Source organism: Papaver somniferum, chromosome 6 (assembly GCF_003573695.1).
Source record: "Papaver somniferum cultivar HN1 chromosome 6, ASM357369v1, whole genome shotgun sequence".
NCBI lineage: Eukaryota > Viridiplantae > Streptophyta > Magnoliopsida > Ranunculales > Papaveraceae > Papaver > Papaver somniferum.
In genome coordinates this window covers 179,669,395-179,813,573 of record NC_039363.1, presented here as the reverse complement: position 1 = coordinate 179,813,573, position 144,179 = coordinate 179,669,395, and the positions used below count along the sequence as shown (strand labels likewise).

Here is a 144,179-nt window from a genome sequence, read left to right as displayed (position 1 = left end):
TTGACTAACATCACTATTTTAATGCTTTGATAAAAAGTAGAAGTGAATTCGATCATCCGGAGAATAATCAGCTAAAAGGAAAGTTATATGAACATTTGCGACTTGCGCACGAGAGACCGAGCTACATTTATCTCTAACAGGAAAGTTGGGCATTAATTTTGTCGCACCACATGGGTCATTTCACATCCAAATGATCATTGAATGAGTCACTTAAACCTTGTTTGTTTACAGCTGACTCGGCGTCTGAGTCTGACTCAACCCCTGACTCGTGCCGAGTCAGCAGTCAGACCGTTTGTTTTCATTTTTTGGCAGCCCCTGACTCGCAATCTGACTCAGAGGTGACCCATGACTCGGGAAGTATTGAGTCGGGCGTAGAAACGCCCCTGAGTCGCTGGCCCCTGCCTTTGAGTCGCGGCTAATCACTGTAATAACCCTCCATCCTTTGAAAAAAACTTTCATTCATTCCTTTCTTTCACATCGACAGCATCAACTGCAAAATGGAGAAACTAAAACCCGTAGATCTCCTCCACCTCTTTCACCTGATCTCCTTCATCTCTTTAATTTGATCGGTTCATATCTTTCAGCTGATCTTCTTTATTTTATTGAAGCACTTTTGGCGATTTTGGTTTGATAAAAAGAAACGCTTCATTGAGGATTTTTGTTTCATCAACTGTAGGTATAATTTCTCCTATATTTGATAATTTTTCATGAGTTTTTTTAATGCTTGGCTTTTATTGTAATAAGATTCTAGGGTTTTCTTTGTTGTGAAATCAACCGTTAGCGTTTAGGTTATAATTACATCTTTATTGGGTCCTCTGCTTGTGATAGAACTAGTAGATGTTGTAGCATTAGATATTATACCGTTGCAGTGTTGTAAATTTGATTAAATCCACATTCGTTTTTATTGTTTTTACTGGAATTAATCAATTGATTCATGAAATGTTTCCTGATTTAAGTAGATTAATTTATAGATGTAATTGCACACAAGGGGTTTGACAAAATATTTAAAAAGGATTTGGAAACTCCATTAATCAAATGTATATTTTACGATTAAGCGGAAGCGGGTATCGGTTTATACCTTGAACTTGAGCTCCGATTAGCAAGAACAAGCAGCAGCAACAACAACAACGTTTCAACACGACGATCAGCGGGTACTACAATCTCCAAAGATGAGCACAAACTTTATTCACAGGCTAAGAACTTGAAACCTTTACTCTAGATGGTAACTCTCTTTTAGGGTTAGAGTTACCACTTTTCTTATGGTAAACTTATGTGTGATATATGTGGCCACTTTTCTTTTAGAAAACCGTTTGGGACAGCGAAAAGGTCCCCTGAGCCTTTGCAATTAATTCATTCTGATATATGTCGCCTAATGAACGTTAAGGCAAGACATGGAGCCTCTTATTTCATCACTTTCATAGATGACTTTACGCGATATGGTCATATTTACTTGATATCCCACAAATCATAAGCATTGGACTGCTTTAGACACTATGTGTACAAAGTGGAAAATCAACTAAATAAGAGCATTAAGGCTCTCGAACTGACCGTGGCCGCGAGTATCTATCTGACCTATTCAAAGGGTATTTTGAGGCAAAAGGTATCCTGAGACAATTGACTATTCCTGGTACTCCGCAACAAAATGGTGTAGCAGAGAGAAGGAATCGTACTTTGTGACATGGTTAGGTCAATGATGGCGCAAGATCATCTTCTTATTTCTTTTTGGGGAGATGCGTTACTGACTGCTACTTATGTACTTAATGATTAATGATTTTTTGTGGGTTGTAATAATGAGGTTCAAACTCTCGGACTTGTGAAGGATAATTTTTTAAACTTAATAAAAAAGATAAATATATACAATAAAAATGTTAACACTGGTGCGAGAAACTGGGACTAAAGATTCGGCCATTTTTCATTTTCAAGTGGTTCAGAATTTAATTCTAGCAATTATAGTTCAAAAACAAAACAAATATTAACTCTAGTTTATTGCCAAGATAGATTTTATAAAATATTACTTGTATTTCTTAAGCATGGCATATCAAAAATCCCTAGGACTAAGCATACTCCATCAAATGAAATCACAAGTAATTAATTTAAAATCTTAATTCAATTAAAATTAGTGCAAAAAGTAAATAAAAGAATTAATGAAATTACCACATGGATGAAATTCTACCTCCTCCGCCGTCCCAGTGTTGGGGTTTAACTCATCATGATGAAAACATGCTCAAAATATATTTTTATATCTCAAATGGTGTTTACAATGGAGAGAAAAGTAGAAAATGGTGTAAAACTGTAATCTGCGACGCACAGAAAGCGTCACAGAATGAACGATAAAAGACAAGTGCTGCTGCTGTGTAGACCGAACTGCGACCCATGGCTGTGCGTTTTAGACACTGTTGATAAACGACTGTCCTGGCGAGTCCGTTCTTCGTGTTCTTGGTGTTCTTCATCAGCAGCAGAAGCAGCAACAGAGTTTCATCAACTCTTGATTTTTGCTTCTCTGGACCTCCTCTCGACCCCAAACTCTCGACACCCCTTATATGTGATATCCGAAACCTATTTATACTACTCAGCCTCTTTTAATCACGCCCAATTACTCTCAAATATTCTCATTTACTCGGGCAGTAAAGAGAGAATATTTTTGAGATATTTCTTTCCTTTCTTGCCTTCTCACGCTGTCGATTAGTGTTTTCACTCTCCAACATGCTGCAAACTCGTACCAAATTGATTCACACTCATGCAACAAAGTGTCTCCCACGAATTAAACTCGACAGTGTTGAGTTTTTCTCACCAAATAATACACGACTCTGTTTTCTCTAACTCGATTATCTAGCCAATTGTGACCCAAAATAACACCTGGAAAAGCTTCCTTAATCCTCTAGGAACAATCTCAACCAATTACAGCTCTTGAATCTCTCTAAAACACGTCCGAAAAATCGATCGAAAATCTGCATGTGCGCTGCCAGTTTTCCCGCCAAAAAGCTTCCTTTGAATTTGAGAAGAAGATGTCCCCCCCCTAATCCTGCACGTGTGTCCCTTTAGCACTTGCCCTGGGGTGCAAATAGTAAATTTTGGGTGGAAATAGTAATTTTTCTGGGTTCCTCCGGGACATTTCTGTGACGCTTCCGGTGCATTTATGGGGTGCCTTTAACACTTTATCTTGGGGTGTAAAACACCACTTTTTGAGCCCATTTCACCGCAAGGGCTTATTTCTCTAAAATTTCCTACAAGAACACAAAATGACACAATAAGTACTTAATCGAGTCTAAAAATACAGAAAATTGAGAACAAAATAGACACATAAATGCGTCTATCACTTAATCGCGTTCCTTTGAAGTCAGTGCCTTCCACCCCATATGAATTATGGACCGACAGAAAACCCGAATTGGGTAATTTGCGACCATGGGGTTCAACTGCTTATGTACACAACAGTTCTCATCGGTATGGGAAGCTGGGCCCTCGAGCGAAAAAGTGTATCTTTATCAGGTATTCTGATCACTCAAAAGGCCATGTGTTCATTGGTGAGCAGCCTGATGGAAGTGTAACTGAGATTGACTCACGTGATGCAGATTTCCTAGAACAGGATTTTCCTAGAAGGAACGAGGTAGTGGGAGATATTAACCTCTTTGAGGTGGAAGAGTCAATGGAAGACACACCAATTCGTCTAGTTGAGAATAATGAAGAAATTCCTCGTTCTCTTAGGGAAAGTGGGAGTGTTCCACCTGATAATAGATTGGCTCCATCAAATCAGGATCCCTAATCTTAGAGAAGTGAACGTGGAAAAGTCCCTCGCCGTCGTTTTCAGATTGAGGGGGAAAGTTTCATGGTTTTTTCACATGATGACGCAGAGCCTAAGAATTTCAAAGAGGCTATGTCATCTCCTAAAAGGGAAAAATGGATTATTGCACAAAAAGAAGAGATAGAATCAATGAGGATAAATGGTGTATGGAAATACGTTGACCTCCCAGAAGGGTGCAAGGATATTGGAAACAAATGGGTTTTCAAAGTCAAACGCAATGCAGATGGTTTAGATAAAAGATATAGGGCTCGCATTGTGGCGAAAGGATACACCCAACAAGAGGTTGTTGACTAAGAGGAAACTTTCTCCCCTGTGGTGAGAATTTCCTCGATACGCTTTATGCTAGCTACTGTCGCACATATGGATTTGGAACTTCATCAAATGGATGTTAAAACTGCATTTCTCAATGAAGAACTAGATGAGGAAATTTACATTGAGCAACAAGATGGATTCGTGATTAAAGGTCAAGAGCACAAAGTTTGCAAGCTCCAAAAATCTATTTATGGCCTAAAACAATCATCTAGACAATGGTATTTAAAATTTGATCGAGCCATTGTTTCCAATGGGTTTACGATGATAGAGGAAGACCATTGTGTGCACGTTAAACGGTCCGATAAAGGTTTCCTTATCATGTCTTTATATGTTGATGATATCCTTATAGCTGGAAGTAACATGGAAATTGTTGTCGCCACAAAAGAATGGTTGTCTTCAACTTTTGAGATGAAGGACATGGGAGAAGCAAGCTATGTGCTCGGGATTAAGATCCTTAGATATCGTTCAAAGAGACTTTTGGGTATGTGACAAGAGACATACATTAAAAGGGTTCTTGAGCGATTTCACATGAAAGATTGCAAGCCCATAGACACGCCAGTTGCTAAAGGTCAAAACTTAAGCCTTGATATGTGCCCTAATACCCCCGAAGAGAAAGACAGGATGTCGCGGGTACCCTATTCCAACACAATTGGGAGCCTTATGTATGCTATGATGTGTACTCGGCCTGATATATGCTATGATATTGGATTAGTTAGTCGGTACCAGTCGAATCCCGATTTTGAGCACTGGAAAGCAATCAAGAGGATACTGAGGTATCTCAAAGGGACGAGCGAACTCATGCTATGCTACAAGGGTTCATATATACGTCTCAGTGGTTATTGTGATGCTAACTAGAATGTCGAAATAAGAGAGCAAAAATGCACATCAGGGTATACTTTCTTGTTAAATGGCGGGTCCATCACATAGAGTAGTAAGAAACAATCAATTGTCGCTATGTCATCAACGGAATCTGAGTTTGTAGCTTATCAAGCTGCAGTACAAGAATCTAATTGGTTAAGGAGGTTCTTTGGGAGTTTTGAATTTGTCACTCACGCTACTGATGCGGTGAAAAATTAATACTGATAGCACATCAATGATTGCTTATGCAAAAGACCCAAAGTACCATGGAAAGACTAAGCACATTGATAGGAGGTGTTGCTTTATTAGAGCTGCTCTTGCGAAGAAAGAAATAGTTTTGGAGTACATGGCTACATAATTGATGATAGTTGATCCCCTTACTAAACCTATACCAAGAGATGTTTTCTTGTCTCGTGTTAGAGCGTTAGGTTTACGTAGGTATTAATGGATATCTCTATATTTATTTCATTTTTTTAAAGATATGATGATCGTAGATGCATATGGATATTTATTAATAATCAATACAATTTGATTGTGATTAATTATTTACTTATGTGCATGGATATACACGCTTATATTGGTGCATAGAGAATGCATCATATTATGTCAAAACTTGATTGATATGTCACCAGGTATGGACTGGCTTACTCACATAAGCAGTCACCTTTTTGGCGCTAAGGAGAGCGAGCAAAGATGAGATGATGCATCGCCTTGGCAATACCAAGATGAGATCTACATAGTGAAGATCGATGATGAATATACCTACTGTTCGTCATAGCTTAAAGGATAGCCAAATAAGAAATCTCTTTCACGGCGCTTGTTGAAAGCGATCAGTTAGAAATTTCGTATTAGGCGCGAGAGTTGCGACTAAGTCAAGATTTGTAGAGTGCAAGAGTTTGTGACATATACTTGTGTAGACAAGTAAAACTCCACTCTAGCGCATTTTCATATTATGCGTGCTTGCGATCACTACGGAGGTGCGAAAATAGTTCCCTGCTTTTCTCACCATGTGAGTCTGTATGATAATTAGATTATATACAGGTAACCTTACGACTTTTGACTTTGTTATGAAGTAAAGATTCGGTGATTGCTACTTTAGTATGTGTCTTGTGGCCATGGATGATCCTTCTTAAAGGGTACATATCTGGGAAAGCAGTTGATTCTGAAACTTCATGGCAATAGTGCGAGAGGAAGGTCATAAAACTCATGAATGTTTTATATTCACAGTCGACAACTTGAGTTGCCTTGCTGGAGTTGCAACAAAAGTGTGAATGTATTTACAAGAAGTTAGCATGAGGGTTAGATTAGCTCTACGAGGGATCAAAGTAGTCTAGACCAATGAGATTTTGATGGACCTAGGATATTACGAGATACAAACATTTTTCTTAAAGGGTTGATGTATCTATGATGACTCATATCGAGCTGCTAGTATGGAGCTCCCAAAATGCAGGTACCTCGACGGTCGCACGGGCCATTTACTAATATGAAAATTTCTTTCTTCTGGTACAATCCACACACACTATGTGCGAGTGGGAGATGTTAGACATTCGGGTTGGACCCGAATATGGTCGCCCATATATATGTGGCAAGTTCGATAGGGTTCCATATACCTTTAGGGTTTGGACCCTATATAAGCATCACTAATATGTGTGTAGAAGGGTTAAGTGATTCCAACGATATCACACATAAGTTTACCATAAGAAAAGTGATAACTCTAACCCTAAAATAGAGTTACCATCTAGGATAAGGGTTTCAAGTTCTTAGCCTGTGAATCAAGTTCGTGCTCATCCTTGGCGATTGTAGTACCTGCTGATCGTTGTGTTGAATCGTTGTTGTTGCTGTTGTTGTTCCTTGTTCTGGCTAATCGGAGCTCAAGTTCAAGGTATGAACTGATACCCGCTTCCGCTTAATCGTATAAACACTGATATGGAGCTTGTATGAGTGAGAGATCGTCTCTCAAAGTTGGTCATGTGCGTCTATACGCTGCTGGAAATTTGGAGAAGACGATGAACAGTAACCGAGTCGACCCAGACCAGATCGGAGAGTTAACCCAGTTCAGATCGGCAATTCAACTCGCGGTCCATCCCGGCGGGTCATCTCGCGGTCCAGCTCGGCGGGTCAGTTCGCATTCTAGTCCAGACCGGCGGGTCAGCTCGCGGTTCGGCCCTGGTTATTTGTTTTTTCATTTTTTCCCTATTTGTGGTTGTCGGATCAACTCCAATTTTGGTACCCTAAAGTTTTTCGATGCTCCGAATTCAATAAAACTATTTTTAGAACCTAATTAGATTCACATGATAGGGTTTCTTTGAAATTATATGATTAATCGCTTTATCCATGATAACATGTGAAATGGTTTTATGTTGTGATTGTCTAATTTTTTTTAATATACAACATGTTTGGTGCTGGATTGAATTCATATCTTACTGAATCGTATGTCTAGATAACATGTTGATTGATTAGATAATCATCTTGGTTTGATAACATGTTTGATTGAATTAAGATCTTGATTGAATAACATGTTAAAACAATTGAGTGGGATGTTGTTTGGTTGAGTTTCTTTAATTCACAAAAACTATTAGCGTGCTCATTTATTAAATAGATGTAGAAAGTATTACTTGTGGCGCGAGAGATGATTAGGAGGTTAACGATTTTTTGATCTTGCGACTTGTAATGTCTTTTTGCTATTTATTTAGATTAATGTTGCAAAGTTATTTTTGAATAAGTGTATAGTGCCATAATTTTAATATCCTTTTTTATTTTTCGCATGCTATGTTAGACTAAATGGCTTCTAAGAACATCATTGCTGATTTGAACAAGGGAGAAAAACTTGATGGCGACAACTATAACATCTGAAAAATCATTTTTCTCTTGCATGATGATGGGTTGCAGGAGGGTACGACGGCTCAACACCGTCGAAACCTCGAGGCTTACCAGGAACGGATTAAGAAGGATCGCAGTGCTCGTCATATGATCCCGAGCTCGATGCACAATGATCTCATTGGAGAGTTTGAGAACCACCAGTTTGCTCATGACATGCTAGAGGCAGTCAGGCAGAAATTTGGAGTTACCTCTGTGGCTAAGTTGCGTGCTTTAACTATGAAGTTTGACACTTGTCAAAAGAAGCCAAATGTTGCAATGAAGCAACATTTGAGGACAATGTCGTCAATGATACGCGGACTTAAGGATGCAGGTCATCACTTGACAGATGAACAACAGGTACAAGCCATTTTTCGTTCGTTACCTAACTCTTGGGATCAGATGAAGCAATAAATGACACATAATGACAATGTACGCACTTTTGAGGATATTTCTCGTCGTGTGTAACTAGAAGCCGAGCGCTTGGATGCTGCTAAGACTGAAAGTTTTGTTTTCGCTGCTGAATCTGTTTCGCATAAGACCAATGGGTCTAAGCGCAAGAGGGGTAAGGGTTATTCTACTAATAATTCTCGTGATGGATCTGGGCCATCCACTATCAACGTTCCTAAGCGTAAAAGAGGCAAGCGTGCTGGTAAGAAATACAAAGCAGAGATGAAATGCTTTAACTGTGATAAGAAAGGACACTTTACTCGTGAATGCACTGATCCAAAGAAGGTAATTTCTGAACCGATTCCTCGCTATGAATGTTTTGTTTCTAGTCAAGCATTAGTTGCTCATTCTCCTCATTTGTGGGTTGTAGATTCGGGAGCAACCGACCATGTAGCGAGGGACCGAGATGGGTTCCTAGATTATCGTCGAGTTCCTGCTAGGAGCATGAGAGTTTATATGGAGAACACAACTATCATAAAAGTACTTGGCATCGGTACTTATATGCTAAAACTGCGGCAAGGCCGCACCTTAATCCTCCATGATGTACTTTATGCTCCGGATATTCGACAAAATTTAGTTTCAGTTAATAGTATGTTGCGTCTAGGCTTAGTTTTCTTTTTGAGGGTAATTCTGTTAAGATTTTCTTGGCAACTGAGTTTTATGGTTTTGGATATTGACAATTCTAGTTCTCATGATGCTAATAAATCTATTTCATTAGTTGCGTATTCCTCAGATGTTAATAATGATTCTGTGATTTGGCATGCTAGATTAGGTCATATAGGGCAAGAAAGGATGACTAGGTTAGATAGAGAAGGTCTTTTAGGCCCATCGCTAAAGTCTCCTTGCCTACCAGTGAACTTTGTCTTGCAGGTAAAGCCATTATAAAACCGTTTGGGACAGCGAAAAGGGCCTCTGAGCCTTTCCAATTAATTCATTCTGATATATGTGGCCTAATGAACGTTAAGGCAAGACATGAAGCCTCTTATTTTATCACTTTCATAGATGACTTTACGCGATATGGTCATATCTACTTGATATCCCACAAGTCATAAGCATTGGACTGCTTTAGACACTATGTATGCGAAGTGGAAAATCAACTAAATAAGAGAATTAAGGCTCTCAGAACTGACCGTGGCCGCGAGTATCTATCTGATCTATTCAAAGGGTATTTTGAGGAAAAAGGGATCCTGAGACAATTGACTATTCCTGGTACTCCGCAACAAAATGGTGTAGCAGAGAGAAGGAATCGTACTTTGTTAGACATGGTTAGGTCAATGATGGCGCAATCTCATCTTCCTGTTTCTTTTTTGGGATATGTGTTACTAACTGCTGCCTATGTACTTAATCGTGTGCCTTCGAAGTCAATGCCTTCCACCCCATATGAATTATGGACCGGCTGAAAACCCGAATCGGGTAATTTGCGACCATGGGGTTCAGCTGCTTATGTACAAAACAGTTCTCATCGGTATGTGAAGCTGGGCCCTCGAGCGAAAAAGTGTATCTTTATCAGATATTCTGATAACTCAAAAGGCCATGTGTTCATTGGTGAGTAGCCTGATGGAAGTGTAACTGAGATTAACTCACGTGATGCAGATTTCATAGAACAAGATATTCCTAGAAGGAACGAGGTAGTGGGAGATCTTAGCCTCTTTGAGGTGGAAGAGTAAATGGAAGACAAACCAATTCGTCTAGTTGAGAATAATGAAGAAATCCTCGTTCTCCTAGGGAAAGTGGGAGTTTTCCACCTGACAATGGATTAGCTCCATCAAATCAGGATCCCAAATCTCGGAGAAGTGAACGTGGAAAAGTCCCTCGTTGTCGTTTTCAGATTGGGGGGAAAGTTTCATGGTTTGTTCACATGATTACTGGTAGCAAAAAGGATTGAACCTAAAACTACAATGAATTAACCTACCTGCAAGTATACAGGATCTAAAGCAGCAAGTGTGCAAATAAGGGGAAGTCCACAGGGACTTGGTGTGGGTAGTTGAATCTAGGCTTTTGCTTAACTGATTTCATAGAATTTTGGGAAGTGATTGAAAGCAAAAAGCACAGCAGTGCAAAGCAGTGTGTAAAGGAGCAAAGATAAGACAGTGGAAGCAATGTGCAATGTTTAATAAACAAGAGCATGAATGAACTAAGGGTGTAAACAGTGAGAACGAGGGAACTAAGGTTATCAAATCCACCTCTAAACTACACTTTGCATTGAACTGATTACACTACTCTTATCCTTATAACAGATAAGGGTTGAGATTCTAGTCTGCCCTATATATAAGGTGTTTCCCCACTAGAAAGATTAATCACAACTAAATCATTTCTCCAAAGTACTAACTGTCTAGGTAAAGCACAACTAGTCTACGGATCAATGATAATCTAGTTTAACATGAGTTGTAGCTTTATCAACATAGTATGAGCCTAACTACAATGCATACATGGCATACATTGTGAGAGTAAAATTATGATGTACTAGGTTATTTCTTTCATGAGCATTTTTAACAACCAAGAGCAATACTATCAGAGTGCAATGCACAGTAGCAGATTAGAGTTTCATTGAAACCTTAGCAAGCAAATTAAAACATGCTAAACATAGTTAACAATTGCAGTGGAAATGTACAATGAACTTAAGATTGAACAAAAATTATCAGTGGAGGGCACTGGCTACTCCAGGCCTCTAGGTTGAGCTCTGGCTAACCCAGGCATACCCACACACACACAATACCATGTTCTATTTATACCCAAAATTAGGGTTCTTAACAGTTTTGCCCAAAATTCCCAACTTAGGGTTTACATTGAAAATTAAAATTAAAGCTCACCCGTCTCTGCTTTTGTTGTCTCCCCCTCGACCCATGTCTTGTCTTCCTTCTCTGCTACCCCTCCTGCTCCAATTTTCTCTTACATCGCCTCTGCTACAAACCCTAGTTCTCTCTTTCTTGGTTGTAACGTGTTTGCGAGAAGCTAAAACTAAGCTAGAGAGAGTCTAGGGTTTAGGGTTAGACTGCTGTGGTGTCGGGTGAAGGTAGTGATGGTGAAGCTCGAGAAGAAGGGGAAGAATGGTGTTGCAGGTCTGTTGGTCGGGGAAGAAGGAGAAATTCGGGAAGAAGAGGAGAAGTCGATGGTTTTGGGAGAAGATATTTGGTGCTAGGGTGTTGAGCGGGTGTATCAAAATTTGATGATCGGTGATGAAAAGCGTAGGATGAAAAGGTGTTGGAGTGATCCAAAGGCGCGATGGAATGGATGTGGAGCGACCGTTGGATGATGAGATACATCAAAATTGACGGCGAAGATCTGGGTTAGGTGCTATGATGTTATACAGGGACTTCAGAGTTCGATGTACTCAGATGAAGCGACCGTTGGATGATGGAATGGATCCAATCTGACGGCTAAAGAGAGAAGCGGGTTTGGGCTTGGATTTTAGGATATGGAAATGGGTTTGAGTTTGGTAAATGGGTTTGGGCTTGGACAATTCTGAGCTCACTTCTTCTTTAAGAACAAATTCTTCCTTGTTAAGCCCATTTTCATCCTTTAGTCTTCCATACAACATTCTTCACTTATTTTCCGCTAGAGTTTCCTTCGGCTTTTTCCCGTGTCTTTGCTCTTTTCGCTCCGCAACTTATCTAGACTTTATTTGGTACCTAAAAATGCAAAATTAAGTAAAATAAAATATTTATCCTTGAGGAGAGTAAAATACAGAATTCATTACAAAAGGGGAAATTATGGTATGCAAAAAGGGATAAGTGCCAATAAAATGATGATAAATAATGCAATATTTTGCACCTATCAAATAACCCTAAACCTGAATTTTACTTGTCCTCAAGTAAAACAGAAACTAAGGAAAGCCTACCTATACCACTGTTGATGGTTTCTCGATTGCATTTAGCGAATGCAATAATCCTTTTAAACCACTAAGTGTCCCTAGTGGACGAGTTGAAGTCTCGTGAAGGTTTGCTTAGCACGTACCTACAAAGTTCTAGGACAAAATATAAGCTCAGATTCCATGAAATGTGACATGTGCAAGACAGTTTAAGCTCACAGCAAAATGGAGATGTCAATATATCTATCAAAGGCACAATCCTAGCACTGATAACAAATAAATACATGTGATAAGAGTGTAAAGTGTATCTACACATGTGTAAAGAAAGATCGGATGTTATGCCTACTAATCACCAAGAGATAGTTTCTCAGGCTAAGAACCGAGGTCGAAATCTAGCTAGGTGTCCGGACTTTACGAGAATTGTGAATGAGTTGGAGGTATTTACAAATTACTTGCATTGTACATCAATGGCATACACCCTTCCTTGCTTATAACACAATAACACAAAAGATGACTCTTTACATGACTCTTATTTACATTGACTACTCTCTTTTATTTTTGGAACAAGAGAGGATGAAATTGATAAATACTTGATTTTTTATTTATTTATTTTTGATATTTTTCTGAATATATACATCGTTTTTTTTTTTTTTTTTTTTTTTGAAAAAAATATTTATGACATGGTAATTCTTTTGATACATAAGCAAAAAGAAACAAAAAATTACATGACACTTTGCAAGAGGTAGCCCTTTTTGATGCACCCATTTAAATTCGATGGTTGTCTTTCTTAATGTAACCTCCACCTTCTATCCCAACCAACCAAAGAACAAGCTAGTCAAGTTTCGTTCAGTATTCTAAAGTGATTGGCAATCGTGACTTCCGATAGAACACCTCAAGGATGAGGCTATACATGTATTGGTAGATCGTGCGCGTGCAAGTTTCTTATCACTATGTGAATTGTGCTAGAATGGGTGCCTAAATATCTAGACTAACATCTTGTTTGTTTGCAGCTGACTCGGCGTCTAAATCTGAGTCAACCTCTGACTCGGGCCGAGTCAGCAGTCAGACCGTTTGTTTTGCATTTTGAGTCAGATCTGACTCGACCTATGACTCAGACATAACCCCTGATTCGGACCCATTTGAGTCAGGTAACAAAATACCCCTGACTCACGGGACCAAACCACTGACTCACGTTTTTTGAGTCAGGTGAGTCAGATCTGACTCAAAACAAACATATTGAGTCAGATCCAGATGAGTCAGGTGATTTCACTCAGATCTAGATGACTCAGATCCAGACGACTCAGATGAGTCAGGAGTAAACAAACATAGTGTAAGAATCCTAAAAATTACATATTTGCACAAGAGTCAACATTTCAAGGTAAATGAGCTCCATTTTTATGTTTTTTTTTTTTCGAATTTTTTAATTTTTTATTTTGATTTTTTGATTTTTTTTTTCAAAAAGAAAGAGTTCTGTTTTCAATTATAGCATGTTATCAAAGTATTTACTTTTCACCCCAAACCTAAACTAAACATTGTCCTCAATGTTTCAAAAGATAAACATGATTATAACACATACTATGAGAACAATGCTAAGTGTAGAAAAAGAAAAGAGATTACCGGATATTGGCGAAAGCAAGTTCTGAAGTCCATTATTCAAGGCAAAACCCAACAGTAACTCAACTGAATTCACATTGGGTTAGCAAAATATATACAAGAAACATATGATTCCACTAAACATTACCTACCAGATTATATACAAACAATTCACTATATACATATAGTCTAAAGAGTTGAGGATCAACCCAAAAGACAAAGTGTTGAAACATAGACAGTTTCAAAACACTAAAATTAGACTGAAATGAGAGTGAGAGTGAAAAACCAAATGAATCACCCCTAAACCTATATTTTTCAACAGGTTTACTTTTAAGCACAAAATCTTTTAATTTTAGGGGTTCAGGATTCACAAGGTCTAACTCAAAATGGACTTTTTGCGGGATGGTCAGAGAAATTAATTCCAACTGTGGCTCTTTAAAAATGTTGTATTTTGATGCAAAATAGTCCAAAAGGACTTGGGAGGCACACAGTTCCAATCCTAGGTTGGGAATTTTCAGAAAAGTTGGTTTAAAAGTTTTGTTACAAACCAAATCTAGGTTGGGTGGAATAATCTCAATATGCGATTTAGGTAAGAAAGTTGGTACTTCTAAGTTATTTTCATGGATAAGATCAATAGTACCAACACATACTTCCCATAAATCAGAAATTGGTAAATCATGCTCACATTCATCGAACAAAACATCAAGACCTAAATCGGTATCATGATTGTCCATAGTACTCAAATCAACATCGAAAGAAATAACATTTTGTGACTTAGGCAAGGAATCAGACACATCAAAAAAAATTTCATGCATATTAACATTAGTGTCTACAGAAGATTCAACTATTCCTATGTCATGCTCATCTTCGAAGAACAATTGTACAAGTACCATATCAATATCAAAATCATATGATTTGCTATGAGTATTAGAAGAAACAACATTCATGAAGGTTGAGGGCGAGAATCCATATGTTATTGAACCAAAAGGTTCCACAATATTTTCATGTTCTTCTAACATAACATCATTATCATCATAATCTTCATAATCATCATCATGGTAACATGCATATTGGTCCTCATTAACAATGGTGGTGTCATTAGTCGATTCATGTTCCTCTAAATTAGGTTCATATTCAACATCATTTACAAGAATGGGACTAGACACTTCATTAGGGACAACATACATTTCCTCATGAATTTCCTCCTTTTGTAGGTGAAGCAAAATCTGATCTAAATATGCCTGAATTCGTGATGTAGATCTAGCAAAGTTTTTCTCACTGAGTCTGAAAGCTTCTGTGGTGGAGTCTAAATTCATGGGAGTACAAAATTCTTCATGTTCTAATTGTGGTGAATGGTACATGTGTGCATGGTCATTAGGGTTTATAAAAGATTGATCGCAACCCTCAAAGGATTGATTATAGTCCCAATGACTACCAGCCTCACAATTTGTGGGCATTTCATAATTTGGATTTTCATGGGATTCTCTAAATTACATATAATCATGCAAAATATAACAATATTTATCAGGGTGGTCTAAACCACCACATAAGGTACATGCATAGATTTCAGGTCGTCTATGTGAACTTGATGCTACAGATTTCTCATGTGTTTGCATTTCCAAAGCAGTGATCCGAGCCTTTAACCGATTCACAAGTGACGAGTGTGTGAGTTGGATATTGTCTAGATGTTCATTTTCACTCAATGGTGGATGATACATGTGTGAATATTCATTAGGGTTTGCATATTGAGGTTCATGACCTACAGAAGGTCCATAATAATAATCCCTATAACTATTGACATCATGGTCTGTGGGAGGCTCATAAGGTGAATCTTGCCCGTAAGCTTCTCTAATAGATTTATTCTCAGTGGCAGACCAAAATCCAGACATGTTATGTTTATCAAACAATCACACAATTCAAAAAGAGAAATAAGGCCTACACTTTTCAGTTATGGGTTTCAAAAATTTGGTTTTTAGGCTTTAAAGGTAAAGCCTATTTGGGATTTTTGGTTAAAAAGAGGGAGAAAATTTTTGGTTTTTGAATGGGAGAAAACTTTTGGTTTTAACTGGGAGATAAAAAGAAAAATTTGGTTTTAAATATTGGGAGAAAAACTTTGGTTTTAAAATTGGGAGCAAGACCACATTGGTGGAGCAAGAATTTGGTTTTGAGTTGGGATAAAAATTTGGTTTTGTTGTTAGGATCAAGCCCACATTGGTGGGAGAATTGTGCAGCCCAAAAGGAAGTTTTGAACAGGCCCAACTGTTGGGTTGGAAGTTGGTTTGAAATTTTTTTAACTTTTGAAGCTTGAGCCAAGCCCAGAGACACTTAATTAGAAGCCCACAATTTCAAAAATACAAGCCCAACAGACAGTAAAGAAGGCCCAGTTGGGCTTTGCTAATGGGTTAGGCTTACTTGTTTGGAGGGAAACCCAGTTGGGCTTTTTACCCCTTTTTGTTTGTTGCACAGCCCAGTTGGGCTTTGTTCAGTCTTCCACTCCACAAACAGCATCCCAGTTGGGCTTTGTTCTCTTGTTTCACATTGCACAGGCTAACAGAAGAGAAGTAGAAACCCAGCATCAGAGGGGCAGCACCAACAGTCCTAGCTTCACCAGCAACATCAGCTTGGTGACAAGCCCAGCCCAGCAGCTTCAAAGTCTTCAATCAGCTCACAACAGAGCACCAGTGGTACCTGTAAGTGAAAAACAAGGATTGTCAGAGCACCAACTTCTCCTTGTAGGAAGACTCAAGGATTTTTATCAACAAGTGATGCAAAACTACAAGACTATGCATCTAAGAATATGAGATGCAGGTGCAGCTACAGATGAGAAAATAAAATGCAGTTACAGGAAAAACAGCAAATATGCTTACACTAAATGCACAGTAAGTTAGCTAAGATGTAATTAAAGAAAAACTAAGATGAACAGCAAGGAAAACAGAAAACAGCAAAGCAAGATACACAAAGCTTCAACCACACAGGATCTAAAGCCGCAAGTGTGCAAATAAGGGGAAGTCCACAGGGACTTGGTGTGTGTAGTTGAATCTAGGCTTTTGCTTAACTGATTTCATAGAATTTTGGGAAGTGATTGAAAGCAAAAAGCACAGCAGTGCAAAGCAGTGTGTAAAGGAGCAAAGATAAGACAGTGGAAGCAATGTGCAATGTTTAATAAACAAGAGCATGAATGAACTAAGGGTGTAAACAGTGAGAATGAGGGAACTAAGGTTATCAAATCCACCTCTAACCTACACTTTGCATTGAACTGATTACACTACTCTTGTCCTTATAACAGATAAGGGTTGAGATTCTAGTCTGCCCTATATCTAAGGTGTTTCCCCACTAGAAAGATTAATCACAACTAAAGCATTTCTCCAAAGTACTAACTGTCTAGGTAAAGCACAACTGGTCTACGGATCAATGATAATCTAGTTTAACATGAGTTGTAGCTTTATCAACATAGTATGAGCCTAACTACAATGCATACATGGCATACATTGTGAGAGTAAAATGCTGATGCACTAGGTTAATTCTTTCATGAGCATTTTTAACAATCAAGAGCAATACTATCAGAGTGCAATGCACAGTAGCAGATTAGAGTTTCATTGAAACCTTAGCAAGCAAATTAAAACATGCTAAACATAGTTAACAATTGCAGTGGAAATGTACAATGAACTTAAGATTGAACAAAAGTTATCAGTGGAGGGCACTGGCTACTCCAGGCCTCTAGGGTTGAGCTCTGGCTAACCCAGGCATACCCACACACACACAATACCATGTTCTATTTATACCCAAAATTAGGGTTCTTAACAGTTTCCCCCAAAATTCCCAATTTAGGGTTTGCATTGAAAATTAAAATTAAAGCTCACCCGTCTCTGATTTTGTTGTCTCCCCCTCGACCCATGTCTTGTCTTCCTTCTCTGCTACTCCTCCTGCTCCAATTGTCTCTTACATCGCCTCTGCTACAAACCCTAGTTCTCTCTTTCTTGGTTGTAGCGTCTTTGCGAGAAGATAAAACTAAGCTAGAGAGAGTCTAGGGTTAGTCTGCTGTGGTGTCGGGTGAAGGTAGTGATGGTGAATCTCGAGAAGAAGGGGAAGAATGGTGTTGCAGGTCTGTTGGTCGGGGAAGAAGGAGAAATTTGGTAAGAAGAGGAGAAGTCGATGGTTTTGGGAGAAGATATTTGGTGCTAGGGTGTTGAGCGGGTGTATCAAAATTTGATGATCGGTGATGAAAAGCGTAGGATGAAAAGGTGATGGAGTGATCTAACGGCGCGATGGAATGGATGTGGAGCGACCGTTGGATGATGAGATACATCAAAATTGACGGCGAAGATCGGGGTTGGGTGCTATGATGTTAGACAGGGACTTCAGAGTTCGATGTACTCTGATGAAGCGACCGTTGGATGATGGAATGGATCCAATCTGAAGCTAAATAGAGAAGCGGGTTTGGGCTTGAATTTTAGGATATGGAAATGGGTTTGAGTTTGGGAAATGGGTTTGGGCTTGGACAATTCTGAGCCCACTTCTTCTTTAAGAACAAATTCTTCCTTGTTAAGCCCATTTTCATCCTTTTGTCTTCCATGCCACATTCTTCACTTCTTTCCGCTAGAGTTTCCTTCGGCTTTTTCCCGTGTCTTTGCTCTTTTCGCTCCGCAACTCATCTAGACTTTATTTGGTACCTAAAAATGCAAAATTAAGTAAAATAAAATATTTATCCTTGAGGAGAGTAAAATACAGAATTCATTACAAAAGGGGAAATTATGGTATGAAAAAAGGGATAACTGCCAATAAAATGATGATAAATAATGCAATATTTGGCACCTATCAATGACGCAGAGCCTAAGAATTTCAAAGAGGCTATGTCATCTCCTAAAAGGGAAAAATGGATTATTTTTCAGAAAGAGGAGATAGAATCAATGAGGATAAATGGTGTGTGGCAATACGTTGACCTCCCAGAAGGGCGCAAGGCTATTGGAAACAAATGGGTTTTCAAAGTAAAACGCAATGCGGATGGTTTAGATGAAAGATATAGGGCTCTCCTTATGGCGAAAGGATACACCCAACAAGAGGGTGTTGACTACGAGGAAATTTCTCCCCTGTGGTGAGAATTGCTTCGATACGCCTTATACTAGCTACTGTCGCACATATGGATTTGGAACTTCATCAAATGGATGTTAAAACTGCATTCCTCAACGGAGAACTAGATGAGGAAATTTACATTGATCAACAAGAGGGCTTCGTGATTAAAGGTCAAGAGCGCAAAGTTTGCAAGCTCCAAAAATCTATTTTATGGCCTAAAACAATCATCTAGACAATGGTGTTTAAAACTTGATCGAGCCATTGTTTCCAATGGGTTTGCGATGATAGAGGAAGACCATTGTGTGTACGTTAAACGATCCGATAAAGGTTTCCTTATTATGCCCTTATATGTTGATGATATCCTTATAGTTGGAAGTAACATGGAAATTGTTGTCGCCACAAAAGAGTGGTTGTCTTCAACTTTTGAGATGAAGGATATGGGAGAAGCAAGCTATGTGCTCGGGATTAAGATCCTTAGAGATCGTTCAAAGATACTTTTGGGTATGTCACAAGAGACATACATTAAAAGGGTTCTTGAGCGATTTCACATGAAAGATTGCAAGCCCATAGACACACCTGTTGCTAAAGGTCAAAACTTAAGCCTTGAGATGTGGCATAATACCCCTGAAGAGATAGACAGGATGTCGCGGGTACCCTATTCCAACACAATTGGGAGCCTGATGTATGCTATGATGTGCACTCGGCCTGATATATGTTATGCTATTGGATTAGTTAGTCGGTACCAGTCGAATGCCGGTTTTGAGCACTGGCAAGCAATCAAGAGGATACTGAGGTATCTCAAAGGGAAGAGCGACCTCATGCTATGCTACAAGGGTTCATATCTACGTCTCAGTGGTTATTGTGATGCTAACTGGAATGGCGAAATATGAGAGAAAAAATGCACATCAGGGTATGCTTTCTTGTTAAATGGCGGGGCCATCACATAGAGTAGTAAGAAACAGTTAATTGTTGTTATGTAATCAATGGAATATGAGTTTGTAGCTTTTCAAGCTGCAGTACAAGAATCTAATTGGTAAAGGAGGTTCTTTGAGAGTTTTGAATTTGTCACTCACGCTACTGATGCGGTGAAAATTCATACTGATAGCACATCAATGATTGCTTATGCAAAAGACCCAAAGTACTATGGAAAGACTAAACACATTGATAGGAGGTGTTGCTTTATTAGAGCTGCTCTTGCGAAGAAAGAAATAGTTTTGGAGTATGCCTACAGAATTGATGATAGTTGATCCCCTTACTAAACCTATACTAAGAGATGTTTTCTTGTCTCATGTTAAATCGTTAGGTTTATGTAGGGGGTAATGGATGTCTCTATATTTATTTCATTTTATTTTTTAAGACATGATGATCGTAGATGCATATGAATATTTATTAATAATCAACACAATTTGATTGTGATTAATTATTTACTTATGGGCATGCATATACACGCTGACATTGGTGCATAAAGAATGCATCATATTATGTCAAAACTTGATTTATATGTCACTAGGTATGGACTGACTTACTCACATAAGCAGTCACCTTTTTGGCGCTAAGGAGAGCGAGCAAAGATGAGATGATGCATCGCCTTGGAAATACCAAGATGAGATCTACATAGTGAAGATCGATGATGAATATACCTACTGTTCATCATACCTTAAAGGATAGCCAAATAAGAAATCTCTTTCACGGCGCTTGTTGAAAGCGAGCAGTTAGAAATTTCGGATTAGGCGCGAGAGTTGCGACTAAGTCAAGATTTGTAGAGTGTAAGAGTTTGTGACATATACTTGTGTAGACAATTAAAACTCCACTCTAGCGAATTTTTCATATTATGCGTGTTTGCGACCACTATGGAGGTGCGGAAATAGTTCCATGCTTTTCTCACCATGTGAGTCCGTATGATAATTAGATTATACACAGGTAACCTTACGACTTTTGACTTTGTTATGAATTAAAGATTCGATGATTGCTACTTTAGTATGTGTCCTGTGGCCATGAATGATCCGGCTTAAAGGGTACATATCTAGGAAAGCAGTTGATTCTGAAACTTCATGGCAATAGTGCGAGAGGAAGGTCATCAAACACATGAATGTTTTATATTCATAGTCGACAACTTGAGTTGTCTTTCTGGAGTTGCAACACAAGTGTGAATGTATTTACAATAAGCTAGCATGAGGTTAGACTAGCTCTACGAGAGATCATAGTAGTCTAGACCAATGAGATTTTGATGGACCTACGATACTACGAGATAAAAACATTTTTCTTAAAGGGTTGATGTCTCTATGATGACTCATATCGAGCTGCAATTATGGAGCTCCCAAAATGCAGGTACCTCGACAGTCGCACGGGCTATTGACTAATATGAAGTTTTCTTTCTTCTGGTACAATCCACACACACTATGTGCGAGTGTCAGATGTTAGACATTCGGGTTGGACCCGAATATGTGATTTATGATTTTTCGTGGGGTTGTAGTAATGAGGTTCAAACTCTAAGACTTGTGAAGGTGAAGGATTTTTAGATTTATAAAAATTATATACAAAAATATTGACAAATTGGTAGAGAGGTACTGGGACTAATGATTCGGCCAATCTTCATAACATAGGGCTCAATGATTTATTCTCAACAATAATCGTTCAAAACATATATGGACTCTTATTTTTCCAAAGTAGATTCTCAAAATATTGATTGTAAATGTTAAGCATGGAACATCAAATCACCTAAGCTAAGCATGACCCATCTAATCAAATAACACCCAATTTAATCAAATCATATTTCAATTCATTTTTAATGCAAAAGTCTTAAAAAGAATTAATAAAATTACCCATGTATGAAGCTCGGCCTCCTCCGTCGTCCCAGTGTTGGGGTTTAACTCATCATAGTAAAAATGCTCTCAAAATAATTTATTATGGCTCAAAAATGGTTTACAAATGATGAGAAGAAGAGAAAATGGTGTAAAACTGTAATCTGCGACGCACAAAAGGCGTCCAGAATAAACGATAATATCTAACTGCTGTTGTCGCTATGGTTCTAAGACCCACACCTACGACCCAGGAGCCGCTGTCGTTGTTACTGTTGAAGAACGACGGTTTCTGAGAGTCTGTTCTTCGTGTTCTCCATCTTCATCAGCAGCATAAAACAGCAGCAGGAAGCTTGCTGTTCATGGTGATTTCTTGCTCCTCAGTTCTCCTCAAGCCCCCAGACTCTTGACAACCTCTCTGTAGCACATTAGGAACATATTTATACGTAATTGAACCATTGAATCTCCTCCATTAACTCCAAAAAATCTTCATTTACTCGGCCATTGAAGAAAAATATTTCGGAATATTTTCTTCCCTGAATTATCTCTATACGCGTCTGGAGCTGTAAATGGTGAGTAGATTTTCTTTGTTTATCTCAAACACACTTCAGAATATAGCCAAGCCCCATCCAAACACGAGCAGCACACTTCCAACTCATCAAAACCCCATGAAATATTTTCCATGCACGCGTCTGCTCTGATTTCATCTGATGGATTTTCCATCCAAATTTGATCGTATCTAACACCCATATCCTTCCTGTCTAGCCCAGCAGAAGATACCCAATGAGTTTCAGCCATTGAATCGGCCTGAAACTCCTTCAAAAATCGATTGGTAAATATGCCAGTAAATAACCAAATTTTCCCGCCAATTTTGGAATTTGAATTTGGGAAGAAAACTGGCCTCCCCCTAATCCAGTTCTGGTGTCCCTTTAGCAATTGGGGCTGAAATAGTAATTTTTGGTTGGAAATAGTAATTTTTCTTGGTTCCTCCGGGACATGACGTTTCCAGTGCATTTCTGGGATTCCTTTAATACTTTATCTTGGGGGTGTAAAACACCACTTTTTGAGCCCATTTCGCCGCAAGGGCTTATTTCTCTAAAATTTCCTACAAGAACACAAAATAACACAATAAGTACTTAATCGAGTCTAACAATACAGAATACTGAGAACAAAATAGACACATAAATGTGTCTATCAAATACCCCCAAACTTATTATTTGCTAGTCCTCGAGCAAAACTAAAAAATAAAACCGAGTTAATCTCGGGTGGGTTTAACAGAGGTGTAGCCACAAAAACCATGACTTCTAATTGGTCACAAGTATCCAAAGAGCTATGAGGACATACATATTCTCAACCTATCTCCAAGTAACTAGAATGCCAGAGAAATTAAAGGTGTCATCTCTAAAGCTGACTGAAGAAAAGGGGAGACACATCCGCACGACTGCTAGATAAAGAGATATCCGCTACATAGATAGATAAACATTGTAAGATGCGTCCGCTGCTTTACAGCTGGATAAGATTAGGAGAGAGATAAAGATGGGAGGGACATCTGCTACACAGCTGGACTAATTACGTGTGATGAGTTAAACCAGTGCTAGAAAGATCTTGTGCCAGATTGAAAGAAGACTAACAAAGCAACCAAAATGCATCTTTCTTCGACTCTCTCACAGTGCTCAGTAGAAATAACGTTTTCTTTGGTCTTCAACTGTTGATGATAAACTCTCGAACCTCATAGAACCTTGACAATTAACTCTTCTCTTCGATTTCTTGCTTGACTTATAAATTCCTTCTTCCCTATGGCCTTATTGAACAAAAAGAACGTAATGATTTTTTTTTTTTTTTTTTTTTTTTTTTTTTTTTTTTTTTTTACAAGACAAAAATTTACATGGCCATGAGAGAAGGACTTTAGAACTTGGATCTTCACAACTTGTGATGTCTTGGTATCATGAACTTCAACAACTTATATCATTTGCTCTTGTAACTTCTTGTAACTAAGTCTTCAACTTTGATTTTTGAATTATTCTTTTCTATTGTTGCTTCTAAACCTTAAACGTCTTCAACTTTTTCATAAATTTTGATGTCACTCCGCTTGTTGATGATGATAAGTTTCTACTGAGAGAGAGTCGTAATCCAGTAACTAAGACTACATTGTGAGGTTGCTCTGTCTTTCTGGCATTTCCTTCTGACCTACTTGCCTTTCCATCATGGATGGTTAGGTCCATCACGGTTACCCTCTAAAAGGAACAAGTTCTCTCCTGAATTTCAAGGATCTCAATGTCTTTTTCTCTAATGTCTCAATAGGTTGTTATCTCTAGCATTCCAATTTCTATCTTTTCGGTGAGAAACAGTATGTAAACTTAGCTAACCGGGTACTATGTGACGCTAGAAGTTTCAAAAATGCGACTAAAATGTTTCTCCCATACCCCCAAACTTAAATCTAACATTGTCCTCGATGTTCTAAAGATAAAATTAAAAGCATGAACAAGGAGAAACTGTTACCAATGAAGCAAAAGAGATAAGGAAAGATATTACCATGTCGCATGAATATTGGGTTACCTCCCAAGAAGTGCTAAGTTTAAAGTCTTCAGCCAGACTAAGCAAGGATTAGTCACCACGTAGAATCATAGTAGTAGCCGGAATAACTGTGGGTCATCTGGATCAAAAATGTTACCCACAAGAAGAGGAAACTGCAACAGACCAAGAAGATACCGAACATACCCTTGCTTAAGACAACTACATCTAGTTGTGGTTCAGGTTCAGGCTCTATAAAAGGGTCTAAATAAAAGGTTTTCATCGGTTGGATTTCCTCAAAGCTAAGATCCGGTTCAGGTATTAGAGTCTGGAAAAACTCAACTAAGAACTTATAAGCACATAACAACAACCTGAATAACTGGGGATCCTCTAAGTCAATCAGATTTGACTCACACAGCTGACCACAATGAAAGAGGTGGTCTTCCTTAAGAAAATGTGTCGACCCTAATATCCTAAAGTGATTAGGTTTAGTCTCAAAACTTAATAACCGACACATCTTAAAATCAAAAGTTCCCACAATTGGTAGAAACGTTTTTGGTGGGAAAACAAAGTCAATCTTGGTATTATTGCCTGGGTAACCACATCAACCAGAGGATGGTTTCTAACAGTTGAGACTCGTGTTGAATATTATTAAGTTCGGGAAAACGAGTACGAAGATAGTCTCGTAAGATGGGTGAGGCATTGATGTCAAGTCCCAAGTGAGGGATATTTTTAAGAGTTAAAGAACATGGAGAATGATAATCACCCCCAAACTTAGAGTTTTCGGCGTCTCTAGGTAGACTGGTCATAATCTCCCTAATTTCTAGGTCATCAGATTCCTGAAAGTGGGCGATTGATTTTTCTAAGTCAGGTTCATCCCCGCTAATCTCTACGAGTTCTTCTAAGACTATTTTTCTAAATCGTTTGACTCGAAAACAGTACTCTCAAGATAAACTGGTTCCTCTAAACCATCATCGGTTTCGTAATCATCGTCTAAAACGGGGTATTTCTAGTCAAATCCTCGTCCTTTTGAATAGGTAAATAATTATTAAAATTATTTGGATTTGAACTAGAAATATCATTATAATCATCACCATCCTCCTCCTCATCATCATCACAATATAATTTTTGATATTCACGAATTCTCAAGCTTTGTTCCCAACTACATGGTCTATGTTTATAATATTTCTCATAGATCGTTAGAGGTGATTCCTCAATAAAAGTTGGAGTATCCATATATCGCTGCCCACGCATATATTCACCAAGAGTCATTTCCGAAGACGTCTCTTGATAACGAGAATTTCTAGACATATATTCTCGCAACGTCATCGCAGGTGGCGTCTCCTCAAAAGGATTCATCACCGAAGAAATATACAGAGGGATTCTATACAATCACAAACAAGGCCGACTCGACTCCACCAAAGAAAACCTAAAGATTCTAGCAACAAAAAGCATGATGGCTCCACTTAGATTGTTTCTAGACCAGCTTCTATCTCTCGAAGGGGAATTCGTTACAGTTTGAGCAACCCTCTGGATCAATCCGAGCTAATGTGAGATGAAACTGAGGCGAGGGAAGCTCAATGGAGCTTTGATACCCAAGGCCTCACCGGCGTTACAAGGCGGCTTGTTTCAACTCCCAGAAGTCACCATGAACTTTGAAGTTGCTTAAAAGGTAACCAATATCCTTCGAAAATTTTCCTAACAAGCTCGATACCCTATAGGTCTCTTTCTAATCAGATTTTAAAGCTTGGGTTCGCGTTAGGTTTTGTTTTCCTAAAACGGGCAAGAAGGGAACGGTGATGAAATCCGAACCCTTATCTTGTTTAGGCCAGGCCTTGCCCTTTACTAGGAAAATAAAGACAGTCCGGTTCGTCCTCAAACAATTATCACCTTAAGGCATACAGTAACTCGCTTGCAGGGGATTCGCGAGTGTTTCGATTGGACTTACCTCCCGTACCAGACGGGGGATGAACCGTTGTCGTCGACTCGGGCCACGACTCCTATGCCGTGTACGAACCCGAGGGGCCGAGACGATATAGTAATCGTCGTCCTTCCCTGCACACAGTTTATATAATTTTTTTTTTAATAACCCTTCCGTAGGGTTAAAAAAAGAATAAAGTCCATTGTCCAGAATAAAGTCCAAATAAAAAGTCCAAAAATTACAAAAATTATGAAAGATAAAGCCTATTTACAAATCCTAAAAAAAAATTATGTCTTTTTTTTTCTTCTCTTTTAGCTTTTAGCTTTAAGCTTTTTGTTCCCAAGTCCTTAGTATTCCACTTCGAACCTGTAAATCAAAGACACAAAAAGAAACGTAAAAAGGAACAAATAATAGTAAAAAAAATAATAAAAACCTAAAAATTCTACCTAAACACAAATCCGCGTTGGCAGCGCCAAAATGATTTATGATTTTTCGTGGGGTTGTAGTAATGAGGTTTAAACTCTAAGACTTGTGAAGGTGAAGGATTTTTAGATTTATAAAAATTATATACAAAAATATTGACAAATTGGTAGAGAGGTACTGGGACTAATGATTCGGCCAATCTTCATAACATAGGGCTCAATGATTTATTCTCAACAATAATCGTTCAAAACATATATGGACTCTTATTTTGCCAAAGTAGATTCTCAAAATATTGATTGTAAATGTTAAGCATGGAACATCAAATCACCTAAGCTAAGCATGACCCATCTAATCAAATAACACCCAATTTAATCAAATCATATTTCAATTAATTTTTAATGCAAAAGTCTTAAAAAGAATTAATAAAATTACCCATGTATGAAGCTCGGCCTCCTCCGTCGTCCCAGTGTTGGGGTTTAACTCATCATAGTAAAAATGCTCTCAAAATAATTTATTATGCCTCAAAAATGGTTTACAAATGATGAGAAGAAGAGAAAATGGTGTAAAACTGTAATCTGCGACGCACAAAAGGCGTCCAGAATAAACGATAATATCTAACTGTTGTTGTCGCTATGGTTCTAAGACCCACACCTACGACCCACGAGCCGCTGTCATTGTCACTGTTGAAGAACGACGGTTTCTGAGAGTCTGTTCTTCGTGTTCTTCATCTTTAGCAGCAGCATAAAACAGCAGCAGGAAGCTTGCTGTTCATGGTGATTTCTTGCTCCTCAGTTCTCCTCAAGCCCCCAAACTCTCGACAACCTCTCTGTACTACATTAGGAACATATTTATATGTAATTGAACCATTGAATCTCCTCTATTAACTCCAAAAAATCTTCATTTACTCGGCCATTGAAGAAAAATATTTCGGAATATTTTCTTCCCTGAATTATCTCTATACGCGTCTGGAGCTGTAAATGGTGAGTAGATTTTCTTTGTTTATCTCAAACACACTTCAGAATATAGCCAAGCCCCATACAAACACGAGCAGCACACTTCCAACTCATCAAAACTCCGTGAAATATTTTCCATGCACGCGTCTGCTCTGATTTCATCTGATGGATTTTCCAGCCAAATTTGATCGTATCCAACACCCATATCCTTCCTGTCTAGCCCAGCAGAAGATACCCAATGAGTTTCAGCCATTGAATCGGCCTGAAACTCCTTCAAAAATCGATTGGCAAATATGCCAGTAAATAACCAAATTTTCCCGCCAATTTTGGAATTTGAATTTGGGAAGAAAACTGGCCTCCCCCTAATCCAGTTCTGGTGTCCCTTTAGCAATTGGGGCTGAAATAGTAATTTTTGGGTGGAAATAGTAATTTTTCTTGGTTCCTCCGGGACATTTCTGTGACGTTTCCAGTGCATTTCTGAGGTTCCTTTAATACTTTATCTTGGGGGTGTAAAACACCACTTTTTGAGCTCATTTCGCCGCAAGGACTTATTTCTCTAAAATTTCCTACAAGAACACAAAATAACACAATAAGTACTTAATCGAGTCTAACAATACAGAATATTGAGAACAAAATAGACACATAAATGCGTCTATCAATATGGTCGCCCAAAATGCAGGTACCTGCTGATCGTCGTGTTGAATCGTTGTTGTTGCTGTTGTTGTTCCTTGTTCTTGCTAATCGGAGCTCAAATTCAAGGTATGAACCGATAACCGCTTCCTCTTAATCGTATAAACACTGATATTATGGAGCCCTATCAGACTTGCCACATACATATGGGCGACCATATTCAGGTCCAACCCGAATGTCTAACAATTGGTTTTACTTGAATTAATCAATTGATTCATGAAATGTTTCCTGATTTAAGTAGATTAATTTATAGATGTAATTGTACACAAGGGGTTTGATGAAATATTTAAAAAGGATTTGGAAACTCCATTAATCAAATGTATATTTTACTGACTACAACATCAAATTACACCGGTAAAGGTAGGAGCCCCAGTGCCCCACTACTAAAGACTTTTTATAGTCGTTAAGAACGTGCACCTACGGAAGTACTACTAGCGTTCTGACAACCACCAAATCCTGTGTAGAAATTTACCATGCATCTGTAAAGAGCATAGAGGTTATGTAACAATTAAGCCTTGGCCCTCTTATGGTATGCTTTCGGTAACATAGACGTAAAATATATTGCTGATCAGAGGGTGCGGTAAAACTATACTACCATGCTGTGGAAAATAACTTTCTGGTACATCTTGGTCGTTTTTCCTTTGAATGATTCGGGTCGTACATCTTAATTTTAGTATGTGTCAAACTGTCAGTTGTAACTATTAGATGAGTTCTGAATATGATGTTAGCTAACCTGAGTGTTAACTGTTTCAAAATGGAGTGTATCTAGCCTGAATTTTATTTGAAATATAATCAGTAGTTCTATCCTGAGTCAAGTAGACAAGTGGTGTAAAGGCACCCCGGAAAAAATAACTACGTATTAAGGAGATGATTTGATGATGAAATGGGCGGTAGAGTAGGTCAGTAAACTGCCTTTGCCCTTACCGCCAACTGGTCTTAAAGACCTATTATTATAACTACCAGGTATTGATTATGTTTTTGTTGGCAATCTTGTATATAAACAGCAATAAAACAAACATAGAAGAAGATATATGCAAACCCAATTAGACGAAATCATAGTCGAGGCAAGGATTATATCCTCTAGCCTTAAGACAGATTCACTAGTGCTAAGGGATTATCGATGTCTGTCTCCCATGATACATTGACTTTCTTCTCGATGTAGTATCACTCCAAACTTCGAGAAACAACGAACCAAACTTGAAGTGATGAACTCTCTCTTTAACACAAACTAAATCAATGATTTCTAGTGAATGCAATGGAATAAAAATTAGTTTTCAGATTGATTTCTAATCTAACTGTGTGCAGGGTATTTATAGATGTTAAGTACCTCTTCATTGAAACAACATGATGTTTCATGGAGATTCTTCAAGGGATGCTAAGCAGAAATCCCTATTTGGTTTCACGAAGGGTTTCGTCCTTTCCCCACGAAAGGTTCTTCTGTTTTTAAGCGTCTGTTAGTTTCTGTAGATGGAGAAAAACGATTTGCTGGTTTTTAAGGAATTGAGGAGACGATCGTACGGAGGAGACTCCTCGAACCGAGCGAAATATTAAACCTCACACAGATGCACCGCTGCAAAGGGGGTGCTTTAGATTCGAGAGATCAATCTGTAGTACTCCGGCCTAAATCAAGACAATGACCGTTCCGGAGTAAATTCGGTCACAAGAGAGGATGGGTTGATCTGTAGGAGGGAAGATATGAAATGCGTGGAATCAATGGTAATCAAAGATTGTGGGTGTGTAAATTCTGAATATGATAAGCTCTGAATGATTAAATTGCTCAATTGAGAGTAGTTGCTCAATTGATGAGTTGATGATCTCGCGTTGTCGATGAGACGTGAGATTGATGATACTGTTGATGATGATTCAATCATGATTCAGATACTTATTTATATTGCTGGAATTTTAGACACCATGATTCCATGAAGTGTGAGAGTTGATGGAATCAAGGAGTGGGGAAGTGGAGATCGTGTTTGAAACCAGTTGCTCAACGTGTGGAGACTTGGTCGATTTTCCACCCACTACCTCGTGAATTCCTTTCAAATGATCGCACAACTTGGTCACATTCCATCGTGTGTTTGAACACACGTGCCGTAGACCGCCAGACCAAAACCCTAAGTGATATCCCCCCAAAGTGACACGATTGACGTCTCGTGGTATGTTAGTAAATTGATGAATTCGTGGTTTGATGGGACGATGAGTCCATGTAGTTGCTGAGTTGAACATGATGTTCTGAAACTCATGAATTGAACATGTCATAAGACAGAGGTATAGTTCTTACGATGAAGTGAGCAAGTATTGCTCATTCGATGGATCGTTGAATATTGATTGTTGAACCAATATTCCTTGGTTTGAGCAAATATTTATCATCTGAGCAAGTGTTGCTCATGTGATGAATTGTGGAATATTTGATCGTCTGAGAATGTGTTTCTCATCTGATGGATTATTGGTAGCGTACAAAAATATTAATTAGAATATTGGTCGTTGAACCGAGCATAATTAATAAAATTAATGACCATGAGGTCGTCGTAAAATTATTAAGGTTGGAATCTGGAATGATGATCCATGGATTCAGAAACCCTAATTTGATCAATTGATGATCAATTCATGTTTCGTCAGAAGTTTAACCATGGGACGAAGGAGGGAGCGACTACATGGGACCGTGGATCAATCATGTAGTGTCCATATGCTCACGTGAGAAAATACAAAGAAATCCCGAAGAGTTGACGATTTTTTGGTGAAAGAATGATTAAATGCTGGTTTAATCATTTATTCGAAAATGCTCGTCTGAGACGTAGGTGAGAAAACCTAATTAGTTATGACGGAGTGAGGGATCGACCATGGGGTCATGAAACCGGCCCTGGGTAGTCACGTGACCGCCTGATGATCACTTCATGAAAATCCAAAGTGTTTGGAAGAGTTTTGGACCTAATACGTGCAATTGTGCAAATTAGGTCAAAACTGTGAAATTTGATGGGACCGGATTATGTAAGCCAAAGAGCCAATATTGGTCGGTCAAGATAGAGCGCTCGTGTCCCCAAGGCGTCCGCGTCTCAGTCCTAAGAATTTTGATATTTTCTGCGTGCAATTGAGCATCCATTCGAGAAAATATGCCAAAATTAGGGTTTCGGGCGGTCGTGACCACGGTCCCGTGGTGCCTTTTCCTTAATTTTATAATATTTTGATGATTTTATGAAAAATTCATGAATTTTGAGAAATTTGATGAATTTAGGGAGTTTCCATGAATTGAAGGAGTTTTCATGAGTTCAGGGAAGCAAAAAATATTAAAATAATAAAAACAAGGGCGTGTGAGACCGTGGGAAGCATGTCCGGCCGGCTTGGGCTCGGTCCCACGAGTTTCCCTAATTTTTGTGTATTTTTTATGTATTTTTGATGAATTGAGGGAATTTTTCCTAATTTGAGAGAAATACCATGAAATCAAGGAATTTGATGAATTCAAGGAAAACTAATAATAAAATAATAAAACAAAGGGGCGTGTGTGACCGGCTAGGGCATGGTTGGATGGCCAAGGCCCGGTCCCACAAGTTTTCATAATTTATTTTATTTTATTATTATTTGATGATTTGTGCAAAAATACCATGAAATCAAGGAGTTTTTCATGAAATTAGAGAAATAATAATAATAATAAAATAATAAGGAACCGTGGGGTGTGGGGCCGGTTGGACAATGGTCACGACCCACACTCCTTTCCTTAATTTTATATTATTTTTTATGGATTTATGGAAGTACCATGAAACCGAGGAGTTTCCAAGAGACGAAGGAGATTTGATAAAATGAGAGGATTTTCATCAAATCATGGAAAATAATAAAAATGCATTAAAAATATAAAACTGGCGTGGGATTGACCACGACACGGTCGGTCGGTCGTGGGTCCGTGCTCCCAGCACCCTGGTCAATATTTTTAATTATTTATTATTTTCTTCTCTATTTTGCATAGGTTCATCGTTTCGTTGTATTTTTGAAATACTCGTTCGTGCGGTGACTGTTAGTGTATCATCGTTGAATACACCTTCACCATTTGAATCGGGGCTTACTTAGAGGTAGCTCAGACGCCCGGTTGTTGATTATTTATTACTAATTGTGGAATTCAATGGAGAATAATTCAAAAAACTGAGTAATAAGATGTTTATTATTAATTCATAGGATCAGCTGAGGATTCGACTGCGGATTCAGAATAATAAAGTGAGCATTACCATTCCATAGGATCGTAGATTCGACCATAGAATCGGAGGAATTAAGGTTTATATATTACCATTTATGAGACCAGTTGTGGATTCGATCATGAAATCGGATTAATGAGATAATATAGTTATTGCTATTCTATGAGATCAAGCTGTGGATTCGATCATAGAATCATAACAATTGTTATTGTCATTCCATGGAACCAGTCGTGGATTCGACCATGGAATAGGAGCGATTGTAATTGAATAATTAATTTTGTGGCTCTATACTAGCAAAGCAAGCTGTCTAGGAGCATTAATTATCCTGATACGAGCTTGCCGGTAAGTCATATCCTTTATATAGTCAGAGTAAACTTGTTGTTTGTTCCTGAAGACGTTATCGCTCTATACTAGCAGAGCAAGCTGTCTAGGAGCCGTCCATCTCGTGATACTATATAGAAATAATCACTGAAAGTATTCAGTATTCATGAGATATGTCGTTGTCCAGTCGTGAGAATACATATCCCATGTACTCTGAGAGAAGGTACTCTCCGTTGAGAATTCGATGAGAGACTCGTGTCTGATTGCTGAATCAGAGCTTCGTATAATTATGATTTTGCGAATTTATCCTTTGTCGAAAATCCACCATCTACATTAAGTCCCCTGCTTACTTAGGAACGTTGTGTTCCTCAGTCAGCATTAAATGGTGATTTTCCGGCCATAAATAATAATACCAGTAATTGAACTTAGTCGTAAGTTGAGACGTCACCGGATTTAGAGAGCATGAGAAAGCCACGAATTGATGAAAGCTTCAATGTCATGATTGGAGCGTCGTTTGATGATAATAAATTGGTGTTGAACCGCTGGTTTGGACGACGATTCCGTGGTCGGTTAGGATTCGCGGGTCGGGCCCAATAAGGAAATCCTTAGAAAATTAGGTTTTGGAATTAAATTGATATAAAAGGGATTAATCTTTTTTTTTTCTTTTTTTTCCTCACACACGACCAACACCTTCGTCACATTCACGCCAGGGAAGGAGAGTTTTTTCGCCGGAGCCGATCGCCGCCGACCGTCGCCGCCAACGTCCGGCCAATTTCCGGCCAGCGTCGACCAGGTGAGCGATTTTTTTTTTCATGTTTTATGTTGTTTACATGAATTTCATGAAGTGATCATGTTAAAATCATATACATGTGTATACAATTGGTGTGAGTTTTATGAAAAACCCTAGTTTTTGTAAACGTATGTTCGTTCGATGGTTAGTTTTGCAAACTAACTATAATCCCTGATTTAGGAGAGATTTTTTTTTAAATATGAACCTAGGTTCAGTGATAAAACTTTGTGTATGAGCTTTCATGTATACCAAGGTTTCATCATAAAAGAAGTGAATTTTCATGAAATCGGAATAATCCTTCGTTTTAAAGACAAATAACGACGACACGAAGGAAAATATGTATGATGAACTTGTGTCCAGTGATAAAATTTTTCTTATGAGCTTTCATGTAAATACAATACTTTATCATATGTATGATATGTGAGCTTTCACAATATTTTTTGAAATAAACCTTCGTTTTAAAGACAAATAACGACGATAGGAAGGAAAAATAGTTTTTTTATTATATATATATATTCAGCCGTGACATATATTGTGCAAAATATGATGATATATTGTATTTGCATGAGTTTGTTTTCGTTATATAAAATCCTTGAGAATTTACATATGCAAGTTGCATTAATTGCTGTTTTTTTCGAAAAATCAAAACGTGGGTTTTGAGGATTCTTCAAAGATAGACAATATATTTATGATAGAATATGGTATTGTTATGAACTTCATAGGTCAGTTGTGTGAATGTTCACATTATGAAAATTGTGTCTGTGGTTTCATGAAAATCAGTTTCGGAAACTAAATAAAGTTTCGTTCGTTTTTGCAGTTTTCGAAGAAACGAACGATTTTGAGGTGTTAACTCTAGCATTACTATCACTATTGTTAGTGGAAGTATAAAAGGTAAGAGTTAAGAGTTACCATTTTTTATTGATGTTGGTTTGTTTACATAGTAGTAATCTTTGATCTTCCGGTTCCAGAAAATGTCGACCAACAATAACAGCAATTACAATTACTGGTATTCCTGTTCTTCTTCTGGCTCTTCTGATGAGGATTCAGACGCTCCTGTAGCGAAATCAAAGGCTAGGGTTACCCAGGAAGGGGCGAAGCCTAATGTTCCGTTGGGTGAGCGAAGAGTCTATTTTTCTGAACTCGAAAAGAAAAGAGCTGAAGACAAAAAAGAGGATGCCCATCAACGTGAAAAAGATCGCACCAGGCGTAAGAGACAAAGAGTTGAGGAAAAGCGTCAATTGTTGGATGGGGTGCCTTCTGATTCTGATGTTGATGTTTCTGAAGGAGAGATCACATGGGAACCATTCGAGCGTTACATTAAGCCTTATCTTCCGTCCACCGGACTTCACCAATGATCCTGACAGTGACTCTGAAGAAGATGATTCTGAGAAGGACAGTGACGATGAAGCTGACAATTCGTATGAGTCCGACGAGTAGTTTTACTTTCATCTTCTTTAGACGTTAGAGCATTCCATTCTTAGTCTTCATAGTGGATATCTTTCTTTTGACTGTTTAAGCGACTTTACTTCAATTAGACTTTTCTTCTGAATGATGAACATTTTGTTAACATCGATTTCTTCTAATCCATGACATGGACCAATGTCCATATATCCAAATTCATCATGACTTGTCGATTTTCATGAGAAGTAACATAACACACGGATGATAATTCATGATTTGTACAAGGCCGCGTGGCCTATCCTTTGACCCGTGATGTTCAGTCCCCAGTGTGTTATTTTCCTCCACGTCTTCGATATCGATCTTTGAAGCCTAGTGAAACTCGTAACTGAGTTGACTATATGACTATCGCCTGATATATATATCTTCAAGACTCCAAATCTATGATGCACACAAATATTTCTTCCATTCCTGAGTCAGTTTCATCGTGCCGAGAAGTTTTGATCCTACCATCTTGCCTTCATATTGAGCAATAGCATTTCTTCTCAAGATGATCTTCAGTCGAAGCGTGAAATATCAATGTCTATCTCAGTAAATTGTACACTTCTTCTTCTCCTCATTTCTTGTCTCTGTTCAATCGAGATTGTTGATCACAAGAGAATGATTTGTCGCAGGACTGTAAGAAGAATGCTACTCCTCATAATGCAAGGCCTAAGCGGACTGTTAGAGATACTTCCCGATATGGATCGGCTCGTGCTGAAGCTGGATCGTCTGTAAGTAAACCTATGACTCTTGAGATTGTACTGAGTACCGGAATTAACACTCCTTCGTTTCATCGTAGGCGGATGTCCGTGTCGTCGTCGATGCTAGACGAAGAAAGAGTGGAAAGTCCGTGACCGTGGTTGAGGTTGAGGAAAGCAGTAACCAGGATGTGAAGATTCTGCAGGATCTGTGGAGACCGGAGACGGCGTCCATGCTCATGAATACCCAACCGCTGGACTTTTATTCGAAGCCCCATTGATTAATACCTTCCCAGACAATGAAATGGTCGGCGGATTCGTGATTCCCAAATGTCATGCGTCTCTATAAACCAAGATATGAAAGAAGTATGGTCACATTGCTACCACAGAAGTGTGGAAAGGTTTTCTTCCAACTCTTTTAACCACGGTAGCGGGGCTATTTCCGATCATCGAGGAAATGAATCATATGCACTTGCGAGATGTCAAAAACCATTAACTGCACCAATGGGATGAAATGATCTCGAACTGTGAGATATTGAGATTCAATGTAAGCTGGCTCCGTCGTCGTCTTGAGATAATCAAGGTTCATAAGGCGGCAGAGGATGCTGATGTAATTTCCATGAATGCAGCTTTACTGGATGAGGAGAGGATTCTGGCTCTGGAGTCAGCAAGGGTCGAGAAAGCGGTCGAAGACTTGAAGGAAAAAACCAAGATTTTTCAGAAAAAGCTTTACGAGACTTCTTACAAGGATTATCCGTTGCTGGATGGTTTGCTCTGAGTGAGTATTTGTGGTTGTTGTTTTTGAGTAAATCTGAGTTTCTAGTTAGGTGAAACAGTTGATCATGGTGTGAACGAATTTTGCTCATTTATGAAATGTTTAATAAGCAAAGGAGCATTCGCACGCTCTTTGGAGGAATGAAATTACATTTTTGAAAATGCTTGAAATGATGAAGAGGTAGTTTGTTTCATGGATCAGGCATAATAAGCTTTGAGACATTTGCCATTGATAATGTTTCCTTCCTTTCCTCCATTGATTGCTAAAATTTTGTAGTATCCGCTAGATACTGCTTTGATAACAACATATGGCCCTTCCCATTTAGGAGAGAACTTAGGAGCGGACATGTCTTGTTGAATGTGCTTTGCCGTCTTTAATACCAAATCTCCTACTTGAAATGTTCGAGGTCTTACCATTTTGTTGTATGCTCTGGAGATTCTCTGTTTGTAAGACTCCACATATTTTTCCGCCTTGGTTCTCCTTGATTCCAGCATATCTATCTCAGCGATTCTTGATCTGGAGATTTCGGCCTCATCCCATTGTACACCACTGGATGCTGCAATCCTAGCTGAGGGAACTTTGATTTCTGCTGGAAGTATGGCGTCGTCTCCATAGACAAGGGAATATGGCGAAGTACCGATCGATCTCCTTGGTGCAGTTATGTAACCCCATAGAGCCATGGGTAATTGCTCATGCCATGATCGAGGATTGTCATGAATCGTCCGACTGATAATTCTGACCAAATTCTTGTTGGTACTTTCTGCTTGACCATTTCCTTGTGGATAGTAAGGCGTGTAGAAGATTTGTTTGATCCCATATTTATTGAGAAGCTTCTCAACATCTTGATTGGAAAAAGGAGTTCCATTGTCTGTGATGATATGCTTAGGAACTCCGAATATGCATATTATGTGCTCTTTGATGAAGGCGACAATCGTAACTCCAGTGGTGCTTCGAAGAGGAATAGCTTCGACCCACTTGGTGAAGTACTCTGTCGCAGTGATGATGTATTCATGTTGTTTTGAAGATGCTGGATTGATCTTCCCAATGATATCTAGTCCCCAGCTGTAGAAAGGCCACAGACTATTCACAGAATTCAACGGGAGACAAGGAGTGTGGATGAGATTACCATGGGTTTGGCATTGGTGACACCTCTGAACGTGTGCGGCTGCATCATCTTCCATGGTTGGCCAATAATATTTCTCATGAATTTGAAGAAATAGTTTCCTCTTTCCTTGATGTTCTCCATCATGTACTTCCTTCAGGATTGTAGGGATTTCATGTTCGGCTAAGCACCTCAGTAAATTTCCACCAAAGCTTTTGCGGTATAAGATCCCATCGAGATAGACGAATCTCTTAGCTTTCTGAATGAGTTTGACTGCTTGCTTCTTTTTCCAGTGGTAGTTCGTTGTCCCGGAGGTATTTGATGTAAGGCTCCCTCCAGTCCCCAGTGTGGTGGACCGTCAAAACCTCCAAGTGATGAGGAGGTGTTTGGAAATCAGGACAAGATCCTTGTAAATCTCTTGACTGAGTCTCCATGGATGGCCAGTAGTACCCATTCTTTGAAGCTTTCTGTAAAGTGTTACCACTAACGTTTGCCCACAGACTTCCTCATGTATGCGCTTGAGTTGTTCTTCCGCTTCGTCGCTCCCAAGACATCGTGATAGAGATCCATCAGGGTTTCGATAGTATAGTCCCTCCATGAAGCAAGAAGTAGTTCTTCAATTCCTTGAGGCTGACTTGGCCTTCTGAATAGAGCTGCTCAATTCATGAATGATGGGTGCTCGCCAATCGTTCGCTGGAATGTCTTCGATCTGAGTGAGCCAAGTTGAAGATACGTACGCCTCTGTACAGTGATCGTTTTCTGTGCTCCTTCGAATTGCAGCTTGGAGGCGAGAGTTTCTAGGCAATCAGCATGCCTATTGTTAGTCCGTCCAGTATGGACGATCGTTGCGTCAGCAAAATAGGTCAACAGTCGCTGAGCTTCGGTTCTGAATGGAGCAAGTGTGATTTCTTTGAGAGAATATTCCATTCATCTGGTTGACCAATAATTTTGAATCTCCCCTTATCTCGAGGTGTGTTGCTCCTGCTTGCTTGGCCAAATAATCCTAATAGGAAGGCTTCATATTCCGCTGAGTTGTTGGTGCAGTGGAAATCCAACTTGAACGAATGTGAGAAAACTTCACCAGATGGAGACACCAGCACTACGCCCGCTCCTCCGGTGTCACTACTAGGGGTGGCAGATCCATCAAAGTATAGAAGCCATGTTTCTTCCTTGATGACCAAGATGTCTGGGAATTCCGGGCACTTCTTCATGTAGTGTTGTTGTGTCTTCCCCTGGAAAAGCAGCGAGCAAGTCTGCGACCCTTGACCTTTGATGGCTTTAGGTGGCGTGCAAGCTATGTCAAATTCTGACATCTGGAGTAGCCACTTCGCTGGTCTCCCTATCAAGGCTGGCTTTGATAGCAAGAACTTTATGGGATCAGCTTTGGAGATGAGTACGACCCTGTTAGATAGTAAGTAATGTCTGAACTTCTGGATTGCATGTACCAATGCCAGGCATGCCCTTTCGGCCTTTGGATATCGGAGTTGAGCATCTCTCATTGTGCGGCTGAAGTAGTAAATCGGTCGTTCGACGCCTTCGTCGTCTTCCTGAGCGAGGAGTGCGCCGATGGCGACGTCACTGGAGGCTGTGTAAAGAATCAGAGGTCGTCCCTGCACTGGAGACCTCATGACGGCCGGTGACAATATATTGTTGTATTTTATGGAAAGCTTCTTGTTGAACAGCTGTCCAGGTGAAGCTTGCTCCTTTCAGCAGAGGTGTGAACGAAGCAATGAGTTGAGCTAATCCAGGAATGAAGCGTCGAATATAATTTACCTTGCCCATAAAGCTCTGTAGTTCCTTCACGGTACGTGGAGGAGGCATGGTGGTAATAGCTTTTGCCTTGTCTGGGTCGACTTTGATCCCTTCAGCCGTGACCAGGAATCCTAAGAATTTTCCGGAAGAAACTCCGAATGCGCACTTTAAAGGATTCATTTTTAATTTGTATTCTCTGCACCTTTCAAACACCTGCCTTAGAACTTCGAGATGAGATGCTCGAGTCTTCGATTTTACCACCACATCATCAACATAGTCTTCTACTTGCTTGTGCATCATGTCGTGGAATATGGCAGTCATGGCTCGTTGATAGGTGGCACCAGCATTCTTTAATCCAAAGGGCATCACAGTGTAGTGAAAATTCCCAATGGGAGTACGGAACGCAGTCTTGTTGGCGTCATGTTCATACATCTTGATCTGGTTGTACCCACTATAGCCGTCCATGAATGAGAACATACCGTGACCACTGGTTGCATCGACGAGCATGTCAATGTTGGGTAGAGGAAAATCATCCTTTGGACAACATTTATTCAAGTTCCTGAAGTCGACACAACATCTGATTTGACCATTTTTCTTCTTAACAGGTACCACATTTGCTAGCCACGTTGGATGAAGAATAGGCTTGATGAACCCTGCTGCCAACAGTTTCTGGATTTCGACCTTGATTTGCTCCTCGACTTCGTGTCTAAATTGTCTGGGCGGTTGTTTGACAGCTTTGGAACCAGGGACGATGTGCAGGTGATGGGTGACGAGTTTTCATCCAGACCCGGCATTTCTTCGTACGTCCAGGCGAAGACATCTTGATATTCTTTCAATAATTTTACCAGCTCGGTCCGCTCCTCTGGTGATAGCGCTGAACTGATCAGGATTGGCCTTGGATCGTCTTCAGTCCCAATGTTGATTGTTTCAAGATCGTCAGTGGTAGAGTCAGTGCCGTCCTGTAGTTTCGTGGGGCATCTTGGACTTCTTCTTCAAGTGATAGCTCACTCTGACACGATTCTTCATGGTGGGGAGACTTTTCATCGTTCTCCCCGATTAATTGCTAATCTTTCCGTCGCGATAAATGACTCTCCCTTCTACGTCTCGATCGGTCGTGAAGTTTGTCCCTGGAGTTGAGACTTGATCATTATGGCGTTTAGTCGGTGTAGTAGGTGACTTGATCATTTTAGCAGCTGAGGATGACGGATCGTTATCAGCCTTCTCGATAGTCTTCCAGCTTGGAAGTGGAGTACTGCGAATCCTGCTTGGAGGTTCCGGGACGCCTTTTTGAGATTCAAGGAACTCAGTATCATAGACGGGAGCATAAGGAGATGATGAAGCCGGAATGCGAACGATCTTGTTGTCGAGCAGGGCCTTCATGCATTGATGGTATGTTGAAGGAACCACCTTGTTATCATGGAGCCATGGGCGTCCCAGTATTATGTGGTAGTCAGGTTCTTGCTCGATCACATGAAACTTTGCTTTCGATCGAATCGGCCCCACCCTCAAATCTATGTATGCATATCCATATGTATCATTTTGACTTCCTTCAAATACTGTCATTAGGATGGGATAGCGAACGATTTTACCTTGTGGGAATCTGGCCATCCTGAGAGTCTTCATAGTGACAATGTTGGTGGAAGCACCGGTGTCAACAAGAGCTCTTCTAAATTCGGTGTCTTTGATGAAACCAGTGACATACAATGCTCGGTTGTGTCCTTCATCCGTCATGCGATATTCTTCTCCAAAAGAGATGTTGTCTATCGAATGCCCATGCACTAGGGAGACTTCTTCAACTGATGGTGTTGGTGGATTTATTTGCACGCTGGATGATATCTGGTTAAGTGCTGAAAATGTGTCTGTGCGCTGAACCCTGGAGAAGTGCAGGAGTTCACATAGATTTTCAATCAAATGTGTGACCCCTTGTTCCACCGGCTTCTCGTATGTGGTGAAGCTGTTGATTTGAGGGTCAGATGATGCTTCAGTCCTCGGTGTTGAGGCTTCTGGAGAGGAGATACCGCCTAACTCGGATGTTAATCTGATGAGAAAGTCGAGGATGTCGTCTATCGTCTCCTTCATCAGGTCCATGTTCCTGGTATGGACCTCTAGGATTTGAGCCAACTCTGCCAAAGTCGGGATCCCTCTGCCTTCCATGTCGCCAGGTGTAACATGAGGAATGTTGCCGTTTGAAATATTCTGATTTGAATTAGTTGAATTAGTCCTAAGACCAACCATCTTGTAAGATTGTTAGATTGCAACCGAGAGAATGATCTCCCACTGTGGTCGCCAATCTGTAGATGGGGAAAAACGATTTGCTGGTTTTTAAGGAATTGAGGAGACGACCGTACGGAGGAGACTCCTCGAACCGAGCGAAATGTTAAACCTCACACAGATGCACTGCATGGGAGTGCTTTGAGTTCGAGAGATCAATCTGTAGGACTCCGGCCTAACCAAGTCAATGGTCGTTCCAGAGTCAATTCGGTCACAAAGAGGGAGATGGGTTGATCTATAGGAGGAAAGCTTAGAATTGTGTGGGATCAATGATGATCAAGGATTGTGGATATTTTGTGGGTTTCTGAAAATGATGAATAAGTTCGAATGATTGAGAAAGTGTTGCTCACACGCTGATTATTGGTTAGACGATGGATTGTATGTTCAATATCTCGTGGATTTTCTGTGTCTTGTTCATTCATGGATTCAGAGACTTATTTATATTTTCATAATAGTGAACACATTGTTCCCTGTAAGTGTGACGGTTTCTTGAGTGAAAGAGTGGGAAAGTGGGAAATCGTAGTAAAATCAGCTCCATGTTATGTGGAGACTTGGTTGATCGTCCACACACTACTTTGATAACTCCTTCAACCGTTTGCACGACTTACTCACATTTTTCATCGTGGAAGAACACACGTGCCGTAGGACGCCAGACCAAAACCTCAATTTATATCCCCCCATGTGACGTGATTGATGTCTCACGAACGTGGAGTCTGCAAGGCAGAAGTGTATTAGGTCAGTTGTTGATTTTTAGACGGTGAATCTAAGTTTTTTTGAATTGAGCATGATTGACGAATGCTCAGTGATTCATGGACTGAACAAGTCTGTTGAGACGTATAGTTCTTGAATAAATGTTGATAATTGGATCAACATGATGAATATTGATGAACTGAGCAAATATTGCTCGTCCGAGCAAATGTTGCTCGTGTGATGAATTGTTTAATATTGATAGTTGAACCAATATTGACGAATTGAGCAAATATTGCTCGTCTGAGCGAATATTGCTCGTTTGTTCAATTATTGGTAGCGTGACAAAATAAAATATTAATTAAAATATTGGTAACTGGACCGAATATTATATAATTAATTAAGATGTTGATTGATGGATCAGCATAAAATTATTAGTGTTTAAACTTGCTCAAAATCATGATTTGCAGAGCATTTCAGTTTGAAACCCTAATTTTTGATCATTTGTTCGTCAATTCATGAATTACTGAAATAGGTCACTAAGTGAAAGAGGGACCGACCACATGGGATGATGGACGACCATGTGGTGCCAAAGTGCTCGAGTGAGCATGTACCAGAGTCCTTTGTTGACCGATTGGTGAAAGAATGATGACTAAATGTCGGTTTCATCATTTATTAAAATGGCGCTCGTCTGAGCATTAGGTAACAAAATCTAATTTATGGAGAAGTGAGGGACCGACCAAGAGGGAATGAAACCGTCCCTTGGTGGTCGTTCGAGCAAATTCCAAGTTGGTTGGAATGAGTTTGGACCCAATACGAGCAATTGAGAAAATTAGGTCAAAAAATTATAAGAATGTGTGGGATCGGCACCTTGCAAGCCTTAGGTCCGTCCTTGGTCGGTCAATGAAGCATGCCCGTGTCACCATAATGTTCGTGTCTCAGTCATGAGAGTTTTGGTATTTTCTGGTGTGTGTTTGAGCAATATCTTGGATTTTCAGAAGAGTTTGATCTTTGACTGAAATCCATGATTTTGCTCGAATGAGCAAGTAGGACTTTGCTCGTTTGATCAATATTTTGAGAATATTAAAATAATAATAATATTTTAATATTTTCGTGAATAGCCTAGTCGGTCATGAGACCAATTGACTTTTTGTTTTTTTCATGGTTTGAGTAATATTTGAGAAAATATGAAGAAACCATGATTTTAGCTCAAACGAAGGAGTTTCATGAGATTAGGGAAATAATAATTATGAAAACAAGGGATTGAAAGGTGTGGGACCGGCCATGGCTAGGGCATTGTCGGTCGGCTAGTAGCCCGCTCCCGCGACACCTTTCCCTATTTTATTATTCTTCATGAAACCGTGAAAATATGGAGAAACCGTGAGTTTTGTTCAAACAAGGAAAGTTGCTTGAATGAGGGAGTTTTCATGAGTTCATGAAAAATAAGAAAATAAGAAAAATAAAGGAAAGAGGCGTGGGGGACCGGCCACGGTGGCATGACCGGTTGGCCCGGTCCCTAGGCGCCTCTTTTATTATTTAATTATTATTTTCTCACTCCTATTTTGTGTAAGATTCCTTGTTTTTCCATATTTTCGAATGCTCGTTCGTGCATTTGGGTGCTCGTTCGTGCATCATTGTTGAGTACACTTGCACCATTTTATTGGGGCTTAATCGTGATAGTCCAGATGCCCGATTATTGAGTAATTATTACTAATTCATGAAATTCAGTGGAGAATTATTCATGAAACGGAGTAATAATCATGAATTGTGCACCTATTACTAATTGATGAATCCAGTCGGGGAATTTAGGGAAAAGAGTAATGATATAAATTGGTTATCTATTACTAATCTATTGTAGAATCGAGATATGAGATAGTTGAAACATCATAATCATTCTGAAAAGTGTATAGTCAGGGAACAACGTGCAGCGTTGGTGTCCTGAAGGCTTTTAGCCCTCGAGTAAACAATTATGTCCAGAGAGCCGCCTGAATCTATACACGGTCTCTCTACATAGTCAGGGAACAACGAGTATCGCCAACGTCCTGAAGGTGTTAAGCCCTCTGACAAATAATTATGTCCAGAGGACCGCCCAATCATTCTTCTATGTAGAGGTGGGTCTCTCTATGTAGTCAGGGAACATCGAGTATCGCTGACGTCCTGAAGGCATTAAGCCCTCCGACAAACAATTATGTCCAGAGGACCGCACAATCATGTTATTCTACATAGAGGTCACGATGAAATGCGTAGCATCGACCGCTCAGCTAGTGGGAGGCTTTTCGAGAAACATATTCATCATGGCTTTGAGAGGAAGGCTCACTCAGTCAGAGATCGTGATACGGTTCACGGGTCGTATCATGATTTTACGATTTTGACCTTTGTCGAAAATCCACCATCAACACTATGGATCCAGTTATTTCTAACTTCGAACATACTCCTGTCGTTGCAGTTATTGAGGCTTATAACCTTTCCTGGAATATTTCTGTATGTTCACCTCTTTTCTCTCTTATTTCTGAAGTCACATATTTCGGAGAAGATGAACTTCTTATTCCAGAGTCTCATCAGGTTTTTGGGTTCAAGATTCACATCCCCCCTCTTGTTCACGAGTATCTTAGACTCATTGATGATGCTCCAGTGGAGAGGGATGCGTGACCTCATGGGAAGCTGTTATTGAATGACCGTAGCGGTGTCTATTGAAACCTCCAAACTGCTGGATGACCGTAGTGGCTTAGCCAACACACATAAAGGTCGGGTCATTACATGCATAACAATAACAACTGAGGTAGAAAAGGAACAAACAAAACAAATCGAAGAAATACCTAAATAATATTTATAAAAATAGGCAGATTCATGGGAAGAAAACCTAAATAGAATGAATAAAACCCCATAAAAGTGAAGATTGAACTAACTTTTTTAGGCATATGATGGAGAATTAAAAAAACCTTTAAATCGTTTCTTCTTTTATAATAAAAATTCATCTAATCTTATCTCAAAATTGAAAATAAAAAGAATAAAAGGAAACCCTAGAAACCTAAATATGCTTACCTTCTCCGAATTTTCTAAATACGTTTTATCTCTCGGTATAAAAATGATGAAAGCGGTTTTATAATAATTGATTATGAAGGGAATTAAAGGGTAAAACTAATATTAATTAAATTGAAATCATTGATCTAATAATATTTGGATTGAGTCACATCCAGATTTGAATCGAGTCGTTAGAAAATGTGGGATTTTGAGCCTCGGGATATGAGACCCTGAATGTGAATGTAGTGTCTAAGCTAGGATTCAAAAAATGAAGGCGAAAAAGAGCATACAACAAAAATTATAGCAGAGAAACATATCAAAGAAAACTTCCGTAAAAGAACTTGTAATAATTCTATTCTTCTTCTAGTAGACGTTAGAATTATGTGCTTTAAAACTAGCTTAGATAGTCTAGATTAGAAATAGAATTGTGTGGGCTTGTCCTGTAAGGGCGGGTTGTTTTATATTTCTATTGGGCTTTGATTCTATTGGGCTTTGAAACATGAGCTCAACACTTTTGTAATGACGAAGTTGGAAAAATTGCACCCAATTGACTCCACCGGTTGTAAGTAAAGACTAGATAATGAAAAACCAAACAACTTTGTAACTAAATGTGAATTCCTACCGCCTTTATTAGGTTCGCACTCTAAGAGCATCTCTAACAACGGGTATAAAAAATCCTTCGTGGAAGTTTTATGTGATAAACTCTTAACCATTTAATTTTATTCTGAATAATAAAATAAAAAAATATTGAAAGATATGACATGTAGGTCATTCTAAAGGTCGGTTAAGACTTTACTTTTCAACTTTTGAATTTAGTATGTCATCCTATCAAAGGGTCTAAAATCATGTATATCATTTAAAAAGAAAAAAAAATATTACATTTTCGGTATGGTTTATGTGAATTTTTATTTTATCTTTTTTTTTGATAAAAAAAATGGCAAATTATGAAGATATAAACTGTCACCGGAAGAGTGCCAATTTACAAGAAAACAGAAAACAAAAATAGTGATTAAATAATGAATATTACATTAACTAGTTGGAAGCCTAACAAGCTAAGCTCCAACAACGTAGTACTACATTAATTGAACAGGTTGCCTTGCTAGCCTATCAGCGGGTCTCATGAGTAATCTAGCCAAGGGAGCCGAAGAGGATGGGGGCTGAGATTGTGTCACAAGAGGGGCAAGCTAACTTTACCTTCCATGCTAATTCCTGCAATATTACGCCATTAGAGGCTCGAATCTGAGACCTCCTAGAACGCATGAAACTTTGGGAAACGGAAATGACCAGCTGAGCGCATGCCGTAAAAGTTACCAATCACAACATTCCAATTACAAATAAGCATACCCAAACCAAAACCATCCAAGATTTTAGTCGGCAGAGCCCAATTATTGTGGGAGCCTGTGTAGTTGGGCTATAATAATGGCCATGCAAATGTCGATATATAGTTTCACCCGGCCTTATTGGACAATTGCCCACAGTTCCTCAGTGTGGCATGCAAATTAAGCTGCATTATTGGCTGTCTCAGATAAGCTAAAAAGATGAGAGCCACGAGAACCAGTGAATCAATCTCCTTTCTCATCCACCAATGAAGTTGTTGCGGACCCATGACAGTACAAGTAATCCAACACTCAAACCTGAAAACGATTTCACTTTTTTGGTGAAGGAGAAAGATGCTGGCTGGTCCCTTTCCTATGACCAAATCGATATCCTCAGTCACACCCCACACTTTGCCCCTTCGCTGAAAGATTGACAACAAACTGTGTCCAATTATGGCTCTGTATGTGGGCCCAGCTCCCACATTGAGTATGCCACTTGTTCCTATTTCAGTTATTCGGTTTTCATATTCACAACTTCTGGACGCCATCCATGTACGCGGGAAAACAATAAATAAAAGGACAAACTTAAAGGATCATGTGGATGTCACGAATAGATATTTGAGACGCCAGCAAGCGGAAAGCATTGCCTCCGTTTGTCACACCTACCTCCCTCGCTGTATAATCCTTCGAGGGCAACTCCTATGATATAAAATTATCGGTAATTTAAGGAGTATTTGGATCCTCAGCCAAGAGTGGATCCAAAACTCATTATGGGTGGAAAAACAAAAATAAAATTACAAACGCTTATACACGTTTCCGAGCTAGACAAACCGTTATATAATTTAGCAATGCTGGTAAACGTTTGTAATTGCTTTTTTTAAAAGGATGAAAAACATGTCCGGCCGTTTAGTGACCGGATGAGAAAAAAAATTAAAAAAAATACACATCCGCTCATCCTATGACCGGATGAACTATCCATAGCTATCTCCACATATTCGGGTGTTTCCTCTTGACTTCACAAACATATGGATGTAAAAATCATTCCTCGTACTACTTTTTGGCCCATAAAATATGGATCACCACAAAGATAGTAGATGATTTTTTGCTCCATAGGAGTTGTTCTAATCCTAGATAAATACAAGGAAAGGACTATAAAGTTTTCATACGTATTTTGAAGTATGAGAATTGTACGCTATTTTAAGTTTGGTATAAAATAATATTCCCTTCGTCTACCTTCGGCAACACCCCACAAAAAGTTACGCATAGTTCGCACCATCTTTTTCTCCACACTAATCGGTAGTTGAAATAAATACAAGTAGTAAATTGGTAAACTCGCAAGACAACTCTTGATAAGAATAAGTCTACCAGCTTATTCAATTTGCTCTTCTTCCATGTCGCCAACTTTTGCTCCACTTTGATCAAAACATACTCCCACACTGTTGTACTACGACATTGTTCTCCGATGGGCATACCTAAATAAGTGAATGGAAATTTCTCCGTCTGGCACCCAAGCCCCCTAGATAATGCATCAATCACCTCGTCAGATCTAACACTAATCATTGTACTTTTATCTAAATTCAGTATCAACCCGGTAATGGTTTCAAATACAGCCAGAATGATCAAAAGTATTCTCACTTCTTCCACGCTAGCATCAATAAAGATAAGCGTATCATCAGTGAATTGAAGATAAGATGTAATCGAGCCATTTTCAGCCACGTGAAACCCATAAAGATGACCCCTCTCCACTGCATCATTTATCAGCTTAGAAAGAACCTCTACCACTAGTAGAAATAAATATGGAGATAAAGAGTCACCTTGTCGTAAGCCCTTGCTGGGTTTAAACTTCTCCGTCGAACTACCATTAACCAAAACAGACCAGTGAGAAGAGGAGACACACCAACCGATCCATTGTATCCATTTAGAACCAAAATCATGCTTTTGCAAAATTGTAAATAGAGATTGCCAATTGACATTGTCAAAAGCTTTCTCCATATCAATCTTACAAAGAATACCGGGCTTCTTATCCTTTCACCTGCTATCCATGCATTCATTAGCAATAAGAACTCCATCTAAAATTTTCTTGTCAAGAATAAATGTTCATTGAAAGTCAGAAATAAGATCCGACATCACTTTCTTCAACCTTACCGCTAGCAATTTAGACAAAATCTTGTATACACCGCTGGTGGAGTATTCATGGGATGAAAATATGCTTGGATATTTTCATTATTATTTAATATATTTTAATTATCTAGAAATATATATTGTAATTAATTAAGATGTTTTCATTTATTAATAATATTTTAGAAATATAATTGTTTATTTAGGGATTTTATATATTAGTTTAGAAATCTCGTATTTTAAGGAATAAGTATTTTGATCATTTGTCTGGAAGTTATCTATATAAAGAGCTCCATGTTTTCATATTAGAGGAGAAGATTTTGATTAATCGAAAAGTAGTATTTTCCTTGAGAGTGGTATCTCGGAAATATGTGGTTTTAGATTTTAATTTTATTCAACGCTTCCGCCCTGCATCAGTTGGTTCAGAGACAGGCAACGCTCCTGCATCATGTTTCGAGGAAGAAATTATGATGTTGTTCGAAGAGCCGCTCTCAGCGATGAGAAAGAGCAAGCGGTAATAGATGATCTAGAACGGAAGGTTAAGGCGCTCACCCTCCAATTGGCTGAAATGCATCATCAACAAGAGCCCCATCATGGTCCTAGCCTACAGCGAGTGGAGGAAGTGACCGGTGATGAACAAAAAAACTTCCTTGGCGACAAGGAAGAAGGATTTCAAGGAGTTGCACATGATCCACGACATTCGTTGGAGTCCGGATTAAAGCTTGAAATCCCAAGGTTTGATGAATTTTTTCTTTTTCTGTGGTTGAGAAAAATAATGTTGCGTGGATTGGAATCTACCACCAATTTATGATATTTATCCTGATGATGAGATCATATTATGTTCTAGTTATGTTGATTAATACTCTCTAAAAGCTTTATGTAGTCAGGTGGATCAACGACATCAACTTCACATTTTCAAAGCGCAAATATTTTTGAGTCCAATAGCAATTATGCCAAGATTATTTAAGTCGACGGATTATAAATATTTTCATCGACGAATTATTTATACAAGAACTAATACTGGCAAAATTCGAGTGCGAATTTTTTCTGAGAAGGGGAGAATGGTGGAGTATTCATGGGATGAAAATATGCTTGGATATTTTCATTATTATTTAATATATTTTAATTATCTAGAAAGATATATTGTAATTAATTAAGATGTTTTCATTTATTAATAATATTTTAGAAATATAATTGTTTATTTAGGGATTTTATATATTAGTTTAGAAATCTCGTATTTTAAGGAATAAGTATTTTGATTATTTGTCTGGAAGTTATCTATATAAAGAGCTCTATGTTTTCATATTAGAGGAGAAGATTTTGATTAATTGAAAAGTAGTATTTTCCTTGAGAGTGGTATCTCGGAAATATGTGGTTTTAGATTTTAATTTTATTCAACGCTTCCGCCCTGCATCAACCGCCAATAAGACTTAAAGGCCTGAAGTCTTTGGGAATACAAGAGTCCTCCTTCTTCGGAATTAGAGTAATAAAAGAACAATTGAAACGCCAACTAATGGAACCGTACTTGTGGAAGTATCTAACAAGTTTCATGAAATCGTCTTTTATAATACTCCATCCAGCAACTCTTAAAAAATTCATTTGTAAAACCATCCGGAACTGAGGCCTTATTGCTTTACCTCCCAAACCTCCTCCTTCGTAAACTCGCGTTCAAGCCATATCTTATCCGTCTCTCTAATTTTTGGAAATATAAATTCTCCATACTCGAATGCACATCGTCCTGCTGAGAGAACAAATTAATATAGAAGCTTCTTAACTCTTTCCTAATAGTGATCGGCTCAAAACAATCTATCCCTCCAACTTAGAGATTTACAATTGTGTTACCTTTCTTTCTCGCACTTGCAATACCATGGAAATAACGCGTATTCGGATCCCCACCAAAAATCATTTTTTTTTCTCTCAATTGTCATTTTCTTGCCTCTATTGCTTTTATGTTCTTCAACTTTAACTTACATTGAGTTCTTTCCTCCAACTGATGATGTTGAAATGCACCAGTTTCCTCTAAAATATTTAACTCATGTATTCTTCCAGTGAGTTCAGCTTTATCCCTAGAGATATTACCACACTCCTTCATTCTCCATGACTTTAAGATGCTCCAAATTCTGGAGCCTTATAAAAAAAACCGGAACTCGCACTCCCATCATAATTCATAACTCGTCACCATTGTTGGACGTTCTTCACAAAATCCTTATGCTCCATACACACCCTATCAAACTTAAAATAAGGCTTAGAAGACATTGCCGGTTCTGAAATCATCAAAAGAGGATTATGATCCGATATCGTTATCGTTATCACAACTTGTAAGGTATTAGGAAAAACCACCTCAAAATCGTGACTGAAAATGAAACGATCTAACCTTCATAGAAGTGGATTAGCATGATTATTTGACCACGTAAAATCGCCTCCTATTAAAGGTTGATCAATTAATTCATGTTATTTTAAGTTTGGTATAAAATAATATTCCCTTTGTCTACCTTCGGCAACACCCACACAAAAGTTACGCATAGTTCGCACCATCTTTTCTCCACACTAATCGGTAGATGAAATAAAGACAAGTAGTAAATTGGTAAACTCGCAAGACAACTCTTGATAAGAATAAGTCTACCTGCTTATTCAATTTCTCTTCTTCCATGTCGCCAACTTTTTCTCCACTTTGATCAAAACATACTCCCACACTGTTGTACTACGACATTGTTCTCCGATGGGCATACCTAAATAAGTGAATGGAAATTTCTCCGTATGGCACCCAAGCCCCCTAGATAATGCATAAATCACCTCGTCCGATCTAACACTAATCATTGTACTTTTATCTAAATTCAGTTTCAACCCGGTAATGGTTTCAAATAGAGCCAGAATGATCAAAAGTATTCTCACTTCTTCCACGCTAGCATCAATAAAGATAAGCGTATCATCAGCGAATTGAAGATGAGATGTAATCGAGCCATTTTCAGCCACCTGAAACCCATAAAGATGACCCCTCTCCAATGCATCATTTATCAGCTTAAAAAGAACCTCTACCACTAGTAGAAATGAATATGGAGATAAAGAGTCACCTTGTCGTAAGCCCTTGCTGGGTTTAAACTTCTCCGTCGAACTACCATTAACCAAAACAGACCAGTGAGAAGAGGAGACACACCAACCGATCCATTGTATCCATTTAGAACCAAAATCATGCTTTTGCAAAATTGTAAATAGAGATTGTCAATTGACATTGTCAAAAACTTTCTCCATATCAATCTTACAATGAATACCGGGCTTCTTATCCTTTCACCTACTATCCATGCATTCATTAGCAATAAGAACTCCATCTAAAATTTTCTTGTCAAGAATAAATGTTCATTGAAAGTCAGAAATAAGATCCGACATCACTTTCTTCAACCTTACCGCTAGCAATTTAGACAAAATCTTGTATACACCGCTGGTGGAGTATTCATGGGATGAAAATATGCTTGGATATTTTCATTATTATTTAATATATTTTAATTATCTAGAAATATATATTGTAATTAATTAAGATGTTTTCATTTATTAATAATATTTTAGAAATATAATTGTTTATTTAGGGATTTTATATATTAGTTTAGAAATCTCGTATTTTAAGGAATAAGTATTTTGATCATTTGTCTGGAAGTTATCTATATAAAGAGCTCCATGTTTTCATATTAGAGGAGAAGATTTTGATTAATCGAAAAGTAGTATTTTCCTTGAGAGTGGTATCTCGGAAATATGTGGTTTTAGATTTTAATTTTATTCAACGCTTCCGCCCTGCATCAGTTGGTTCAGAGACAGGCAACGCTCCTGCATCATGTTTCGAGGAAGAAATTATGATGTTGTTCGAAGAGCCGCTCTCAGCGATGAGAAAGAGCAAGCGGTAATAGATGATCTAGAACGGAAGGTTAAGGCGCTCACCCTCCAATTGGCTGAAATGCATCATCAACAAGAGCCCCATCATGGTCCTAGCCTACAGCGAGTGGAGGAAGTGACCGGTGATGAACAAAAAAACTTCCTTGGCGACAAGGAAGAAGGATTTCAAGGAGTTGCACATGATCCACGACATTCGTTGGAGTCCGGATTAAAGCTTGAAATCCCAAGGTTTGATGAATTTTTTTCTTTTTCTGTGGTTGAGAAAAATAATGTTGCGTGGATTGGAATCTACCACCAATTTATGATATTTATCCTGATGATGAGATCATATTATGTTCTAGTTATGTTGATTAATACTCTCTAAAAGCTTTATGTAGTCAGGTGGATCAACGACATCAACTTCACATTTTCAAAGCGCAAATATTTTTGAGTCCAATAGCAATTATGCCAAGATTATTTAAGTCGACGGATTATAAATATTTTCATCGACGAATTATTTATACAAGAACTAATACTGGCAAAATTCGAGTGCGAATTTTTTCTGAGAAGGGGAGAATGGTGGAGTATTCATGGGATGAAAATATGCTTGGATATTTTCATTATTATTTAATATATTTTAATTATCTAGAAAGATATATTGTAATTAATTAAGATGTTTTCATTTATTAATAATATTTTAGAAATATAATTGTTTATTTAGGGATTTTATATATTAGTTTAGAAATCTCGTATTTTAAGGAATAAGTATTTTGATTATTTGTCTGGAAGTTATCTATATAAAGAGCTCTATGTTTTCATATTAGAGGAGAAGATTTTGATTAATTGAAAAGTAGTATTTTCCTTGAGAGTGGTATCTCGGAAATATGTGGTTTTAGATTTTAATTTTATTCAACGCTTCCGCCCTGCATCAACCGCCAATAAGACTTAAAGGCCTGAAGTCTTTGGGAATACAAGAGTCCTCCTTCTTCGGAATTAGAGTAATAAAAGAACAATTGAAACGCCAACTAATGGAACCGTACTTGTGGAAGTATCTAACAAGTTTCATGAAATCGTCTTTTATAATACTCCAGCAACTCTTAAAAAATTCATTTGTAAAACCATCCGGAACTGAGGCCTTATTGCTTTACCTCCCAAACCTCCTCCTTCGTAAACTCGCGTTCAAGCCATATCTTATCCGTCTCTCTAATTTTTGGAAAATATAAATTCTCCATACTCGAATGCACATCGTCCTGCTGAGAGAACAAATTAATATAGAAGCTTCTTAACTCTTTCCTAATAGTGATCGGCTCAAAACAATCTATCCCTCCAACTTAGAGATTTACAATTGTGTTACCTTTCTTTCTCGCACTTGCAATACCATGGAAATAACGCGTATTCGGATCCCCCACCAAAAATCATTTTTTTTTTCTCTCAATTGTCATTTTCTTGCCTCTATTGCTTTTATGTTCTTCAACTTTAACTTACATTGAGTTCTTTCCTCCAACTGATGATGTTGAAATGCACCAGTTTCCTCTAAAATATTTAACTCATGTATTCTTCCAGTGAGTTCAGCTTTATCCCTAGAGATATTACCACACTCCTTCATTCTCCATGACTTTAAGATGCTCCAAATTCTGGAGCCTTATAAAAAAAACCGGAACTCGCACTCCCATCATAATTCATAACTCGTCACCATTGTTGGACGTTCTTCACAAAATCCTTATGCTCCATACACACCCTATCAAACTTAAAATAAGGCTTAGAAGACATTGCCGGTTCTGAAATCATCAAAAGAGGATTATGATCCGATATCGTTATCGTTATCACAACTTGTAAGGTATTAGGAAAAACCACCTCAAAATCGTGACTGAAAATGAAACGATCTAACCTTCATAGAAGTGGATTAGCATGATTATTTGACCACGTAAAATCGCCTCCTATTAAAGGTTGATCAATTAATTCATGTTATTTTAAGTTTGGTATAAAATAATATTCCCTTTGTCTACCTTCGGCAACACCCCACAAAAAGTTACGCATAGTTCGCACCATCTTTTTCTCCACACTAATCGGTAGATGAAATAAAGACAAGTAGTAAATTGGTAAACTCGCAAGACAACTCTTGATAAGAATAAGTCTACCTGCTTATTCAATTTTCTCTTCTTCCATGTCGCCAACTTTTTCTCCACTTTGATCAAAACATACTCCCACACTGTTGTACTACGACATTGTTCTCCGATGGGCATACCTAAATAAGTGAATGGAAATTTCTCCGTATGGCACCCAAGCCCCCTAGATAATGCATAAATCACCTCGTCCGATCTAACACTAATCATTGTACTTTTATCTAAATTCAGTTTCAACCCGGTAATGGTTTCAAATAGAGCCAGAATGATCAAAAGTATTCTCACTTCTTCCACGCTAGCATCAATAAAGATAAGCGTATCATCAGCGAATTGAAGATGAGATGTAATCGAGCCATTTTCAGCCACCTGAAACCCATAAAGATGACCCCTCTCCAATGCATCATTTATCAGCTTAAAAAGAACCTCTACCACTAGTAGAAATGAATATGGAGATAAAGAGTCACCTTGTCGTAAGCCCTTGCTGGGTTTAAACTTCTCCGTCGAACTACCATTAACCAAAACAGACCAGTGAGAAGAGGAGACACACCAACCGATCCATTGTATCCATTTAGAACCAAAATCATGCTTTTGCAAAATTGTAAATAGAGATTGTCAATTGACATTGTCAAAAACTTTCTCCATATCAATCTTACAATGAATACCGGGCTTCTTATCCTTTCACCTACTATCCATGCATTCATTAGCAATAAGAACTCCATCTAAAATTTTCTTGTCAAGAATAAATGTTCATTGAAAGTCAGAAATAAGATCCGACATCACTTTCTTCAACCTTACCGCTAGCAATTTAGATAAAATCTTGTATACACCGCCAATAAGACTTAAAGGCCTGAAGTCTTTGGGAGTACAAAGAGTCCTCTTTCTTCGGAATTAGAGTAATAAAAGAACAATTGAAACGCCAACTAATGGAACCGTACCTGTGGAAGTATCTAACAAGTTTCATGAAATCGTCTTTTATAACACTCCAACAACTCTTAAAAAATTCATCTGTAAAACCATCCGGAACTGGGGCCTTATTGCTTTACCTCCCAAACCTCCTCCTTCGTAAACTCGCGTTCAAGCCATATCTTATCCGTCTCTCTAATTTTTGGAAAATATAAATTCTCCATACTCGAATGCACATCGTCCTGTTGAGAGAACAAATTAATATAGAAGCTTCTTAACTCTTCCCTAATAGTGATCGGCTCAAAACAATCTATCCCTCCAACTTGGAGATTTACAATTGTGTTACCTTTCTTTCTCGCACTTGCAATACCATGGAAGTAACGCATATTCGGATCCCCCACCAAAAATCATTTTTCTTTTCTCTCAATTGTCATTTTCTTGCCTCTATTGCTTTTATGTTCTTCAACTTTAAGTTACATTGAGTTCTTTCCTCCAACTGATGATGTTGAAATGCACCAGTTTCCTCTAAAATATTTAACTCATGTATTCTTCGAGTGAGTTCAGCTTTATCCCTAGAGATATTACCACACTCCTTCATTCTCCATGGCTTTAAGATGCTCCAAATTCTGGAGCCTTATAAAAAAAACTGGAACTCGCACTCCCATCATAATTCATAACTCGTCACCATTGTTGGACGTTCTTCACAAAATCCTTATGCTCCATACACACCCTATCAAACTTAAAATAAGGCTTAGAAGACATTGCCGGTTCTGAAATCATCAAAAGAGGATTATGATCCGATATCGTTCTCGTTATCACAACTTGTAAGGAATTAGGAAAAACCACCTCAAAATCGGGACTGAAAATGAAACGATCTAACCTTCATAGAAGTGGATTAGCATGATTATTTGACCACGTAAAATCGCCTCCTATTAAAGGTTGATCAATTAATTCATGCTCCTGAATGTAATTATTCAACAAAGCCGTATTATGTCTGTCCCCTTCTCTACGATTCCTCTCATCACTTGAACGGACCGCATTCAAATCACCCGCAATACAAATAGGGACAGTCTACCATCTTCTTGCTTCATCCATATCTACTCAAAAATCAAGTTCTAGAACTGTATTCGCATGGACTGTATGCGTTAACTACAGCCTACTGGATCCCGTTGATTCTAGTGGAAAAAATTGAAGTAATATTATTGTATCCAATTCTTTCATCTCATTTTTCAAACCTGGAACTATCCCATATGGTCAGTAAACCACCACTGCTACCAACTGATGGAATATATGACCAACCAAAATTGTTGTCATACCACAGTTGTCGAACAAACCACTCAGACATCCACTGAGTTATAGTTTCTTGTATCAGACAAACCGCACATCTCTGAGCAACCACCGTATTCTTGACTGAGACCTGCTTGTCGAAGTCTTTCATTCCTCTTATATTCCAGCATACGATTTTAGAATCCATTTAGTCTGACTTCTTCCCTTGCCTCTCTAATACCCTCAGTAATGTTACCTTCCTCTTCATCACTTATGTTATGCTCTTCATCTTCCTCTTTATCGAGTAAATCCTCCCCCTCCTCTTCAATACCATTGTTCTTAGGCTGGTCAGTCCTTTCCGCATTCTGAAACCTCTGTCTATACCTCGACACCAGATTCGTCATATTCCTCTTCAATGTTTCTCTATGCTCTTCACTGATACTACCATAGCTACAAGCTACATGAATAAGAGAGCCTATTGTTCTTTTAATCAACGGATCCACATTAGCCTCGTTAATTTGTTGAACAGTTTCTAAATTTCGCACCACATTGTCTTCCATCTCCTGCCTAACTGACTTCGAAGTACAAGAGTTATCTTCTGAGATCGTTGTACCTGCCTCCTCCCCTTGCTACAATGGTGTGTACCTAGACCGAAACTATGAATTAGATTTTGAATTCGAGTTATTACTGAAATCATTTTTGTCTGCCTTTGTTTTCGAAGACGAACTGTTGCTTGAGTCGTCGTTACTGACTGGCCTTGTTTTTGAAGTTGAATTATTGTGTGAGTCGTCAATTTTGCCGGATCTAGGAATGAATACCCATCTGCCTTGTCTACCTTCAACCAAATTGTGACCAGATCCAATGTTAGAATCACCGTGAACCCCTTGTATTCTTAGTTTGTCACTCGAATGACCTGAAGTAGACTCATTCTTTTGTTCATGCACAGAAAAATCTGAAGTTGTAGCAGTCAGCTCAACAACCTTTTTAACTTTGTCTTCAAAAATTACAACTTCCTTCATATAGTCTTCAGGTGCTTGATTTTCTGTACGTAGGAACATAGTTTGAGTCCTACTGGACAGTCAGCACTACCTTCTCTCCCCCTATCTCCTTCACTAACACCACTGGAATTTTTTGTACATCGCCGCTCACCTGAATTCTAAAGAAATTAAATGAATCTTAGCCTCCAAGTAGATTCTCAACGTCTCTGAAGCTAAAACTGACATTCTCCCCATATCATTTCCAATCATCTTAAAACTTTCCTCACTCCATAACCGCAATGGGAGGCCTCTAATCTTAAGCTAAATTAAAGACTTATTGATTGAATCTACCGGAAACACTAAGTCAGGTCCCCTTTCGTATTTCAGCTTTGCTAGACACACCGGGTATTTTTCACCGAAAAATACACCGAGTGAGAGAAAGCCCCTGGGACCTGGGTTGCACGGACATTGCATTTTTTGAGCCATGTCCATGTCCGACTCGCGTCAGACGCGGGAAGTGTGTGGAACGTTGACACGACGCGTGTCCGAGTACCCATGTGCGCGTCTCACCCGCGTCTGGTTTGGGCGCACTGAAAACTCGAGTTTGACGCGTTTTTTTTCTTCCATTTTCATTTAAACTTCTTCATTTTCCTTTATTTTTACTATTATTAACTAAATGAAGAATGACAAACATTTAGATCAATCATTAAACCAATTCACCCGACTAGAATACGGAATAATAAGCTTAAGAAAATATAACTGAAACATTAATTAATTACATTACATTACAGATCCATACACATTGATCACCAACATTTATTCTACATATATCGAGATACAAAGATAAAGTCTCGGAACAAATTTGTGTTCTGCTATTACAACATAGGTAACAGAGGAGAAACGTTAAAGAATACGAGAAAAAAAAGATAACTAAGTAGATGTGGATTTTGTGTTAGTAGAAGATGAAGCAAAACAACTCGACGGTGAAAGGAAGGGAAGAAGAGGAGGCGAGAGTAAGAAAACAGGGAGAATAAATGGGATATATAGTTAGGTCTTTATTAGGGTTTTGTATTTGGAAATGACATTATGTAACTATCCTTGGTTGGGCACGTCTAAGAATGCATTTTGATTATGCCATGTGTTTAATAGTGATTTCTTGCTTGACCTTCAGCGTGTATAAACACACGATCTCTTCTTTTCTCTTGAAATTTACGCACAAAAACAACATAATGTAGCATCATTTTCTAATTTTCAGGATCGAAACACTTGATTTTGTTGTATAAATATATGATTGTACATATAAATAAAATATGTATATACGTGTCTGCGTCCTAGTTTTTTGAGAATTTTATCTTGTCCGCGTCCGCGTCTGTGCAACCCAGTCTGGGGACCACCAAGAGAATAATAGGGGTGTTGTTTTTTATTCACCGTAGGACCCACCCCAACTGTGTCACTCGGTGTGATTCACTGGATTTCAATCCGGGTGAATCTATACTTTTCGTTTGTATTTACACAACTTTTATGAAATAGTAAAATTTTGATAATAAAATTTAGAAATGAAGATGATATAAAATTAGGTGGGTAGTAAATTAAAAGTATCACAAAATATTGAAAATTTTAAATATAATATAATAAGATAACAAAGAGACAAAAAAGATAAAAATCGAAAGGGATTAATTCTGGGACACTCCTCACCGGTGTTCCCAAAATGGTTTAGTCGTACGTAGCATCCCGTAATTAAAATGAGTATCCCAATAAATTTCATGATATCGATTTCAACTAAATTTTATGAAATTATCAGTTTATATGTTTGAAATAAAATAGTAAATAGAAACCGTAAATACTCGGAATTGGTCCAACGCGCAAAAGAAAAAAAAACGTTTTGTACAGGATAGTTCACTTAGGAAATGAATCCTCCTTTACATTGGTACATTGTTTGGGTGTGGTTTTTTTTCTTTATCATAGTTATTCGGGCACCAGAGATTCAGGACACACTTTGCATTCAAACCCCACAAAAACTGTACAGACTCAAAATGAGACCCCTGATTTTCCAGAGGGACGAAACCTTTTTTTTTTTAACTTAAGGCAAAATTACCTTAAGAAACCATTACAACTCTAACAACACCATTATAAGGACCATTACAGAGATTGTGTATGCAACAGAAATTACAAGGATAATATGAGCAACAACACTTACAGATCTGATGTAAGAAACTTGAGCAGACTTTAATAGGGACACTAACAACTCTAGAGACATAACAAAGAGAATCACCCAATAATACAACTAATTGAATCATTTCATTGTGATGTTTAGATGGTATTATTTGGAAAGAACTAATTTCTTCCAAATCAATTAACAATCTTGCACGGGGCAAAATTGTTATGATCCAAAAGATCCATCCATCTCTCAGGGTTTTGGGTGTGTGGAGATGAACAACCACACATAGCACTCCTTTCCTGGTCACGAACAGGAGAGGCAGGATCATATAATGATCCACTTTTTTATAACAGAGTAACTGAAAGGAACCCAATACAGGGGTATTGATTAGTGATAGAATCTTGCTACTTCGTCTCTTTGATCCAGATGTTATGTTGATTGATCTGAGAGCTGAGTATGTGATTGTTGCTGCTGTTTCTATGATTCTTCTTGTTGATTCTCTGATTGTTATTGCTGTTGTAGTTGAAACTCTTGTGATTGTTGCTGCTACTTTTGAAACGAGTGATTTTGTTGCTGCCATTGATCTTGATTTAAGAGATACTGAAGAAGTATTGAAAACATAATTTTCCTCCACAAAGAGAGAAAACCCATCAATCCTAATAATTGAATCTACACAAACCAGAAAAGGACTACACTACACCGAAAACCCAACTAGATTTCTCAAAGAAATCAATCAGATTTAAACCAAAAACTACCCTAAAAAGATGAAATCAAAGCAGTGAAAGATGGAGAGGCAAAGGAAGAAGATGGTTTGAACTTCTCTTGCTCAGATCCGCTCCGATGGAGCAAGATCTGAGCAAGAAAAAACTCAAACGACGTTAGGGTTTCGTTGGATTTTCAGAGAAGATAGGAGTTTTTTTTGGAGAGAGAAAAAATGTGACTAGGTACCTGATCTTTGGTTTCTGGCATCACTATTTGCTGGAAACCTTATGAGGTGAAACTGAGATGATTACTTTTAATTCACATGCTACGAGGGACAGAATCTAGTTTTTTTTGTGTCCGTGCAGTTTCTGGGTTATTTAAATGGACGATCATCCTTTGGTTACAGCCTACATGACGTCCCAGCTAATAATTGGTGACTAACATTCATACAAGTGATTCTCACTTCACATGCCTTTGTTTTTCAGTTCCCCTAAAATTGGAGATAACGGTACCTCAAAAGTAAATGTCTCTTATTTCCACCATTGCTTTCCACGAAAGAATAAGTAACAAATTTGTCTGGTGAGTCCTTTTCTATTTTCAATTTCCAACTAATAATGCATCAATTATTTTTGATTGGTAACATATAGTAACTACAAAACCACTTAACAAATATCCATCGAACAAAATTCCATGAACCAATGCTATCCCCACACCTAATAGAAAGAGTGATCGAAAGATGTGGCCAACACCCTATGGTTTGCGGTATCACTCCTTCGGTTACAAGGCAACATCAGGAAGGTGGGTGGGGTTGGAAGTCCTTTTACCCCATCCGGAGAAATGCGAGTTTTCTCCAGTGAGTTCAGACGTGGTATTAAGTTGGTTGTAGAAGAGCAGGGGCGAAGCTAAGAATTCTAAAATGAGGGTCTAAAAATTTACTTTTGGGGTTGAAAATTTTTTTAGGGGTGCAAATAAGCAAAATTAAGCTTGTAGATAGCAAACAAAAAAATCGTCGGGCTTAAATTAGGCTTTGGAACCAGCTGGACAGTGGTGCAAGTGCACATCCTTGCAATGGGCTGGCTCCGCCCCTAATAGAAGCCACATGCAATTGGGTCCTCAACTTTCACAACCGTTAATCAGATATGTTGCCATATCAACGTAAACTTCCGATGGTGATTTAAGAATTGTTGGGTTGGAAATATTCACCCAGGATAGTTTATCATATCTATCCGGGACTCATGTGTTTAAAAGCTCATTCCTTGCGTTCAAAAATTGCAAGACAAAAACTAATGCCCGACGTTGTGGGAGTGCATGGTTATAAATGAAGTGGTGCTAAAGTAATAATAATACAATCATATCTGGTAAACTACACACCAAAGATTCCACTATTTTTAGGCCACATGATTCTCTCTATTACAAAGACTGAGTTAGTTTTCTGTTAGCAAAAGAAACTCCCACACAGAAAGAGAGAGAAAGACAGAAGATATCATTACAATTGAAATCCTCCTCACTTCTTGTTTTTCCATCTTCCTCTTTTCAGGAGAGGGATTTCATAAACCAGAGCTGCCAATGAGGCAAAGGTTTTCTGGAGATTCAAGTATTCATTTCTGATACTAATATTCTCCTCCCCCTCTGAGATTTCTGATATATACTTTAGATTGGTTCAACAATGGAGAAGAAAGCAGCAGGCAACATTTTGATGCATAAGTACGAGGTGGGGCGAGTTCTTGGCCAGGGCACATTTGCAAAGGTGTACCATGGAAGAAATCTAAAAACGGGACAAAGCGTTGCGATTAAAACGATCGATAAAGAGAAGATATTAAGAGTAGGCATGATTGATCAAACCAAGAGAGAAATATCTGTGATGAGACTTGTTCGCCATCCAAATGTGGTTCAGCTATACGAAGTCATGGCTAGCAAAACCAAAATATATTTCGTGATCGAATACGTTAAAGGTGGAGAGCTTTTTGATAAGATTCTTAAAGGAGGAAAACTCAAAGAAGATGTTGCAAGGAAATATTTTCAGCAATTAGTAAGCGCCATTGATTTCTGCCATAGTCGCGGAGTTTACCATAGAGATCTTAAACCTGAGAATCTCTTGCTTGATGAGAATGAGAATTTGAAGATTTCGGATTTCGGGTTAAGTGCTTTGTGGGATTCAAGAAGACAAGATGGTCTTCTTCATACTACTTGTGGAACACCGGCTTATGTTGCGCCAGAAGTGATACATAAGAAAGGCTATGATGGAGCTAAAGCGGATATATGGTCATGTGGTGTCATTTTGTTTGTTCTATTGGCAGGTTACTTGCCGTTTCAAGATTCAAATATAATGGAGATGTATAAAAAGATTAGGAAAGGAGAATTCAAGTGTCCGAATTGGTTTAAGCCAGAGGTACGTAAGCTTCTCTCGAAAATCCTTGATCCGAATCCACGTAGTAGAATCACTGTTGAAAAAATTATGGAGAATTCATGGTTCACTAAAGGGTTCAAACCAATTGAGAGCCACCTTGAAACTCCAAAGCAAGACAGGGTTCCAAGCTTTGGAGACATAAATGAAGCGTTTCGCCATGGTACAAGTAGCTGTGATGAGGAGGAAAGTTCAGAAGAACGACATAGTATGAAACCCACTTGTCTTAACGCGTTCGATATCATTTCTCTGTCAGCAGGATTCAATTTATCAACCCTTTTTGAGAAGGAAACTGATCAAAAATCCGAGTCTCGGTTCACAACGACAAAGCCAGCATCCACAATTGTTTCAAAATTGGAGGAAATAGCGGAGACGGATAGGTTTAAGGTGATGAAGAAAGATGGTGGAATGGTGAAGCTGGAAGGAAGCAAGTCAGGAAGAAAAGGACATCTTGCAATTGATGCAGAGATTTTCGAGGTCACTCCATCACTATTTTTTGTTGAGGTAAAGAAAACAGCCGGCGATACACTGGAATACCAGCAGTTTTGTAACCAAGAGCTCAGACCTTGTCTCAAAGATATATTATGGATGCCGCCACCCCAAGGAGGCTCTCAACAGCAGCCACAACCAGCATTGCCTGTTTAGATTATTGATTATTAATCCTCAAAGTAGAATTGCAGCCGCAACCACCTTTGCCTGTTTAGATTATTGGTTATTAATCCCCAAAGGCTCAAAGTAGAATTTATTTTGTATTGTGGTTCATGTGCGCTTCTCAAATGGAGCTGCAAGTCTTTTTTTTCCTTTTCTTATCGAAATGGAGCTGCAAGTCTCTGAATGGAAATGTTCATGAATTTCAAATATAATGGAGATGCATTATTGTTTTCCCAATAAAAATGTTCATCAACTCCTATTTTATCAGATTTGCTGTAGTTTCACATTCTGCAAAATGTTTAAGTTGCATCATGCAGTTTGCACAACTGTGCAGAACATAGTGCATTGCCTTCTACTCACTCCACTCATTGCATTAGTGACCAGCAAATTACTCACTCCACTCCTTGCAGTCAATTTGGAAATTGCAAGAAAAGATGCATTACAAAATTAGAAAATAGCTTTCTGTGTATAGAACTATTTGCCAAAAAATATACAGCTTCTTCAAAAGAATTGATCTACTTTAACAGTTCATAACCTAGCTTCAATACAATATTCTACCATTACAAAAATACCCTCAAAACTCTTGCACATTACAAAAATTATGGCAACAAATGAGCTTAAAACTCAAAAAAAAAAAACCTATATGTGCCACTTAACCTATTTCCAGCATTTAGCAGATCTAAAAGCAACTACCGTTTTCCCCAATAGTCTCTGAAACAAGGTGAGAAACCATACCATTGTTTGCAGCTAATAAAATACATCCACAGCAGGTAAGACAGACATAACCTTTTATCCCAAACCAGAAGGCAGCTTAGAGATCCAAAACCTGTTAAATTGGTCAGAAGAGAATCACCAATCCAACTAAAGTGCCTTAACAGTAGAAAATAGTTATGCCAATCCAGACTCCATCCAACAAATCTTACACATTTCGGAATCTTAAGCGCTTTAACAGCAGGCAGCAGCCTTGTAGAAGTCGGGGTTACGCCATATGATTGTCGGTTAGTTTTTGCAAACGTGAAGCATCTCACCCATGTACATTGGCAGACTTGAGGAGGCTAATGGGCAGGGATTTTTTCTCTTCGCTAAGGTTAGAAAACCACTTCCTTATAACATCGCTGTAATGGCCAGCAGGAAGTTCTTTACCCTGAATGATATCTTCAAATTCGATAGAGAGCAGACCAACCAAAGCATGTACAGCGGCAAATTGAGTGGGAAGACCACATTTAGAGTTCTGATCCAAAAAGGAAGATAACATGCGTCTTAGAGCCTCTTCAACTCCTAGCTGCTCACCACTATTGTGATCCCCAAGCCTGAGAATAAAACACAAAGTAAATTAGAATGTATACCAACTAGACGCATATCCGTGAGGCAAATTATTAGTGGATCTTATCACCTAAACAGTAAAATTGTATTTGTTTCACAGAGACAAATTTGTTAAAATTATGTCAACAAAACACAAGTTTTTTTTAATCAATATATCATGAGAAACGGCAAGATAACAATCTCAGCGAGGAATAATAACCAAAACATCTACAATGATCTAATGCATGCAGCTGCTAACAAACACCTGATAATTGTTAACCAAGCAGAAAGTAAGCTACGCAAGACTAATTAAACGCACCTTCCCAGTTGACCAAGAAGAAGAAGAACAGCGGTTGTAAATTCCTCAGACGCACGGGATTCCAACATCTGAAGTAGTCGAGGGATAGTGTTGCTGCAAGTCCACTTCCAACTCTGATATAGATAGAGAAAAGTTTGGGTCAGATATCAAATGGTGCAATCAAGTTAGGAAATAAAATAAATAAATGAAGGACAAAAAAAAATCACAATCTCAGAGAAGTGGCATGACAATCAGCAATCTATGACGGAGAAAGTGAAAAGGCCAACAGATAAAACACAAATTCCTGTTATATAAATCAAATAAATCAAATAACAAGGAAGCTGATGCACATACCATATAGTGCGACACTAGTTCCACCAAAGAAAGATAGTCATTGGCGCTATAGGAGATCCTATTGACATCAGAATAAGATTCAAGGCAAAGTTCATCCTCAGGGCATTGTTCATCTCTCAGTGGACCAGAAGCATCAGAATTTGATAAGCCCGCTGAGAGAGAGTAGCTACAAAGCTTTTTCAAAAGAAAAGCCATAACTTGATCTACAGGAACTGCACCTTCTGAAAAGATGCAATGTGCACATTGAGGAAATCGAGGTTCGCTCTCACTAGTAGATAGGAGAATTGAAGCACATATATTACAAGCCCTTTCATCATCTTTCTCCAGAAGTACAACTATAGATTTAATAACAGTCATAATCAAACTGTAGCCATCGGAGGTGAAATACTGTTTCCCACATATGGAAGCGAAAACATGGAGCACCGTCAAAGAATAGTAAGAATCAGATATGTTCTTCTGAATAATATCATATGATACTTCACAAACGAAACCGACGTCGCCAATTGCTGCACATATAGATGCCACAGCAGTGCTTCCAATCACCAACTGCTCAACTGTAGCAGTTTTAGAGGACACTCCAATGTTTATGCCGTTTGCAGAAAGGGTGACAACACTCCCAGGATCACGCGAGGCAAACTGTTCATGAGATAACTCATTGTAAAGCAGCACTTCTCTATCTGTGAGGAAATCCTGAATAAGTTTAGGTACAGCGTCCATCTCCCATAACTCCAAAAGCATGCGCTTCGTCTCTGAATCACACATTACTGCCAGAAGAAATATGCAATATTAATAAATTATGGAGACCAATCGGAAACACTACAAACAAGAAAAAAAAGAACTGTATAAAGGAAAGAGGTGGATAAGATTGAGAAAAACCTGTTTGCATGTGTTTCATGAAAGAAGCCGAGCAAACAGAGAACTCTTCGCTCAAGAAGTTTCTGTATTTCATTGAGATGATCAAAGAGAAGTTGTAAAGCAACAACGAAAAGAATGTGCAGACTCTCTCCCTGAAATAAGAAAACCAACAAGAAGAAAATTGATTAATCAATAGAACACCATACTAGTCAAATTCGAAAAGAACAGAATTAATGCACGGAAAGAGGGGAGAAATTGGTAAACATCACTTACTTGGGTAGAAGATCTTGTTCCATATAAAGAGCAAACAGAATCTTGTCAACAATCCAGTCTGTCTGAGAAACCATTGATACCTTAGATACACAAGCTTCACTTGCAGAAATTATCCTAGAAATGCTGCTCTCATCCTTAACATCCGAACAAACAATATATTTTGAAGTTATCTTGCACGTAAATCCACCATCACTTGCACATAGAACAGTAGACTCGGAAATGGACGTCTGCTGCAACAGCGGAGTTTCAGCAGTTGACACCATGACTTGAGAGGCAGAAATCTCTCTCATGTTTGCAGCACTATGTAAGTCGTTGTTCTTCAATAGTGTCTTTGTTTTACAGGAAGACACATTTGGATGCATTAACGAGGAATCATGCATTTCAGAGTTTCCAGATTTCAATACGTCAGAATCAATTTCCATTCCAATGACATTTAAGCTGCAAGATGGAGACATGTTCTCTACAGTTATGCCCAATACACTGGACAAGCCTTGCTCTGGTAAATAGTTGCAGTTATCTTTCTCACATTCTTCAAAGAGCCCCCAGTTGATTTCAGGCAGTGTAGGTGATTGAGGCCTTTCTATTGCCATTCTATATCTCTCCTCGTCAGCTGCATCATCCAAATCCAGCAATTTCATAAAATCCACATCGGCCAAGTTTTCAAACCAAGAATAATCATTTTCGTTGGTTCTAATTGCATCAACTGATTCATCCCTGCAGGCAAGAACATTTTCAGAGAACTGGTTTACATTTGAAATGGCCTGGGTGCAGTCTTTTACAAACCCATGCACTTCGATTGCTTTATTCCCTATCTGCTGCACATCAGCCTGTTCCTCAAGCAGATTTTTCTTTCTTTTGGTTCTGTTATTGTTGCCATACTGATCATCCTGTGATGTGGAAATCTGACATATCCCATTTTGTGAGACAATGGACTTCGACGCTGGAGCCAGATTGCTATTCAAGAGTATCATATCATGTAGAGTAGAGAGTTTACCATCTATACTCTTCAGTAATTTATTATCATTACTCATAAACTTAATGGATTCCACTGTATCTCGGGACCTCTTCCTTTTCCTGCTATGTGAAGGAGATATGCCATCAATTTTGACACTGTCATGCCCATTTTGACTTGCGATCTTATTTTCAGCCACCACTCCAAGATTTTCGGCATGCCTCAGTTTGGTTATTATATCAGACACTATGGGGAAGTTGGGTCCTTTGCTTTTGTTCTCCTCTGAAACTTTTGGCGATGTTGTCAAAGAAAAATCGCCTCTTCCCTGTGAGCCCACCAATGTTCTATCAGAAAAAGATGTGGTAGTGGAATATATGGCAGAGTTCTGTGACTTGTTTCTGGCAGAACCTTCCATCACAGATTCCAATTCAGAACTAATACCTGATAAATGTTTGGTACAGCTGCCACCATACAATGCTAATTTTGCACCAACATGGTCACAACCATCCTTGGTAGTGTGATGTGCTTTAACAACCTCATTTTCTCCTTCACAATACATTTCACATGGTTTCTTACCTGAAAGCTTTCCCTTCAAGTTTGTATCTAGCACACACAATCGGTTGCTGATCTGCAATGTAATATAACAAGGCATAAGTATCTTCAGTAAAGTAGGAATTTCATATGCCCGTAGAGGAAAGAGTAAGAGAGCAACTTAGTTGAAATCATTATGCAAGTAGGAATCATGCAGCTAAACTAGAAAAAAAAACAGCCAGCTAATAATAAACATGCAATCTATCAGAAATAACAATAATAATAAACATGCAAAGGCAAGCAAGTTTTCTAAAATAAGTGCCTAAAAAAAAGTTTACACTTGATAAAACTTCAAAGGCTCATATCAGAAACCTGCATGATGTCTTCCAATTATAAATGCTATCACTGCCACCTAAAAACAAGTAACATTTTCTGAAATCAGATTTAATATGAAACTGTGAAAGAATTACTTTTTATCCGTCTACGCTATAAGTATCCAAAAGATTTGAAGATACCCACCTTTGCAGAAGCATCTATACCTTCGTCTCCATGAGAGCAACAGCCGTCTAGCAAATTAACTCGATGACAGAACTGGAAAAGATCTTGTTTTAAGCGGCAGATTTCTTGCTGTAGCAAATTATTCCGTTTTTTTTCGAATTTAGCCACCTTTTTAGCATGCTTTACATGCTTCTTTTCAAGCTCCAACTGTTTCTTCAAGAACACCATATTTGCATTTGCAGCAGCCTCTAAGTTCACATTTTCCACTTCTCTAGTAGACACGAAATCCTTCTTCTGCAATTGCTTATTCTTCAGCGTCTCCTCCAACTGCTCAGTTTCATGCTGTCTACCTGACTCTTCAGGACGGACCTTCTCCAACTTCTCAGTGTACATGATATCCTGCACCTTCCTTCCCAATTCTTCACTCCTCTTTTTCTCCTCTTCCAACCTCCGAGACAATTCATCTGACCTATTTTTTTCATTCAATAGCTTCTTTCTCTCTTCTTCGGCATACCTCTTCTGTAGTTCTGCTTTTGCCATTTCAGAATCTGCTCTTTTCTTCTCCATATTTGCCTTGTTTTTCTCAGCTTCTAGCTTTTTCTGTGCTTCTTCATTCTTTGATCTCTCTGTACCGAGTTTTATTCTGGCTTCATTAACCTCGGATTTCAAGGCTTCCAAAGCGGTCTTAAGTTCCTCAGCTCGATTTCTTTCCATATCAACCTTCTTTTTTTCTCCATCAATTATACTCTTTTCAGCTTCCAGTAACTTGAGTGATTCTAGAGCTTTCTTCTTTTCTACCTCAGCTTTCTTCTTTTCTGCCTCAGCTTTCTTCTTTTTAGAGTCTCCTCTCTTCTTCTCTTTGGCCAGTAGTTCCTTAAGACGATTTATCTCAGCAACCTTGCCTGCGACCTGCTTTTGAATCATATCTTTATCAATCGGCTGTTTTTCTCCATCCAATTTACTCTTTTCAGCTTCCAGTAACTTGAGAGCTTCTAGAGCTTTTTTCTTTTCCGCCTCAGCTTTCTTTTCTTCAGCGTCTCCTCTCTTCTTTTCCTTTGCCAGTAGCTCCTTGAGACGATTTATTTCAGCTACCCCATCTGAAACTTGCTTCTGAATCAGATCATTATCAACCAGCTGTTTTCCTCCATCCAATTTACTTGTTTCAGCTTTCAATAGCTTTAATGCTTCTGCAGCTTTCTTCTTCTCCGCTTCAGCCTTCTTTTTTTCAGCATCTCCCCTCTTCTTTTCTTTCTCAAGAAGCTCCTTGAGACGTTTAATTTCTGCTTCCCCTTCTGTAACCTGGGACTGAAGCAACTCTTCATCTAGACCTCTTGAAAACGCAGTTTCCTGCAAGGATGTAATCTCTGATTTCAACTGCAGGATCTCATTCTCTAACTCTACTCTGACAGCAGTTTCTTTAACTTTTGCCTGTTTCTCTGCCTCCACTCGTCCTCGCTCTTCCTCTAATGCTGTCAATGAAAACCACCACATCAAAACATTATTCACTAAAACAAAAAGTTGCATAAACTTATTCTCAAACAATTAGGTTATTCGCAGACATTTCAAAAGCAAATGCATTCCCCATGATTCACAGAACAAGTCTGCAACAAATAAGAATTGGGGTAAATGACTGTTATCTAGGTATCTACGAAAAAAAATTGATTCCTACACCAACAAATTATTCCAATTTTGAAATCAATCAAACAAAGAATTAAAATCAGATTCCACTACTAACCTTTGGAGATAGTAAGATTCTCAGCCTGAATCTTATTGATATGAGCATTAAGAAGCTTGACGGCTTCTCGAAGAGCATTCCTTTTCGCTACTACCTCCGTGTATTGAAATTTCCACTGATTCACACACAAAAAGAGAGTTAGTGGAGATTCAATCAAATCAAAAATAGATATACAGGGAAGCCAAAAAGGTTGAGTTGAGAAACCATACCACAGAACAACAAGGATTTACTGCTGGTTCTTCCGCCATTGCTAAGAAAAGAAACAAGAAATGATTAGGGTTTCGTTAGGATTATTTAGGGTTCAAAGTAGAATAAGAGTATTTAGGGGTGAGACGTGTACGAATAAGGAAGGTTAAGGTAGTCCTCCTGTAGTAGATGAATCCGCCATTAATTCACGAAATCTGAAGCTCTTACTTTTTGTTTTCGAGAGAGAGAGCGAAATTAAAACCCCTTCTAAGAAAAACCCTATAATTTCGAAGTGCTCTCTGTAAGGCGGTATAAGAGGAAAGAAGGTGATGGAACTTCCCAAATAGGTTTGGGTTGATTTCTAAACATTCTGTCGTGGGTGAACAACACCGTCGGTATGTTATGGATCCTAACTAACGGTGACCCAAGAAGAAAGTAAACTTTTTGAAATCAACACCCTAAACTCAACTATATCTCTCATTCCACGGTACGAGTCGGGCTAACCTCCTCTCCTATTCGACAATCAGCAAAATCTTTACTCCTTGGGTGAAAACCTATCAGAATACATTAAAAAATCTCATTCCACGTTGAGAATTTCGCTAACCTACTCTTCCATTGGTCGGTCAACGAAATTCTTACTTCTAACTGGCTGGAAATCAATCTGTGAATACATTAAGAAATGTGTTACTGCATACCAATTAGCAAATAAGGCGAGAACCTTAGGCGTTGATTTTGAGTATCATGAGTTTTATTCCCATGATATTTAATCTTTGGTGGTTTGAGATATTCTTTCTGTAACTGTTATTTTCATTTTAAATAAAATTTCTTTTAAAATTAAAAAATATATTAATTTCCAGCCAGTTAGAAGTAAGAATTTCGTTGACCGACCACAAATTAAAGCGGGACTTGGCAAGCTAACATATTTGATAGACCACAAATTAAGATGGGAAAACCCATTATTGGACTGTGGGAAAATTATTAATTGTAGGAGATTAAGTCGACCGTTGCATATTGAGATGATCATTGTCTCATTGTTCTACTACGACAACGGTTATTTTTCAACCTTACAAATAATAATACTCATTTAACTTCTCTACTCTCACCAAATTCAATCTTCTTTACAATTTTTCTCCACTAAAAATCCTTCTAATTCTTGTTTAATTTCTCTAAAAAATTCTCGATAAAAATATTTCAATCTCAAGATATTATGGAAACAAAAAACATAAAATAACCTAGGATTAAACTCATTCAAACTATATCGATAACACAATCAAGTTGGGATGAAGAGATAATCTCATTCTACTTTCCGGTCCAGAATTATCCCGAGCTCAAGGTCATTTGTCGACAAAAATGGAGTGAGATAACGCTGCTCAAAACCAAGAGGTGGTTGGTTCATAGTTAGCAAAGTTTATGCAGAGCTACCTCACTGTGCTAAAATTTTTGTCAATAACATTTTTGGTTTAATTTATACCATATTGATACGAAGAAACATCTGAACAAACTGTTGCTTGTATGGTGAAACGTTGGTAATATACTACGCACATTTCATCTTAAAAACTTTAGTTTAGGTATGTAATTTGATTTATAATTTTCATCGATACGAATATATAAACGAAATTAACAAATTTAATGTTTTTACTGGAATAACATTATTAGATTTGTATTTTTTACTTGGGATACCTTATGCGGTTTGAGAGATGATGTTCTATTTGACCAAGAAAGTTGGTTGGCAGAAGACAAATATAAAGATGAGCTTTTGTAGTACTTTGCTATAACAAAAGAGCGGAAACACAAGAAATTAATAAGTGGATTTCCTAGTTTCAGTTTAAATGTATTTGTATTTCACAATTACATATTCATGTTTTTCCCCGACTCAAATACTGGGGTTCAAGTAGGATGACTAGAGTCGTTGCGATATATGAAAGTTGCTGCCACTTGTGATTGGGTGTTTGATATCTTAACTAAGTTGTACATTTTCCTGCTCATTTTTGTCTAATATGGACTGCAACCAAACGATTTTTTTTACCCGATCACTTTTGTCTTGTGATTAAGAGATATGTTTGGTCATTATGAGTAATCCTAAATTATTCCTCTTGTATGTATTTCAATATACTACACTTCATGTTTCGAATATACATTTCCTTTTAAAAGACTTACTATTTCTTATAAATGGATTTGTCTAGTGATCGAAATCTCACATATTTTTCTTGTCATGGCTCGCAGAAAGAATATCAGAATGACCTAAAAAAGAAATACTCCCTAAGATTGTCCTCTTTGACTTTGTCAAAATATTAAGGAGACTATAGTATTTTACTTGATCATCCTTAATTACTTACCAATTTATTTTAATATAAAAACTACCTAAAGTTGTTAGGGATTTAATTTTTGGAGATGATATACTTATGGTGTATAAACTGTGTAAGGAATTTAATTTTTGGAGCCACATATATATTCTCTTTAAAGGAATGAAGGATATATTTGTCTCCTTGGGTCCCCTTAAAAATGATTTTATGAGTAAAAAAAATTCAAGGGTATATTAGAGAGTTTGTTGGGAAAATATTACTATAAACAGAAGTTGGACACGATTTTGAAACTAATGAAAATGGAATAGATGACCGCCTTTTTGAAATGGAGGGAATATCGAATTTCATATACTCTTGTAGATTCCAAAGCGTGTTAGCCAAAAAAAAATTCATATATATATTTTTTTACAAAAAGTGAAAAGGAGTTAGAAGGTGCACAGTGAATTCGTCGGAGAATATTGTATTAATCAAGTAGAAATTATTCTTGACTCTTCAAAAGGAGAAAAGTTGATATTTGTTCAGAATACTGTTAACTTACCATCATGCCTTTCCTTACTGAAGTCAGAGCCACCAGTCTTTTTGAAGGGGTACTTGTCTTGAACCTATTGAAAGAAAAGTACTTGTAAAAGATTTGTACTCAAATGCTCTTAAATGAAATCATTTTTCATGTTGTTAATTGGGCATCTTACAGAGATTTCCATGATTTGCAGATGATTAAGCATCACAATGCTAATTTAAAAATGTTTGTGGAGAATCTTGAAGAAATTTCTGAACGTGAGAATGAAAAAGATATATAAGATTCAGTTCTTATATGAATAGATTAATCAATTGTTGATTTATTTTAATGTTTGTGTAAAGTCTATTCAAACTATCAACAATATGAATGATTAAAATTTTATTTAAATCTTTTGTATCATTATTTTTGATGGTTTCGATGGCATATATTTTGTGAATGAATATCTTTTATGCTTTGCATTTGGTTATGAGATGTTATTACGGTTTTCATTAACCCTAATTTTCGATCACACATTTTGGTGATTTTTTATGATTTGTGTGACTTTTTGATTTGGCCGGATTAAGTTCTAGCCTTTTTAAGTAGGCTTTATCAAAGGATCATAAAGCGATACTGATCAAAACTCATCTGTGAAAGTCACAATGATGTTGTTATCAATTTATGTTTACATAAGTTGAGTATTTGCATAACATATGAGTTTTGGTTTAGGATTTTACTATTGGCACGTAATAGTTAAAACTGGTTTCAACCTTTCTCTGGTAAAGGTTATTTTTATTGTTGTTCTTTTGTTTTGCAGGGGAATAAAAATAACAGGGGGAGTATTCTTATTGAATTGGTGCTAATGATAAATATTTTTGTAGTCTACTGTTTGGGTTTGTTTGGTTTTGCGTAAAGGTTAAGAAAACTAATCATTGTAGCCAATTTTTCATATGTTTTATGAATTTGTCATCGGACCATTCATTTGATATTAGAGAAAAAAATAAAAGAGAAATGGTCCTTGTTAGAGCATAGCTCGGTTGAACCCACCAAGCGTTGGTATGCCAAGTTTGGTTATCATATTTTAGTGAACCAAAACTCATCTGAGAGTCGCTTGATTATGTACTAGAGAAAACTTCGTATAGGCCAGACTAGAAAGTCTAGGAATATGATACATACAAGTATTACTCGAAGACCTAAAGAATGTGAAGGAGTAACGAGCTACACCGACGATATCATCCTTCATGTTGAGGTTAGTAATATTGACTTGAATTATTTCATTCCTAATGTATCTTTCAAGTCGTGCAATATTGAAAACATAACTGCGAAGCTGTGAATGATATTTTACTCTAGTCGTTAGACATGATCATATGATCATAGTGTTAAGGAATTAGACTGAACTTCGTAGATATGATATCGACATAATCGTATGAATGCCATTGTGATTATGTGTATGGGTAAAGGTGAAGATTTCATCCTAGGAAAAAATATTTACATTTGTTTAAAGGAAGTACATTAATGAACTTTTTTTATGAATCGAAAGGGAAATCGCCAGGCTTATTGGTATTGTTATTCATTGCATATATTTGGATTACCAATATGTGTGAGTTAGTAGAACAGATTATAACTTGTTATGTATCTTGGTATAACTAATCACAATGCCTAACTTATGATTTGGTATGACTAGTTTTGATTAATTAGTGTAACCGATCCTAAGTAATAACCTGAGATGGTATGATCGATATTTGTAATTGGTGTGACCGATCCAAGCAATTGGTGTGACCGATCACAAAATAATTGTGTAATCGATCCTTTTAGTTGGTGTAACTGGTCATAATAATTGGTGTAACCGATCCTAGTGACTTGGGTAACCGATCACAAGCAATACCATGAGTATATGGTAACCTGTCCTGGTATAATTGACGTAACCGATCCTGGTAAATGACGTAACCGGTCCAGATAACTTGTGTGTTCGATCACAAGTAATCCATATTAAGGTATAACCGATCCCAGTGATTGGTAGAACCTATTGAACCCATGATTGTGATTTGGTAATTGATGAATCACATAGTTGTCTTGGAATACAGATGAACCAATTCTAAACTTGTTTGGAAGTGTGTTATAATTGATTCCAAGATTGTAAATATGAAAGAGGATTTACAAATAAAAGATGTCAAAATACTTTGAACACGAACAGTAACTCTTATCTTTTATTGTTCAAAGATATTCCTTAATTACTCAAGGAGATCATGGTTCGAAATAAATTAAGAATCTTTTAATTAAGGTTGCCAGCAATTAAATGCATATCTTTAGAAAATAAAAATTAGTAATGTGCATTTACTAATTGAAAATTTCTATTGAGAGATTTCGGAAATATTGGACACAACATTTCCAGGAATTATGAAAACCGATTTTGGCTTTTATTGCATATCTTGAGAATATTTTCGGTTTTGGAAATTCCTTGGTTTCCAAACATCCTTGGTCTATAAATACCTAAGTTTGCTGTAACGCCCCCAAAGCTAGCAGCTGACTAACTCGAGAGATTAACTAAATAAAGAGGCACTAAAAATCTAAATCAACTAATTAAAGATTCAATAAAGAAATTTGCTTCAAAACTTAACCCAAAACTATCCCTACTCTGAGATATATAATACAAGAACTCCTCTCAAATGATACATATATAATAGTCATACGGTTTACAAATAGAATATACAACGTAATAAACATGACAGAAGTTAACCAACTAACAGACTCAACTCCACGAAGCTTCCACTGCGCAACTCTGATCTGTCTCTGAAACTGAAAGTGGGAAAGAGTGAGCACATCATCCCTAAAAGGGTTGCCCAGTAGGAATAACATCTAAATTTCAAGTAATCACTAGAATGATCTATAAAACAATACATGTTTTCCATAAACATTAAATGACAACCAATTCACAGAAATAAACAATCATGTATATGGAACTAACTCCTTCATCAAACAATGTATAATATTTGTGCTAACCACACTCATTAGGTAATATTGCGGTGTATCACCCTAGCCATTGCATAAAAGATGAAAGTAAGTTGATATAAAAGAAGGAGCAGTATCCTATATAGCATAGATGGAAATTCTCATTTTCCAAACAATCAAATGGAAATTTTCATTTCCCAAACAATTCATGAAGACAAACAAGGCATTACAATTCCTTTACAAACAATTGAAAGATTAAAAGAAACAACAGAACTTCGTAAAAAGTTAAACAATGCATGGAAAGCACAATCAGAAAATGCATGAATTTGTTAAACATAAACTCTTGTAAAAGAAAACAACAATAATCACAAAAGATCTAAATGTAAATTTCCACCTCTTTTGATGACAAGCCACGCCTACCTCGAGATCCACGATCCACTGGTTTATCTTTGAATCGATCGTTGTTAATATAGTCTAATTGTTAATCAGACAAGTACTCTAAGAGTTTAGCCGAAAGGCTCACACAAGTCTCGTAACATAATTTCATACAAGTCTCCGGTTATAGGATAAGTGAACTATCTAATGTTTCTAACCCCAAGTTCACTAATGAGGCCCACTAAACAAAGGCCTGGTCTAACTGGTCAACTAACGGTCACTAACGGTCAACGTTTGGTCTAACAAGGTCAACTAACAATCAACGTCCAATAGTCAAGGTCAGGTCAAGATCCACTGAATCAGTTCTGAGTCAAACCGATCTAACTCAGATTAACAGGGTTAACTCAACTCAGTCAGATAACTGACTCAAGAAGACAAAATCAGTCAGACATCTGATTGACAAAACAACACAAGACCTAAACTATTACAACTTCAATTCCTGCAACATATCTTTCTTCTTTATCATTTCAACTTCAATTCAAATTTAGTAAACCACTTCAAATTTTATTTACAAACAAAGACTATGCTACCTGTAATTGCAGCTCTAAGCTTCCATTAGAGAGATTTAACTCCACATAATGAACACAATCAATTCAACTTCAATCTGCAAAAACATCACAAATGCACAAACATCACCATCAAACTAAGTTCAGTCTCAGTTTCATCACTCTATAATTCATAACCAACCCATGAACTAAAATCACTTTAATTAAACATCCATCCATGCCTTCAGTTTTTGCTGTAATATTTCAACTCCAGCCAACTTGTCATTTCATTCCCTGATTGCACCTTCATATCAATTATAACCACTCAATTCTGCCAACACTTGAATTCAAATCCATTACCATCTCAACCACTTCAAATTCACTATATTTCATCTCTAGCTCATACATAAGACTCGTGACTTTTCTTGCATCTTACAACACCATTCTTAATAGCTCAGCTCAACACAACATTCACTACCAGTTCAAACTAAACAACACCAATTTTGCAACTTCATCTCCAATCTTGTGCTCATTTCAGCAACACCTGCAACTCAGGATAGAACACCAGTAACTATAACGCTAAACCTTCAGTTGATCACTACTACCTGTAATACCAACCTTAATGATATGTACTGCGCAGACTTAGTCAAACCTACGTACTATAATCCCATAATCACCACCATTACGACTCCATCAACTCAAATTCCTCAACAACTGTACATCTCATTCAACAATGCTACCAAAAAATGAATCACGCCAGTCACAGTACTAGCTCAATACAGTTTGCGTTAATAATTTCAATTCAACCTAGCAACCATCCACATTTGAGTATTGTAGGTGTAAATAATCCACAGGGCTAGGTGGCAAGATCCTAAGCTGTGATGCACCAAATAACAAAGAGCGGCGAAGCACAAGATAGAACCAAACGACGCAAAGAGCGAGGTATCACGTGGGTCAGACGTGATGGCCCAATAGTTGTCGGATGTGACGTGACCCTTATCCTCTGACAGGTCGGGCGAACAATCAGAAAGCACTCGGTCAGACGAAGGAAAATGGTCAAACAAAGGAACGAGAAGAAAAAAGGGCGACATCGTGTTAACCAGACGATTAAGACTCGGCCTCGGGTGAAGAACTATCGGTCAAACCAGAAAGTCGGGCGAGCAGTGAAGGTCCGAAAGGGAACAACTAAATTGATGTAATGTGACCAACATTGTAATTATGTTGTATGTCGACCTTGGCCTATAAATATAAGGGCAGGTCGAGAGAGAGGCAGGTTGGAAGAGAGAAAAAGAAGGAACCATACTTGAGTTGTGAGAGCTTCACCATTTGATAAAGAGAGAACATTTGTAATCAAAGAAGAGAAAAATAGCATTCACCCTTTCACCCCATGGACGTAGGTAATCATACCGAACCACGTATATCTTTGTGCCTATGTTTGTTGTGTATCTTCACTTTGTGTTAATCGATCTTCTACTTCGTTGGATGTGGTGTGTGGTTTTATGCCACTACATTTTGGCGCCGATTAAGGGGAACGTCTAGTTCTCCGGATACCTTGACTGCATGTGCCGACAGAGACGATCCAAAAGCTCCTAAAAACACTTTGTATGTTAGTTGATGCTGTGGGATGAACTCTGCTCGGTGCAAGTCTGTATATGATCGTTTGGTTTGAACTCTGTTGAGATAGTTAGGTTTTTGTTATTAAGATCGAGTCATTAGCAAACATGTTCAGTTGGGTCAATCCCAAACAGTCGACTAGTCTTGCTTGTAGGCGAGTCTGTTTTCGTTCTTAATCTTCGTTTTCATATTATTTTTCGCACTTATCTTCGTATTTTGATCTTAGTTTTTGTCTTGCGAGTTCAACAACGGAATACCCATAAACTTCCAAATAACATATTTGATGTGTGGTTGAAGTTGCTTGAGGTTCCATGTTGGCTGGGGAAAATGACAAAGCAACATCACGGCGAGATCATCGGTCGCTGGTGAAAATATCCAAGGGAGTGCATAAGTCTTAGTCCAGTTTTTGCCATGGCATGCTGACCTCATAAAAGTACGAATTGGGACCTTTTACCCACAAAGAACTAGGTGTTAATGATTTGGAGTCTAGGTAATGTAGGACAAATTGTAGCTGATGCAGAGTCGTGGTACTGAAAGCGACGTCGTGCCCTTGAAAGCGACGTAGCATGATACCCGTCTAAAAGAGACACTTAGAGTCTAAACAGGGAAAACTGGCGAGGTCAGCATGACAGAGCAGAGGGAATCGTACTTTTGAAACTCAGTTATAGTGTCAGTCACCTTTTTCTTCTAAAAATCGTACGTACTATAGAAACTTTTCAAAAATAGGTCAAAGTAAGGTGTTGCCTGTTTTTGTTGACGTAGGTAGGGACGACTCTCGGACTAACAGCATACTGTGTCTGATGCCTAGCACGTCAGGTATGGGAAGAACTCTGAGGAACCGCACAATCTCCAATAACAACATGCAAGGAGGAGTAACTGGGACGAGGCGAGGGAGTAACGGGCATCCACCACTAGAGGAATCACGAGATGCTGCCAGGGGTATGCCAACTGTGGACGAGGAGATCGATCTGGGACGAGACAGTGACCCATCGCCTCTGGAGCGAATGACCTCGCCCCCAAGGAGGGATGATCAAATAAATGGACTTACCGCGTCAGATACAGAAGATGATGAAGCAACATTGATCCTGCGTGCTCAGAGACAAAACATCAGACGACAAGCTGAGTATCAAGAAGCCCTCGGGCGAGAGCAAGAACGACTAAGGTGAGTACAACTAGGACGAGAAACAACTATCGGAATCGATCCGGCGACATCGACTTAGATACCCCCGCAGTACCACCTCCACCACCTATGATGACGGCACCACCCCCTGCCCATTTATGCCATCCAAATGGTCACTCTAGCCATGAGAGTACAGATCCAACGCTGCTCGAAATTCTAGAAAGCCAAAGAAGGCAAGAGGCGGATTTTTAAGGGATCTTCAGCAGAGGAACCTAGCTCTAGAGTTCGAGAACTATCAGCTACGAAACTTAAGGTCGAGGTTGAGAGGATCTTCTAGCCGAGGGACACCAGGACACCAAGTCCGAATCGGGCAGGTACCACTTACAGTAGGACCAAGCAATTCTTGTCGATCAGGACCACCCCCAACACCACCTATCGGAAGATACGGTCCACCCGAGGATTCATCGACTGACAACGAAAGGCACGAGAGGAATAATCAACAGAGAAACACAAGGTCCGACAATGCGACTGAATCCAAGCTAAGAGAGTTAGAGGAAAAGATAAGGAAGCTTTCAGGAACCGGCGAAGAAGATAAGCTCGCTGAGGTCATAAGCGAGGCCGTGATGACCCCTTTCACCCAAGAGCTAGAACTAAGGGCCTTCCCACCTAAGTGCACGCTCCCCACCTCCCCATCAAGGTTCGACGGCACGGAAGACGCAGTTGAGCATTTGAAGATTTACATAATGTCCCTAATACAATGGAAAAACCATGAGATGGTAATGTGCAAGTTCTTCCCTGCAATCTTGGAAGGCGAGGCAAGGAAATGTATCTACAATCTCGCACCAGGAACAATCAACAGTTATGAGACTCTAGTCGAAGCCTTCCTTGAGACATACATGCACAACATCAGACCTCGACCCAGGTTCAACAGGTTATTCACCTTGGCCCGATGGTTCAAAGAACCTCTCAGATCATTGACCGATAGATGGAGAAATTTGTGTACAGAAATTGGGAAAGTACCCGTCGACTAGCAGATATTCGGGTTTGAAAATGCACTTGGGAGGTCGGATCCCATCTGGATAGCCATGTTTACTGAAAAACCACAACCATTGAAAGAAATGAGGAAAATTCCAGAACATTTCATCGCCCTAGAAGAAATTCAGGAAGAGTCAAGGGATAGGGGAGTGCAAGAGGCTAGTGCGACGCCTGAGTCGACATCGAAGGATGTTCAAAGGCGGCCCGAGAAGAGATCGAGCCCACCTACGCGAGTAAATGGGAAGAAGGAATGGGTGGCTAAAGGAAAGAGGCCGAGGCACGAGGTGAGAACGTACACCCCTTTGAATGCACCACTAGAAAAAATCTTCATAGAGGTCGAAAAAAGGAGTGACATCATATACCCAGCTTCAAGAGGGGTACAGTTCGAGGTGACCAAGGATCACCCAGAATATTGCCATTATCATCAATATCGAGGCCACTCTACAAATAACTGTCGATAAGTGAAATACATCGTGCAACACCTTATTAGAGATGGTTATCTGAGGCAGTTCGTCCGACACCCAGCCCAGGCTACCGCAGCGCCTGATGCACCCGTTCATCAGGTCTGGATCGACAGATCCACACAGTTTGTCAACACGATTTCCCATTTTGCCACTCAAGCGTACAATCTGAATCCTGGAATCATGTCAAGAATCCACAAAAGAGATCATAATGGGAAGGAAATTTTCAGTGTAGTAAAAGCTTTGCCGATGGAATCCTGGATGATGCGACCCGTCTTTTTCTCGGCTCAGGATGTCCCGATGAACGACCAAGCTCACAGTGATCCCTTGGTTATCACCCTACTGATTGAGGAATGTGGGGTAAGAAGGATACTAGTAGATAGTGGGAGCTCAGTCGAAGTACTCTTCTACGATACGTTCAAAAGGATGAAGTTGTCAGATGATATACTTGTCCCATCGACATATCGTATCTATGGTTTTAATGGGATCGTAACCATCCCAAAGGGCGAAGTAACTCTAAGGGTATCAGATGGAGGTGGTTACCTAGATACTTTAACCACATTCTGCGTGGTTGATGTCGCCTCACCCTATGAAGCTATAATCGGAAGACCATGGATCGCGGGAATCAAAGGAGTGGCATCGGCCTATTATCAAAGGCTACGATTCCCAACGTACAAGGGGATAACTGAGGTCATAGGAGATCCACAGGCAGCCCGACAGTGCATGCAGGTCGATTCCCAGATAAATGAGGAGCGGCGAGCACGACAAAGGGGAGAGAAGAAAAGGGCTAAAGAAGCCAAAGTCGCAGAAGAACTGGAAAGAGTTATTTCGCCGTCGGTCATGACTTACGAAGCACAAGGAAACGAGCCTTCATAGCAATTAAAGGAGACGGCGCCGGTGAAGGAATCAAAACCAAACTTCTCGGCCGTGGAACCTACTCGAGAGATTAATTTGGGAACTGTAGAAGATCCAAGGGTGGTAAGGATCGGGTCCTTACTATAGGACAAACAAGTAAACCAGCTCCTGGCGGTGCTAAAGGAAAACATGGACGCATTGGCATGGAACATGCACGATATGGAGGGTATAGTTCCGGAGGTATGCTGTCACCATCTAAGGATCGAACCAAGCTTCAAGCCAGTCCGACAAAAGATGACGCGAATCGCACCAGAATTACAGGCGACCGTCGAAAAGGAGCTAAAGAAGTTACAGGAATCGGGAATAATTAGGAAATCACACTACCCACAGTGGATATCTAACATGGTCGTGGTACCAAAGAGAAATGGAGGAGTCAAAATCTGTACCGATTTCAACGACCTGAACAAAGCTTGTCTGAAGGACAGTTTCCCTCTCCCAAGTATCGATCAACTGGTGGAATCTATAGTGGGGTACGAGGCACTAACGTTGATGGACGGATACGCGGGGTATAACCAGATCCCGCTGGCTCCCGAGGATCAAGAACACACCTCCTTATTCACACCGATGGGCCTATAGTGCTACACCAAGATGTCGTTTGGGCTGAAGAATGCAGGCGCCACATATCAGAGGTTGGTGGGAGATATGTTTGAAGACCAGATCCACAACACCATTGAGGTCTATGTCGACGATATGCTAGTAAAAAGTTGCCTAGCCAAGAATCACATCCGAGACCTGCGGGAAATTTTTCGAACGATGATAGAATATAAAATGAAAGTTAACCCGACCAAATGCGATTTTTGGGTCATATCGGGCAAATTTTTGGGATATATCATCACTCCAAAGGGGATAGAAGCAGATCCCGAGAAAGTCAGAGCCATCCTCGAGATGCCGTCACCAGCCACAATAAAAGACGTACAAAAGCTAAACGGAAGTATAACAGCATTGGGGCGATTCATATCTCGGTCGTTCGACAAATGCAAGGATTTATTTAGCACTCTTAAAAAGAGAGAGAAATTCAAATGGACGGACGCCTGTGAGGAGGCGTTTCAGAATATTAAGCTACATCTTGCAAGTCTTCCAGTATTACAAAGACCCGAGCCGACGGAGGTCCTCATTTTATACCTCGGAGAAACTTCATATGTTATCAGTGAAGTCTTAGTTCGAAATGAAGGGAACACGGAAAAGCCCGTTTACTTCATTAGCAAGACATTGAGTCCGGCCGAGAAAAATTATACAAGGATGAAACAGATGATTCTAGCGCTAGCTTTCGCCACCTCGAAGCTAAGGACATATTTCCAATCCCATCGGATCCGCGTGCTCACAAAATCACCTATTGAGGCGGTACTTGACAATGCAGGCCGATCTGGAAGGATCTCCAAATGGGGGGCGCAAAGTAAACAGTTCAACGTTTTCTACGAAATGAGGACAGCAGTGAAGGCACAAGTAGTGGCAGATTTTTTGGAAGATTTTCCACTAAGCGACGAAGATGAGGTCGAGGACATACCCGGAATGGAAGAAGATCGAGAAGACCCGGCCGACTTACTCGAAGCAAGTAGCCCATCACGTTGGGAAGTATTCGTCGATGGAGCGTCAAACAAAGATGGATCGGGACTTGGGATAGTCTTTACCACACCAAAGGGACGAAAAATGGTCCATTCGTTTAGATTGGAATTTAAGGCGACAAACAACGTCACCGAGTACGAAGCTGTGATTCACGCCCTGAGATTAATCGTCGAGATGGGCCTACAAGATGTAAAACTAACTAGCGACTCGCATTTGGTGATCCGACAAATCACAGGAAAATACGCCATCCACGACCCGATTTTGCAGAAGTACTGGGAACTCGCCCAAATCTATATCGACCATATCCCAAGCATCAAATTTCGCCACATATGCAGAAAAGATAATCGACATTCGGACGCATTGGCATATATTGCATCCCATCTCACAGACCCAAGTGTGGAGGGTATTCGTGTCCTGAGACTCCTCGCCCCATCTATACCAGAGATACCCGAGGTGCACGTCGACGTGGCTATCAACACGGCCGACAGATATCCGGACGGAGATTGGAAAAATCCGATTCATTCGTACTTGGAGACAGGCGAGTTACCCAAGGGGCGACCCGAGATCAACAAAGTGAAAAGCAAATCGGCCGCTTACGAGCTAAGAGACGGAATCCTATACGGGAAATCATACCTGGGACCACTCTTAAGATGCTTAAGTATGGAAAAAGGCAGACAATCTTGAATGAACTACACTATAGAGCGGCCGGAAAACGATGGGATACTTTTGGCCGTATATGAACGATGATGCAAAAAAAATGGCGCAAGCTTGCGAAGAATGCCAGAGGTATGGTAAGAACATACATGAACCTTAAGTAGCTCTAAATTCGGTAGTAAGCCCCTGGCCCTTCGCAAAGTGGGGGATCGATATCGTGGGAACATTACATGTGGGATCGGGGCAGAGAAAATACTTAATAGTAGCGACGGATTACTTCACTAAATGGGCGGAGGCGGCACCACTGATACATATCTGTGACAAGGACGTCTTCAGGTTCATTTGGGAGCACATCATATGTCGTTTCGGAATACCGGCGGCCATCGTCTCAGATAATGGAAAACAGCTCCAGGGAGAAAACATCTCCAGGGAGAAAACATCGACCTACTATTTAACACCTACAACATCAGAAAAAGCAAGACTACCCCCATATACCCTCAAAGTAATGGGTAGGCCGAGATCACAAACAAAACTATCGCCGATAATATGAAGAAAAAATTAGATGGAGAATACGGTAACTGGTGCGAAGAACTCTACAATGTTTTATGGGCCTATCGAACCACTCGAAGGGAAGCAACAGGGCTATCACCTTTCATGCTGACTTATGGAAACAAAGCGATACTACCAACTGAAGCAATGATACCCACCACAAGAACTGAAGCCTGAAGGGAAAAATATCGACAAATCTAATATTGGCCAAGCTCGATGACTTGGAGGAAACAAGGGAGATGACGTTGCAAAAAATGGAGAATTTCCAAAGGAGATTACAACGAGAATACAACAAACGAGTTCGACCAAGAGAGTTTCAACCGGGGTAGTTAGTGTTGAAATATCTAGCCGATTGGGAACGTTATAAAAGGGGTGGTAAACTAGCGGCAAGGTGGGGAGGACCATACACAATCGTGTCTAAAGCTGGCGAGGGAGCTTATCGATTACTCAAACCAGACGGCAAACCCGAGCTAAAACCGTGAAACACACAACATCTGAAACTCTATTACCCATGAGGGGTTCGGGGGAAACAGGAAAACATACTTGTCATTCATTTCTTTAAAACCGAGAGGGGTGGGAAATATGACATGAGCGACCAATGGTCATCCGCACTCAGGGAAAAGCCAGTGAAGAAGTGCCGAGGTGACTTACACTCGAATGGTCATTCGTACTCGGGGCAAAGCCAGTGAGGAAGTGCCGAGGTGACTTACACTGGAATAGTCATTCGTACTCGGGGCAAAGCCAGTGTGGAAGTGCCGAGGTGACTTTCAGTCGACTGGCTATTCGATACTCGGGGCAGTGGCAGTGTGCAAGTTCCGAGGTAGCCTAAGGGTACCGGTGGTTGGAAGCCAGATACCAAAGGTTGTTAATATACTATTTCTTCTCAGCCAGGTAACCTACTTACATCTGAAAGGTTACCCCCATCGCAGGTGGCCGTGACCACTTGCCCGAGTTGGTTGGTCGATAACGACTCGAGATTATCGGGCCTAGACCTAGGGCGACTATAACCCTTCCACCGAATCTAAAAGATAGTGATGAGATACCTCGGCTGGGACATGGCATCGGGCCCGATGACCCTCCTTGTTGAGTGTGTTCGACAGAAATGACACTAGTAACCAATACATGTGACATTAAATGCAGGTGCGTAACATAAACAACAAGATAAGGCTGAAATTATTAAGAGAATTGTCAACACAGTGGAAAAGGCGGAAATTGTCTACGAAAATAGAAAAGAAAAAACAAGCTTGGCGACGCAGCACTCCATTTAAAAGGAGTTGTTCAAAGAAGCATGGGACAAGTGTTCAAACGAATTACAACCCGCAACAAAGGGAAAATTAGTGGCGCAACACTACAAAAGGCGTGATCAACTCCTGGGTGGAACAACACCGACCCCTCCCTTCTTCCGAGCAACCTCGCGGCGCTTTTGCGCGATGTACTCGTTTACACCGGTCTTGATCGCCTCAGCAAGCTCGCTCTGATGAGTGTTTCTCTCATCCACAATATGCTGAGAGAGCTGCTCGGACCTCGACTCGGCGGATTGGAGCTTAACCTTTGTCTCGCCTTCAGCCTTCTTCCACCGCTCCACCTCTTGCCCGAGGTTGTGCACATCTCGCTCCAGATCCTTAGTACGACCCTGCTCGGCTGCAACAAAACATTATAAGCATGTTAAACACGGAATATAGCAGAACACGGAGTAAAAACAACAAATGAACTCGGTCTTAAGGCCACCCAAGCATGCACTCCAGAGACCTGATAGGGTTGACAACACAGATTCTAACGACTCCACGGACTTGGACAACTCATCCTCGGCCTTAGAAAGCTTCAAAGTTAACTTATTATAATATTGTTCATTGAATTCATTCGAAGGGCAATATTTTTTGTGATCGCTCCACTCGGCCCTCTGACGATTATAGGACAATTGTAGCATCGATAACTTGGCTTGGGTCCACTCTAGGTCACTGGACAACTTATCGAAGCCCTTGGTCCTTTCAAGAAGATCTCGGTTGGACTGTTCGACCACAACTTTTTTCCTCAAAATTCGTCGCCGATCTTCATGAAGATATCGATTTTGAAGCCTAAGGGAACCATTTTGACTCTCCATATTATCGACTAGTAACGTTTTATCACCAGCAAGTCTCTGAAACATCCCCAAGCGATCCCGTAAGTTATCTATCTCCTCGGGGACATACTCAAACATGCGATATTTGTCCAATTCCTCTTGAAGTTGCTGGATCTCGGCCTCCTGTCAGTCTATCTTCCCATCCTTATTGCAAATTCATTGTCGAAGATTCTCCACAAGATCTTTCTTGATATCCTATTTTCTCTTCATAAGCCTATACTCCGAAGAAGCATCTAGATCTATACTAGATATTTCGGCTAGAAGAACAATAATTGACTCAGGATATTGGTACGAAGAACTCAATCAACACAACTATGTAAACAATATACTTAGAGCATCGGCGAGTTTGATCTCCAGGTGACGAGATCGTTCCTTCTCCTGCTGAAGAGCAGCCTCCAACTTCCTAATCTCTTGTCGGCGGAGTGCAGCCTCCAACCTTGACCTATTCAACGCCTACAAATTTGATCCCAAGACGACATTAATAAGGACCGTACATCAAAACGAAGAGTTCAAACAAACCAATTACCAGATTATCAAAGACCGGCGCAATGTCATGATACAGGGGCACGACATCAATCATCTGCTCATTAGTATAGGAGCCGAACTCCTCCGAGTATAATGCGCCAAGAGAATCACACATAGGGCCCGATATGGTAAAAGATGTCAGAACACTCGAAGGAGACCCAACATCCTTCTGGGACAGCTTTCGGAGCGATGTATGGGTCAGCCCCTGAGCTCCATACTGCACGATAGGAGTCATAATAGCAGTTTCCGCAGGAACCTCCCCTTCCTTCTGACCACCAACATCCTCATCAAACAGCTTCTCGTCCCCGAATATATCGTCCTCATCTTCTTAATCAGGGATGTCGATCACAATGTCCGAGCTTTTCAGCACCACTCCCTTCGCCGCCACCTTTTCCCGAGGAGGATTACGCCTTGGGACCAAACCTTCACCACCAATAGTATTAGACCCTCCAAAATCTTCATCCTCGTTCCTAGGGAATTTCTGCACAAGGTTCAGCGTCAGAACACGTGAAGGCAAAAAACAGGGGCAAGTACATGTACTTAGAATAAAAACTATATGTTTGTTACCTTCCCCTGGTCTTCCTCGACCCTTGTGCCAACGCTCCTCTTCTTGGAAATAGAAGCCGATTTGGTAGGCTGGCCCTGAGGCTTAACCTACGAAAATAAAGTAATCAGTACCCCAAGCCGATACAGCAGGAATCAAAGAAAGTAGAAAGAAAGCAACATACACTATCATCGTTAATCACCCAGAATGGATAAGGCTCTGTTGGAAATTGAGGAGGAGGAAAGCTACCATGCAAAATTTGGCCGCGAATAAGAAGTCGAACTCGGTCCCAGTATGGGTCATTGGTGTGGCGAGCACGCTTGTTGAAACCTTTACCAAGGGGATCAGCATCTAGCATCAATCTGTCAACACCCTCGGGCATAGATTTCTGACGGTGAGGGCTAGCAGCAAAACCATCAAGGTCGCCATTGGTAGCTGTCCCGCTTCGGTAGTTCACGATAAAATTGGCAGAAGTGTAACCGGGAGCGTCTCTAGGCTTATAGGTCGACCAATCGGCCATAGAGCCGCGACCCTCGCCTCGGTCTCTCCACTCGTTCATCAGACATAAAGTGTTGCCATTCCACTGAGTCAAGGCCCGATATGGACGAAGATGCGACAATACCTCATAGTAGAAAAGGCTGGCAGGGTTGTATAGAGGAAAGCGAAGGGCAAGTTCCAACTGCCCACGAGTGACGATGACCGCCTCAGACGACTGCTCATGCTTATCGACATCGGTCTTCTTCAACACACCCGTTTGGCCCGAGACTAGGATCACTTCATAGTTTTGAAGACCGAATTCTTCCTTCAACTGTTCAATAAACTCATCATCAGACAAGTCTTTGGAGATTCTCTTATCATCCCTACATGAAAAAGAGGGAGAATCATCAGGAAAAAGGGAATTTATAGCACGATAATCGTGATGGGAAGGACTCTTAAGCCAAAATAGGGAATCAAGAGAAACAACATCGCCCTCGGAGAAGGTATCACTCACACACCTTTTTTCAGTCATTGACGGAGAAGAAGTAGCCATGGAAGAAAGCGAACGGAGAGATACGGACGTTGGTGAAGAGAGAAGTAAAAGGAAGAACTAACCACGACTGTCGCAAACCTCACCAACAAAAACAGCAAAGCCGAAGACGGAGAAGATAAGAGAATCACCGGAATTAATGGCGTCGTTAAAGTGGGAGGAAAAGAAAAAAGAAGAACAACACTTGGTTTCTCTGAAAAATGGCGAGCAAAGGAAAGAGAACATGAAGGTAGGTATTTATAGGGTACAACGCCTCAACCGACAACAACGGTTACAAGTCATAAAGGGAGAATTAGTGGGAGACTACATGGCGGAATTCTCGGCGTGCTCGAGGACGTGGGAAGGTGGAGCGATTTTCTTTCCCTCGTGCCAAGCACACGAGCGAAATAAGGGGCATAAATATAGGTGTAGATAATCCACACGGCTAGGTGGAAAGATCCTAAGCTGTGATACACCAGCGGCGAAGCACAAGACAGAACCAAACGGCGCAAATAGCGAGGTATCACGTGGGTCGGACGTGATGGCCCAATAGTTGTCGGATGTGACGTGACCCTTATCCTCTGACAGGTCGGGCGAACAATCAGAAAGCACTCGGTCAGACGAAGGAAGATGGTCAAACAAAGGAACGAGAAGAAAGAAGGGTGACGTCGTGTTAACCAGACGATTAAGACTCGACCTCGGGTGAAGAACTATCGATCAAACCAGAAAGTCGGGCGAGCAGTGAAGGTCCGATAGGGAACAGCTAAATTGATGTAATGTGACCAACGTTGTAATTTTGTTGTATGTCGACCTTGGCCTATAAATATAAGGGCAGGTCGAGAGAGAGAGGTAGGTTGGAAGAGAGAAAAAGAAGGCACCATGCTTGAGTTGTGAGAGCTTCACCATTTGAGAAAGAGAGAACATTTGTAACCAAAGAAGGGAAATAATAGCATTCACCCTTTCACCCCGTGAACATAGGTAATCATACCGAACCACATATATCTTTGTGCCTATGTTTGTTGTGTACCTTCACTTTGTATTAATCGATCTTCTACTTCGTTGGATGTGGTGTGTGGTTTTATGCCACTACAAGTATCAGTTCAACATATCTACAATATCTTAAATACTCATCTCAATTTCCTGGTTCATCAACAACCACATAATCTCGACAACATACATAAATAACTTTACTAATTCAGTTGAGAAGAATAATTACCTCGAACTTCTATGATGGTGTTATTGCTCTCGAATGTAATAATTGCCCACATTACTAACTAACCCATCCCAACACCTGCTTAATTTTGGGTCAACATTCAGCTAATACAAAGTTTTTAAGCAGAAAGTGCTGTGAGAACCCAATATTTCTTATTTTAGTCAGCGGTGGGTTTGACCTACTGGTGGGCTGAGCAGAATTATTGTTGGGTTTGTACATATTAAAACACTATTTTATCTGATCAATTTTGAAGGAGAATTTTTTTGGAAGAGTAAAGTGTTTGTAGTAGTAAGAAAAATAAGAGAGAGAGATGGTAGGATCACAGTGTTGTGAGAATCCACCAGATCTTAGTTTAAGTTCAGGAATTGGATGTGTTGAAGATATTGGAGGTCTTGAAAGCTATATTACTGGTTCTTTGGATTCAAAGCTTGGAATTCTACTTGTTTCTGATGTTTATGGTAAGTACCCACTTGATTGTGATACTAGCATATTACTGGTTCTTTGCTTATGTTCCAATATTGGAATGATTTGTCAGGTCTAACAGAATTGATTGGGATCCTTAGCTGAATCGGAACTTCAATATCTAATACACAGTTGATTTATTTTCAATCATCTGTAATCTGTTGCTTTATAATTTGGACTCACTCAGAATCAAGATTGTTTGATTTCGTGTCACTATTGGTCTCAAAATTGTCTTTTTTGCAGGATTTGAAGCACCTAACTTGAGGTAAATATCAAGTTAAATTGGATTTCTGTTACTCTTGAATGCTTTATTTTGCTTTTCTTGGCATTCAACCGCTTGAAAGCCATACTACTGTTAAATTAGGAATACAACATGATGTCACATGTAGTGACAACATATACGTTTTCTAAAATCAGGAAGCTGGCAGACAAAGTAGCAGCCGCTGGGTACTATGTTGTGGCTCCTAATTTCTTCCATGGGGATCCTTTTACTCCTGAAAAAAATCTGATGTATTGGTATCAGTTTCATCTAGCGGTTGGTACACTTACGTTTTCTTCTTTCTTTTTGTTTTGTTTTGTTTTTCAGTTAAGTTTCATTTATAATTCCTTCCTCAAATTTGTGGTCAAACTTTTGTTCTGAAGATAAAGAATCATTTGCAGGAGGATGCTGCTGAAGAAGCTAGACCGGTAATTGAAGCTCTAAGAAGAAGCAAGGGGATCACTGCAATTGGAGCGGCAGGTATCTGCTGGGGTGGTAAGAATCAATCTCTATGTTTACCGGAATTACAGTTAACATGTCAGGTGTGACATGGGTTACTCATTAAACTGGTTTTTATTTGTCGGGTCTGTCTCCAGCGAAGGTACTCGTGGAACTATCAAAGTTGGATGATCTTAAAGCTATAGTGATGCTCCACCCTTCACTAGTTACTGTAGATGATATCGAGGGTAAGAATTTTTTGCTTCAAGGTTAAAGCATCCGTTGGGCATTCACCATTAGAAATAACAAATGTCGTTTTTTCTTATAAATAATCAGAAATCAAGGTACCTATTTCAATACTGGGAGCTGAAGTCGACCACATTTCTCCACCGGAACTTGTGAAAGAATTTGAAGAAGTTTTATCAACTAAAGCCGAGGTAGGGTGACTAAAATTTCATTGTATACGAAATATTTTCTTAGGTACATGTCTTTAGGACTGATTGGACAACATGATTTTACACAGGTGGACAGCTTTGTAAAGATATTTAATGGGGTTAGACATGGATGGACTGTGAGATACAACATCAAAAATGTAGAAGCTGTGAAGCGTGCAGAGGAAGCTCATAATGACATGTTAGAATGGTTCTTTAAGTATGTGAGGAGTTCTTGTTTTAGTCGTCAAAGTGCTTTGTAGCTAGGCTAGCTAATATTGTTGGTCAGGGTTGATGAATGGTGGTAATCATAACCACAAGGTGGTTGTCTCTTGAGCTGGAACTAGGCCAGAGTGTACATGTTAAAGTTTTTATGGGGCCGTCATTCCACATGAAATGGTAAAATAAAAATTGATTCCAGATGCAAGCGCTTCTTTTTAAGCACTCGAGCTTTTTCCCAGTTTTTAAATTGAGCTTATTTATATTATCTCAAGCACTAATGGCAATAATAATAGGTACCAGTGGCAGAAGATAACTTCATTGTTTTGCAGTATTCTTTTCCAAGGAAATGGAAAGACACCAAGGAGGCAAGAATGGGTCATTGCCTCCATCCCCAGATTCCCCGCCACAACTTCCAAAAATAAAATACTGTCTGTAATTAACAAAGTGAAAGTCATCCTCGTGAGTGGAAAATGAGAAAAAAAAATCTTGTTCAACTATTGTAGAATTTAACTATACCTTTATCAGCCTGGTGTGAACAGAACCTCAGGATTGGGATCGGACTGAGCTGGGCTCTGAGAATCGGCGATCAACTCAAAGTTTTTTCTCTTCGATCTTCCTTCTTCAAGATCAACAACAACATTAATTCGGGTGTTCCTCTTCATAATTTCAATGATTGGTGTTTCGATTTTCTCATCTCAATATTATTAGGGATCTCTGTGTAGTTTTTTTTTCTTCTTGTGATGATTAAATATGAGTTCTGTGGAAAATATCGATGGATCTGAAATAAATCCATCGATAGTTGATCTTTCAAAAAAAAATTGATAATCAGCCTTCTATAAATTTGATAGATGATCAGGATAATGATAGATATGAATCCTGGAGATTCTCTTTAATAGGTCGACTTGATCTCCTTCGTCTTAAATTCCCTGAGGCAAGTTCTATTCTGAGAAAACAATGGAGTTTAAAGGGTCAATGTCAATTGATTCCATTAGGGAAAATTTATTTTACTATTAAAGTAGATAATGAAGAAGATAAATACTATATCAAATCTGGTAGCTGGGAAGTTCTTGATCAAGTTCTTCAGATTAGAAATTGGATTCCTAATTTTAGATCAGAACATCAACGTACTTCTAAGGCAATGATCTGGATTCAATTTCCTGGCTTGAGTTTGGAATATTGGGATGAAAAAACTCTCTTTCCTATTAGTAGAGCCATTGGGAATCCAATCAAGGTTGATGCAACAACCTTAAATTACCAGAGTGGTTTCTATGCTAAAGTTCTTGTTGAAATTGATTTAGCAAAACCAATTCCAAATAAGCTTTGGATCATCACTAGATATGGAGCCTTTTCTCAGGGGGTTACTCTCACCAACCTACCTAAATTTTGTAACAAGTGCAAGATTGTTGGACACTTTTTAAGTGAATGCAGATTTAATAAACAGAACTCAATAAATGAACAAGTCAATCACAATCCTACTTCTCCAAAAATACACAATGGGATTGCATCACCTAAGATGACCACTCAAGTTTCAAGTACTTCATCTCCAGCAAGGCAATTTTCTGAGCAACCACAAGCTTCATTGACACAATCCTCAGAGCCCAACAACCAGTGAATTCAGAGATTCCATCTCTTTCTATTGTGCAACCTCCACTGGTGGAGACCTTGATCACTCCTCAAAAGGAAGGTACTTCTATTAATCATAATTCTGGTATTCCCTTGAATAGTAACAAGTTTGAAATGCTTCAAGACACTAATAATGATGATTCTTCTTCTGAAGATGGTGAAATCAAAGAGATTAGTACCTCTAGTCTGTTGGAATTTGGTACTGTTTCTCAACATGTTACCATTGTACCCAATATTGAAAAATTTATACCTATTGCTCCTGAGATTGAAACGTCTAGTAAGGTGGTTGATGTTTCTAAGAAAAAACCTCCCCCAAAGCCTCCTAAACCTATTGCCACTAGAAAGAGCAGTAGAGAAGTTTTATAACATGTGGTTGAAAAAGGGGGATTATCTCCTCCTTCTCATCTTCCCCTCCCCAAATGAAAGTAATTTTTTGAAATCTTAGAGGCCTTAAAAGACAAAAGGCCAAAGATAAACTTTACTCTTTAGTCAATTCAAATAATCCTTCTCTGATTTGGGTTGTAGAACCTAAAATTAAGTTTAATAAAAATATTATTAAACTTTCTGGTACGAATTACAAGATTATTCACTATGATTCTGATGATAACAATAAAGCTAATATTTGGTTGTTCTGGAATTGTACAATTAGTCCTCCTTCAGTTATTGCTTCTTCTAGCAATGTATTACTGTTGAAATATGTGGATTTTTGGTTACTGGAGTTCATGCAAATTCTTATACTGTCAATAGAAGAGAATTATGGCAAGAATTATGTGATATTAGTTTATTAAATAAGCCTTGGTTGTTATTGGTTGATTTCACCTATGTTTTATCTGTGGATGAGAAGAAAGGTGGTAGAAGTCCTTTGTATGCTGCTATGAGAGACTTTCAGGATTGTGTTAACTTCTGTGGCGTTATTCAAGCTCCTAAAAGTGGCCTTGAATTTTCTTGGTGTAATCGTAGAGCTGGTTCAAAAAGGATTCTTTGTAACTTAGACAAAGCTTTCTTTAACTTGAAATGGCTAGATTTTTTCAATGGCTGGCATTATCATGTGGGTACTAGGGGTATTTCTGATCATGCTTATCTTGTTGGATCTGATACTATAATTCCTAGAGCTACTAACATTCCTTTTAGATTTCAGAAGATGTGGCTCTCTCATCCTTCTTTTATGCAAGTGGTGTTAAACTCCTGGAACGAAGAATTAGTTGGAAATCCTATTTTTGTTTTCATGAATAAACTTAAAAGGCTCAAAAATATTTTAAAAATCTGGAATTGGGAGGTCTTTGGTGATGTGAAAGTTAATCTTACAACTGCTGAAGAAAAAGTTATGGCAACTACCTTAGCATCTGATAATAATCCTTCTGATATTAATCTGCTAAACAAGTTGGTAACTGCTAGAGGTGAATATGATATTGCTGCAAACAATTATCATACTTTTCTGAGGGATAAAGCTAGACAAAAATGGATTCAAGAGGGTGATATTAATTCAAATTTTTTTCACACAAGTATTAAATTGAGACAGCAACAAATTCCATTGCTGAAAATGAAGACAGTTCTGGTAATATTATATCTAACCAACAGGGTATTTCCAATGTACTAATTGATTACTTTAGTAAGAAGTTTGAATACCAGCCTACCCAAATTAATGATTCTATCTTTGATGATGTTCCTCATACTCTTACTGAAGATGATAATTGTTTCTTAGAAAAAACTCCTGATGTTGATGAAATTAAAACAACTGTTTTTGAGCTTAATCAAGATGGTGCTCCAGGTCCAGATGGATTCACTGGTGTCTTTTATAGAGCAACTTGGGACATCATCAGCTATAATTTGGTGGATGCTATTCAGTTTTGTTGGCAGAACAGCTTGATTCCTAGTGGTATGAATTCAAATTTCCTTGTTTTAATTCCTAAACTTAAAGGTGCCAAAAATGCAAAAAATTTCAGACCTATTGGATTAAGTAATTTTTGTTTTAAGATTATCACCAAGATTATTACTGTGAGACTTAGCAAACTTATGCATATAATTATCTCTCCACAAGAATTTGCATTTATTAAGGGTAGGAATATTCATGAACAAGTTCTTCTTGCTTCTAAGTTAGTTAATGAAATGTCTACTAGAAGAGGAGGGAATTTGAGTCTCAAGTTGGATATATCACAAGCTTACGATACTATGAGCTGGGAATTTCTTTATAAAACTATGAAGAAACTTGGTTTTTCAGCAAAATTTTGTAACTGGATTTTGGCGCTTCTTAAATCTTCAAAAATATCTATTATGTTAAATGGTGGACCAATTGGATTTTTTGGTATTGGCAGAGGCCTCAAGCAAGGTGACCCCCTCTCTCCCATACTCTTTATAATTGCTGAAGATTTCCTTAGTAGAAATATCCAGAAAATGGTCATTGAACATAAAATTCAACCAATGGTGGTTAGGAATGGGCTCCATCCTACACACTTAATTTTTGCTGATGATATATTGTTATTTTGTAATGGGAGTATGAGAAGTATTACTAATCTGAAATCTCTACTTGTTGATTATCAAGCTACTTCTGGTCAAGTTATAAATGCTGAAAAAAGTAAATGCTTTGTCCATGATACTTCTGTTACAAGGAGAAGACAAATTGCTGAGTTTTTTCATATGAATCTGTTTTGCTACCCAGATAAATATTTGGGTGTAATGTTGGTGCAGGGTAAAATTAAATCTATTCATTTATAGCATCTAGTGGAATACATGCAATCTAGCCTCACTGCTTGGAGTGGTAGATTACTAAATTTCCAGGCAAGACTTACTCTAGTGAAACATGTTCTTTGCAGTATTCCTGTGTATAATATGTCTATTTACAGATGGCCAAGGAAAGTTATTGCTGCTTGTGAAAGGATTATTAGGAATTATCTTTGGTCAGGAAATGATGAAGAACAAAAATGTAACTTTGAAATGGGAAAAATTTTGTTCTCCTATGGAAGAAGGTGGTCTTGGAATTAGAAAACTTGAAGACATGAATAAACCTTTGCTTAAGAAGTTTTTATGGAAAATGCTAAATTCTCAAGATGAATGGGATGGTTTTTTCCTAACTAAATATAAAGATAAAGAGGGTAATTGGATATCTTACTACAAGAAATCCACAGTGTGGCCTGGTTTCAAATGGGTTATCAAAGAATTCCAAGAAAATACTAGATGAATTATTGGCACTGGAGAAAACATTTCTATATCGAGAGATAGCTGGATTTATGAGGAACCTATCATTAAATTATTTCCTGACCATCCATTTATTCTTTCAAATCCTAATCTGAAGGTGCATCACCTTATTGTAAATGGTCAATGGTGTATTCAAGAAGAAATCCTTCAGTTCTTCAATGCTTCTCAGCTACCCCTGCTAACTTCAGGTAACGATACTTTGATTCAGACTAATTCCCATTCAGGTTGTTTCACTGTTTCTGATGCAGTCAAGAAAATTAGTAAGCCTTTACCTAAACTTCATTGGTATAATTTTTTTTGGAATAATGTTGTTTTGCCTTCTGTCTCAGCTAATGTATGGAAAATTACCAGAGAAATTTGTCCTACTGATGAAAATTTGAAAAAAAGGGGTTATCAGTTTGCTTCTAGATGTTTCATCTGTCACCAAGGGGAAGATTCTATGAATCATATTCTATGGCATTGTCAATTCAGCAAACTTTTATGGAGCTGGATGGGTGGTATTTTTCACTATCTTAACCCTCATTCCTTTGAAGATGTTATTAAACTCTGCAAGCATTCTAGTCCCATCATAAAATACATATGGATGGTCTGTTCTTATACTCTTATGACAGGATTATGGTTTTTAAGAAATGAGATCTTCTTTGAAAATACAAGACCTGATCTCTTTAAGGTGAAATTCAAGATTAAAATGATGGCACATGACTATGAATGTAAAACGAAAGGTACCATGTGGGGATCTGACTATGAAGTTCTTATATTGCAATACTTTTTGATTCAGCATAGAAAAGTGAAACAACCTAGAATTATTGAGCTATTCTTTTATGTTGTGATGGTGCTTCAAGGGGTAACCCTGACATTGTTGGTTATGGCTTTGTGGTTAGAAATCAGTGTGGTGATTTTGTTTTTGTTGAATCCGGGGGTCTTGGGGTGACTACAAACTATATTGCAGAGTTTATTGCAAGTATTAGAGCTTTAGAATGGGCCACTGAACACCAAAGGTACAATATTATCTTACAATCAGATTCAAAGGCTTGCATACACTCTTTAATGCAACAGAAGATCCCCTGGTTTTTACTGGCAAGATGGCAAAGAGTGCAGGCTAAAGTTCTCTCAATTTCTTATAGGCATGCTTACAGGGAAGTCAATTTCTATGCTGATCACTTTGTAAAGAAGGGTGTGTATCTCTTGAAAGGACAAACAACACTAAACCATTTTAAGGTATTAGAAACCGACAATAGATGTTGCTAAACAGGGCCCCAACAGGTTTTCGCTGTTGCTAATGACGGTATCGCAATTTTTAGCAACGGCATAAGCTTTGTTGCGAATCTCGGTCAGCAACGACAATTCGCAACGGAAAATGCCGTTGCTACATTTTTAATAGAAACAACAGTCTGCTGTTGCTAATTATAGGAATACCCTTACCCGGAACCAGATATTGTTGGTTCTGGTTCTAATTTATTGGTTCTAGTTTTGATTTAACAACAGAGAACTGAGGTTGCTAATTTTTTGCAACCACAAAAAAAGGTCAAGTCTATGTTTATTGACCTAGTCAACATTCATTACCCCCACATTCCCCCCCCCTGCAGTTACCCAGTTCCCCATATTCAACATCCACACAGATATACAAACTACAATGGCAATACAAAACTGATACAAATGTAGTTAAGAATCACCACTGATAATATTATCATAAAAGAAAGGATTCTTCAATTGAATATGGTATGTCAGTCACAACATCTATGGTTTGTGTCAACTGACAGGCATTGAAAAACAGGGAAAGAAAGACTAAATCACCAGAAGTATCACCAGACTCCGCTTGCTAAACCAATCTCCTCAGCAAAGATTCAACTGCTTCTAAAATATCACCAGAGTATTGCTTTTTGACTTAAGCCCAAAAACCTGCATAATAACCAACTTGATGTTTCAGTACTGATGTCACAAACAAAAGACTAAACCCTAGATTTTGTATAATCTGCAGAGACAAGTCAAAACCATGTAAAACAAATATCAACAAACTCTGCTATAAGTGAACTAAATGGAGATGTATGTAGAAGAAAATCCAAACAAAATATTTAAGAGAACATCATGTGAGAGGGAAAAGATAACTTTTTCTTCCACTACTCTATTATAAGTGAACTGAAATTGAGTTGTATGCTCGTAGGAGGCTTAAAACAAACTTTAAATTTCCATCTCAGTTCACTTATCAAAATGTAGTAATAATAACTAGGAGCCTTGATAATGCAGTTAGTTCAGAGAGATAAGTGTGAGAATGAGAGAACAATAATACACTCCTAAAATCCAACCTCAATACCATATAATCGTACAAGAAAATAGTATCATGTTCAGAATTGTTTACCTAATCCAAAGGAACAGTTCACTAATCCCTTAAAAATGACCAAAATTTCAGCTGAGGGCAGTTGTGACACTGGTGAATTTGTATGGAATTGTGAAGGAAGAATCTTTGAGGGGTAGACACCTCTGTTTCAAGACAAGTGACAAGGAAATCAGAACATTTCGGTGGAAAGATATACAATGTTGAAATTCCAAGTAAAAATTAGAGTAGATCAGAACATACCTTTTCAGAGAAGTCATATAAAGAGTTAGAGTCACTTTACATCCAGTCTTGAAATCAATAAATTGAAGTTGCAAATCAAGTTGGTCAACTATCACATAAGCCAAAGTTAAATTGTGCACAACTATGCTGATATATGTAAATGTGAAAAAGGGAGACCTTCTGGGGATATGCAAGAACTTTAAATCATATTCTAGTTTAGGCATTACACATTTAGACTTCTTTTGTTGACGTGTCAACGTGGCGGCACTAGGGACTATTATTACGTAGGAAAAACAACACGATTCACAACTAAGAGTAGGTTTCGAAAAAAAATCAACCATTGTTGAGCTGAAAGTGGAAATGCTAAAGGTGCTAAAGCTAGATTAAACAATATATGCATAATATATATCTTGTGAAAGATAACGAAAGAAACGTTTTTACCTCTGGGCGAATGGAAACTTGTTTTAATCACATTATCAATCTCTACATGTATCAAGTATGCCTCCTCAACCACATATAGAAGATTGCTCAGAAGGAGACTAGTTAACTGCAACATAAAATTCAGTTTAGGAATACAGTTGCCAGAAGTTCATTCCAGTTAAAAAAACAACAGGGGAGAAGAAACAACTATGTAAAATATCAGGCAACTAAGCTATTGACAGGCGAGTCCATCGCTCAAACAGCATTATACACAATCCACAACATGAAGAGCAAACTGTAAGCATAAAAAGATACATTGCTTATATGATATGGTTCCAGGTTAAAGACATTCCCAACAAGATGAAAAAAAAGGGAACAATAACCAATAGTTTCTAATCACTTGCTTGTGTTTCAAATGCCAGGTTTTTTCCACTACCAAGATTCTGAGATCTCATAGCATTGGATACAAGCGTAAAGGCCACACAAGCGTTTATATTCGTGAAACGATACAAAAAGATGAAGCATCTCATGAATAATTCACACCAAGTGTCGTATTAAGCTCTTCTAAATCAATAAATAACATTACCTTCATAATATTCACATCAATCAATTTGATTGTTGCTACTGTACTTCATGATGGACCAACATCTATGCTAAACCTGCCATCCACGAAGAAAGGGTTCACTATATATATATCAAGAAAATTTATTATTTAAAATAATTAGTCATAGATAGATGAAAAGGCAACAACCTTTGATGGAGGAAATCACGGTAGTTGAGCATAAGGTCATACTGAGAAGTCTTTCTCTCAAAACCAACCACTTCCCAGAGCTGAAGGTAAAGCCATAAAAATAAATACACCAAGTTAAATAAGTTAGTTTAACATTGTGGTGAAATCATATCAGTAACGATGGATTAGTACGTACCTGTAAGTCCTGGCGAACAAATATGCTAGTTGTCTCTTTAAATAATCATTCACCAATTCAGCTACATCATTGGACCTCGGTTGTATTGTGATCTTACAGGAGGAAATGAGTGACTGAGTTAAGTCCTTTACTTTTTTTATCTAAAGCCCCAAGCTCTTACTTCTTAGAAGTCACTTCATCATGTTCATCTTGGAAATGCAATCAATCAGCCACATTGGAGATACCCCGGCGTACCTAGGAAAATGAGAACTACACAACACATTCACACATTGAGAGAAAAATTATCCTGGTTTTCTGTTCTGTTCGCATGTGAGAGGAAGGGCCTCATAGTACGATTTCCAATACATCATTTATTTATATACACACGATACATCAACAATGAGAGCAATAAGATTGATAAAGTAATAAGTCACTACCCACCGCCAACAAGTTGGGTGCCATTGCAATGAGATGGAAAAATCGAGAAGGGAAATATAACCAATAATTTATAATCACTTACTTGTGTTTCAAATGCCAGGTTTTTTCCCACTACCAAGATTCCCAGATCTCATAGCATTGGAAACAAACGTAAAGGCAACACAAGCGTTTATATTTGTGAAACTATAAAAAAAGATGAAGCATCACATTAATAATTCACACTAGGTGTCATATTAAGCTCTTCTAACTCAATAAAGAGCATTACCTTCATAACAAAAAACACAAATAAGTAAAGAAGATTACGTGCGATCTTTTCTGCCTCAGATGCACTAACTGCAATTTAGCATGTTTATACACAAGCATCTATTGCAAGTACCTTGCTTTGGCTACTCTGCACCCAAAACGAAGCTCAAAGTCAGTGGATTATTTTTTTAAATAAGAAAGTCATCAAATAAATGAATAAACATGAAGCGTAACAACATGTGAGAGGCAGGGTCGCATAGTACGATTGCCAATACTTCAACTATCCATATATGGTGGCTCTCTAAAAGAGTCACATAAATGATTCCTGCAAGTGCACAGGGTCTGTTGTAGTGAGTGTGCAAGGAAGGGTCGAACCACAGAGACTTGGGTGTGAATTGAAGTGATGAAACAAGTGACAGTGAACAAGAAAATTCAGAGGCAGTGAGCCAAAGGCAGTGACAAAGAAACAAAGTGGAAAAAGTAGTGAAGAAAATGAAAACAGTGGGAATGGAAGTGTATGGAGATGGATGAGAATTCTCTTTCACCTAGATAGTTAGCCTAGGATAAATCCTTGTCATGTGGCTAGTTAACTACCTAAAATCCTTAGACTAACCCCTAGCACTGCCTATCTGATTAAAGCATAAACAATCACAGGTCATTTAGGTTCCTAGGTTTCTAACTAATATGGTTTGTTCATCCCTTAGATTATTACTAACTCCTAGCATTAATGGTCTGTTTAAAGCACCACTAATCACAAGCCAGTGAACCCTTGGAATGTCACTAACCTAAGTGTTTTGAGCTCAACAGGGTCTAACCCAAATGGCTAACCAACATGGTTCAATGGTCTTCTCACCCTAGTGGTGAATTAGAACATGCTGAAGTTAGGAGTTTTCATGTTTGTCAAGCATTAAGACTCAAAACAAGAACATGTGAGTCAAACAGGGGAATTACATGAACATTAACGTACACAAGAACATGAACATAACATCAGAACAAAGTTTAGAACATAAGAACAAAATTTAACAGTGAAGAACATGTACTGATAGTATTATGGAATTGAAATTGAAATTAAACATGAAATTAACCCATTTAGGGGGTATCTCGGATGACCCAAGAACACCTTAAACATTCTACATCAGTTTCTATTTATAGCTTACATCAAATCCCTAATTTCTAAACCCTAAAATTTGGGGATTTTCAATTTCTCTCACCCATTTGCGAATTCAGCTCGACCCATGCTTTATCTTCTCTTCCTCCTGCTCCTGCTATGTTTCTAGCTTGATTTGTGTCATCAACTGCACACTCTAGGGTTCAGAGAGGAAGAGTGTGAGATTGATGGAACAACTCGGCTAGGAGGATAGGGGGCTAGGTGGTAATGATGGTTTGGAGTATGGTGAGATAGGATGGTTGTGGCAGGGGAAGTGGTTGCGCCAGAAGAGACAGTGGAGGTGGTGGCGATGGCAGGGTATGGGGGTGGAGCAGTTGCAGAGAAATGAGGAGATGGGGGAGAAGTCGATGGAAATGGGATTAGGGTTCGTTTGGTTGAGGGTATAGGTTTCTGATGCTAGGGTGTGAGGCGGAGACATCAAGAGTTGATGTACGGGGACGAGAATCCGTTGGATTATCCCATATAGATTGACTCGAACGGCTAAGATGAACATGTATGTAGAGACCGTTGGATGATTCGATACAACGAAACCGATGGCTACAGATGGAGCTAGGTACTATGGTGTTTGACAGGAGCTTTGGATTTTGATGCACAATGATGAGGTGGTTGTTGGATGATGAGATGGATCCAATCTGACGGCTCTCATGGAAATGGGTATGGATAATGGAAATGGATTTGGGTAAGGGTTTTGGGCCTTGGGTATGCCAAGTCCATATCTTCTTTAAGAACAATTCTTCCTCTTCAAGCCCACTTCTAATTGATCCGGCTCTTGCAAACATCATTCTTCGCTGCCTTTCTGCGGGAGTGTTTGCCTTTTCTTTGCTCTTTTTGCTCCGTGAGTTAACCAGGCTTTATTTAGTACCTAAAAATACAAAATTAATTAATAAAAATATTTATTCTTGAAAACAATGAAAATACAGAATATGGGATAAAATGTAGAATTAATGCACAAAAGATGAGTTAAATGCCAAGAAAAATATATAGAAATATGCACTTTTTAGCACTCATCAAATACCCCCAAACCTGAATTTTACTTGTCCTCAAGTAAAACAAAACTAAGGAAATCCTACCTATACCACTGTCGCTGGTCTCTCGATTGCATTTAGCGAATGCAATAAGCCTTTTAAACCACTAAGTGTCCCTAGTGGACGAGTTGAAGTCTCGTGAAGGTTTGCTTAGAACGTACCTACAAAGTTCTAGGCCAAAATATAAGCTCAGATTCCATGAAATGTGACATGTGCAAGACAGGTTAAGCTCACAGCAAAATGGAGATGTCAATCTAGCTATCAAAGGCACAATCCTAGCACTGATAACAAATAAAGACATGTGATAAGAGTGTAAAGTGTATCTACACATGTGTAAAGAAAGATCGGATGTTATGACTACTAATCACCAAGAGATAGTTTCTCAGGCTAAGAACCGAGGTTGAAATCTAGCTAGCTGTCCGGACTTTACGAGAATTGTGAATGAGTTGGAGGTATTTCACAATTACTCGCGTTGTACATCAATGGCATACACCCTTCCTTGCTTATAACACAAAAACACAAAAGATGACTCTTTACATGACTTTTATTTACATTGACTACTCTCTTTTTATTTTTGGAACAAGAGAGGATGGAATTGATAAATACTTGATTTTTTTTTTCTGATATTTTTCTGAATATATATATCGTTTTTTTTTTTTTTTTTTTTTTTTTTTTTTTTTTTTTTTTTTGATAAGGTAACACTTTTGATACATAATAAAAAGAAACAAAAAATTACATGACACTTTGCAAGAGGTAGCCCTTTTGATGCACCCAGTTAAATTCGATGGTTGTCTTTCTTAATGTAACCTCCACCTTCTATCCCAACCAACCAAAGAACAAGCTAGTCAAGTTTCGTTCAGTATTCTAAAGTGATTGGCAACTAAAACTTCCGATAGAACACCTCAAGGATGAGGCTATACATGTATTGGTAGATCGTGCGCGTGCAAGTTTCTTATCACTATGTGAATTGTGCTAGAATCAGGGTGCCTAAATATCTAGACTAAGATCCAAAAATTACATATTTGCACAAGAGTCAACATTTCAAGGTAAATGAGCTCGATTTTTATGATTTTTCAATTTTTTAATTTTTTATTTTCAATTTTTCAATTTTTTCAAAAAGAAGGAGTTCTTGTTTTCAATTATGGCATATTATCAAAGTATCTACTTTTCACCCCCAAACCTAAACTAAACATTGTCCTCAATGTTTCAAAATATGAACAAAATTATAATACAACATATGAAGAGGATCATGTGAGTAGAGAAAAAGGAAAGAGAATACCCGATTCGGCGAAAGCAATATTAGAACTCCGTTATTCAAGGCAAAATCCAACATATTCAGCCGAGATCATATTGGATTAGCAAAATATATACAAAAGAACAAAAGGGTTTTAAAAATTTTATCTACTGGATTATATACAAAAAATTCACCATACACTAACAATCTAAAGAGTTGAGGATCAACCCAAAAGACAAGTGTAGAGGTTTCAACAGCTTCACACAAATATAACAGGAATAAACGCAAGTGAAACTGTGAAACAAAATGAGCTACCCCCAAACCTGGATTTTTCAATGATAAAATTTTGGAACAAAATCTCGCAGTTTTGGGGGTTCATCATGTACAAGGTCTAACTCAAATGAACTTGCTAGGGACGGGCAAACATGCTAATTCCAACTGTGGTTCCTTAAATGTATTATTAGAAGCAAAATAGTCCAAGAGGACTTGAGAAGTACACAGTTCCAAACCTAGATTAGGACTTCAGAAAAGTCGGTTTGACAATATGGGTACAAACCAAATCTAGGTTGGGTGGAAGGCCATCAGATTGTGACTTAGTAGGACGATAGGCACATCATTATTAATCACATCAACATCTCCTAAGTCTTCTACACGTGTCACAACATGCTCACAATCATCAAACAAATTATCAAGTCCCAATCAGAATCATCATCATCAGAAGAATTATTCTCATGCATCGCAAATCAGGAGAAATATCACAATGTGACCTAGGTAGAGAATCAGACACATCAATTATATTTTCATGCATAATAACATTAGTGTCTACAGAAGATTCAACTATTCCTATGTCATGCTCATCTTCACAGAATAATTGTACGAATCCCATGTCAATATCAAAATCATATGAATTACAATGAGTATTAGAAAAAACAACATTCATGAAGGTCGAGGGAGAAGCCATATGTTATTGAACCAACAGGTTCCACAATATTTTCATGTTCTTCTAACATATCATCGTAATCATCATAATCATCATCATGGTAGCATGCATATTGGTCCTCATTAACAGTGGTGGTGTCATTAGTCGATTCATGTTCCTCTAAATTAGGTTCATATTCAACATCATTTACATGAATGGGACTAGACACTTCATTAGGGACAACATACATTTCCTCATGAATTTCCTCCTTTTGTAGGTGAAGCAAAATCTGATCTAAATATGCCTGAATTCGTGATGTAGATCTATCGAAGTTTTGCTCACTAAGTGCTTCTATGGTGGAGTCTAAGTTCATGGGAGTACAAAATTCTTCATGTTCAAATTGTGGTGATTGGTACATGTGTGCATGGTCATTAGGGTTTATAAAAGATTGATCGCAACCCTCAAAGGTTTGATTATGGTCCCAATGACTACCAGCCTCACAATTTATGGACATTTCATACCTTGGATTTTCTCTAGATTGCCTAAAATTATGCAAAATATAACAATTCTCAACAGGGTGGTCTAAACTACCACATGCGGGACATGCATAGATTTCAGGTTGCCTAAGAAAATTAGATGTGACAGATTCCTCATGTGATTGCATTTCTAAAGCTGCGATTCGAGCTTCTAATTGATCCACAAGAGATGATTGTGTGAGTGAGGCATTAGCAAAATGTTCGTTTTCACGTTGTGATGAATGATGCATGTGTGAATAGTCATTAGGGTTCATGTATTGAGGCTCGGGACTTTGAAAATGTCCATAATAATTCCTATGACTATTGACATCATGGTCTATGGGAGGCTCATGACGTAGAGTATGTCCATACGCAAGTTCTCTAAGGGATTTGTTGTATTCCCCAACTGTAGACCAAGATCTAGACATGATTGGGCTCAAAATCTAAGTAACTATGTTACAAAGCCCAAAATTTGGTTTTTAATGGGTTTTCAAAAATTTGGTTTTTTATGGGAAAATTTTGGTTTTGACGGGTTTGAAAAAGAAATTTGGTTTTTAATGGGTTTTAGAAATTTTTTGGTTTTTTAAAGGGAGCAAAGCCCACATTGATGGAGGATGCACGGCCCAGCTGAGAAGTTTGGACGAAGCCCAACTAACGAGTTGAAATCAGTGAGACGAGGCCCAGCTGCGAGTTTTTTTATTGTTGGGCTCTCAGTTAGCCAAAGATCGAGGCCCTAGCTGTTGGGTTTGGGATTTGTTTTAAAACTTTGAGTTTTGTAGGCCCACTGTTGGTGAAGCCCAAAATTTGTTTTTAAAACTAAGCACAACCTTGTTTTTGAAATTTAGTTTTGGCCCATTTTTGTCTTGGCAGGTTCAGTTAAACTTGTTTAGGTTGTTTGTTGGGTTTTTGAAACCCAAAATTTTGATAGAGACAATCCCACAGTTAAGCTCAAATACAAACCCAAAAGTTAACTTAAATTACAAGCCCAACAAAAAAATGGAAAAAAATTATTACAAGCCCACAAATTAAAAATGGAAGCCCACAGGTTGGGTTCTCTTAATGGGTTTAGGCTTACCTTTGAAGCACAGCCCAGCTGTTCAGTTTGGTTGCAAAATCCCAGTTAGTCTTTGGATCATCCTAAGATTTGGCTTCAACACTCAAGGCCCAGTTGGTCTTTGGTCTTTCTTCTTTGGCTTATGTAGCCCAGTTGTGTTTTGGTCTAGCTATAGCAGCAGCAGACAACAACACCATATCAACTCAGCAACAGCAACAGGCTTGGCCTGGCAGGAAACATCAACAGCACCAGGCAGCACAGGTAGGCTTCAGGCAGCAGTTCTGGCACCAGCAGCAGCAATCAAGGCTCAGCAGCAGGAGCATATCAGCAGCAATCAAGGCTCAGCAGCTTCACCAGTTCAGGGCTTGGGTTCTAGCTGCAGCTTTGGTCCAGCAAGTTTCAGCCTTAGCAGCACAGCAACAAGCCCAGCAGCTCACAGGAGTCTTGGCCTGGCACAAGCAGGAGCACCACAGCAGCAGAGGCAGTGAACAGGAAAGAAAGCAAAGAATGCAGGATGATGCAAGAAATGCAAAAATGCTTATACTAAGATGCTTATACTAGAAGTGCAATGCAAAAATGATGCAAGACACAAGAAAAACTTAACACACAATGCCAAGTCCCCGGCAGCGGCGCCAAAAACTTGGTGGCTCTCTAAAAGAGTCAAAATGATACCTGCAAGTGCACAGGGTCTGTTGTAGTGAGTGTGCAAGGCAGGTCGAACCACAGAGACTTGAGTGTGAATTGAAGTGATGAAACAAGTGACAGTGAACAAGAAAATTCAGTGGCAGTGAGCCAAAGGCAGTGACAAAGAAACAAAGTGGAAAAAGTAGTGAAGAAAATGAAAACAGTGGGAATGGAAGTGTATGGAGATGGATGAGAATTCTCTTTCACCTAGCTAGTTAGCCTAGGATAAATCCTTGTCATGTGGCTAGTTAACTACCTAAAATCCTTAGATTAACCCCTAGCATTGCCTATCTGATTAAAGCATAAAAAATCACAGGTCATTTAGGTACCTAGGTTTCTAACTAATATGGTTTGTTCATCCCTTAGATTATTACTAACTCCTAGCATTAATGGTCTGTTTAAAGCACCACTAATCACAAGCCAGTGAACCCTTGGAATGTCACTAACCTAAGTGTTTTGAGCTCAACAGGGTCTAACCCAAATGGCTAACCAACATGGTTCAATGGTCTTCTCACCCTAGTGGTTAATTAGAACATGTTGAAGTTAGGAGTTTTCATGTTTGTCAAGCATTAAGACTCAAAACAAGAACATGTGAGTCAAACAGGGGAATTACATGAACATTAACGTACACAAGAACATGAACATAACATCAGAACAAAGTTTAGAACATAAGAACAAAATTTAACAGTGAAGAACATGTACTGATAGTATTATGGAATTGAAATTGAAATTAAACATGAAATTAACCCATTTAGGGGGTATCTCGGATGACCCAAGAACACCTTAAAAATTCTACATCAGTTTCTATTTATAGCTTACATCAAATCCCTAATTTCTAAACCCTAAAATTTGGGGATTTTCAATTTCTCTCACCCATTTGCGAATTCAGCTCGACCCATGCTTTATCTTCTCTTCCTCCTGCTCCTGCTATGTTTCTAGCTTGATTTGTGTCATCAACTGCACACTCTAGGGTTCAGAGAGGAAGAGTGTGAGATTGATGGAACAACTCGGCTAGGAGGATAGGGGGCTAGGTGGTAATGATGGTTTGGAGTATGGTGAGATAGGATGGTTGTGGCAGGGGAAGTGGTTGCGCCAGAGGAGACAGTGGAGGTGGTGGCGATGGCAGGGTATGGGGGTGGAGCAGTTGCAGAGAAATGAGGAGATGGGGGAGAAGTCGATGGAAATGGGATTAGGGTTCGTTTGGTTGAGGGTATAGGTTTCTGATGCTAGGGTGTGAGGCGGAGACATCAAGAGTTGATGTACGGGGACGAGAATCCGTTGGATTATCCCATATAGATTGACTCGAACGGCTAAGATGAACATGTATGTAGAGACCGTTGGATGATTCGATACAACGAAACCGATGGCTACAGATGGAGCTAGGTACTATGGTGTTTGACAGGAGCTTTGGATTTTGATGCACAATGATGAGGTGGTTGTTGGATGATGAGATGGATCCAATCTGACGGCTCTCATGGAAATGGGTATGGATAATGGAAATGGATTTGGGTAAGGGTTTTGGGCCTTGGGTATGCCAAGTCCATATCTTCTTTAAGAACAATTCTTCCTCTTCAAGCCCACTTCTAATTGATCCGGCTCTTGCAAACATCATTCTTCGCTGCCTTTCTGCGGGAGTCTTTGCCGTTTCTTTGCTCTTTTTGCTCCGTGAGTTAACCAGGCTTTATTTAGTACCTAAAAATGCAAAATTAATTAATAAAAATATTTATTCTTGAAAACAATGAAAATACAGAATATGGGATAAAATGTAGAATTAATGCACAAAAGATGAGTTAAATGCCAAGAAAAATATATAGAAATATGCACTTTTTAGCACTCATCAATATACACACGATACATCAACAACAAGAGAAATAAGATTGATACAAGAAATAAGTCACTACCCACCGCCAACAAGTTGGGTGCCATGGAAATTTCCCCTGGGTTTATCATTACTACTAAAACCAGCCACCACCTCCAACAACAAAAAGGCTATGGCAGCAAGAACCAAATTTCCCCCTGGATTCTTTTGGCTTCGTCACCACTAGCACCAACTCCAAGAACAACTTAAAGGTCTTGGGAACCATAAGGGTACCTCCAATACCAACAACAGTTCAAAGGATTATGTATTTCTTTAAGTGGAGGAATATATAGGTGAAATGAAGTCTCGAATTCATGAAGTTTAAGGTGAAATGAAGTTTAAACTAACAAACATTCCACGAAGTTAATCAAACTCACAAAGTACCAGAAATTATAGGGATATCTTAGGACAGAAGAGATCCTATACCTATTTTAAGTTGGCTTCAATTTTGAGTGTAAATATATTTGCTACTACTGTATATATGTAAGAACACTTACTGCTTCTTGTGCATTATAACATTTTTTTGCTGGTTAATCTTTTCCCTTGGATCCGCACCATCAACAACTTTCAGAGGCAATGCTAACCTTAAAATCACTGCAATGGTAATACATATGTAATGAGAAGCATTAACTTATAGAAGTACAAATTAAAACCAAATACAAATTTAGTGTAAGAAGAATAAGGCCTCCTTAGTGTGAACCAACGAAGCCTAGTCGATGATATACCAATGTGATAACCACATAATAATCTAAGAAATATATATGAATTGTAAAATAATAACAAAGGGAAATTTTCAGCTGAAATTCATGCAACTATGAACCTACGTACATGGCTTCCATTGTTCATCGTTCTCAGGTCCTTGTAGAAAACAAAGGGTTTAGAAACCTTAATATATCAGTGAGAAATGAACTAGCTAGTGTCTTGATATGTGAGCAAAAACAAAAAGCAATTACAAATGAAAATGGGAAGAACTAAAAAGAAGGCTAAAAATTTTTACCTTAACTAAATTATGGCATATGCGATTTCCAATTAATAGGAGTTCCAGACGCAATTGATGCTCTTCCTTACTGAGAAATAGAATGTGAAACCCAATTTTATCTGCCTACGAGGAGCAAGTTCAAATCCTGGTTAATATATTTACTGCATCTTCTATAGTAACAAATTTCGCTAGTTCAAATAGGTCCTGCAATTACAATTATTTCATTTGAAGTTTAAATGGTAACAGTAGATATCCGAATCATTGAAGTTGGATTGGGAAAACATAAAAGCAATCACCATTATAGGTCGCAAAACCATGAAAGTATAGGTCCTTCAGAAATCACCATTAATGAAGAAACATAAAAAGCAATCAAGATTGGGTATAAATTTTGACATAACTGATCCAGGAAAATTACATTAGACAGTAAATTGAAAAAACCATAACTGCAGAGAAGATTGGGTATAAATTTTTTAAATAAACATAGATGAATAGGACTGAAGATTATCATGATCTCTTAGTTCCATACCCAGGTGAGAACCATTCAAAATCGAAAACAATAAAAACCCAAATCTTATAGACAACCAAACCTAAAATTGAAGCCAAATCATAAAACTAGAACAAAAAGATGACCTTATTACCTCATATCGATGCTTCAAAGTCTAATAAATGCCCTTAAATCTCAGATCGATGCTTCTAACTTCAACAAAAATTCCAACTAAAATCCATTAACAAATATAAACCTAAAACCAACATATACACAGAACAAAACGATTATTACATGCAGATCGAACTAGGGTTGCTGTGCTTCAATCGATTTTGTGAAAAGGGATCTGAAGATGATTCTGATGACTTTGTGCTCTTGATTAAGAAGAATTCAGTTAAAGAAGAGACTAGGATTTTCTTTTGAATCTGAGATGAAGTGAAGAAATTGATGGTGGTCCTGTGATCAATCTGGTTATAAGGGTTTGAAGTTGTAGTTGAACTAGGGTTCTTCAGAGCTGCAGCTCGAAGAAGAAAGAGAATGAAAGAAAAATGTGGATGAGAAAACTTTAAGGGATGATAGAAAAGGCGGATAAGGCTGAAGGGGTGGAAAAAAGAAGAAGAGGACTTGACCAAACTTTGACTTGGGCGTAAAAACAAGTCAAAGTGTTCCCGACCACATGCGCGCTTCGCATGCACGAACAACTAGCATTTGCTATTCGCAACAGAAATCTCGCGGTTGCGAAAGTAGCAACAACAGCGTGCGGTTGCGAAATATTAGCAACGGATATTAACAACAGAAATTTCGCAACGGCACTAGTGTTGTTGCTACTCTGGGTTGCTAAAACCTTAAAATGGTGTAGTGCAATCACTTATGAAGACAGGCCAAGTAGCTTGACTGTCATGGAGTGGCCTGACCAACCTTATTACAGATTTAAGTAGCTTTTCCTGTTTTGTTTGTTTTAGATTTTTGTTGCTTTTCCTTTAACCTGTATTTGTGAACTTCAATTTTTTTAACAAAATTTCTGTTTTTGTTAAAAATAAAAAAATAAAAAAATTAACTACACCTTTATCACTCTCATTCCTAAATTTATATCCGCCCTAAGGACTTTCGACTCATTTCCATTTGTAATACCATCTATAAGATTATCTCAAAATTGCATGCACGTAGGATAAAAAGATTTTCTGGATAATAACATTTCTCCTTATTAATGGGCTTTTATCTCAGGCAGGAAAATAGCAGATAACATAGTTATTGCCCATGAAATCATTCACTCTATGGAATCTGAGAGGAAAAAACAAAAGAAGAAGGGTTTCATGGGGACCAAAATCGACATGTCAAAATCCTTTGACCGTGTGGAATTAGAATTCTTAAAAAAAGTCATGTCTAAAATGGAGTTTAGTAACCAGTGGATTGATCTTATCATGCAATGTGTTGGCACTACCTTTAGTGTGGTTTTGGTTAATGAGACCCCTACCGGATTTTTTAAACCCACCAGGGGTCTAAGAAAAGAGGACTCATTATCACCATACTTATTCATAATTTGTATGGAGGGGCAATCTAGAATTTTATTAGAAGCTGGGAAAAAAAACTCATAACTGGGATTAAAATGGGTAAATATTGTCCCTCCATCTCTCACCTCTTGTTTGCTGATGTATGTCTCATTTTCACTAGAGTTGGGAAAAAGGAGAGCAAAAACTTTGTTAAGATTCTAGACCGGGGAAATTAATAAATTATGACAAGTCTGACATCTTCTTCAACAATTCTGTATCAAATACAGAGCCCAGAGAGATCCTTCAAATCCTAAAATTTAGGAGGATGACAAGTACTTGGGTGTCCCACTCTTCACCCACAAATCCAAAATTAAATGCTTCGAATCAATAATCAACAATTTAAAAATCTAGATTGAAAGGTTGGTCCAGCAGGCTTCCCTATCCGGTAGAGAGAGGAGTCATGATAAAACATGTATATGATTATTTGGCTACATACCAAATTCCCTGATTTGTAATACCGAAAAAAATAAACCAAAACATGGATAGATTGAATAGAACTTTCTGGTGGGGTCATACCCCTGTAAGCAAAGGATGGTGCCCAAAATCCTAGGGCACTGTCTACAAGCAAAAAATTTAGGGGAGGAATAGGGTTCAGAAAATTTGAACACTTTAACTATGCCATGATGGCAAAATTGGCATGAAGAATGATAAAAAAAACTCAGATGCTACGTGGATAAAGGTTATGAGAGGGAAATATTCCAGAAACTCATCACCTCTTACCATTAAGAAACCAAAAAATAATTGTTCTCGGCTATGGAAGAGTCTGTGGAACGGTTTAAAAATCATACAAGAGTTGCAATATGGGAGATTGGAAATGGAAAGGATATTCCAAGTATGGAACTATCCCTCTCCATAGCCCAAACATTATTGAGCGGTATGAAATAAAACCCTTAATCTCTAACAATAATACCAGGGTCTATGAAGTTTTCGACCCATAAACAAGGATATGGAACATGGATTCTTTAAAAAAGATTATACCCCCTCATATTGTTCAGATCATTACTTCCATTGACCTTAATCAGTATATATAATACTCTAATCGATAGGTTGGTCTGGCTGCTAAGTAGTAATGGAAATCTGACTGTAAAATCAGTCTACGAATATCTTGTCTGTGACAATGTAAATATTCCAACTAATCCGATCTGGAAGCATATATGGAACATAAAAGTTATCCCCCGAATTAAAGTCTTTGTGTGGAAATGCGACAACGAAATTCTGTCAATGGCCAAATAAGCAAATGGGCTCACTCTGCATCGCCGGTATGCAGGATTTGCGGTAATTCTACTGAAATAGATATCCATACCATGTTGCTTTGCCCCTTTAGCAATGCAGTCTGGTTTGAACTAAATTGTAGGATACAAAGTCAAAATACTAACAACATCAAACAATGGATATAACCTTGGAGTAACAACACTCGAAATAGTCTGGTAAAAGATGTCACTTGGAATCAATTATGTGTTATCACAGCCTGGCATATATGGAAGGCATGCTGCCTAAAATGTTTCCAAAATATTACTCCATCACCGGAAGTTGATAGGCTTCTAAAAGGTCCTACAAATTATAACCGCAAGTGCACGGTCGTCAGTTGTAGCTCGTGCAAGTACGGGTCGATCCACAGAGATCGGGTGTGTTTTGGAGGTTTCTAGCTAATTGGGTTCCTAATTTGCTATTGGGTTTTGAAGCCTTTTGGCTTAAATTGGGCTTTGAGTGCTAATGGGTTTGTTCTCAATAAAAGGAACTGAGCTTGGACTCAGTTTGTTCTTTGAAGTGCAAATGGGCTTTGGCCTTAAACTTAGGCTTTTGATTAAGCCTGAATTGGATTGGGCCTTAATGAATTTGGGCTTTGGTCTTAAACAACTGGGCTTTGGTTAAGCCCACAGTTGACTGAATTGGGCTTCAGTTTGAACTTGAGCTTTGGGTTGGCAGTGAACTAGGCTTTGGCCTTAGCAGCAGCAGGAGGCAGGGTCAACAGCAGCTTGGCAGCAAGAGTGGCAGCAGCTTGGCAGGGCAGCTGCACAAGCAGTGCAAAGAAAGAGCTGCACAGCAGCACAAGAGAGCACACAGCAGGGGGAAGCAAATAGAATGTACAAGCAATGGAAAGCAAAACAAGAGAGTTGCAGAGCAAATGGAATAAGAGAAGCAACAGAACAAAAGCAATGGAAAAACTAAACAGCAACAACAGGGTGAACAAAAACAAAACAAAACAAAACAAGATGAAAAACAGCAACAGAAAACAACACAAGATGAACCAAGGCCTAAGCCAAGGGCAGGGGTGATAAAGAAACTGACAAGAAGCAATACTAAGGCAAGAATACAGGCATTCCTATAGAATGGGTTGAAAACTAGCTTGCTATAAGCACTAGCTTCTCCCAATGCACAATCAACACTGCAACCTAAGCATACACAGGGAATGGCAAGAAAATCAGCTTGCTTTAAGCACTGATTTCTTCCATTACACAATCAGCACAAAGCTTCTAAGAAATCTAGCCTAGCATTCCTTCAAATGACAGTGAATTAAACATGACAGTGCACAAACATTACATGGCAGTGAGCATAAATAACATTACACACTAAACAGGAATTAACAGAACATGAACATTAACTATAAATAACAGGAGACAAGCATAACAGGAATACAACATGAACATGAAACTGAACTTCTAAACACTACAAACATCACAACTGAAATTGACAAGATTTTATAACACTTAAAATTTAACTGTGGACTAAAGTTGAACTAAAATTAACAAGACATGAAAGTCCTGGATGTTGGCTACTCCAAACATGCCTTACAAACATCCCACAACATCTATTTATACATATAAGAAATATTTCAAAAATCCCACAACATCTGTGAAATTAGGTTTTACCCAAAAATCCAAAATTCACTCACCTAACACACTGATAACACCCCTAATACGTGACCCATGCTTCTAATTAGAAGTACCATCAATTTCCCCCAAAAATCCCCAATTTATGGAATTAGGGTTCATATAAAAATTTCTATTAAAGTTTACCTAATCACTGATGACACTGGTAGATGTCGACCCATGCCTCCAATTCCTCTCCTGATGCTCTAGCTACGTCCAATTGTCCATCTAAATCAACCTAATTTACCAATTTTCACACGTTAGGGTTTTGGAAGAAAAACGTGTATCAAAATGGGAAATTAGGTGGCTAGATAGGTGGTAATGATGGTAGTGGAGATGGGTTATAGTGGTTGAGTGATTTGAGAGTTGGTAGAGGTGGTTGTGGTGGTGGTTGAGCGGGAACAGGGAGATGGTGGTGGTTCTGCACAGGGTGGGTGGTGATGGTGGAGATGGGTCGATAGAATGAGATTAGGTGATGTTTGGTTTGGGGTATAGTGTTCGGTCACTAAGGTGTGTAGTGGGATCATCGAGTTTGATGTTTGGCGAATCTCGACCGTGGGATGCGATGATGATTGGTAGATCGGACGGTGATGCGGAGGCAAGCGATGAGCGACCGTTGGATTATATGATACAACAAAATGAACGGTACTTGATGGAGTTAGGTACTGTAGTGTTAGGCGGAGATATCAAACTTCGATGAACAGCAAGGGAGCGACCGTTGGATTCAACTACCATCTAATCTGAAGGCTTGGAATTTCAGCGCTGTGGTGCTTGGCAGAGACTTCAGATTTTGATGATCTATGAAGGAGCGATCGTCGGATGCTTCTGAGAACTGAGCTGATGGCTGAGAACGGAGGCGCTTTTGTGTGTAGAAAATGAGGTTGTGCGCACCATTCTTCGCGGTTTCCTTGCGTAATTTCTCCCGGCTTTTCACTACTTTTCTTCTCTTTTCGCTCCGCGACTCATCCGAACTTTATTTATTACCTAAAAATGCAAAATTAATTAATAAAAATATTTATTCTTGAAAACAATGAAAATACAGAATATGGGATAAAATGTAGAATTACTGCACAAAAGATGAGTTAAATGCCAACAAAAAAGGGATAAATATATACAATATTTGGCACTCATCAAATACCCCCAAACCTGAATTTTACTTGTCCTCAAGTAAAACAAAACTAAGGAAATCCTAACTACACCACTGTCGCTGGTCTCTCGAATGCATTTAGCGTATGCACTAAGCCTTTTAAACCACTAAGTGTCCCTAGTGGACGAGTTGAAGTCTCGTGAAGGTTTACCAGAGGTGTGCCTACAAAACCTAAGGACAAAATATAAGCTCAGATTCCATCAAACGTGACATGTGCAAAACAGTTAAAGCTCACATCAAAATGGAGATGTCAATCTAGCTATCGAAGGCACAATTCTAGCACTGATAACAAAAAAAGACATGTGATAAGAGTGTAAAGTGTATCTACACATGTGTAAAGAAAGATCTGAAGTCATGACTACTAATCACCAAGAGATAGTTTCTCAGGCTAAGAACTGAGGTCGAAATCTAGCTAGCTGTCCGGACTTTACGAGAATTGTGAATGAGTTGGAGGTATTTCACAATTACTCGCGTTGTACATCAATGGCATACACCCTCCTTGCTTATTACAAAAAACAACAAAAGATGACAAATTACATGACTCTTATTTACATTGACTATTCTCTTTTTATTTTTGGAACAAGAGATGATGGAATTGAACAATACTTGATTTTTTTTTGTATTTTTTTTTTTTTCTGAATATACATCGACTTTTTTTTTTTTTTTTTTTTTTTAAGTAACTGTATAAGGAAACACTTTTGATAAATATACAAAAGGAAAAAAAAATTACATGACACTTTGCAAGAGGTAGCCCTTTTTGATGCACCCAGTTAAATTCGATGGTTGTCTTTCTTAATGTAACCTCCATCTTCTATCCCAACCAACCAAAGAACAAGCTAGTCAAGTTTCGTTCAGTATTCTAAAGTGATTGGCAATCGTAACTTCCTATCCAACACCTTGAAGATCGAGGCCATACATGTATTGGTAGATCGTGCGCGTGCAAATTTCTTATCACTATGTGAATTGTGCTAGAATCAGGGTGCCTAAATATCTAGACTAAGACTCCTAATAAAAATACATATTTGCACAAGAGTCAACATTTCAAGGTAAATGAGCTCCATTTTTATGATTTTTTCATTTTTTAATTTTTTTGAATTTTGATAATATTTAATTTTTTTGGAATTTTTCAATTTTTTCAAAAAGAAGAAGGAGTTTGTTTTCAATTATAGCATATTATCGTGGCATCTACTCTATACCCCCAAACCTAAACTAAACATTGTACTCAATGTTTAAAAATATGGAAAGAATTAAAATGCAACATATGGAAAGGGACATGCTGAGTAGAGTAAAAGGAGAGAGAATACCCGATTTCGGCGAAAGCAGAATTAAAACTCCGTTATTGAAGGCAAAAATCCAACATATTTCAGCCGAGATCATATTGGATTAGCAAAATATATACAAAAGGAACAAAAGGGTTTTTTTTTTTTTTTTTTTTAAATAATTTTAGCTACTGGATTATATAAAAAAAAAAATTCACCATACACTAACAATCTAAAGAGTTGAGGATCAACCCAAAAGAAAAAGTGTAGAGACAAAGGAAGTTTTAAAACACTAAAATTGGACTTAAATGGGAGAAAAATAAAACTTTTGTTTTTTTTTTTTTTTTTTTTTTTTTTTTTTTTTTTTTTAACAAAGAAAATAAAATTTGGTTTTTGAATGGGAGCAAAAGAAAATTTTGGTTTTTTTTTTTTTTTTTTTTTTTTTTTTTTTAATAAAGAAAATAAAATTTGGTTTTTAAAATTGGGAGCAAGCCCATTGTTGTCCTCTAATGGAATGGAATGAAGGCTGCGGCCTACGAAAATCCAAGTTTTAATTTTGAAAGTTTAATTTGGCCCAGTTGGTTAAGGCCCGACGTTTGTTTTAAAACTTTGGTTTCGAGGTCCACTCACAAGTCCATAATCAGTTATAAGCTCAGCTGGGTTTAAACCCAGAGTCCAAATACAAGTCCAATGGAAGAATTTAAACAAGCCCACACAAAATAAATACAAGCCCACAAATTAAACAAACAAGCCCAAAAATAAATTATTACAAACCCAAAATAGGAATAAAAAGCCCAAAAAAATTGGGTTAATTATTACAAGCCCACATTAAAGAAATTTGGAAGCCCACAGGTTGGGTTCTCTCAATGATGGGTTTAGGCTTACTTTTTAGCACCCAGCTGCTCTGATATTGTTGCAAAAACCCAGTTGGGTTTTGGTTCTTTTCCTTGGTGGCGTCCCAGCAGAGGAAAAACAGGTTCAGAATCAGCAGGTCCAACATCAAATGAAATGAAGCAGATGCAGATGCAAATGCTATGAAATGAAATACAAAATAGCTAAGAAAAACACAGATAAAACACAGCACCAATCCCCGGCAACGGCGCCAAAAACTTGATGGGCCTCTGAAAGGATATTATATTTAAATGCAAAATTATCCCCGGCAGCGGCGCCAAAAACTTGATAGGCTTCTAAAAGGTCCTACAAATTATAACCGCAAGTGCACGGTCGTCAGTTGTAGCTCGTGCAAGTACGGGTCGATCCACAGAGATCGGGTGTGTTTTGGAGGTTTCTAGCTAATTGGGTTCCTAATTTGCTATTGGGTTTTGAAGCCTTTTGGCTTAAATTGGGCTTTGAGTGCTAATGGGTTTGTTCTCAATAAAAGGAACTGAGCTTGGACTCAGTTTGTTCTTTGAAGTGCAAATGGGCTTTGGCCTTAAACTTAGGCTTTTGATTAAGCCTGAATTGGATTGGGCCTTAATGAATTTGGGCTTTGGTCTAAACAACTGGGCTTTGGTTAAGCCCACAGTTGACTGAAGGGCTTCAGTTTGAACTTGAGCTTGGGTTGGCAGTGAACTAGGCTTTGGCCTTAGCAGCAGCAGGAGGCAGGGTCAACAGCAGCTTGGCAGCAAGAGTGGCAGCAGCTTGGCAGGGCAGCTGCACAAGCAGTGCAAAGAAAGAGCTGCACAGCAGCACAAGAGAGCACACAGCAGGGGAAGCAAATAGAATGTACAACAATGGAAAGCAAAACAAGAGAGTTGCAGAGCAAATGGAATAAGAGAAGCAACAGAACAAAAGCAATGGAAAAACTAAACAGCAACAACAGGGTGAACAAAAACAAAACAAAACAAAACAAGATGAAAACAGCAACAGAAAACAACACAAGATGAACCAAGGCCTAAGCCAAGGGCAGGGGTGATAAAGAAACTGACAAGAAGCAATACTAAGGCAAGAATACAGGCATTCCTATAGAATGGGTTGAAAACTAGCTTGCTATAAGCACTAGCTTCTCCCAATGCACAATCAAAACACTGCAACCTAAGCATACACAGGGAATGGCAAGAAAATCAGCTTGCTTTAAGCACTGATTTCTTCCATTACACAATCAGCACAAAGCTTCTAAGAAATCTAGCCTAGCATTCCTTCAAATGACAGTGAATTAAACATGACAGTGCACAAACATTACATGGCAGTGAGCATAAATAACATTACACACTAAACAGGAATTAACAGAACATGAACATTAACTATAAATAACAGGAGACAAGCATAACAGGAATACAACATGAACATGAAACTGAACTTCTAAACACTACAAACATCACAACTGAAATTGACAAGATTTTATAATAACACTTAAATTTAACTGTGGACTAAAGTTGAACTAAAATTAACAGGACATGAAAGTCCTGGATGTTGGCTACTCCAAACATGCCTTACAAACATCCCACAACATCTATTTATACATATAAGAAGTATTTCAAAAATCCCACAACATCTGTGAAATTAGGTTTTACCCAAAAATCCAAAATTCACTCACCTAACACACTGATAACACCCCTAATACGTGACCCATGCTTCTAATTAGAAGTACCATCAATTTCCCCCAAAAATCCCCAATTTATGGAATTAGGGTTCATATAAAAATTTCTATTAAAGTTTACCTAATCACTGATGACACTGGTAGATGTCGACCCATGCCTCCAATTCCTCTCCTGATGCTCTAGCTACGTCCAATTGTCCATCTAAATCAACCTAATTTACCAATTTTCACACGTTAGGGTTTTGGAAGAAAAACGTGTATCAAAATGGGAAATTAGGTGGCTAGATAGGTGGTAATGATGGTAGTGGAGATGGGTTATAGTGGTTGAGTGATTTGAGAGTTGGTAGAGGTGGTTGTGGTGGTGGTTGAGCGGGAACAGGGAGATGGTGGTGGTTCTGCACAGGGTGGGTGGTGATGGTGGAGATGGGTCGATAGAATGAGATTAGGTGATGTTTGGTTTGGGGTATAGTGTTCGGTCACTAAGGTGTGTAGTGGGATCATCGAGTTTGATGTTTGGCGAATCTCGACCGTGGGATGCGATGATGATTGGTAGATCGGACGGTGATGCGGAGGCAAGCGATGAGCGACCGTTGGATTATATGATACAACAAAATGAACGGTACTTGATGGAGTTAGGTACTGTAGTGTTAGGCGGAGATATCAAACTTCGATGCACAGCAAGGGAGCGACCGTTGGATTCAACTACCATCTAATCTGAAGGCTTGGAATTTCAGCGCTGTGGTGCTTGGCAGAGACTTCAGATTTTGATGCTCTATGAAGGAGCGATCGTCGGATGCTTCTGAGAACTGATCTGATGGCTGAGAACGGAGGCGCTTTTGTGTGTAGAAAATGAGGTTGTGCGCACCATTCTTCGCGGTTTCCTTGCGTAATTTCTCCCGGCTTTTCACTACTTTTCTTCTCTTTTCGCTCCGCGACTCATCCGAACTTTATTTATTACCTAAAAATGCAAAATTAATTAATAAAAATATTTATTCTTGAAAACAATGAAAATACAGAATATGGGATAAAATGTAGAATTACTGCACAAAAGATGAGTTAAATGCCAACAAAAAAGGGATAAATATATACAATATTTGGCACTCATCAGAAGTCACTATCACTTTCAATTCTCTCAATACCATCCCTTCGAGTTACACCCACAAAAGGGATCCCAACATTTACCAGCTCAACCAAACTATGGTCAGAGTCCCCAAGCACAAAGAAACTATGTTATGTTACATCACTTTGATTAACAACCTAGCCAATCTAACTGTCATAATAGTTTTTACATATGATGGAGGAAAAAATCCATGCGTAGAGATGCTTCAACTGCGAAGTAGACTCCTTGGACCAGCGCAACATGATAGAGGAAATCGAGGCTCTCGAATTGAGAAACAACGACATAACCAAACATGAAACATACAAATTCAAGGCAAACCCTTGGTGAAGAATCTGAATCTGAAGAGGAGGCATCCATCCAAAGACTCTAACAATGAAATGACTGATGATGTTGCGGAGTTGTTTACTTATTTCAGACAATTTATTTGGATCCCTCTAAGGATTGATTGACATCCAAAACTTAAAGCCCTAGCTACAATTTCAGCAGCATCTCCTACAGATGATAGTACTACTACCTCTTTTAATATTTGTAATCCTATAACTAGACCTAATGCTTCTCAGATTTCAAACTTGAGGATATAAGTTTGTTTGCGTAATGTTTTCCCAAGGGAAAAAAAACTAGCATACTACAAGAATATATATATATAGTTTCTTTAAAGCAGTAATTTTTTGCATTGGAAACAAGTTTTGTTTCTTTCATTAAAGGTACTTCGGACCCTTTTCAGTTTTGTAGAAGGTCCCGGACATCAGCTTACAAATTACAGTTACTCATTCAAGCACGCATCTAGTATTTTATGTTTCTCACCTAGTATTTCATGCTATCAAGAAAAGAGTTCATAATCTCAAGTGGACAATGGTCTCTAAACCTAAAGAGAAAGGTGGTTTAGGTGTTAGAAGGACTAAGCAAGTGAAATGGGATTTGCTAAAAAAAATGGTGGTGGCGATCTAGTTTAGAAAAAGATGCTTTGTGGAGGAAGATTATGGTCGAAAAATTTGGTAAAACACCTACCGAGTGGGAAACTCTCCATCCCAAAGGATCAAAAGGCGGTAATTTGTGGTTTAATATTTACAAAGGGACTGAAGATTTCAATAAAAATATAAGATTCAAAATTGGTGGGGGAAACAAAACTATATTTTGGGAAGATGTTTGGATTGGTGATACTAAATTGTGTGATATGTTTCCTTTGGCATTTGAAGCTTCAAAAACCAAAGAGTATGTGGTGGCTAAAATGTACGAAGTTTGGGAAGGTGGTGTAAGATGGAAATTTATGTCTAGACAAAGATACTCACAAAATATCTCAAGTGAAGTTTTATATTTATCAAACCTTCTTTCTTCTATATCTATTCAAGAAGGTGTTACGGATACCCGAATATAGGTTGGAAGTGATCATGGTGAATATACGGTTAAGGATGGAATTGAAGAAGTTGGGGATCAAGATGAGCCGAATTATCCAACCAATATTGTTTTGAACTGTGAGTACCCACATAAGATCGATTTCTTTCTTTGACTTCTTTCTCATGATAGGATAATGACAACGGATAAACTTTTAAGAAGAGGGATGAATATCTCTAGTGTTTGTCGTTTTTGTGAGGAAGATGATGAATCTAGCTTGCACTTGTTCTATGAATGTTAGAAAATCCGGAGAATATGAGATTATTTTGTTGAAGGGTGTAATTCCCTATGGACTTATGATCCTAGTGTCACTACATCGTTAAATGCTTGGAAGTTTAATTGGGAAGATGAAAGGCTTAGTCGAATATGGAATAACATCCTGGTTGCTATATAGTGGTGTATATGGAAAGAGCTAAATGCAAAAATCTTCGATAAAAAAAAGAAAACTTTGTCAAGCCTCATTTATATCAAATTACAAGCATTTTTTGGGCCGAACCGAACACAAAGATGTTAGGGCTTACGACAAATATGGTAATTTCTTTATGAGATTCCCTTTACCGGTCTCCATAATTTTTATTGGTTTTTTACCTGAGTAGCCGAATCCCCTTTTTTGTTCTGTTGTAATTATTGGGTTGAGGTACCCATCTTAAGTGCCTATTTTCAATGAATTTTCTTATTTACCGATAAAAAAATATATTCATGTTTCTCACCTGAATAAACAGGTTTGCCGTGCACGCATACTATCTATATATTTACCTATTGTGGACCACATGGGTCAATTTATCATCGGTTAAAATTTACTCTCATTCGTGTTTAGCAGGTCAAGTAAGTTTTAATTCGGTGGACAAAATTTTCTCCTGAGAAACAACTTGGGACGATTATCCAAACATATAATTTATGAGGGGTTGGCATGTTCTTAGGTCGGTTTCTATGAACTTTTGCAATATAATTGGCTGACTGGTATATTCACTACTTAGCAGATTTCGATAGATTTTGTTGCGATGCCAACTCCTACTTCATTTATTATAGTTAGCTTATTAGCTTAGTATTTGATTTCTTTACGTGTTTTAGTATCCAGTTTCCTAGTTTACAGGTTTCCTTAGTTAGTTTACTTGCTTATCAAGTTTATTCAACTATATATATATAGCTCGGATCTAAGCTTGTAACAAAACATTTATCAATATTAAGAAGTTTGTTACGTTAATTTTAAAAAACAGAGGCTGCTCGCCCCAGATCAAAGGGCTTTATCCCTGTTTTTGAGTTCTTTTGCAATTTATATCCCGTGTAAAGGTTTAGAACCCTAACTCCTGGATCAGAGCAGGTTTAGATCAATCTCTAAATTCTACCATTTTTTTTACTGCGCCTTGAGGATGGAGTTAATAGGAATTTGGATTTAGCTGAGCATACAGAAGATCTGGCAAACACTGTCCACAACAATCACAAATTCTGTATGTTCTGTGTTCCGTGAATTTCTTCCTCAACTTATGGCCCATGCTACTGGTGCTCAACCATTCGAACATCGTATTTCTCACCCTCATAATGGTGATGAAATTCTTGAAACCAATATTCAGGTTGGAACTATTAGTTTGAAGTTCCCCACCTTTGATGGAGATGACCCTAATAGTTGGATATTTCAGGTTGATCAATATTTTGTTTTGCATGCTGTTTCTAATGCCATGAAGATTGCTATATCTACTCCACATATTAAAGGTGATGCCTATGTTTGGTATCGTTGGTTAAACACCAAGATTACTGTTAAAACATGGGAAGAATTTTGTTCATTACTTCGTTCTCGATTTGGATCACGTAAGCATTCGCACTTGGATGCTGCATCAGCAGATTTTCTACCTTCACCTACAACAATCAGGGCTTCACTTGTCACGTTACCAGCTCCACTAGAAGAATTATTAGCCGAGGAAAGTGACGTTTTAGAAGCACCGAAGAGTGAAGAAAACAATATTTTCAATGATTTGATAATTGACCCAGTGTTATCTGAAGATGACCAAAGTATTGCAGAGAAGAACGACGGAAAAGACGCGGAACAGATTGCTGATAGATTGAAATCCGTCAGTACACTCACTGATTCCCATAATCCACCACCGTCTGACGTGCACTTGGTCGAAAATCCTGAGGCATCGACAACTGTTCCAGGTCCACAACAAACTGAGAATATACAAGTTACTTCTGAAGAGAAAGATGAAAATCAATCAGGTTACAGAAGTTTCCCCAGCGAATCAAGAGAATTCATCCTCATCTAAAGGTGCTAAGGCTGATACCGCTACATCGTTGGCTGAAGAGATTTCGCATGATTCACGGGATGTTATTGGTAAGTTTTCCAATCCCCATAATTATACTGATTTAGTGATTTCAGATAGTGATAATTCTTCTTTATCTATTTTGAGAATAATCAAGTTCTTAATCTTGCGGAAACACGTACAATCATCTCTTATGTACCCCCTAACAAGGATCAACTTGTTGAGTTAACTCCCGAGATTTCTTTTTATCCGACTATAGCAATACATTCTAAACCATTGTTTCATAATCCTGTGTATGAGCTTGCTTACCTATCTCAAGAAGACATAAGTATAGAGAATTACAACGGGGGAATCCGTGGTCGAGTTATCTCTAATACAGAAAAGATAATTTTACCAGAAGATCTTGTAGACAAGTTTATTCGCAAGAAGAAAACTGTTGGAACAAAGGAGAATATTTGGTTTCTCTATTTATGATTGGCTTACACTGCAAGAAAATATTCTCTAGATATGTTGCTATCTATACGAATATGTGGCATGTATAGGATATATATATACACGTCTTGTAAAACCTCTATTGATATAAGAAACCCTAATCATTCTTCTCCCGTGGACGTAGGCTATAGCCGAACCACGTTAAACTGTGTTTCTTCTTTAACCTGTTTAGTTAACAACACATACCCTGCATCACACATTGTATAACTGCATAACATCTTATGCAGATCCAACATTGACTGTATAACAAGTTATGCATAACCTGTTAGTTAACAACATGGTATCAGGGGATCGTTAACGATCCTGGCCATTTCTCTGTAATCCAGTTTCGTTTCTATGTGTGTTTACTATGGCACAATCAGATCATAATACTAGTTTCCGTTTAACCTCTGTCTTGCTGAATGATATCAATTATGTCAGCTGGTCTAGGGCTGCTGCTCTTGCTCTTGGGGGTAAAAGAAAATCTGGGTATATTGGTGAGAATAGTACTTGTCCAGATGCTAAAGATCCAAAGTATGAAGATTGGATTGGTGATGATCAACTGGTTCGCACGTGGCTGCTCCAGTCGATGGAACCACATATTTCTGAAATTTTCTCGTTTTCAGAGTCTGCAAAGGATTTGTGGAAGTCTGTTGCTAGTCTGTATGGCTTACGGAATAATGTTGCTCGGGTGTTTGAGCTGAAACGTGAGATTGCTGAGGCTGCACAAGGTACGAAAAGTTTTACTGAGTATTTTGGTTATTTAAAAAAGAAGTGGGATGAACTGGATACATATCGTCCTCATACAACTGATGCCAAAATTCTCTTGAAGAGGGTTGAGGAGGATAAAATTTTTGATGTGCTCAGTAGCCTCACATCAGAATATGAATCTCTTAGAAGCACTATTCTCATGAGTGCTGAATTGACAAGTTTGTCTAGTGTCTGTGCGACTGTGCAGCGTGAGGAGACACGTAAGAAAGTTATGAATCATGTTTCTAAAAGCATTGTAGACCTGGATGCTGCTGAATCCAGTACTCTTCTGAGCTTCAGAGATGATAAACGCAGAGCCATGCCATTTGATAAGGACAAGAATTCTCGTGCTAAGGGTAAGAGAGAAGTTTTTCATTGTGATCATTGTAATAAAACTGGTCACACCAAGGATCGTTTTTGGGATATTTATCCTCATCTTAAAGCTAATTTTGACAAAAATAAGCTTGCTCGAGCTGCTGTAGCTGATAATTCATCCTTTACTATAGACCATTTGAAGGATTTCTTTCACCAGTTGGGTAATAATAATGAGCGCAAGGCCAACCATACTTCAGGTAACCTTCTAGCCTTTCTTACTACGCCTGTTTCCAACCGCCATATTTGGATTATTGATTCAGGATCTACAGATCATATGCAAATGATCCTTTGTCAGTTCATGCATTTATTCACAGCTCTCATAAAAATGTGTCTGTTGCTAATGGCTCTACTACTCCTGTGATGGGCAGTGGGAAAGTGCATTTTTTCCAGATTGTCCGCCATCTAATGCACTTGTTGTTCCCTCGTTTCCTACTCAGTTGTTATCTGTTGGTCAAATCACTATTTCTCTGAATTGTGATGTTACATTTACCCCTACCTCGGTCATCTTTCAGGATCGAAAGACGAAGAAGACGATTGGTAGAGGCATCTTTTCTCATGGATTCTACCTGTTACGCTCTAGTGACATGGAATGTCTCACTCAAAGATCAACTCCGCAGTTTCTTTATCATCAAAGACTTGGACATCCTTCCAGTCGTGTTTTTTCTAGGATTTTTCCCACATTTTCCGTTCAGTCTCACGTATGTGATGTTTGCCAGTTTTCTAAACAATCTCGTTTTCCATTTCCTAACTCTGTGACTCGAGCTACAATGCCTTTTGAATTAATTCATTCTGATTTATGGGGTCCTGCTCTAATTGATGCTTATGATGGGTATAAATATTTTGTTATCTTTATAGATGATTGGTCACGTGCTACATGGATCTATTTACTCAAATCCAAAACTGAAGTTTCATCTGTATTTGCGGATTTTCATTGTATGATACGCAACCAATTTGATGCACAGGTTAAAATTTTTAGATCAGATAATGGCACTGAGTTTGTCAAAGGCCCTCTTTCAGGTTATTTGCGTAGTCATGGTATTATCCATCAAACTAGCTGTGTTGGTACTTCACAGCAAAATGGTGTTGCTGAAAGGAAAGTTCGTCATATTCTGGAAACAACCCGTACTCTTATGATTCAGATGCATGTTCCAAAGAAATTCTGGTCTCATGGTTCTCTGACGGTCACTTACTTGATCAATCGTCTGCCTAGTCGTGTGCTTGAGTTCAAATCTCCATTAGAGGTTTTAAAACATCAATAGCCTGGCATTTCTCATCTCAGAGTTTTTGGTTGTGTTTGTTATGTACATTTACAGGCTAAGCATCGTGATAAACTGGATTCACGGGCAACTAAGTGTGTGTTCTTTGGTTACTCATCTACAAAGAAAGGATATATTTGTTATCATCCACCCACTAGAAAGCTACAGATTTCTCGTGATGTTGTGTTTGATGAAACAGTGGCTTATTTTCAGTGTGATTCTGGCAGTCGGTCTCAGGGGGAGTGTTATACAGATTTGGCACCACTTCCAGTTATTAATGAGATACCTACTGCAACAGATTCCCACAGAGATAATGGTGATGGGGTAGAGTTGGTGGAAGTACCTAATGCAGTGTTGGATGTGCATAATGAAGCAGTTCATGAAGAAGCTTCAGACAATAATGTTAGTGTTACTGATGATAATACAGGACTACAAGATGTGCCGCATCAAGATCCAGAAACTGAGGTTATGGTTCCACAAGATCATCAACCAGTGGTACCAATTTTTAGAACCTCAAGTCGTGAGAAGAAGGCTCTAGAGAAATACAAAGATTTCTTTACATATCATTCCGCTGCGTATCCTATACAAGCACATTTAACTTATGATCATGTAGGTACTTCACACTCTGCATTTCTAAGTGCTATATCCAGTCATCAAGAACCTAAAACTTACAATGAAGCAAAGTCTAATCCAAAATGGAGGCCACCAATGGAGAATGAGCTACGTGCCTTAGATGTAAATAATACATACAGTATTGTCAAGTTGCCTCCCGGGAAGAAGACTATTGGATGTAGATGGGTGTACAAAATTAAATACATAAGTGATGGAACTGTTGAGTGTTATAAGGCAAGATTAGTGGCAAGAGGTTTTACTCAGAGATATGAGAAGACTACACAGAAACCTTTGCACCAGTTGCAAATATGAATACGTTTCGTGTTCTTATGTCTCTTGCAGTTAATAAAGATTGGAAATTGTTTCAAATGGATGTGAAGAATGCATTCTTACAAGGTGATCTAAAAGAAGAGGTGTTTATGAGTATACCACCTGGACACCCTCGAGAAGGAGAGAGCAATATGGTTTGCAAGCTTAAGAAGGCAATATATGGTTTAAAGCAATCACCACGTGCATGGTATGCAAAGCTAAGTTCAGTACTCATCCAGAATAAGTTCAAAAGGAGCTCTGCTGATTCTTCCTTGTTTATTAAAAGAAGTAATCTTGGTACAACTATAGTTCTAGTGTATGTTGATGACCTTGTGATTACAGGAGACAATCAACAAGAAATTAGAAATCTTAAAGCAATGCTTCATTCCAGATTTGACATCAAGGATTTAGGAATACTAAAGTATTTCCTGGGATTAGAAGTTGCTTACTCAAAGAAGGGTATTTTTCTGAATCAAAGAAAATATGTGTTGGACATGCTGAAGGCTACAGGAAAAATGGGAGTAAAGCCTTGTGATACTCCTACAGAAAATGGCAACAAACTTGATAATGATGGTGATGTGCTAAGTGACATTGTGTCATATCAAAGGTTAGTAGGAAAGTTAATTTATCTCACTGTTACCAGACCTGACATAGCACATGCAATAAGCTTAGTCAGTCGTTATATGCATACACCTCGTGTTAAACATTTGAATGCAGTAACTAGGATTCTACAGTATTTAAAAGGATCACCAGGAAGAGGAGTTTTGATGACAAAGAATAAAGCCTATTCAATTTCTAGCTACTGTATAACAGCATATTCAGATGCTGATTATGCTGGATGTCCAGTTGATCGTAAATCAACAACAGGGTATTGCATATTCTTTGGTGGTAATCTGGTTACATGGAGAAGCAAGAAACAAAATGTTGTTTCTCGATCAAGTGATGAAGCATAATACAGAGCCATGGCTTCAACAACATGTGAGATTGTTTGGCTGCGAGCATTACTTAAAGATTTGGGTTTTCTGTCACCTCAGCCAGCTAAGATGTTCTGTGACAATCAAGCAGCGATACAAATCGCATCAAATCTCACCTTTCATGAGCGTGCAAAGCAAATAGAAGTGGATTGTCATTTTGTTAGAGAGAAGGTATTGGCCAAAGTAATATGCACTCCCTTCGTTCGTAGTCATCAACAACTGGCAGATGTTTTTACTAAGGGTTTACCTGTCAAGCAATTCAATGGAATTCTATCCAAGTTGGGCTCCATTGATATCTTCGCACCAACTTGAGGGGGAGTGTTGGAACAAAGGAGAATATTTGGTTTCTCTATTTATGATTGGCTTACACTGCAAGAAAATATTCTCTAGATATGTTGCTATCTATACGAATATGTGGCATGTATAGGATATATATATACACGTCTTGTAAAACCTCCATTGATATAAGAAACCCTAATCATTCTTCTCCCGTGGACGTAGGCTATAGCCGAGCCACATTAAACTGTGTTTCTTCTTTAACCTGTTTAGTTAACAACACATACCCTGCATCACACATTGTTTAACTGCATAACATCTTATGCAGATCCAACATTGACCGTATAACAAGTTATGCATAACCTGTTAGTTAACAACAAAAACTCTTGTGCAATTCTCGACACCAAAAGGAAAAAGATGGACAACGGCGCATCAAACATCTGATGTTGCTTATGAAATTCAATCATCTCTGTCAAAACTATTAGGATATGGTGGCTCCAAGTTGGGTTCGACAAGCTATCTCTACGAGAATATTGATCTTTTTGGTAAGAGTGAAATATCCGTCTTCCTGGAGTTAATATAAAGCTTATAACTTTGCCAGAAGAAGCCAAAGAGGATATCTTAGGTGACAGGAACATGTCTGTGACAGCAGAATACTTCACTCATGATCTTTTCAATTTCTCTCGTCTAAAGAAGTTTTTTATTTTCACAAGGTTTCTTTCATGGGACGTGAGTTACTTTGCTCTCTTTGATCCTGGAATCGGTGTCAATGGATCACACGGTGTATTACTATGTGTAAGGACAGATGATGTTTTCGTCAAGTATGGCTATGAAGTATTTCTTGATCAAGTCTGTTCAAGACATGTATATGTTGCAGGCTTCCTTAGCCCTGTAGCCATTGCATGGTGGATTGATGAGATGAAGGTTTTCCATGGATTCGTACCCAATGATGGTTTTTGGATCAATTTTTTCTTTCATTCATCTAGTTTTGAGCCAGAGCTATTGACACTAATTGATGGATACGGTGCAGATACAAAGTTGGGGTTGTTGATTATTACCTCAAGGGATTTTTCTCTTCTCCGTGACACAACAAATATAAATCTTGTTGGAGTTGTTATACACTTACTGACTTTGACAGAAAAAGACAAGGAGGTAATGAAGGGTGTACTCACTATGATTGATGTTATTTTGTTTTTTTTGTTCGTAAGAGATCTGGGGTAATGGGATTCCACAAGCTGTCACAGAAGCATCCAAATCCAATCATTATCGTGTCCAAGTTTGAAAATCGAGAATGTATAATTAATTTTCATAATATTCTGAACAAGATAGATGCATTTATAGTTGTACGTGATGAATTACTTAGTGTGATGCGTTACGAACAAACTAAACTAGCTGTTCAAGCCATGGCCAAGATTTGCTTTGTCAAAATGTTTCTGCAATGGTCTACACCAAAAGGTATTGGGCGGAGAAAAACATGTCGTTCATCTGCAGTTGAAGACTTAAGAAGCAGAGAACATTCGTTTTTGTTAGCGGAACTGAGATTGTTTGACAATCTGATTTACAGAGCTGCAAATAGATTTCTGTTCGACAGCAACAAAGTTGTTTTGGTTCAAACAAAATATTTGTTCAACGAAGACGTATCGACTACACAAAATTGGTTAAAAAGACCAAAATCAACAATTCCTGGGTGAAATGGACAGTTAGATTATGATACTGTTTAAATTGACAAAAATGTAAAAATAGGCAGGATGTACCAGTTTCATCGTGCCCAATTTTAAATGTTTTTTCTTATTTTTAATTTACAGAGGATGTATCCATTTTCATCCTTGCTATTTTTTAAATTTAAGCTTGGATGAAACCAGTTTCATCCTTACTATTTTTTATTTTGGCCATTTCATCCAAACTATTTTTTACTCGTCCATTTGAACCGTGATTTAAAAATATTTGGATAAATAACCCATTTTCTGTATGACTATTGCACGTCATCTGCTTTTTACAATATTATAACTGGCATGCTATGGCGTTTCCGTCAGAAACTATTTGAACTTGGAGTTGCTACCAAATATTACAGCAAGAACGGGTATCTTTTTCTTCAGTCTGCTGGTAGATGTGGAGTTTCAATCTGTCCAGTATACAGGGAGGCTTTAATTATAAACCCAGGATGCCGGACACATGAGAACTCCATTCTTGATCTTGGAAAAGTTTGGTGGTCTATGGATTGTACAACAATTGCAGGTACTGAATTGATTTGGCTCTACTGTGCACGGGTAAATGTCAACATGGTAGAAGATTTATTTTGTGTTGTTGCTTGGGAAGACGACTTTTTCAAGGTTGCTGATGTAGTTGCAAAGTACAGATTATTTCTTGCCTATTTGATTGAGAAACATAAGGATGAGATCCCAAATCTCGAGACACTGGATAGCTTAAAATCTTTCGAAAAGGCTGCACAAACCGAAGTAATGATGATGGTGTGGTTATTTCGATACCATGATGGTTGGAATGATAAGATTTGTCTTCCAACTCTTTCCGCCAATGGAGAATTCCATGTTCAAGTCCTTCACGGGCTATTTGGTGTTTGTCGACAGATTATTTCACGGAACCTTCCGTTTCCTATATATGCTTTTCCACGTAGTAAAGATCTGCCAGTACAGAACCTAATCAGCGTCCACTCTTGGATGATGTTTGCACTAGAAAAGGGTCCAAGACTCCGTTTGTTGCACATATATATGGAAGGATCATCACTGGGAGACAAGCATACTTCAAATGCAATTGACATGTTTTCACAAATTTCAAGTGAAGACAAACGGACGTTGGTTTTCGAGTTTAATGGATGGTACATGTGTACGTCTAACACCATTCACAGATGTACAAAACTGCAAGGAGTTCAAATGGTGGATTTTGTCTTTCATCGTGGTAAATCAACACGAACGACATATGACGAAAAGCTGGATAGACCTCTTGTCAAAGACGCATTTTGGATCAACCGAGTAGTAAGAGGTGAACAGAACTTATTCTTTTCGCTGCCTACTGATACCTTATTATTGGGACTTTATTCGATAGCTCAACTGAAGAAGGATGTTACGTCGTAAATAGAAGACTTGGCTGGTATATTCCATTTCAAAACGAAAATGAGAATTTTAAAATCAGGAAACTAATCAATGATTTGGGTCCCCAAAAGGGATTTCAATTGAAAGTGCAGTTAAAGATGTAACTCCGAATTTTGGAGAACAATTATCTATACTCGTGGCTGCTGCTCGTAAGGTGGATTCAAATACAATCACTAATGATTTGAGTTTTGTGTTTGATTGCGGGAAGTATAAACACACGTCTCATAATGATTTAAGAAACATTTCTACATGCCTACTTCCAATTATGATCTCTCGAGCTACGACTTTTATGTTTGATCGTGGAAAGTTGTTGATGACATCTCGAGGTCATGTTCTTTGGAACTCAAGATTGGTTCCTGTGCAGGCACTAACTGCTTAGTCAAATGCATGGATCATCCAAATGAAGAGGAGACTTTGGTAGATGCAAATGAGTTACTTCATCGTTTTACAAAATTAGAGACCTGAGGACAAGCCTTGTTTTAGGCAGGGTGGGATGTTGCGATGCCAACTCCTGCTTCCTTTATTATAGTTAGCTTATTAGCTTAGTATTTGATTTCTTTACGTGTTTAGTATCCAGTTTCCTAGTTTACAGGTTTCCTTAGTGTTTATGGGTGAAAACTATTCCTGCCGAATTTGGTAATTTGGGGCGTGGATGAGGAATGAATCTAAACCCTAAACAAATGCACTACACGGGAGTGCTTTGTGATTCGAGAAATCAATCTGTATAATTCTGGCCTAAACCAAGAAATGACCGTTCCAGACTTGCTTCGGTCACAAAGTGAAGGAGATTGGGTTGATCTTAGGGAGGGAAGCGAAGAAGGTGTTGAGATTGTGAAGGTGTTGGCTATGTATGACTTGTATCAGAAAGCTGAACTGGCTTGCAGAATGTAAGCTATCAGTTCCGGTGTTTGAATACGGTTGTATCAACACTTGCTTCTGTTGTCTTGTATTGTCGAAATAGGGAGGAGAACCAATTTTTACAAGTCATTGAGCCTTACTCACGTATCTCGTGGGAAGTGGAGAAAGTGGAGTGATGGATTAGTGGAGTTGCGAGTGTTAGTGTTACACGATCAGTCTTGCCCACTTCTCCCATCATCACTAACCGTCCATGACTTCCAGACACGTTCTTATGATGGCGCGTTGTGCGCTTCATGCTGTAAACCGCCAGACCAATACCCCAGTATGTATCCCCCAGTTTGTGACATGATTGATGTCTCGAGTGTGTGGATCGTGGGACCCACAGAAGGTAGCATGTGATGCTAGATTAAATAACTAAGTTATTTAGGAAGTCGATACTTGTGAACTATCGTGTGTATTCTATGCAAGTAATGCATCGAATATACTCAGCATGTATGAAGCATCGTTGTTTGAGCGTATTAAAATAGCTTCATGTCCAGCCTACTTCATGTGATGGTTTGGAGGCTGCGCAAGCAAGTCCTGACTTGGCCGACCACATGGTGTGGTAGAGTGGCGGATGATAATCACCACGACACCTCATTGACCAGTTAATTCCTGACCAGGGTTGTATAACCAAGCAAGTGAAGTTGAACGGACAAGATGATTTTTGAGACACTCATCTGCGACCGTTAGTGGAATTAGGGTTTATGAAGAGGTGCGCAAGCATCACTCTTCAGCTTGGTCGAAACCAAGCTTGGGACGCAATTTTGGCCGGGCTGATCGTGCATGCGTGTAGACGGCATGCCGATATAGGCGCCCATACCTCATTGTCTCGTGAAAGTGTGATCTAAGCCACTCAATTTATTCGGCGAAGTTGAGTGGTTGAGATCGATTTGCGACAGAAATCTGGTGCCGCAAAAGCCGGGCGTCATGCCACTTTCGGGCGTGCGTTTCGAGACGACCAAGCTTGCTCGGTCTTGTCCGATTAGTCTGGTATATAGACGGCGGGCTGGTGTACACGTCCATACCTTAATACCCCATATAAACGTGATCTGAGACACTCAATTTGCCCGACAAAGATGAGTGGTCGATATTAGTTTGCAATTGGGAGGTGTGACCACGGCTAGTTTGGGCGTGCGAATCGAGACAACCAGGCATGATATGCCTTGGCCGATCTGGTGTGGAGATATGTGGTCCCACAGTGGTCGTGTTGATACTCAATGGACCTGCTTAATCGACTCCTAGACCCTTCGTTCGATCATGTGAAAATGGACGCTCGTGATCGAAAACCCTAATTAGGGTTTTACCAGCCGTGCGTCATGCCTTGTTTGTGCGTACGAACTGGAACGACCAACTATAGTTGGTCCTGACCGATCGGTCATGTATGTAGGCGGGCCCACGGTGATTGTGTTGACATGCTCTGGGCCCTTTGAATCTACATCTACGCCCTCCATCTATGCCTGCGAAGATGGATGGTTGAGACTACTTTGTGATACATGTAATGTGTCGCAAACCCTAATTTAGAGTTTCTCGTCCACGCTGTTTTGGCTGGACGTATTGGCAATCCATGCTACCCTTTTGGGAAGGCCGACCATGCGGGTCCGCATTGGGCCGGTGGTGAATAATCCAATACCTGCTTGAGGGTTATGGATTCCATCTGAGCCATCCAATCATGCTGGTGAAGTTGGATGGTCGTGATCGTTTCTGAGACTGATATGGACAGTCCATATGCTCAATCGGGCTAGTATAACACTCCGAGAGTTATAACATGTACGGGTATTTCGTACATGCTTCATTATTAATGCTTGGAGATTCGTGTTGCTCTGCTGAGAGCAACACTCAGTCGTCATGCCGCACCAATGGTAGGAGTGGAGTAGTACAGGAAATACAAGGCTGGTCATACATTAATAACGTTATAAATTCACAAGGTATATGGGATTGTTGCTACATGCTCCATTTTAGGTGAATTAGTAAAGTGCAGAAGTATTCATCACTTATCAGTGGCTTTATCCTTTGCAGGATGTCAGCGCATAAATTTGGTTTTACAATTTTATCCCTGAACTAAAATCCACCATCAACATTAAGTCCCATGCCTAGCGCATAATGGTTGCATTATTGTGGGGTAGGCATGAGATGGTGACAGTTAAAGATAAAACTTATGAGACAAAGTTAGATGTTACCAGGAGAGACGGGTCGTCTTGTCTTTGGATCATGTCACGTTCAAGAGGCGTCCAGGAGAGCGTTCCCCTAGAATGATGTCGGTCTTGCCTGCTTCGATCGACCTTGCTATGCCTGCTTCAGTCGAGGGGCTATTGCGCCTGCTTGATCGAACGTGGGCTTGATGTGCCTAATCGACGGACTGCTGCGCCTGCTTCGTTCGTGGGAGTACGCCAGGTGTGACGACGACCTTGGTGGAACCAGTTTCCTCCTTCAGATATTTGAGCCAAGAAGGGAATATAACTTGTATGCTCCTCTTCCCATAGACAACCGTGCATGTAACCCTGAACGGATGTGGACCCCACCATGTATATGCTTCGACCAAACGTTACCTTGTTGCACCTGTTTGATAGGCATGTGGGCCCGCCTACTTCGCTCAACCGTGGGACTCATCATGCGTATGCTTGATCGAACGTGGGCTTGTTGTGCCTGCTTCGGTTAAACGTCGGTCCACTGTGTGCCTGCTTTGGTCGAATGTGGGACCCGATGTAAGCATGCTTGCTTCGAACAAGGGCAGATGTGCATGCTTCAATTAAACACGGGTCCACCATGTACATGCTTCAAACGTCATCCATGTGCTTCGACTGAAAACCGGCCCTGCTGTGTGCGCCTATTTCATTCGAATACCAGCCTTATGAACTTGATCAACTCCAGCTTCGTGGACTCGACCAACACCGGCCTTGTTTGCTGACGTGGCTCAATACCAGCCTTACTTGATGACGTGGCCCAATACCAGCCTTGTGACCTTGATCGGCCTTGACCAATACCGGCCTGACGTGACCCCAGCCTACTTGCGTGTCGTGATATCAGTCTTGCTTGCGTGGCGGGATATTAGCCTTGCGATATCGACCAATACCAACTTCGTGGACTTGGGAAATACCGACCTCGTTTACTGACGTGGCTCGATATCAACCTTGCTTGCTTTGCCCGAACATGGGACCCGCCACGTGCATGCTTTCTTTGGGGACGGCTGTTACCTCACCCAACACCAGACTTGCTCCTTGACCAACACCGGCCTTGCCTTGACGAACACCGGCCTTGCTGACGGTTATCGCTTCCTCGACCGACACCGGCCTTGCTGTCTTGTTTCGTTCGAACACCGGACTTGTCTCGTATACCAGCTTTGTTACTTCTACCAACACTGATCTTGCTCACTAACACCGGTCTTGCTAACCAACATAGGTCTTCCCTTTGCTCGAACGTGGCACCCATGCGTGCTTGTTTTTCCCAAATGTGAACCTTGTATGTTCGAACATGGTGTGTGTCCCGCTGAGAATGTTGAAGCAGCTTCTGGAGCGAGCAGGTCCTGGAGAGCGTTGAAGCAGCTTCTGGTGGGGGGAGCGTTGAAGCGGCTTCTGCTGGAGAGAGTGTTGAAGTGGCTTCTGCTGGAGAGAGTGTTGAAGCAGCTTCTTCAGGAGAGAGCGTTGAAGCAAGCTTCTTGTGGAAGAGCGGTGAAGCAACTTTCTCTTCAGTTTGATTTACACTTGCGAATTACATGCTTCTTGATTGACCGTGTTGAAGAAGTCCCTGACTGACGGTGAAGGAACTTCATGCTGAGCCTCAGTCCCCAAGCGTGATTTACATGGTTCTATCTTGTATGGTCGGTGGGTTTCATAAAGATATCGTCATCTCTCCTCCGTGACTCTACTACTTCTCTGTGGGAAAATAAAATATGCAGAAGTTCAGATTACCTCTGTTCGCAGTGGTTGTTGCTATGGTGAAGCTTGAACAACGGTTCTCAACCGCAGCTGCGATCAGAAGAGACTGGGAGGAAGATGGCGCGAACTTGGAGGTCTTCATATAGTGGCAGAGCTCGTCTCGTTATTAGAGGGATAAGATAATGATGGAACCGATGGATTCTTGATGTTGCCTCATGGAATGAAAAAGAGGGGGACAGTCCCCTGCCCACGACTATCCATTGAGCCTTCAACTTGATAGATGTTGCCACGCTAGGTTCATGAGACTGTCTTTACGCCTGCGTTGCGCTTCACAGACGTCAAGGAATATCACCGGCCTTTGACAATACTTCTGCACTCTTGAGTATATATTCGTCTTTGGACATCTTGGAACGATAGCGTGCTTGAATCTCTCTAAATTCACTATCTTTGAGATGGGCAGTGCTAAGTGTCATACTCCTTTGCCATTATCATCTTCGGATAGTGTCTTTGAGGAGTAGGGAAGTTCCTTCATGCGAATAACTTAACTAATGATGAAGCTCTTGACATGGAGAATCTGTATGTAACTCTTAAGACCCAGGTGCAATCTCCTTTGGTAACGCAGCTACTTCTTCTACGGGAGACGAAATTCTGAAAGCGTCTCTCATTGATGTTGCTGCCGTCGATCCAAACATGGAATATCTTGGACGTTGTTTCATCATTGTTGTAGGATCAGAATCTCGCAATGACAATGTTTCAGCGAAATTATCAGTGACATAGCACAACAACGTCGCAGAACAATTTCAGAAATGATAAAATAAATGACGTCAACTAAGATCACGAGAAAGATATGATAGTCCTGAGAAAATTAGAGAGTTTGCGAAATTAACATTTGTAAGGTTGCGAGAATGTCGCAGACCATACCCGAAAATAAAGGACAGATTAGCTGTCATCCACTATGTATTTTCTTATAAATAGTCGTTCGAGTTGTAAAGAAAGGAGAGAGATCTTTTTTGAGTAAGAAACAAGTAAATAAGAGAGAGAAAGTTGAGAGTAGAGATCCTTCTTGATTTCTTTATCATTTCTTGTAAGAACATTCAAAGATTAATCAATAAAATTAAGAGTGTAAACCTAAAAATGAGTTGATTAATAATGAAATCATATGAGGGGTGTAGTGTAGGATTTCCTGCAATTACATAATGGCGGTAGAAACAGGGAACTGAAGATCGAAAATTGAAGATTGTTGTTGAGAATATTCAAATCAAGAAAGTGATTAAATAAATCAGTGAATCGGTTAGAAAAAAGATGAATATATTTAATATAGATGACAAAAGATTGGAGTGTAATATGATAACAAAAACGATGATTAATGAATTCCATGAAAACATCAAAGGAAGAATACATAAACGAAATTTTGAAGGAAGGAAAGTTATGGCGGTAGAAAAGACATCACCCTTGAAAGATTGGGAAAAGAAAAAAATTACATTCATGGAGGCAGAAATACCAAAAGGAAATTTGAACCACACATCTCCATTGGTTGTCACAGTGCCTATTACGCGAAAAAAAAGGGAGACAACGACAAAATCCACAGGAGAATGGATATTGAACAGAACTTTAATCGATATAGGAAGTTCATTGGATATAATATTTTATCACGCATTTCGGGGAATGGGATTTAAAGATGAAAAAATGTCCATTTCAACATATTTTGTTCACGGCTTTGGAAAATCCATAACAAAACCTAAAGGAGAGATAGTGGTACGAATTCCACTTGGAGAAATCAAAACACATATAACATTGTGCATGGTGGATATGGAATCGCCATATAATATGTTATTAGGAAGACCATGGATACATGCGATAAAAGTTGTGGTATCAACGTTGCATCAATGCATTAAATTCCCCACAACAAATGGAATAGGTGAAATCAGAAGAGATGTTGACAATGCGAAATTATGTCATCAGATTGAAGTAAAGCATTATGAAGGACGAGCAAAAAAGGAACAATTTCCCAGAAAGTTGGCAAAGGAAGCAAAGAAAGAAGAAGAATTTAGAGTATATATGATAAAGTAAAAAGAAGGCAAAGGAATACCCAGCGAAATTTCGGAAGAAGGAGAAGGACCTATGAAAATAATAAAAGAACCAACACCAATGGGAGAACCTAAACCCACTTACACTGCCGCAGAACCAACAAAAGAAATAAACGTTGGGACTATAGAAGAACCTCTAATATTGAGAATTGGAACCAAAATGGATATGGAAGAAGAAGAAAGAACTGTTAACTTGTTGCGAGAATATAAAGATGTTTTCGCAGGAAACATGGATGAGATACCAGGAATAGATCCATCAGTTGCATGCCAAAATTTGGAGATTAACAAAAATGTAAGACCATTTAAACAGAGAATAAGAAAAATTGCAACAACTTATCATTCCCAAATAGAAGAAGAATTACAGAAAATGCTTGAGGCGGGAATCATAAGAGAAGCTAAATACCTAGAATGGATAGAGAATATGGTCATTGTCCCAAATAAAAACAAAAGAATCAGGATTTGCATAAATTTCACTGATTTAAACAAAGCTTGCCCCAAAGATAGTTTTCCGTTACCAGACATTCCTCAAATGGTGGAATCCGCAGCGGGAAATGATAGGGTATCATCTTTAGATAGATACAAAGGATATAACCAAATCCCTCTCGCTGAAGAAGATCAAGAACATACTTCTTTCTTTGCTCCTAGAGGTTTATATTGTTACACGAAAATGCCATTTGGTTTGTGAAACGCAGGAGCGACATACCAAAGAATGGTAGAGAAGGTGTTCACAAAATGGATACACAAAACATTAGAAGTATACGTGGATGACATGTTAGTAAAGAGTAAAGAAGCTAAAGACCATGTACAAGACCTGAGGGAGATTTTTGAACAAATGCGGAAGTATAACATTAAATTGAATCCAGAGAAGTGTACTATTGTAGTTGCATCGGGAAAATTTTTAGGCTACATTGTATCAAAAGAAGGAATACAGGTTGATCCAGAAAAAGTGCAAGCAGTTCGTGACATGCCAACACCAGCAACAATAAAATATGTAAAGAAGTTGAATGGGATTCTAGCTTCGCTGGGGAGATTCATTTCGCGATCATCAGACAAATGCAAATATTTTTTCGATATACTCAAGAAGGGTGCGAAATTTAAATGGATTGATGAATATGAAAAGGCTTTTCAAGGAATCAAAGAACATCTTATGAATACAACTATTTTACAAAAGGCATAATCAGGAGAAGAATTATTGATCTATCTTGCGACGACGTCGCATGCATTAAGTGTTGTGTTATTGCGAGTAGACGCAGGAGTGGAGAAACCCATTTATTACATTAGAAAAAAATTTAATATTGCTGAGAAGAATTACTCAAAGATTGAAAAGTTAATCTTAGCATTAGTTTATGCATCGTTTAAGCTCCGCATATACTTTCAAGCACACAAGATAAAGGTATTAACAAAAGTACCAATTGAATCAGTGATGAAGAATTCTAAAAGATCAGGAAGAGTGGAGAGATGGAATGCGCAAGTAGGCCACTTTGATATTAAATATGAAATTTTGTCTTCACCAAAAACACAAGTTGTTGCAGATTTCTTGGCAGAATTTCCTTTAGAAGAAGATGAAGCAGTAGAAGAAATGATGGATGTAGAAGAAGAACATGGAGATCCAAAAGATTTATTAACAGAACTAAATAGATGGGAGATATTGGTAGATGGATCATCAAATGGAGAAGGAAATGGAGTTGGAATTGTTTTAATTTCTCCAGAAGGAATATAAATGGCTTTTTCATTCAGATTGGAATTCGCATCCACTAATAATGAAACAGAATATGAAGCTGTGATACATGCCTTAAAATTCGCAATAGAAATGAAACTAGAAAATGCCAGGATCACTAGTGATTCGCAACTAGTTATTCGCCAAATAAAGGGAGAGTTGGTGGGCCCGGGGAGGTGTATAAATTGAAGCGCAATAAAAACGCGGGCCTACAGTAATACCGCAAGTGCACGGTCGTCAGTTATAGCTCGTGCAAGTACGGGTCGATCCACAGAGACTGGGTGTGTTTTGGAGTGTTTAGCTATTTTGGGTTCTAGTTGCTATTGTTGGCCTTTGATTATCCTTTGAAACTGTTGGGCTTAGTGGGTTTGTTTTTTTTAACAATAAAATGGCTTTGGTTTTGAATTTGGGCCTTTGAGTTCTTTGGGAATGAACTGTGAACTAGGCTTTGGCCTTAAACTTAGGCTTGGGCTGAACTGGGCCTCAGAGGCTTTTGGGAGCTAGGCCTCAGTTATGTACACAGTAGACTGGGCTTAACTTCACTCAATGATGAAATGGGCTTCAACTTTTGGTTCAAACCTGGGCTTCAGTTTGTACAAACAATGGACAGTGGGCTTAGAACTGAGAACTAGGCCTTGAACTGGACTGAACTTGAGCTTTGAAGAGGAAGCAGCAGCAGCAGTAGGACTTAGGCCTTAACCAGCTGCAGCAACAGCAGCAATAGCAGGGGAAGCAACAGCAGCAATAGCACAAGCAAGGAAGAAAACAGTGGGAAAACAAGGCAATAAAGCAAAGGCAATGCAGTAAATAAAACAAGACAATGAAGACAATGAAGAAAACAAGCAGAGAACAATGCAAAATGAACCAAGGCCTAAGCCAAGGGCAAGGGAGATGGTGAAGCTAACAGAGCAAAGCTAAGGCATTCTTCCAGAGTGGGAAGAGAACTAGCTTGCTCATTGTCACTAGTGAGCACTAGTTTCTCCCCACTACTCAATCAACACAATGCATCCTAAGCATACAAAAATGGAATGGCAAGATAATCAGCTTGCTCAACTGATGTGCTCCTAGCATTGGCTGTCTTTTGACAGTACAATCAATCTTAAGCACAGTTGAGCACTGATTTCTTCCATTACTCAATCAATTCAGTGCTTCAAAGGCTTCTAGCCTAGCATTCCATCACTTCACATGTATCACATAACAGGTACATTAACATTACATGGAACTAAACATGGCACTAACATGACATTAAAATTAAACAGGAACTGAACATGCATTAACATTAAGATTAACATGGAATTAACATCAAAACAAACACACAACAGTAAAATAAAATTGAAATAAAAATTGCTACTAAACCTAACAAAAATTGAAACATGCACAAACATTAAACATCAAAACAGGAACTGAAACAAGACAGAATTTTAACATGCAATAAACTGAAATTGAAGCAGGAATTGAAATTGAAAATTAAATTTAAATCTACAAATACAAAACAGGGAAGAAAAATCTACCCAAGAGAAACTGGCTAGTCCAGCCCTCATGGGGATACACTGGCTAGTCCAGAGATATTCCTTACAACACACCCACAACCCTCAATTTATAGTCCACAACACTCAATTAGGGTTCTACAAGTTTCCCCCAAATCAGTCAAAATTAGGGTTAGATATTTTACCTAATTTGATGTGATAACTCCCAATTCTTCTCGACCCAT

General features: G+C 38.7%; 3 protein-coding genes across 6 annotated transcripts; 2 read left to right on the top strand and 1 right to left on the bottom strand.

Moving 5' to 3' along the window:
- The first annotated feature begins 61,878 nt into the window (after positions 1-61,878).
- Positions 61,879-63,799, top strand: LOC113290288 (CBL-interacting protein kinase 5-like). The gene has a single exon (XM_026539904.1). It carries the CDS (start codon positions 62,168-62,170, stop codon positions 63,548-63,550), a length of 1,383 nt encoding a protein of 460 aa, XP_026395689.1. The 5' UTR covers positions 61,879-62,167; the 3' UTR covers positions 63,551-63,799.
- A 204-nt stretch (positions 63,800-64,003) lies between these two features.
- On the bottom strand, positions 64,004-70,848 carry LOC113290287. Of its 3 annotated transcripts, XR_003331575.1 has the most exons (10): positions 70,695-70,848; positions 70,564-70,604; positions 70,355-70,469; positions 68,641-70,088; positions 66,639-68,218; positions 66,387-66,517; positions 65,511-66,274; positions 65,178-65,290; positions 64,480-64,866; positions 64,004-64,382 (listed from the first exon to the last, which is right to left on the bottom strand). XR_003331575.1 is itself a non-coding variant. In XM_026539902.1 (9 exons), the coding sequence occupies exons 2-9, from the start codon at positions 70,600-70,602 to the stop codon at positions 64,581-64,583; spliced, it is 4,476 nt and encodes a 1,491-aa protein (XP_026395687.1). In that variant the 5' UTR covers positions 70,603-70,604; positions 70,695-70,848; the 3' UTR covers positions 64,004-64,580. The 3 variants fall into 3 exon arrangements, 2 of the variants coding, with proteins under 2 accessions (XP_026395687.1, XP_026395688.1); XM_026539902.1 differs by having other exon boundaries at positions 64,004-64,866; XM_026539903.1 differs by having other exon boundaries at positions 64,004-64,866; positions 70,564-70,848.
- A 19,937-nt stretch (positions 70,849-90,785) lies between these two features.
- On the top strand, positions 90,786-92,537 carry LOC113286496 (endo-1,3;1,4-beta-D-glucanase-like). 2 transcript variants are annotated; one of them, XM_026535101.1, is made up of 7 exons: positions 90,786-90,981; positions 91,229-91,250; positions 91,403-91,520; positions 91,646-91,724; positions 91,841-91,930; positions 92,019-92,119; positions 92,206-92,537. In XM_026535101.1, the coding sequence occupies exons 1-7, from the start codon at positions 90,834-90,836 to the stop codon at positions 92,374-92,376; spliced, it is 729 nt and encodes a 242-aa protein (XP_026390886.1). In that variant the 5' UTR covers positions 90,786-90,833; the 3' UTR covers positions 92,377-92,537. The 2 variants fall into 2 exon arrangements, with proteins under 2 accessions (XP_026390886.1, XP_026390885.1); XM_026535100.1 differs by having other exon boundaries at positions 91,646-91,739.
- Positions 92,538-144,179: the final 51,642 nt, after the last annotated feature.

What these genes read in the sequence shown, in the direction of transcription:
- LOC113290288 (XM_026539904.1), top strand. Translation starts at nt 62,168, where the DNA reads ATGGAGAAGAAAGCAGCAGGCAACATTTTGATGCATAAGTACGAGGTG.
- LOC113290287 (XM_026539903.1), bottom strand. Translation starts at nt 70,602, where the DNA reads ATGGCGGAAGAACCAGCAGTAAATCCTTGTTGTTCTGTG. An exon ending in CATGAAACACATGCAAACAG is followed by an intron (nt 66,275 to 66,386) that starts GTTTTTCTCAAT and finishes TTCTTCTGGCAG; the next exon opens with TAATGTGTGATTCAGAGACG. An exon ending in AACTAGTGTCGCACTATATG is followed by an intron (nt 65,291 to 65,510) that starts GTATGTGCATCA and finishes TATCTATATCAG; the next exon opens with AGTTGGAAGTGGACTTGCAG.
- LOC113286496 (XM_026535100.1), top strand. Translation starts at nt 90,834, where the DNA reads ATGGTAGGATCACAGTGTTGTGAGAATCCACCAGATCTTAGTTTAAGT. An exon ending in TTTGAAGCACCTAACTTGAG is followed by an intron (nt 91,251 to 91,402) that starts GTAAATATCAAG and finishes TTCTAAAATCAG; the next exon opens with GAAGCTGGCAGACAAAGTAG. An exon ending in TACTGTAGATGATATCGAGG is followed by an intron (nt 91,931 to 92,018) that starts GTAAGAATTTTT and finishes ATAAATAATCAG; the next exon opens with AAATCAAGGTACCTATTTCA.